Source organism: Cervus elaphus, chromosome 26, assembly GCF_910594005.1.
Source record: "Cervus elaphus chromosome 26, mCerEla1.1, whole genome shotgun sequence".
In the NCBI taxonomy this organism is placed as follows: Eukaryota; Metazoa; Chordata; class Mammalia; order Artiodactyla; family Cervidae; genus Cervus; species Cervus elaphus.
In genome coordinates this window covers 8035755-8179933 of record NC_057840.1, presented here as the reverse complement: position 1 = coordinate 8179933, position 144179 = coordinate 8035755, and positions in this window count along the sequence as shown.

The window sequence follows — 144179 nt, the reverse complement described above, 5'->3', positions numbered from 1 at the left end:
GCTGGAGAGGCGTCCCAATTGCCCTGCCAAGCCTGGAGGAGAATCCCGAGTTGTCCCTCGCAACTAGGCAGGAGTCCATACGTCGCTGAACAAACAGGTGTGTGGAAGGGCCATCCACGTCATAACTCGAGAATATACCACAGGTTCTCGCTGCAACTGGAGAAAAACCATGAGACTTCCCCCTCGCCGCGAGATGAGGCCCGATTCCCCTGCACTGCGTGCAGAGCAATACCGTGTTGCACATCACACAGGAAAGGAGCCTTGATTTCCTTGATGGCACTCCACAGAAACCCTAAGAACACTGTTTCAAGGCTAGAGGGATTCTGAGGTCACTGTAGCAACAGTAAAGAGCTCCGTGGACCAAAAATCAACTCGAGATGAGAGGTTAGTCCCTGGCTTCGACTCCAGAGGTATACCACCTTACCACAAGCACCTCAAGAGGAGGCTTCTCTCAGCTCTAGGTATGTGAGAGGGACCCTGAGTTTGTGGCCTCAAGTGGAATGGACACCGCGATGCCCTGACTCGAAATAAGGCGGGATATGATTGCAGTGACTTGAATGCAGGCAAGTCTTGCATCTCCCAAGAGGAAAGGATGTCTGAATCCCCTGTGGAGACCACAGAGAAAGACCTAGTTCCCCACCTCATCGCGACCGGACGCCTCACATCCTTTGAAAACTCCAGAGGGACGCGGAGATCAGTGCCTCCAAAGGAGACGATGCCTGACTCCTCGTGAAACTTGATAGGAGTCCCAGGATTCCTGTGGCACGTGGAAAGGGACCCTTGGTCACCCTCCTCAGCTGGAGAGGCTTCCCAATTGCCCTGTCGAGCCTCGATTAGAATCCCGAGTTGTCCCTCGCAACTAGGCAGGAGTCCTGACGTCGCTGAACAAACACTTGTGTGGAAGGGCCATCCCCGTCGTAACTCGAGAATATACCCCAGGTTCCCGCCGCAACTCGAGAAAAACCATGAGACTTCCCCCTCGCCGCGAGATGAGGCCCGATTCCCAGCACTGCGTGCAGAGCAATGCCGTGTTGCACATCACACAGGAAAGGAGCCTTGATTTCCTTGATGGCACTCCAGAGAAGCCCAAGAACACTGTTTCAAGGCTAGAGGGATCCTGAGGTCACTGTAGTAACACGAAAGAGCTCCGTGGACCAAAAGCCAACTCGAGATGAGAGGTTAGTCCCTTTCTTCGACTCCAAAGGAATACCACCTTTCAACAAGCACCTCAAGAGGAGGCTTCTCTCAGCTCTAGGTATGTGAGAGGGACCCAGAGTTTGTGGCCTCAAGTGGAATGGACACCGCGATGCCCTGACTCGAAATAAGGCCGGATATCCCTGCAGTGACTTGAATCCAGGCTCCTCTTGCATCTCCCCAGATGAAAGGCTGTTTGAATCCCCTGTGGAGACGACAGAGAAAGACCTAGTTCCCTCCCTCATCGCGACCGGAGGCCTCATATCCTTGGAAAACTCCAGAGGGACGCGGAGATCAGTGCCTCCAAAGGAGACGATGCCTGATTCCTCGTGAAACTTGATAGGAGTCCCAGGATTCCTGTGGCACGTGGAAAGGGACAGTTGGTCCCCCGCCTCAGCTGGAGAGGCGTCCCAATTGCCCTGCCAAGCCTCGAGGAGAATTCCGAGTTGTCCCTCGCAACTAGGCAGGAGTCCTGACGTCGCTGAACAATCAGGTGTGTGGAAGGGCCATCCCCGTCGTAACTCGAGAATATAACTCAGGTTCCCGCCGCAACTCGAGAAAAACCATGAGACTTCCCCCTCGCTGCGAGATGAGGCCCGATTCCCCTGCACTGTGTGCAGAGCAATGCTGTGTTGCACACCACACAGGAAAGGAGCCTTGATTTCCTTGATGGCACTCCAGAGAAACCCCAAGAACACTGTTTCAAGGCTAGAGGGATCCTGAGGTCACTGTACCAACACGAAAGAGTTCCGAGGACCACAAATCAGCTCGAGATGAGAGGTTAGTCCCTGGCTTCGATTCCAGAGGAACACCAGCTTACTACAAGCACCTCAAGAGGAGGCTTCTCTCAGCTCTAGGTATGTGAGAGGGACCCTGAGTTTGCGGCCTCAAGTGGAATGGACACCGTGATGCCCTGACTCGAAATAAGGCCGGATATGCCTGCAGTGTCTTGAATGCAGGCTCGTCTTGCATCTCTAAAGACGAAAGGATGTCTGAATCCCCTGTGGAGACCACAGTGAAAGACCTAGTTCCCCACCTCATCGTGACCAGAGGCCTCACTTCCCTTGAAAACTACAGGGGCACGCGGAGATCAGTGCCTCCAAAGGAGACGATGCCTGACTCCTCGTGAAACTTGATAGGAGTCCCAGGATTCCTGTGGCACGTGGAAAGGGACCCTTGGTCTCCCGCTTCAGCTGAAGAGCCGTCCCAATTGCCCTGCCAGGCCTCGAGGAGAATCCCGAGTTGTCCCTCGAAACAAGGCAGGAGTCATTATGTCGCTGAACTAACATGTGTGGAAGGGCCATCCCCCTCGCAACTCGAGAATATACCCCAGATTCCCACCGCAAGTCGAGAAAAACCATGAGACTTCCCCCTCGCCCCGAGATGAGGCCCGATTCCCCTGCACTGCATGCAGAGCAATGCCGTGTTGCACATCACACAGGAAAGGAGCCTTGATTTCCTTGATGGCACTCCAGAGAAACCCCAAGAACACTGTTTCAAGGCGAGAGGGATCCTGAGGTCACTGTAGCAACACGAAAGAGCTCCGTGGACCAAAAGTCAACTCGAGATGAGAGGTTAGTCCCTGGTTTAGACTCCAGAGGAATACCACCTTACCACAAGCACCTCAAGAGGAGGCTTCTCTCAGCTCTAGCTATGTGAGAGGGACCCTGAGTTTGCGGCCTCAAGTGGAATGGACACCGCGATGCCCTGACTCGAAATAAGGCCGGATATGCCTGCAGTGACTTGAATGCAGGCTCGTCTTGCATCTCTAAAGACGAAAGCATGTCTGAATCCCCTGTGGAGACCACAGAGTAAGACCTAGTTCCCCACCTCATCGCGACATAAGGCCTCACATCCTTTGAAAACTCCAGAGGGACGCGTAGATCAGTGCCTCCAAAGGAGACGATGCCTGACTCCTCGTGAAACTTGATAGGCGTCCCAGGATTCCTGTGGCACGTGGAAAGGGACCCTTGGTCTCCCGCCTCAGTTGGAGAGGCGTCCCAATGGCCCTGCCAAGCATCGAGGAGAATCCCGAGTTGTCCCTCGCAACTAGGCAGGAGTCCTGACGTCGCTGAATAAACACGTGTGTGGAAGGGCCATCCCCGTCGTAACTCGAGAATATACCCCAGGTTCTCGCCGCAACTCACGAAAAACCAGGAGACTTCCCCCTCGCCGCGAGATGAGGCCCGATTCCCCTGCACTGCGTGCAGAGCAATGCCCTGTTGCACATCACACAGGACAGGAGCCTTGATTTCCTTCATGGTACTCCAGAGAAAGCCCAAGAACACTGTTTCAAGGTTAGAGGGATCCTAAAGTCACTGTAGCAACACTAAAGAGCTCTGGGGACCAAAAATCAACTCGAGATGAGAGGTTAGGCCCTGGCTTCGACTCCAGAGGAATACCACCTTATGACAAGCACCTCAAGAGGAGGCTTCTCTCAGCTCTAGGTATGTGAGAGGGACCCTGAGTTTGCGGCCTCAAGCGGAATGGACACCGCGATGCCCTGACTCGAAATAAGGCCGGATATCCCTGCAGTGACTTGAATGCAGGCTCGTCTTGCATCTCCCAAGACGAAAGGATGTCTGAATCCCCTGTGGAGACCACAGAGAAAGACCTAGTTCCCCACCTCATCGCGACCGGAGGCCTCACATCCTTTGAAAATTAAGAGGGACGCGGAGAGCAGTGCCTCCAAAGGAGACGATGCCTGACTCCTCGTGAAACTTGATAGGAGTCCCAGGATTCTTGTTACCCGTGGAAAGGGACCCTTGATTTCCCGCCTCAGCTGGAGAGGCGTCCCAATTGCCCTGCCAAGCCTCGAGGAGAATCCCGAGTTGTCCCTCGCAACTAGGCAGGAGTCCTGACGTCGCTGAACAAACACGTGTGTGGAAGGGCCATCCCCGTCGTAACTCGAGAATATACCCCAGGTTCCCGCCGCAACTCGAGAAAAACCATGAGACTTCCCCCTCGCAGCGAGATGAGGCCCGATTCCCCTGCACTGCGTGCAGAGCAATGCCGTGTTGCACATCACACAGGAAAGGAGCCTTGATTTCCTTGATGGCACTCCAGAGAAAGCCCAAGAACACTGTTTCAAGGCTAGAGGGATCCTGAGGTCACTGTAGCAACACGAAAGAACTCCGTGGACCACAAATCAACTCGAGATGAGAGGTTAGTCCCTGGCTTCGACTCCAGAGGAATACCAGCTTACTACAAGCACCTCAAGAGGAGGCTTCTCTCAGCTCTAGGTATGAGAGAGGGACCCTGAGTTTGCGGCCTCAAGTGGAATGGACACCGCGATACCCTGACTCGAAATAAGGCCGGATATCCCTGCAGTGACTTGAATGCAGGCTCGTCTTGCATCTCCCAAGACGAAAGAATGTCTGAATCCCCTATGGAGACCACAGAGAAAGACCTAGTTCCCCACCTCTTCGCGACCGGAGACCTCAAATCCTTGGAAAACTCCAGAGGGACGCAGAGATCAGTGTCTCCAAAGGAGACGATGCCTGACTCCTCGTGAAACTTGATAGGAGTCCCAGGATTCCTGTGGCACGTGGAAAGGGACCCTTGGTCTCACGCCTTAGTTGGAGAGGCGTCCCCATTGCCCTGCCAATCATCGAAGAGAATCTCGAGTTGTCCCTCGCAACTAGGCAGGAGTCCCGACGTCGCTGAACAAACACGTGTGTGGAAGGGCCATCCCCGTCGTAACTCGAGAATATACCCCAGGTTCCCGCCGCAACTAGAGAAAAACCATGAGACTTCCCCTTTGCCGCGAGATGAGGCCCAATTCCCCTGCCCTGCGTGCAGAGCAATGCCGTGTTGCACATCACACAGGAAAGGAGCCTTGATTTCCTTGATGGCACTCCAGAGAAAATCCCAAGAACAGTGTTTCAAGGCTAGAGGGATCCTGAGGTCACTGTAGCAACACAAAAGAGCTCGGTGGACCACAAATCAACTTGACATGAGAGGTTAGTCCCTCTCTTCGACTCCAGAGGAATACCAACTTACAACAAGCACCTCAAGAGGAGGTTTCTCTGAGCTCTAGGTATGTGAGAGAGACCCTGAGTTGGCGGCCTCAAGTGGAATGGACACCGCGATGCCCTGTCTCGAAATAAGGCCGGATATGCTTGCAGTGACTTGAATGCAGGCTCGTCTTGCATCCCCCAAGACGAAAGGATGTCTGAATCCCCTGTGGAGACCACAGAGAAAGACCTAATTCCCCACCTCATCGCGACCGGAGGCCTCACATCCTTTGAAAAATAAAGAGGGACGCGGAGAGCAGCGCCTCCAAAGGAGAAGATGCCTGACTCTTCGTGAAAATTGATAGGAGTCCCAGGATTCCTGTTGCACGTGGAAAGGGACCCTTGATTTCCCGCCTCAGCTGGAGAGGCGTCCCAATTGCCCTGCCAAGCCTCGAGGAGAATCCCGAGTTGTCCCTCGCAACTAGGCAGGAGTCCTGACGTCGCTGAACAAACACGTGTGTGGAAGGGCCATCCCCGTCGTAACTCGAGAATATACCCCAGGTCGCCGCCGCAACTCGAGAAAAACCATGAGACTTCCCCTTCGCCGCGAGATGAGGCCCGATTCCCCTGCACTGCGTGCAGAGCAATGCCGTGTTGCACATCACACAGGAAAGGAGCCTTGATTTCCTTGATGGCACTCCACAGAAACCCCAAGAACACTGTTTCAAGGCTAGAGGGATCCTGAGGTCACTGTAGCAACACGAAAGAGCTCCGTGGACCAAAAGTCAACTCGAGATGAGAGGTTAGTCCCTGGTTTCGACTCCAGAGGAATACCACCTTACCACAAGCACCTCAAGAGGAGGCTTCTCTCAGCTCTAGGTATGTGAGAGGGACCCTGTTTGCGGCCTCAAATGGAATGGACACCGCGATGCCCTGACTCGAAATAAGGCCGGATATCGCTACAGTGACTTGAATGCAGGCTCGTCTTGCATCTCCCAAGATGAAAGGATGTCTGAATCCCCTGTGGAGACAACAGAGAAAGACCTAGTTCCCCACCTCATCGCGACCGGAGGCCTCACATCCTTGGAAAACTCCAGAGGGACGCGGAGATCAGTGCCTCCAAAGGAGACGATGCCTGACTCCTCGTGAAACTTGCTAGGAGTCCCAGGATTCCTGTGGCACGTGGAAAGCGACCCTTGGTCTCCCGCCTCAGCTGGAGAGGCGTCCCAATTGCCCTGCCAAGCCTCGAGGAGAATCCTGAGTTGTCCCTCGCAACTAGGCAGGAGTCCTGACGTCGCTGAACAAACACGTGTGTGGAAGGGCCATCCCCGTCGTAACTCGAGAATATATCCCAGGTTCCCGCCGCAACTCGAGAAAAACCATGAGACTTCCCCCTCGCCACGAGATGAGGCCCGATTCCCCTGCACTGCGTGCAGAGCAATGCCGTGTTGCCCCTCACACAGGAAACGAGCCTTGATTTCCTTGATGGCACTCCAGAGAAAGCCCAAGAACACTGTTTCAAGGCTAGAGGGATCCTGAGGTCACTGTAGCAACACGAAAGAGCTCCGTGGACCAAAAGTCAACTCGAGATGAGAGGTTAGTCCCTGGCTTCGACTCCAGAGGAATACCACCTTACCACAAGCACCTCAAGAGGAGGCTTCTCTCAGCTCTAGGTATGTGAGAATGACCCTGAGTTTGCGTCCTCAAGTGGAATGGACACCGCAATGCCCTGACTCGAAATAAGGCCGGATATCCCTGCAGTGACTTGAATGCAGGCTCGTCTTGCATCTCCCAAGACGAAAGGATGTCTGAATCCCCTGTGGAGACCACAGAGAAAGACCTAGTTCCCCACCTCACCGCGACCGGAGGCCTCACATCCTTTGAAAACTGCAGAGGGATGCGGAGATCAGTGCCTCCAAAGGAGACGATGCCTGACTCCTCGTGAAACTTGATAGGAGTCCCAGGATTCCTGTGGCACGTGGAAAGGGACCCTTGGTCTCCCGCCTCAGCTGGAGAGGCGTCCCAATTGCCCTGCCAAGCCTCGAGGAGAATTCCAAGTTGTCCCTCGCAACTAGGCAGGAGTCCTGACGTCGCTGAACAAACACTTGTGTGGAAGGGCCATCCCCGTCGTAACTGGAGAATATTACCCAGGTTCCCGCCGCAACTCGAGAAAAACCATGAGACTTCCCCCTCGCCGCGAGAGGAGGCCCGATTCCCCTGCACTGCGTGCAGAGCAATGCCGTGTTGCACATCAAACAGAAAAGAAGAATTGATTTCCTTGATCGCACTCCAGAGAAACACCAAGAACACTGTTTTAAGGCTAGAGGGATCCTGAGGTCACTGCAGCAACACGAAAGAGCTCCGTGGACCAAAAATCAACTCGAGATGAGAGGTTAGTCCCTGGCTTCGACTCCAGAGGAATACCAACTTACCACAAGAACCTCAAGAGGAGGCTTCTCTCAGCTCTAGGTATGTGAGAGGGACCCTGAGTTTGCGGCCTCAAGTGGAATGGACACCGCGATGCCCTGACTCGAAATAAGGCCGGATATCGCTACAGTGACTTGAATGCAGGCTCGTCTTGCATCTCCCAAGATGAAAGGATGTCTGAATCCCCTGTGGAGACCACAGAGAAAGACCTAGTTCCCCACCTCAACGCGACCGGAGGCCTCACATCCTTGAAAAACTCCAGAGGGACGCGGAGATCAGTGCCTCCAAAGGAGACGATGCCTGACTCCTCGTGAAACTTGATAGGAGTCCCAGGATTCCTGTGGCACGTGGAAAGGGACCCTTGGTCTCCCGCCTCAGCTGGAGAGGCGTCCCAATTGCCCTGCCAAGCCTCGAGGAGAATCCCGAGTTGTCCCTCGCAACTAGGCAGGAGACCTGACGTCGCTGAACAAACACGTGTGTGGAAGGGCCATCCCCGTCGTAACTCGAGAATATACCCCAGGTTCCCGCCGCAACTCGAGAAAAACCATGAGACTTCCCCCTCGCCGTGAGATGAGGCCCGATTCCCCTGCACTGCGTGCAGAGCAATGCCGTGTTGCACATCACACAGGAAAGGAGCCTTGATTTCCTTGATGGCACTCCAGAGAAACCCCAAGAACACTGTTTCAAGGCTAGAGGGATCCTGAGGTCACTGTAGCAACACGAAAGAGCTCCGTGGACCAAAAGTCAACTCGAGATGAGAGGTTAGTCCCTGGTTTCGACTCCAGAGGAATACCACCTTGCCACAAGCACCTCAAGAGGAGGCTTCTCTCAGCTCTAGCTATGTGAGAGGGACCCTGAGTTTGCGGCCTCAAGTGGAATGGACACCGCGATGCCCTGACTCGAAATAAGGCCGGATATGCCTGCAGTGACTTGAATGCAGGCTCGTCTTGCATCTCCCAAGACGAAAGGATGTCTGAATCCCCTGTGGAGACCACAGAGAAAGACCTAGTTCCCCACCTCACCGCGACCGGAGGCCTCACATCCTTTGAAAACTCCAGAGGGATGCGGAGATCAGTGCCTCCAAAGGAGACGATGCCTGACTCCTCGTGAAACTTGATAGGAGTCCCAGGATTCCTGTGGCACGTGGAAAGGGACCCTTGGTCTCCCGCCTCAGCTGGAGAGGCGTCCCAATTGCCCTGCCAAGCCTCGAGGGGAATTCCGAGTTGTCCCTCGCAACTAGGCAGGAGTCCTGACGTCGCTGAACAAACACGTGTGTGGAAGGGCCATCCCCGTCGTAACTCGAGAATATACCCCAGGTTCCCGCCGCAACTCGAGAAAAACCATGAGACTTCCCCCTCGCCGCGAGATGAGGCCCGATTCCCCTGCACTGCGTGCAGAGCAATGCCGTGTTGCCCCTCACACAGGAAACGAGCCTTGATTTCCTTGATGGCACTCCAGAGAAACCCCAAGACCACTGTTTCAAGGCTAGAGGGATCCTGAGGTCACTGTAACAACACAAAAGAGCTCCGTGGACCAAAAATCAACTCGAGATGAGAGGTTAGTCCCAGGCTTCGACTCCAGAGGAATACCACCTTACCACAAGCACCTCAAGAGGAGGCTTCTCTCAGCTCTAGGTATGTGAGAGGGACCCTGAGTTTGCGGCCTCAAGTGGAATGGACACCGCGATGCCCTGTCTTGAAATAAGGCCGAATATCCCTGCAGTGACTTGAATGCAGGCTCCTCTTCCATCTCCCAAGACGAAAGGATGTCTGAATCCCCTGTGGAGACTACAGTGAAAGACCTAGTTTCCCAACTCATCGCAACCGGAGGCCTCACATCCTTTGAAAACTCCAGAGGTATGCGGAGATCAGTGCCTCCAAAGGAGACGATGCCTGACTCCTCGTGAAACTTGATAGGAGTCCCAGGATTCCTGTGGCAGTTGCAAAGGGACACTTGGTCTCCCGTCTCAGCTGGAGATGCGTCCCAATTGCCCTGCCAAGCCTCGAGGAGAATCCCGAGTTGTCCCTCGCAACTAGGCAGGAGTCCTGACGTCACTGAACAAACACGTGTGTGGAAGGGAAATCCCCGTCGTAACTCGAGAATATACCCCAGTGTCCGGCCGCAACTCGAGAAAAACCATGAGACCTCCCCCTCGCCGCGAGATGAGGCCCAATTCCCCTGCACTGCGTGCAGAGCAATGTCGTGTTGCACATCACACAGGAAAGGAGCCTTGATTTCCTTGATGGCACTCCAGAGAAACCCCAAAACACTGTTTCAAGGCTAGAGGGATCCTGAGGTCACTGTAGCAACACGAAAGAGCTCCGGGGACCAAAAATCAACTCAAGATGAGTGGTTAGGCCCTGGCTTCGACTCCAGAGGAATACCACCTTACCACAAGCATATCAAGAGGAGGCTTCTCTCAGCTCTAGGTATGTGAGAGGGACCCTGAGTTTGCGGCCTCAAATGGAATGGACACCGCGATGCCCTGACTCGAAATAAGGCCGGATATCGCTACAGTGACTTGAATGCAGGCTCGTCTTGCATCTCCCAAGATGAAAGGATGTCTGAATCCCCTGTGGAGACAACAGAGAAAGACCTAGTTCCCCACCTCATCGCGACCGGAGGCCTCACATCCTTGGAAAACTCCAGAGGGACGCGGAGATCAGTGCCTCCAAAGGAGACGATGCCTGACTCCTCGTGAAACTTGATAGGAGTCCCAGGATTCCTGTGGCACGTGGAAAGCGACCCTTGGTCTCCCGCCTCAGCTGGAGAGGCGTCCCAATTGCCCTGCCAAGCCTCGAGGAGAATCCCGAGTTGTCCCTCGCAACTAGGCAGGAGTCCTGACGTCGCTGAAAAAACACGTGTGTGGAAGGGGCATCCCCGTCGTAACTCGAGAATATACCCCAGGTTCCCGCCGCAACTCGAGAAAAACCATGAGACTTCCCTCTCGCCGCGAGATGAGGCCCGATTCCCCTGCACTGCGTGCAGAGCAATGCCGTGTTGCACATCACACAGTAAAGGAGCCTTGATTTCCTTGATGGCACTCCAGAGAAAGCCCAAGAACACTTTTTCAAGGCTAGAGGGATCCTGAGGTCACTGGAGCAACACGAAAGAGCTCCGTGAACCAAAAGTCAACTCGAGATGAGAGGTTAGTCCCTGGCTTCGACTCCAGAGGAATACCACCTTACCACAAGCACCTCAAGAGGAGGCTTCTCTCAGCTCTAGGTATGGGAGAGGGACCCTGAGTTTGCGGCCTCAAGTGGAATGGACACCGCGATGCCCTGACTCGAAATAAGGGCGGATATGCCTGCAGTGACTTGAATGCAGTCTTGTCTTGCATCTCCCAAGACGAAAGGATGTCTGAATCCCCTGTGGAGACCACAGAGAAAGACCTAGTTCCCCACCTCATCGCGACCGGAGGCCTCACATCCTTTGAAAACTCCAGAGGGACGCGGAGATCAGTGCCTCCAAAGGAGACGATGCCTGACTCATCGAGAAACTTGATAGGAGTCCCAGGATTCCTGTGGCACGTGGAAAGGGACACCTGGTCTCCCGCCTCACCTGGAGAGGCGTCCCAATTGCCCTGCCAAGCCTCGAGGAGAATCCCGAGTTGTCCCTCGCAACTAGGCAGGAGTCCTGACGTCGCTGAACAAACACGTGTGTGGAAGGGCCATCGCCGTCGTAACTCGAGAATATACCCCAAGTTCCCGCCGCAACTCGAGAAAAACCATGAGACTTCCCCCTCGCCGCGAGATGAGGCCCGATTCCCCTGCACTGCGTGCAGAAGAATGCCGTGTTGCACATCACACAGGAAAGGAGCCTTGATTTCCTTGATGGCACTCCAGAGAAACCCCAAGAACACTGTTTCAAGGCTAGAGGGATCCTGAGGTCACTGTAGCAACACGAAAGAGCTCCGTGGACCAAAAATCAACTAGAGATGAGAGGTTAGTCCCTGGCTTCGACTCCAGAGGAATACCACCTTACCACAAGGACCTCAAGAGGAGGCTTCTTACAGCTCTAGGTATGTGAGAGGGACCCTGAGTTTTTGACGTCAAGTGGAATGGACACCGCGATGCCGTGAATCGAAATAAGGCCGGATATCCCTACAGTGACTTGAATGCAGGCTCGTCTTCCATCTCCCAAGACGAAAGGATGTCTGAATCCCCTGTGGAGACCACAGAGAAAGACCTAGTTCCCCACCTCATCGCGACCGGAGGCCTCACATCCTTTGAAAACTCCAGAGGCAGGCGTAGATTAGTGGCTCCAAAGGAGACGATGCCTGACTCCTCGTGAAACTTGATAGGAGTCCCAGGATTCCTGTGGCACGTGGAAAGGGACCCTTGGTCTCCCACCTCAGCTGGAGAGGCGTCCCAATTGCCCTGCCAAGCCTCGAGGAGAATCCCGAGTTGTCCCTCACAACTAGGCAGGAGTCATGACGTCACTGAACAAACACGTGTGTGGAAGGACCATCCCCGTCGTAACTCGAGAATATACCCCATGTTCCCGCCGCAACTCGAGAAAAACCATGAGACTTCCCCCTCGCCGCGAGATGAGGCCCGATTCCCCTGCACTTCGTGCAGAGCAATGCCGTGTTGCATATCAAACAGGAAAGGAGCCTTGATTTCCTTGATGGCACTCCAGAGAAACCCCAAGAACACTGTTTCAAGGCTAGAGGGATCCTGAGGTCACTGTAGCAACATGAAAGAGCTCCGTGGACCAAAAGTCAACTCGAGATGAGAGGTTAGTCCCTGGCTTCGACTCCAGAGGAATACCACCTTACCACAAGCACCTCAAGAGGAGGCTTCTCTCAGCTCTAGGTATGTGAGAGGGACCCTGAGTTTGCGGCCTCAAGTGGAATGAACACCGCGATGCCCTGACTCGAAATAAGGCCGGATATGCCTGCAGTGACTTGAATGCAGGCTCGTCTTGCATCTCCCAAGACGAAAGGATGTCTGAATCCCCTGTGGAGACCACAGAGAAAGACCTAGTTCCCCACCTCATCGCGACCGGAGGCCTCACATCCTTTGAAAACTCCAGAGGGACGTGAAGATCAGTGCCTCCAAAGGAGACGATGCCTGACTCCTCGTGAAACTTGATAGGAGTCCCAGGATTCTTGTGGCACGTGGAAAGGGACCCTTGGTCTCCCGCCTCAGCTGGAGAGGCGTCCCAAATGCCCTGCCAAGCCTCGAGGAGAATCCCGAGTTGTCCCTCGCAACGAGGCAGGAGTCCTGACGTCACTGAACAAACAGCTGTGTGGAAGGGTCATCCCCGTCGTACTCGAGTATATACCCCAGGTTCCTGCCACAACTCGAGAAAAACCATGAGACTTCCCCCTCGCCGCGAGATGAGGCCCGATTCCCCTGCAATGCGTGCAGAGTAATGCCGTGTTGCACATCACACAGGAAAGGAGCCTTGATTTCCTTGATGGCACTGCAGAGAAACACCAAGAACACTGTTTCAAGGCTAGAGGGATCCTGAGGTCACTGTAGCAACACGAAAGAGCTCCGTGGAGCACAAATCAACTCGAGATGAGAGGTTAGTGCCTCTCTTCGACTCCAGAGGTATACCACCTTACCACAAGCACCTCAAGAGGAGGCTTCTCTCAGCTCTAGGTATGTGAGAGGGACCCTGAGTTTGTGGCCTAAATTGGAATGGACACCGCGACGCCCTGACTCGAAATAAGGCCGGATATGCCTGCAGTGACTTGAATGCAGGCTCTTCTTGCATCTACCAAGACTAAAGGATGTCTAAATCCCCTGTGGAGACCACAGAGAAAGACCTAGTGTCCCACCTCATCGCGACCGGAAGCCTCACATCCTTGGAAAACTCCAGAGTTACGCGGAGATCAGTGCCTCCAAAGGAGACGATGCCTGACTCCTCGTGAAACTTGAGAGGAGTACCAGGATTCCTGTGGCACGTGGAAAGGGACACTTACTCTCCCACCTCAGCTGGAGAGGCGTCCAAATTGCCCTGCCAAGCCTCGAGGAGAATCCCGAGTTGTCCCTCGCAACTAGGCCGGAGTCCTGACGTCGCTGAACAAACACGTGTGTGGAAGGGCCATTCCCGGTGTAACTCGAGAATATACCCCAGGTTCCCCCCGCAACTCGAGAAAAACCATGAGACTTCCCCCTCGCCGCGAGATGAGGCCCGATTCCCCTGCACTGTGTGCAGAGCAATGCCGTGTTGCACATCACACAGGAAAGGAGCTTTGATTTCCTTGATGGCACTCCAGAGAAACCCCAAGAACACTGTTTCAAGGCTAGAGGGATCCTGAGGTCACTGTAGCAACACAAAAGAGCTCCGTGGACCAAAAAACAACTGGAGATGTTAGGTTAGTCCCTGGCTTCGACTCAAGAGGAATACCGCCTTACCACAAGCACCTCAAGAGGAGGCTTCTGTCAGCTCTAGGTATGTGAGAGGGACCCTGAGTTTGCGGCCTCAAGTGGAATGGACACCGCGATGCCCTGACTCGAAATAAGGCTGGATATGCCTGCAGTGACATAAATGCCGGCTCGTCTTGCATCTCCCAAGACGAAAGGATGTCTGAATCCCCTGTGGAGACCACAGAGAAAGACCTAGTTCCCCACCTCATCGCGAACGGAGGCCTCACATCCTTTGAAAACTCCAGAGGGACGCGGAGATCAGTGCCTCCAAAGCAGACGATGCCTGACTCCTCGTGAAACTTGATAGGAGTCCCAGGATTCCTGTGGCACGTGGAAAGAGACCCTTGGTCTCCCGCCTCAGCTGGAGAGGCGTCCCAATTGCCCTGCCAAGCCTCGAGGAGAATCCCAAGTTGTCCCTCGCAACTAGGCAGGAGTCCTGACGTCGCTGAACAAATACGTGTGTGGAAGGGCCATCCCCGGGGTAACTCGAGAATATACCAGAGGTTCCCCCCGCAACTCGAGAAAAACCATGAGACTTCCCCCTCGCCGTGAGATGAGGCGCGATTCCCCTGCACTGCGTGCAGAGCAATGCCGTGTTGCACATCACACAGGAAAGGAGCCTTGATTTCCTTGATGGCACTCCAGAGAAACCCCAAGAACACTGTTTCAAGGCTAGAGGGATCCTGAGGTCACTGTAGTAACACGAAAGAGCTCCGTGGACCACCATTCAACTCGAGATGAGAGGTTAGTCCCTGGCTTCGATTTCAGAGGAATACCACCTTACCACAAGCACCTCAAGAGGAGGCCTTTGTCAGCTCTAGGTTTGTGAGAGGGACCCTGAGTTTGCGGCCTAAAATGGAATGGACACCGTGATTCCCTGACTCGAAATAAGACCGGATATGCCTGCAGTTACTTGAATGCCGGCTCGTCTTGCATCTCCCAAGACGAAAGGATGTCTGAATCCCCTGTGGAGACCACAGAGAAAGACCTAGTTCCCCACCTCGTCGCGACCGGAGGCCTCACATCCTTTGAAAACTAAAGAGGGAAGCGGAGATCAGTGCCTCCAAAGGAGACGATGCCTGACTCCTCGTTAAACATGATAGGAGTCCCAGGATTCCTGTGGCACGTGGAAAGGGACCCTTGGTTTCCCGCCTCAGCTGGAGAGGCGTCCCAATTGCCCTGCCAAGCCTCGAGGAGAATCCCGAGTTGTCCCTCGCAACTAGGCAGGAGTCCTGACGTCGCTGAACAAACACGTGTGTGGAAGGGCCATCCCCATCGTAACTCGAGAATATACCCTAGGTTCCCGCCACAACTCGAGAAAAACCATGAGACTTCCCCCTCGCAGCGAGATGATGCCCGATTCCCCTGCACTGCGTGCAGAGCAATGCCGTGTGGCACATCACACAGGAAAGGAGACTTGATTTCCTTGATGGCACTCCAGAGAAACCCCAAGAACACTGTTTCAAGGCTAGAGGGATCCTGAGGTCACTGTAGCAACACGAAAGAGCTCCGCGGACCAAAAATCAACTCGAGATGAGAGGTTAGTCCCTTCCTTCGACTCCAGAGGAATACCACCTTACCACAAGCACCTCAAGAGGAGGCTTCTCTCATCTCTTGGTATGTGAGAGGGACCTTGAGTTTGCGGCCTCAAGTGGAATGAACACCGCGATGCCCTGACTCGAAATAAGGCCGGATATGCCTGCAGTGACTTGAATGCAGGCTCGTCTTGCATCTCCCAAGACAAAAGGATGTCTGAATCCCCTGTGGAGACCACAGAGAAAGACCTAATTCCCCACCTCATCGCGATCGGAGGCCTCACATCCTTGAAAAACTCCAGAGGGACACGGAGATCAGTGCCTCCAAAGGAGACGATGCCTGACTCCTCGTGAAACTTGATAGGAGTCCCAGGATTCCTGTGGCACGTGGAAAGGGACCCTTGGTCTCCCGCCTCAGCTGGAGAGGCGTCCCAATTTCCCTGCCAAGCCTCGAGGAGAATCCCGAGTTGTCCCTCGCAACTAGGCAGGAGCCCTGACGTCGCTGAAGAAACACGTGTGTGGAAGGGCCATCCCCATCGTAACTCGAGAATATACCCTAGGTTCCCGCCGCAACTCGAGAAAAACCATGAGACTTCCCCCTCGCAGCGAGATGAGGCCCGATTCCCCTGCACTGAGTGCAGAGCAATGCCGTGTGGCACATCACACAGGAAAGGAGACTTGATTTCCTTGATGGCACTCCAGAGAAACCCCAAGAACACTGTTTCAAGGCTAGAGGGATCCTGAGGTCACTGTAGCAACACGAAAGAGCTCCGTGAACCAAAAATCAACTCGAGATGAGAGGTTAGTCCCTTCCTTCGACTCCAGAGGAATACCACCTTACCACAAGCACCTCAAGACGAGGCTTCTCTCAGCTCTAGGTATGTGAGAGGGACCCTGAGTTTGCGGCCTCAAGTGGAATGAACACCGCGATGCCCTGACTCGAAATAAGGCCGGATATGCCTGCAGTGACTTGAATGCAGGCTCGTCTTGCATCTCCCAAGACGAAAGGATGTCTGAATCCCCTGTGGAGACCACAGAGAAAGACCTAATTCCCCACCTCATCGCGATCGGAGGCCTCACATCCTTGAGAAACTCCAGAGGGACACGGAGATCAGTGCCTCCAAAGGAGACGATGCCTGACTCCTTGTGAAACTTGATAGGAGTCCCAGGATTCCTGTGACTCGTGGAACGGGACCCTTGGTCTCCCGCCTCAGCTGGAGAGGCGTCCTAATTGCCCTGCCAAGCCTCGAGGAGAATCCCGAGTTGTCCCTCGCAACTAGGCAGGAGTCCTGACGTCGCTGAAGAAACACGTGTGTGGAAGGGCCATCCCCGTCGTAACTCGAGAATATACCCCAGGTTCCCGCCGCAACTCGAGAAAAACCATGAGACTTCCCCCTCGCCGCGAGATGAGGCCCGATTCCCCTGCACTGCGTGCAGAACAATGCCGTGTTGCACATCACACAGGAGAGGAGCCTTGATTTCCTTGATGGCACTCCAGAGAAACCCCAAGAACACTGTTTCAAGGCTAGAGGGATCCTGAGGTCACTGTAGCAACACGAAAGAACTCCGTGGACCACAAATCAACTCGAGATGAGAGGTTAGTCCCTGGCTTCGACTAAAGAGGAATACCACCTTACCACAAGCACCTCAAGAGGAGGCTTCTCTCAGCTCTAGGTATCTGAGAGGGACCCTGAGTTTGCGGCCTCAAGTGGAATGGACCCCGCGATGCCCTGACTCGAAATAAGACCGGATATGCCTGCAGTGACTTGAATGCAGGCTCGTCTTGCATCTTCCAAGACGAAAGGATGTCTGAATCCCCTGTGGAGACCACAGAGAAAGACGTAGTTCCCCACCTCTTTGCGACCGGAGGCCTCACATCCTTTGAAAACTCCAGAGGGATGCGGAGATCAGTGCCTCCAAAGGAGTCGATGCCTGACTCCTCATTAAACTTGATAGGAGTCCCAGGATTCCTGTGGCACGTGGAAAGGGACCCTTGGTCTCCCGCCTCAGCTGCAGAGGCGTCCCAATTGACCTGCCAAGCCTCGAGGAGAATCCCGAGTTGTCCCTCGCAACTAGGCCGGAGTCCTGACGTCGCTGAACAAACACGTGTGTGGAAGGGCCATTCCCGGTGTAACTCGAGAATATACCCCAGGTTCCCCCCGCAACTCGAGAAAAACCATGAGACTTCCCCCTCGCCGCGAGATGAGGCCCGATTCCCCTGCACTGTGTGCAGAGCAATGCCGTGTTGCACATCACACAGGAAAGGAGCCTTGATTTCCTTGATGGCACTCCAGAGAAACCCCAAGAACACTGTTTCAAGGCTAGAGGGATCCTGAGGTCACTGTAGCAACACAAAAGAGCTCCGTGGACCAAAAAACAACTGGAGATGTTAGGTTAGTCCCTGGCTTCGACTGAAGAGGAATACCGCCTTACCACAAGCACCTCAAGAGGAGGCTTCTGTCAGCTCTAGGTATGTGAGAGGGACCCTGAGTTTGCGGCCTCAAGTGGAATGGACACCGCGATGCCCTGACTCGAAATAAGGCTGGATATGCCTGCAGTGACATAAATGCCGGCTCGTCTTGCATCTCCCAAGACGAAAGGATGTCTGAATCCCCTGTGGAGACCACAGAGAAAGACCTAGTTCCCCACCTCATCGCGAACGGAGGCCTCACATCCTTTGAAAACTCCAGAGGGACGCGGAGATCAGTGCCTCCAAAGCAGACGATGCCTGACTCCTCGTGAAACTTGATAGGAGTCCCAGGATTCCTGTGGCACGTGGAAAGAGACCCTTGGTCTCCCGCCTCAGCTGGAGAGGCGTCCCAATTGCCCTGCCAAGCCTCGAGGAGAATCCCGAGTTGTCCCTCGCAACTAGGCAGGAGTCCTGACGTCGCTGAACAAATACGTGTGTGGAAGGGCCATCCCCGGGGTAACTCGAGAATATACCCCAGGTTCCCCCCGCAACTCGAGAAAAACCATGAGACTTCCCCCTCGCCGTGAGATGAGGCGCGATTCCCCTGTACTGCGTGCAGAGCAATGCCGTGTTGCACATCACACAGGAAAGGAGCCTTGATTTCCTTGATGGCACTCCAGAGAAACCCCAAGAACACTGTTTCAAGGCTAGAGGGATCCTGAGGTCACTGTAGCAACACGAAAGAGCTCCGTGGACCACCATTCAACTCGAGATGAGAGGTTAGTCCCTGGCTTCGATTTCAGAGGAATACCACCTTACCACAAGCACCTCAAGAGGAGGCCTTTGTCAGCTCTAGGTTTGTGAGAGGGACCCTGAGTTTGCGGCCTAAAATGGAATGGACACCGTGATTCCCTGACTCGAAATAAGACCGGATATGCCTGCAGTTACTTGAATGCCGGCTCGTCTTGCATCTCCCAAGACGAAAGGATGTCTGAATCCCCTGTGGAGACCACAGAGAAAGACCTAGTTCCCCACCTCATCGCGATCGGAGGCCTCACATCCTTGAAAAACTCCAGAGGGACACGGAGATCAGTGCCTCCAAAGGAGACGATGCCTGACTCCTCGTGAAACTTGATAGGAGTCCCAGGATTCCTGTGGCACGTGGAAAGGGACCCTTGGTCTCCCGCCTCAGCTGGAGAGGCGTCCCAATTTCCCTGCCAAGCCTCGAGGAGAATCCCGAGTTGTCCCTCGCAACTAGGCAGGAGCCCTGACGTCGCTGAAGAAACACGTGTGTGGAAGGGCCATCCCCATCGTAACTCGAGAATATACCCTAGGTTCCCGCCGCAACTCGAGAAAAACCATGAGACTTCCCCCTCGCAGCGAGATGAGGCCCGATTCCCCTGCACTGAGTGCAGAGCAATGCCGTGTGGCACATCACACAGGAAAGGAGACTTGATTTCCTTGATGGCACTCCAGAGAAACCCCAAGAACACTGTTTCAAGGCTAGAGGGATCCTGAGGTCACTGTAGCAACACGAAAGAGCTCCGTGAACCAAAAATCAACTCGAGATGAGAGGTTAGTCCCTTCCTTCGACTCCAGAGGAATACCACCTTACCACAAGCACCTCAAGAGGAGGCTTCTCTCAGCTCTAGGTATGTGAGAGGGACCCTGAGTTTGCGGCCTCAAGTGGAATGAACACCGCGATGCCCTGACTCGAAATAAGGCCGGATATGCCTGCAGTGACTTGAATGCAGGCTCGTCTTGCATCTCCCAAGACGAAAGGATGTCTGAATCCCCTGTGGAGACCACAGAGAAAGACCTAATTCCCCACCTCATCGCGATCGGAGGCCTCACATCCTTGAGAAACTCCAGAGGGACACGGAGATCAGTGCCTCCAAAGGAGACGATGCCTGACTCCTCGTGAAAATTGATAGGAGTCCCAGGATTCCTGTGACTCGTGGAACGGGACCCTTGGTCTCCCGCCTCAGCTGGAGAGGCGTCCTAATTGCCCTGCCAAGCCTCGAGGAGAATCCCGAGTTGTCCCTCGCAACTAGGCAGGAGTCCTGACGTCGCTGAAGAAACACGTGTGTGGAAGGGCCATCCCCGTCGTAACTCGAGAATATACCCCAGGTTCCCGCCGCAACTCGAGAAAAACCATGAGACTTCCCCCTCGCCGCGAGATGAGGCCCGATTCCCCTGCACTGCGTGCAGAACAATGCCGTGTTGCACATCACACAGGAGAGGAGCCTTGATTTCCTTGATGGCACTCCAGAGAAACCCCAAGAACACTGTTTCAAGGCTAGAGGGATCCTGAGGTCACTGTAGCAACACGAAAGAACTCCGTGGACCACAAATCAACTCGAGATGAGAGGTTAGTCCCTGGCTTCGACTAAAGAGGAATACCACCTTACCACAAGCACCTCAAGAGGAGGCTTCTCTCAGCTCTAGGTATCTGAGAGGGACCCTGAGTTTGCGGCCTCAAGTGGAATGGACCCCGCGATGCCCTGACTCGAAATAAGGCCGGATATGCCTGCAGTGACTTGAATGCAGGCTCGTCTTGCATCTTCCAAGACGAAAGGATGTCTGAATCCCCTGTGGAGACCACAGAGAAAGACCTAGTTCCCCACCTCTTTGCGACCGGAGGCCTCACATCCTTTGAAAACTCCAGAGGGATGCGGAGATCAGTGCCTCCAAAGGAGTCGATGCCTGACTCCTCATTAAACTTGATAGGAGTCCCAGGATTCCTGTGGCACGTGGAAAGGGACCCTTGGTCTCCCGCCTCAGCTGTAGAGGCGTCCCAATTGACCTGCCAAGCCTCGAGGAGCATCCCGAGTTGTCCCTCGCAACTAGGCAGGATTCCTGACGTCGCTGAACAAACAGGTGTGTGGAAGGGCCATCCCCGTCGTAACTCGAGAATATACCCCAGGTTCCCACCGCAACTCGAGAAAAACCATGAGACTTCCCCCTCACCGCGAGATGAGGCCCGATTCCCCTGCACTGCATGCAGAGCAATGCCGTTTTGCACATCACACAGGAAAGGAGCCTTGATTTCCTTGATGGCACTCCAGAGAAACCCCAAGAACACTGTTTCAAGGCTAGAGGGATCCTGAGGTCACTGTAGCAACACGAAAGAGCTCCGTGGACCAAAAATCAACTCGAGATGAGAGGTTAGTCCCTTCCTTCGACTCCAGAGGAATACCACCTTACCACAAGCACCTCAAGAGGAGGCTTCTCTCAGCTCTAGGTATGTGAGAGGGACCCTGAGTTTGCGGCCTCAAGTGGAATGGACACCGCGATGCCCTGCCTCGAAATAAGGCCGGATATGCCTGCAGTGACTTGAATGCAGGCTCGTCTTGCATCTCCCAAGACGAAAGGATGTCTGAATCCCCTGTGGAGACCACAGAGAAAGACCTAGTTCCCAACCTCATCGCGATCTGAGGCCTCACATCCTTTGAAAACTCCAGAGGGATGCGGAGATCAGTGCCTCTAAAGCAGACGATGCCTGACTCCTCGTGAAACTTGATAGGAGTCCCAGGATTCCTGTGGCACGTGGAAAGGGACCCTTGTTCTCCCGCCTCAGCTGGAGAGGCGTCCCAATTGCCCTGCCAAGCCTCGAGGAGAATCCCGAGTTGTCCCTCGCAACCAGGCAGGAGTCCTGACGTCGCTGAAGAAACACGTGAGTGGAAGGGCCATCCCCGTCGTAACTCGAGAATATACCCCAGGTTCCCGCCGCAACTCGAGAAAAACCATGAGACTTCCCCATCACCGCGAGATGAGGCCCGAATCCCCTGCACTGCGTGCCGAGCAATGCCGTGTTGCAAATCACACAGGAAATGATCCTTGATTTCCGTGATGGCACTCCAGAGAAACCCCAAGAACACTGTTTCAAAGCTAGAGGGATCCTGAGGTCACTGTAGCAACACGAAAGAGCTCCGTGGACCAAAAATCAACTCGAGATGAGAGGTTAGTCCCTGGCTTGGACTCCAGAGGAATACCACCTTACCACAAGCACCTCAAGAGGAGGCTTCTCTCAGCTCTAGGTATGTGAGAGGGACCCTGAGTTTGCGGCCTCAAGTGGAATGGACACCGCGATGCCCTCACTCGAAATAAGGCCGGATATCCCTGCAGTGACTAGAATCCAGGCTCGTCTTGCATCTCCCAAGACGAAAGGATGTCTGAATCCCCCGTGGAGACCAGAGGGAAAGAGCTAGTTCCCCACCTCATCGCGACGGGAAGCCTCACATCTTTGAAAACTCCAGAGGGACGCGGAGATCAGTGCCTCCAAAGGAGACGATGCCTGACTCCTCGTGAAACTTTATAGGAGTCCCAGGATTCTGTGGCACGTGGAAAGGGACCCTTGTTCCCCCGCCTAAGCTGGAGAGGCGTCCTAATTGCCCTGCCAAGCCTCGAGAAGAATCTCGAGTGGTCCCTCGCAACTAGGCAGGAGTCCTGACGTCGCTGAACAAACACGTGTGTGGAAGGGCCATCCCCGTCGTAACTCGAGAATATACCCCAGGTTCCCGCCGCAACTCGAGAAAAACCATGAGACTTCCCCCTCGCCAGGAGAAGAGGGCCGATACCCCTGCACTGCGAGCAGAGCAATGTCGTGTTGCACATCACACAGGAAAGGAGCCCTGATTTCCTTGATGGCACTCCAGAGAAACCCCAAGAACACTGTTTCAAGGCTAGAGGGATCCTGAGGTCACTGTAGCAACACGAAAGAGCTCCGTGGACCACAAATCAACTCGAGATGAGAGGTTAGGCCCTGGCTTCGACTCCAGAGGAATACCACCTTACCACAAGCCCCTCAAGAGGAGGCTTCTCTCAGCTCTAGTTCTGTGAGAGGGACCCTGAGTTTGCGGCCTCAAGTGGAATGGACACCGCGATGCCCTGACTCGAAATAAGGCCGGATATGCCTGCAGTGACTTGAATCCAGGCTCGTCTTGCATCTCCCAAGACGAAAGGATGTCTGAATCCCCTGTGGAGAGAACAGAGAAAGACCTAGTTCCCCACCTCATCGCGACCGGAGGCCTCACATCCTTTGACAACTCCAGAGGGACGCGGAGATCAGTGCCTCCAAAGGAGACGATGCCTGACTCCTCGTGATACTTGATAGGATTCCCAGGATTCCTGTGGCACGTGGAAAGGGACTCTTGGTCTCCCGTCTCAGCTGGAAAGGCGTCCCAATTGCCCTCCCAAGCCTCGAGGAGAATCCCGAGTTGTCCCTCGCAACTAGGCAGGAGTCCTGACGTCGCTGAACAAACACGTGTGTGGAAGGGCCATCCCCGTCGTAACTCTAGAATATACCCTGGGTTCCCGCCGCAACTCGAGAAAAACCATGAGACTTCCCCCTCGCCGCGAGATGAGGCCCGATTCCCCTGCACTGCGTGCAGAGCAATGCCGTGTTGCACATCACACAGGAAAAGAGCCTTGATTTCCTTGATGGCACTTCAGAGAAACCCCAAGAACTCTGTTTCAAGGCTAGAGGGATCCTGAGGTCACTGTAGCAACCCGAAAGAGCTCCGTGAACCAAATATCAACTCGAGATGAGAGGTAAGTCCCGGGCTTCGACTCCAGGGGAATACCACCTTACCACAAGACCTCAATAGGAGGCTTCTCTCAGCTCTAGGTATGTGAGAGGGACCCTGAGTTTGCGGCCTCAAGTGGAATGGACACCGCGATGCCATGACTCGAAATAAGGCCGGATATGCCTGCAGTGACTTGAATGCAGGCTCATCTTGCATCTCCCAAGACGAAAGGTTGTCTGAATCCCCTGTGGAGACCACAGAGAAAGACCTAGTTCCCACCTCATCGCGACCGGAGGCCTCACATCCTTTGAAAACTCCAGAGGGATGCGGAGATAATTGCCTCCAAAGGAGACGATGCCTGACTCCTCGTGAAACTTGATAGGAGTTCCAGGATTCCTGTGGCACGTGGAAAGGGACACTTGGTCTCCCGCCTCAGGTGGAGAGGCGTCCCAATTGCCCTGCCAAGCCTCGAGGAGAATCCCGAGTTGTCCCTCGCAACTAGGCATGAGTCCTGACGTCGCTGAACAAACACGTGTGTGGAAGGGCCATCCCCGTCGTAACTCGAGAATATATGCCAGGTTCCCGCCGCAACTCGAGAAAAACCATGAGACTTCCCCCTCGCCAGGAGAAGAGGGCCGATACCCCTGCACTGCGTGCAGAGCAATGCCGTGTTGCACATCACACAGGAAAGGAGCCTTGATTTCCTTGATGGCACTCCAGAGAAACCCCAAGAACACTGTTTCAAGGCTAGAGGGATCCTGAGGTCACTGTAGCAACACGAAAGAGCTCCGTGGACCACAAATCAACTCGAGATGAGAGGTTAGTCCCTGGCTTCGACTCCAGAGGAATACCACCTTACCACAATCACCTCAAGAGGAGGCTTCTCTCAGCTCTAGGTATGTGAGAGGGACCCTGAGTTTGCGGCCTCAAGTGGAATGGACACCGCGATGCCCTGACTCGAAATAAGGCAGGATATCCCTGCAGTGACTTGAATGCATGCTCGTCTTGCATCTCCCAAGACGAAAGGATGTCTGAATCCCCTGTGGAGACCACAGAGAAAGACCTAGTTCCCCACCTCATCGCGACTGGAGGCCTCACATCCTTTGAAAACTCCAGAGGGACGTGGAAATCAGTGCCTCCAAAGGAGACGATCCCTGACTCCTCGTGAAACTTGATAGGAGTCCCAGGATTCCTGCGGTACGTGAAATGGGACCCTTCGTCTCCCGCCTTCGCTGGAGAGGCGTCCCAATTGCCCTGCCAAGCCTCGAGGAGAATCCCGAGTGCTCCTTCGCAACTAGGCAGGAGTCCTGACGTCGCTGAACAAACACGTGTGTGGAAGGGCCATCCCCGTCGTAACTCGAGAATATACCCCAGGTTCCCGCCGCAACTCGAGAAAAACCATGAGACTACCCCCGCGCAGCGAGATGAGGCTCGATTCCCCTGCACAGCGTGCAGAGCAAGGCCGTGTTGCCCATCACACAGGAAAGGAGCGTTGATTTCCTTGATGGCACTCCAGAGAAACCCCAAGAACACTGTTTCAAAGCTAGAGGGATCCTGAGGTCACTGTAGCAACACGAAAGAGCTCCGTGGACCAAAAATCAACGCGAGATGAGAGGTTAGTCCCTGGCTTGGACTCCAGAGGAATACCACCTTACCACAAGCACCTCAAGAGGAGGCTTCTCTCAGCTCTAGGTATGTGAGAGGGACCCTGAGTTTGCGGCCTCAAGTGGAATGGACACCGCGATGCCCTCACTCGAAATAAGGCCGGATATCCCTGCAGTGACTTGAATCCAGGCTCGTCTTGCATCTCCCAAGACGAAAGGATGTCTGAATACCCCGTGGAGAACAGAGGGAAAGAGCTAGTTCCCCACCTCATCGCGACCGGAAGCCTCACATCTTTGAAAACTAAAGAGGGAAGCGGAGATTAGTGCCTCCAAAGGAGATGATGCCTGACTCCTCGTGAAACTTTATAGGAGTCCCAGGATTCTGTGGCACGTGGAAAGGGACCCTTGGTCCCCCGCCTCAGCTGGAAAGGCGTCCTAATTGCCCTGCCAAGCCTCGAGAAGAATCTCGAGTGGTCCCTCGCAACTAGGCAGGAGTCCTGACGTCGCTGAACAAACACGTGTGTGGAAGGGCCATCCCCGTCGTAACTCGAGAATATACCCCAGGTTCCCGCCGCAACTCGAGAAAAACCATGAGACTTCCCCCTCGCCGCGAGATGAGGCCCGATTCCCCTGCACTGCGTGCAGAGCAATGCCGTGTTGCACATCACACAGGAAAGGAGCCTTGATTTCCTTGATGGCACTCCAGAGAAACCCCAAGAACACTGTTTCAAGGCTAGAGGGATCCGGAGGTCACTGTAGCAACACGAAAGAGCTCCGTGGACCACAAATCAACTCGAGATGAGACGTTAGTCCCTGGCTTCGACTAAAGAGGAATACCACCTTACCACAAGCACCTCAAGAGGAGGCTTCTCTCAGCTCTAGGTAAGTGAGAGGGACCCTGAGTTTGCGGCCTCAAGTGGAATGGACACCGCGATTCCCTGACTCGAAATAAGGCCGGATATGCCTGCAGTGACTTGAATATAGGCTCTTCTTGCATCTCCCAAGACAAAAGGATGTCTGAATCCCCTGTGGAGACCACAGAGAAAGACCTAGTTCCCCACCTCATTGCGAACGGAGGCCTCACATCCTTTGACAACTCCAGAGGGACGCGGAGATCAGTGCCTCCAAAGGAGACGATGCCTGACTCCTCGTGAAACTTGATAGGAGTCCCAGGATTCCTTTGGCACGTGGAAAGGGACCCTTGGTCTCCCGCCTCAGCTGGAGAGGCGTCCCAATTGCCCTGCCAAGCCTCGAGGAGAATCCCGAGTTGTCCCTCGCAACTAGGCAGGAGTCCTGACATCGCTGAACAAACATGTGTGTGGAAGGGCCACCCCCGTCGTAACTCGAGAATATACCCCAGGTTCCGGCCGCAACTCGAGAAAAACCATGAGACTTCCCCCTTTCCACGAGATGAGGCCCGATTCCCCTGCACTGAGTGCAGAGCAATGCCGTGTTGCACATCACACAGGAAAGGAGCCTTGATTTCCTTGATGGCACTCCATAGAAACCCCAAGAACACTGTTTCAAGGCTACAGGGATCCTGAAGTCACTGTAGCAACACGAAAGAGCTCCGTGGACAACAAATCAACTCAAGATGAGAGGTTAGTCCCTGGCTTCGACTCCAGAGGAATACCACCTTACCACAGCACCTCAAGAGGAGGCTCCTCTCAGCTCTAGGTATGTGAGAGGGACCCTGAGTTTGCGGCCTCAAGTGGAATGGACACCGCGATCCCCTGACTCGAAATAAGGCCGGATATGCCTGCAGTGACTTGAATGCATGCTCGTCTTGCATCTCCCAAGACGAAAGGATGTCTGAATCCCCTGTGGAGCCCACAGAGAAAGACCTAGTTCCCCACCTCATCGCGACCGGAGGCGTCACATCCTTTGAAAACTCCAGAGGGATGCGGAGATCAGTGCCTCCAAAGGAGACGATGCCTGACTCCTCGTTAAACTTGATAGGAGTCCCAGGATTCCTGTGGCACATGGAAAGGGACCCTTGGTCTCCCGCCTCAGCTGGAGAGGCGTTCCAATTGCCCTGCCAAGCCTCGAGGAGAATCCCGAGTTGTCCCTCGCAACAAGGCAGGAGTCCTGACGTCGCTGAACTACCACGTGTGTGGAAGGGCCATCCGCGTTGTAACTCGAGAATATACCCCAGGTTCCCGCCGCAACTCGAGAAAAACCATGAGACTTCCCCCTCGCCGCGAGGTGAGGCCCGATTCCCCTGCACTGCGTGCAGAGCAATGCCGTGTTGCACATCACACAGGAAAGGAGCCTTGATTTCCTTGATGGCACTCCAGAGAAACCCCAAGAACACTGTTTCAAGGCTAGAGGGATCCTGAGGTCACTGTAGCAACACGAAAGAGCTTCGTGGACCAAAAATCAACTCGAGATGAGAGGTTAGTCCCTGGCTTCGACTCCAGAGGTATACCACCTTACCACAAGCACCTCAAGAGGAGGCTTCTCTCAGCTCTAAGTATCTGAGAGGGACCCGGAGTTTGCGGCCTCAAGTGGAATGGACACCGCGATGCCCTGACTCGAAATAAGGCCGGATATCCCTGCAGTGACTTGAATGCAGGCTCATCTTGCATCTCCCAAGACGAAAGAATGTCTGAATCCCCTGTGGAGACCACAGAGAAAGACCTAGTTCCCCACCTCCTTGCGACCGGAGGCCTCACATCCTTTGAAAACTCCAGAGGGACGCGGAGATCAGTGCCTCCAAAGGAGTCGATGCCTGACTCCTCGTGAAACTTGATAGGAGTCCCAGGATTCCTGTGGCACGTGGAAAGGGACCCTTGGTCCCCCGCCTAAGCTGGAGAGGCGTCCTAATTGCCCTGCCAAGCCTCGAGAAGAATCTCGAGTGGTCCCTCGCAAATAGGCAGGAGTCCTGACGTCGCTGAACAAACACGTGTGTGGAAGGGCCATCCCCGTCGTAACTCGAGAATATACCCCAGGTTCCCGCCGCAACTCGAGAAAAACCAGGAGACTTCCCCCTCGCCGCGAGATGAGGCCCGATTCCCCTGCACTGCGTGCAGAGCAATGCCGTGTTGCACATCACACAGGAAAGGAGCCTTGATTTCCTTGATGGCACTCCAGAGAAACCCTAAGAACACTGTTTCAAGGCTAGAGGGATCCTGAGGTCACTGTAGCAACACGAAAGAGCTCCGTGGACCACAAATCAACTCGACATGAGACGTTAGTCCCTGGCTTCGACTAAAGAGGAATACCACCTTACCACAAGCACCTCAAGAGGAGGCTTCTCTCAGCTCTAGGTAAGTGAGAGGGACCCTGAGTTTGCGGCCTCAAGTGGAATGGACACCGCGATTCCCTGACTCGAAATAAGGCCGGATATGCCTGCAGTGACTTGAATGTAGGCTCTTCTTGCATCTCCCAAGACAAAAGGATGTCTGAATCCCCTGTGGAGACCACAGAGAAAGACCTAGTTCCCCACCTCATTGCGACAGGAGGCCTCACATCCTTTGACAACTCCAGAGGGACGCGGAGATCAGTGCCTCCAAAGGAGACCATGCCTGACTCCTCGTGAAACTTGATAGGAGTCCCAGGATTCCTTTGGCACGTGGAAAGGGACCCTTGGTCTCCCGCCTCAGCTGGAGAGGCGTCCCAATTGCCCTGCCAAGCCTCGAGGAGAATCCCGAGTTGTCCCTCGCAACTAGGCAGGAGTCCTGACGTCGCTGAACAAACACGTGTGTGGAAGGGCCATCCCCGTCGTAACTCGAGAATATACCCCAGGTTCCGGCCGCAACTCGAGAAAAACCATGAGACTTCCCTCTTTCCACGAGATGAGGCCCGATTCCCCTGCACTGAGTGCAGAGCAATGCCGTGTTGCACATCACACAGGAAAGGAGCCTTGATTTCCTTGATGGCACTCCAGAGAAACCCCAAGAACACTGTTTCAAGGCTACAGGGATCCTGAAGTCACTGTAGCAACACGAAAGAGCTCCGTGGACCACAAATCAACTCGAGATGAGAGGTTAGTCCCTGGCTTCGACTCCAGAGGAATACCACCTTACCACAGCACCTCAAGAGGAGGCTCCTCTCAGCTCTAGGTATGTGAGAGGGACCCTGAGTTTGCGGCCTCAAGTGGAATGGACACCGCGATCCCCTGACTCGAAATAAGGCCGGATATGCCTGCAGTGACTTGAATGCATGCTCGTCTTGCATCTCCCAAGACGAAAGGATGTCTGAATCCCCTGTGGAGCCCACAGAGAAAGACCGAGTTCCCCACCTCATCGCGAACGGAGGCGTCACATTCTTTGAAAACTCCAGAGGGACGCGGAGATCAGTGCCTCCAAAGGAGACGATGCCTGACTCCTCGTGAAACTTGATAGGAGTCCCAGGATTCCTGTGGCACGTGGAAAGGGACCCTTGGTCTCCCGCCTCAGCTGGAGAGGCGTCCCAATTGCCCTGCCAAGCCTCGAGGAGAATCCCGAGTTGTCCCTCGCAACAAGGCAGGAGTCCTGACGACGCTGAACAAACACTTGTGTGGAAGGGCCATCCCCGTCGTAACTCGAGAATGTACCCCACGTTCCCGCCGCAACTCGAGAAAAACCATGAGACTTCCCACTCGCTGCGAGATGAGGCCCGATTCCCCTGCACTGCATGCAGAGCAATGCCGTGTTGCACATCACACAGGAAAGGAGCCTTGATTTCCTTGATGGCACTCCAGAGAAACCCCAAGAACACTGTTTCAAGGCTAGAGGGATCCTGAGGTCCCTGTAGCAACACGAAAGAGCTCCGTGGACCAAAAATCAACTCGAGATGAGAGGTTAGTCCCTGGCTTCGACTCCAGAGGAATACCACCTTACCACAAGCACCTCAAGAGAAGGCTTCTCTCAGCTCTAGGTATGTGAGAGGGACCCTGAGTTTGCGGCCTCAAGTGGAATGGACACCGCGATGCCCTGACTCGAAATAAGGCCGGATATGCCTGCAGTGACTTGAATGCAGGCTCATCTTGCATCTCCCAAGACGAAAGGTTGTCTGAATCCCCTGTGGAGACCACAGAGAAAGACCTAGTTCCCACCTCATCGCAACCGGAGGCCTCACATCCTTTGAAAACTCCAGAGGGATGCGGAGATAATTGCCTCCAAAGGAGACGATGCCTGACTCCTCGTGAAACTTGATAGGAGTTCCAGGATTCCTGTGGCACGTGGAAAGGGACCCTGGGTCTCCCGCCTCAGCTGGAGAGGCGTCCCAATTGCCCTGCCAAGCCTCGAGGAGAATCCCGAGTTGTCCCTCGCAACTAGGCATGAGTCCTGATGTCGCTGAACAAACACGTGTGTGGAAGGGCCATCCCCGTCGTAACTCGAGAATATATGCCAGGTTCCCGCCGCAACTCGAGAAAAACCATGAGACTTCCCCCTCGCCAGGAGAAGAGGGCCGATACCCCTGCACTGCGAGCAGAGCAATGTCGTGTTGCACATCACACAGGAAAGGAGCCCTGATTTCCTTGATGGCACTCCAGAGAAACCCCAAGAACACTGTTTCAAGGCTAGAGGGATCCTGAGGTCACTGTAGCAACACGAAAGAGCTCCGTGGACCACAAATCAACTCGAGATGAGAGGTTAAGCCCTGGCTTCGACTCCAGAGGAATACCACCTTACCACAAGCCCCTCAAGAGGAGGCTTCTCTCAGCTCTAGTTCTGTGAGAGGGACCCTGAGTTTGCGCCCTCAAGGGGAATGGACACCGCGATGCCCTGACTCGAAATAAGGCCGGATATGCCTGCAGTGACTTGAATCCAGGCTCGTCTTGCATCTCCCAAGACGAAAAGATGTCTGAATCCCCTGTGGAGAGAACAGAGAAAGACCTAGTTCCCCACCTCATCGCGACCGGAAGCCTCACATCCTTTGACAACTCCAGAGGGACGCGGAGATCAGTGCCTCCAAAGGAGACGATGCCTGACTCCTCGTGATACTTGATAGGATTCCCAGGATTCCTGTGGCACGTGGAAAGGGACTCTTGGTCTCCCGTCTCAGCTGGAGAGGCGTCCCAATTGCCCTCCCAAGCCTCGAGGAGAATCCCGAGTTGTCCCTCGCAACTAGGCAGGAGTCCTGACGTCGCTGAACAAACACGTGTGTGGAAGGGCCATCCCCGTCGTAACTCTAGAATATACCCTGGGTTCCCGCCGCAACTCGAGAAAAACCATGAGACTTCCCCCTCGCCGAGAGATGAGGCCCGATTCCCCTGCACTGCTTGCAGAGCAATGCCGTGTTGCACATCACACAGGAAAAGAGCCTTGATTTCCTTGATGGCACTCCAGAGAAACCCCAAGAACTCTGTTTCAAGGCTAGAGGGATCCTGAGGTAACTGTAGCAACCCGAAAGAGCTCCGTGGACCAAAAATCAACTCGAGATGAGAGGTTAGTCCCGGGCTTCGACTCCAGGGGAATACCACCTTACCACAAGACCTCAATAGGAGGCTTCTCTCAGCTCTAGGTATGTGAGAGGGTCCCTGAGTTTGCGGCCTCAAGTGTAATGGACACCGCAATGCCCTGACTCGAAATAAGGCCGCGTATCCCTGCATTGATTGAATGCAGGCTCGTCTTGCATCTCCCAAGACAAAAGGATGTCTGAATCCCCTGTGGAGACCACAGAGAAAGACCTAGTTCCCCACCTCATCGCGATCGGAGGCCTCACGTCCTTTGAAAACTCCAGAGGGACGCGGAGATCAGTGCCTCCAAAGGAGACGATGCCTGACTCCTCGTGAAACTTGATAGGAGTCCCAGGATTCCTGTGGCACGTGGAAAGGGACCCTTGGTCTCCCGCCTCAGCTGGAGAGGGGTCCCAATTGCCCTGCCAAGCCTCGAGGAGAATCCCGATTTGTCCCTCGCAACTAGGCAGGAGTCCTGACGTCGCTGAACAAACACGTGTGTGAAAGGGCCATCCCCGTCGTAACTCGAGACTATACCCCAGGTTCCCGCCGCAACTCGAGAAAAACCAGGGGACTTCCCCCTCGCCGCGAGATGAGGCCCGATTCCCCTGCACTGGGTGAAGAGCAATGCCGTGTTGCACATCACACAGGAAAGGAGCCTTGATTTCCTTGATGGCACTCCAGAGAAACCCCAAGAACACTGTTTCAAGGCTAGAGGGATCCTGAGGTCACTGTAGCAAGACGAAAGAGCTCCGTGGACCACAAATCAACTCGAGATGAGACGTTAGTCCCTGGCTTCGACTCCAGAGGAATACCACCTTACCACAATCACCTCAAGAGGAGGCTTCTCTGAGCTCTAGCTATGTGAGAGGGACCCTGAGTTTGCGGCCTCAAGTGGAATGGACACCGCGATGCCCTGACTCGAAATAAGGCCGGATATCCCTGCAGTGACTTGAATGCATGCTCGTCTTGCATCTCCCAAGATGAAAGGATGTCTGAATCCCCTGTGGAGACCACAGAGAAAGACCTAGTTCCCCACCTCATCGGGACTGGAGGCCTCACATCCTTTGAAAACTCCAGAGGGACGTGGAAATCAGTGCCTCCAAAGGAGACGATGCCTGACTCCTCGTGAAACTTGATAGGAGTCCCAGGATTCCTGCGGTACGTGAAATGGGACCCTTCGTCTCCCGCCTTAGCTGGAGAGGCGTCCCAATTGCCCTGCCAAGCCTCGAGGAGAATCCCGAGTGCTCCCTCGCAACTAGGCAGGAGTCCTGACGTCGCTGAACAAACACGGGTGTGGAAGGGCCATCCCCGTCGTAACTCGAGAATATACCCCAGGTTCCCGCCGCAACTCGAGAAAAACCATGAGACTTCCACCGCGCCGCGAGACGAGGCTCGATTCCCCTGCACAGCGTGCAGAGCAAGGCCGTGTTGCCCATCACACAGGAAAGGAGCGTTGATTTCCTTGATGGCACTCCAGAGAAACCCCAAGAACACTGTTTCAAAGCTAGAGGGATCCTGAGGTCACTGTAGCAACACGAAAGAGCTCCGTGGACCAAAAATCAACTCGAGATGAGAGGTTAGTCCCTGGCTTGGACTCCAGAGGAATACCACCTTACCACAAGCACCTCAAGAGGAGGCTTCTCTCAGCTCTAGGTATGTGAGAGGGACCCTGAGTTTGCGGCCTCAAGTGGAATGGACACCGCGATGCCCTCACTCGAAATAAGGCCGGATATCCCTGCAGTGACTTGAATCCAGGCTCGTCTTGCATCTCCCAAGACGAAAGGATGTCTGAATCCCCCGTGGAGACCAGAGGGAAAGAGCTAGTTCCCCACCTCATCGCGACCGGAAGCCTCACATCTTTGAAAACTCCAGAGGGACGCGGAGATCAGTGCCTCCAAAGGAGACGATGCCTGACTCCTCGTGAAACTTTATAGGAGTCCCAGGATTCTGTGGCACGTTGAAAGGGACCCTTGGTCCCCCGCCTCAGCTGGAGAGGCGTCCTAATTGCCCTGCCAAGCCTCGAGAAGAATCTCGAGTGGTCCCTCGCAACTAGGCAGGAGTCCTGACGTCGCTGAACAAACACGTGTGTGGAAGGGCCATCCCCGTCGTAACTCGAGAATATACCCCACATTCCCGCCGCAACTCGAGAAAAACCATGAGACTTTCCCCTCGCCGCGAGATGAGGCCCGATTCCCCTGCACTGCGTGCAGAGCAATGCCGTGTTGCACATCACACAGGAAAGGAGCCTTGATTTCCTTGATGGCACTCCAGAGAAACCCCAAGAACACTGTTTCAAGGCTAGAGGGATCCTGAGGTCACTGTAGCAACACCAAAGAGCTCCGTGGACCACAAATCAACTCGAGAAGAGACGTTAGTCCCTGGCTTCGACTAAAGAGGAATACCACCTTACCACAAGCACCTCAAGAGGAGGCTTCTCTCAGCTCTAGGTATGTGAGAGGGACCCTGAGTTTGCGGCCTCAAGTGGAATGGACACCGCGATCCCCTGACTCGAAATAAGGCCGGATATGCCTGCAGTGACTTGAATGCATGCTCGTCTTGCATCTCCCAAGACGAAAGGATGTCTGAATCCCCTGTGGAGCCCACAGAGAAAGACCTAGTTCCCCACCTCATCGCGACCGGAGGCGTCACATCCTTTGAAAACTCCAGAGGGATGCGGAGATCAGTGCCTCCAAAGGAGACGATGCCTGACTCCTCGTTAAACTTGATAGGAGTCCCAGGATTCCTGTGGCACACGGAAAGGGACCCTTGGTCTCCCGCCTCAGCTGGAGAGGCGTCCCAATTGCCCTGCCAAGCCTCGAGGAGAATCCCGAGTTGTCCCCCGCAACAAGGCAGGAGTCCTGACATCGCTGAACTACCACGTGTGTGGAAGGTCCATCCGCGTTGTAACTCGAGAATATACCCCAGGTTCCCGCGGCAACTCGAGAAAAACCATGAGACTTCCCCCTCGCCGCGAGGTGAGGCCCGATTCCCCTGCACTGCGTGCAGAGCAATGCCGTGTTGCACATCACACAGGAAAGGAGCCTTGATTTCCTTGATGGCACTCCAGAGAAACCCCAAGAACACTGTTTCAAGGCTAGAGGGATCCTGAGGTCACTGTAGCAACACGAAAGAGCTTCGTGGACCAAAAATCAACTCGAGATGAGAGGTTAGTCCCTGGCTTCGACTCCAGAGGTATACCACCTTACCACAAGCACCTCAAGAGGAGGCTTCTCTCAGCTCTAAGTATCTGAGAGGTACCCTGAGTTTGCGGCCTCAAGTGGAATGGACACCGCGATGCCCTGACTCGAAATAAGGCCGGATATCCCTGCAGTGACTTGAATGCAGGCTCATCTTGCATCTCCCAAGACGAAAGAATGTCTGAATCCCCTGTGGAGACCACAGAGAAAGACCTAGTTCCCCACCTCCTCGCGACCGGAGGCCTCACATCCTTTGAAAACTCCAGAGGGACGCGGAGATCAGTGCCTCCAAAGGAGTCGATGCCTGACTCCTCGTGAAACTTGATAGGAGTCCCAGGATTCCTGTGGCACGTGGAAAGGGACCCTTGGTCACCCGCCTCAGCTGGAGAGGCGTCCCAATTGCCCTGCCAAGCCTCGAGGAGAATCCCGAGTTGTCCCTCGCAACTAAACAGGAGTCCTGACGTCGCTGAACAAACACGTGTGTGGAAGGGCCATTCCCTTCGTAACTCGAGAATATACCCCAGGTTCCCGCGGCAACTCGAGAAAAACCATGAGACTTCCCCCTCGCCGCGAGATGAGGCCCGATTCCCCTGCACTGCGTGCAGAGCAAAGCCGTGTTGCACATCACACAGGAAAGGAGCCTTGATTTCCTTGATGGCACTCCAGAGAAACCCCAAGAACACTGTTTCAAGGCTAGAGGGATCCTGAAGTCACTGTAGCAACACGAAAGAACTCCGTGGACCAAAAATCAACTTGTGATGAGAGGTTAGTCCCTGGCTTCGACTCCAGAGGAATACCACCTTACCACAAGCACCTCAAGAGGAGGCTTCTCTCAGCTCTAGGTATCTGAGAGGGACCCTGAGTTTGCGGCCTCAAGTGGAATGGACACCGCGATGCCCTGACTCGAAATAAGGCCGGATATCCCTGCAGTGACTTGAATGCAGGCTCATCTTGCATCTCCCAAGACGAAAGAATGTCTGAATCCCCTGTGGAGACCACAGAGAAAGACCTAGTTCCCCACCTCCTCGCGACCGGAGGCCTCACATCCTTTGAAAACTCCAGAGGGACGCGGAGATCAGTGCCTCCAAAGGAGTCGATGCCTGACTCCTCGTGAAACTTGATAGGAGTCCCAGGATTCCTGTGGCACGTGGAAAGGGACCCTTGGTCACCCGCCTCAGCTGGAGAGGCGTCCCAATTGCCCTGCCAAGCCTCGAGGAGAATCCCGAGTTGTCCCTCGCAACTAGGCAGGAGTCCTGACGTCGCTGAACAAACACGTGTGTGGAAGGGCCATTCCCTTCGTAACTCGAGAATATACCCCAGGTTCCCGCGGCAACTCGAGAAAAACCATGAGACTTCCCCCTCGCCGCGAGATGAGGCCCGATTCCCCTGCACTGCGTGCAGAGCAAAGCCGTGTTGCACATCACACAGGAAAGGAGCCTTGATTTCCTTGATGGCACTCCAGAGAAACCCCAAGAACACTGTTTCAAGGCTAGAGGGATCCTGAGGTCACTGTAGCAACACGAAAGATCTCCGTGGACCAAAAATCAACTTGTGATGAGAGGTTAGTCCCTGGCTTCGACTCCAGAGGAATACCACCTTACCACAAGCACCTCAAGAGGAGGCTTCTCTCAGCTCTAGGTATGTGAGAGGGACCCTGAGTTTGCGGCCTCAAGTGGAATGGACACCGCGATGCCCTGACTCGAAATAAGGCCGGATATCCCTGCAGTGACTTGAATGCAGGCTCGTCTTGCATCTCCCAAGACGAAAGGTTGTCTGAATCCCCTGTGGAGACCACAGAGAAAGACCTAGTTCCCCACCTCATCGCGACCGGAGGCCTCACATCCTTTGACAACTCCAGAGGGACGCGGAGATCGGTGCCTCCAAAGGAGACGATGCCTGACTCCTCGTGATACTTGATAGGAGTCCCAGGATTCCTGTGGCACGTGGAAAGGGACTCTTGGTCTCCCGCCTCAGCTGGAGAGGCGTCCCAATTTCCCTGCCAAGCCTCGAGGAGAATCCCGAGTTGTCCCTCGCAACTAGGCAGGAGTCCTGACGTCGCTGAACAAACACGTGTGTGGAAGGGCCATCCCCGTCGTAACTCTAGAATATACCCTGGGTTCCCGCTGCAACTTGAGAAAAACCATGAGACTTCCCCCTCGCTGGGAGATGAGGCCCGATTCCCCTGCACTGCGTGCAGAGCAATGCCGTGTTGCACATCACACAGGAAAGGAGCCTTGATTTCCTTGATGGCACTCCAGAGAAACCCCAAGAACACTGTTTCAAGGCTAGAGGCATCCTGAGGTCACTGTAGCAACACGAAAGAGCTCCGTGGACCAAAAATCAACTCGAGATGAGAGGTTAGTCCCGGGCTTCGACTCCAGTGGAATACCACCTTACGACAAGCACCTCAATAGGAGGCTTCTCTCAGCTCTTTCTATGTGAGAGGGACCCTGAGTTTGCGGCCTCAAGTGGAATGGACACCGCAATGCCCTGACTCGAAATAAGGCCGCGTATCCCTGCAGTGATTTGAATGCAGGCTCGTCTTGCATCTCCCAAGACGAAAGGATGTCTGAATCCCCTGTGGAGACCACAGAGAAAGACCTAATTCCCCACCTCATCGCGACCGGAGGCCTCACATCCTTTGAAAACTCCAGAGGGACGCGGAGATCAGTGCCTCCAAAGGAGACGATGCCTGACTCCTCGTGAAACTTGATAGGAGTCCCAGGATTCCTGTGGCCCGTGGAAAGGGACCCTTGGTCTCCCACCTCAGCTGGAGAGGAGTCCAAATTGCCCTGCCAAGCCTCGAGGAGAATCCCGAGTTGTCCCTCGCAACTAGGCAGGAGTCCTGACGTCGCTGAACAAACACGTGTGTGGAAGGGCCATCCCCGTTGTAACTCGAGAATATACCCCAGGTTCCCGCCGCAACTCGAGAAAAACCATGAGACTTCCCCCTCGCCGCGAGAGGAGGCCCGATTCCCCTGCACTGCGTGCAGAGCAATGCCGTGTTGCACATCACACTAGAAAGGAGCCTTGATTTCCTTGATGGCACTCCAGAGAAAGCCCAAGAACACTGTTTCAAGGCTAGAGGGATCCTGAGGTCACTGTAGCAACACGAAAGAGCTCTGTGGACCAAAAATCAACTTGAGATGAGAGGTTAGTCCCTGGCTTCGACTCCAGAGGAATACCACCTTAGCACAATCACCTCAAGAGAAGGCTTCTCTCAGCTCTAGGTATGTGAGAGGGACCCTGAGTTTGCGGCCTCAAGTGGAATGGACACCGCGATGCCGTGACTCGAAATAAGGCCGGATATCCCTGCATTGAATTGAATGCAGGCTCGTCTTGCACCTCCCAAGACAACAGGATGTCTGAATCCCCTGTTGAGACCACAGAGAAAGACCTAGTTCCCCACCTCATCGGGAAAGGAGGCCTCACACCCTTTGAAAATTCCAGAGGGACGCGGAGATCAGTGCCTCCAAAGGAGACGATTCCTGACTCCTAATGAAACTTGATAGGAGTCCCAGGATTCCTGTGGCACGTGGAAAGGGACCCTTGGTCTCGCGCCTCAGCTGGAGAGGCGTCCCAATTGCCCTGCCAAGCCTCGAGGAGAATCCCGAGTTGTCCCTCGCAACTAGGCAGGAGTCCTGACGTCGCTGAACAAACACCTGTGTGGAAGGGCCATTCCCGTCGTAACTCGAGAATATACCCCAGGTTCCCGCCGCAACTCAAGAAAAACCATGAGACTTCCTCCTCGCCGCGAGATGAGGCCCGATTCCCCTGCACTGCGTGCAGAGCAATGCCGTGTTGCACATCACACAGGAAAGGAGCCTTGATTTCCTTGATGGCACTCCACAGAAACCCCAAGAACAGTGTTATAAGGCTAGAGGGATCCTGAGGTCACTGTAGCAACACAAAAGAGCTCCGTGGACCAAAGGTCAACTCGAGATGAGAGGTTAGTCCCTGGCTTGGACTTCAGAGGAATACCACCTTCCCACAAGCTCCTCAAGAGGAGGCTTCTCTCAGCTCTAGGTATGTGAGAGGGACCCTGAGTTTGCGGCCTCAAGTGGAATGGACACCGCGATGCCGTGACTCGAAATAAGGCCGGATATCCCTGCATTGAATTGAATGCAGGCTCCTCTTGCATCTCCCAAGACAACAGGATGTCTGAATCCCCTGTTGAGACCAGAGAGAAAGACCTAGTTCCCCACCTCATCGCAAAACGAGGCCTCACACCCTTTGAAAATTCCAGAGGGACACGGAGATCAGTGCCTCCACAGGAGACGATGCCTGACTCCTCGTGAAACTTGATAGGAGTCCCAGGATTCCTGTGGCACACGGAAAGGGACCCTTGGTCTCCCGCCTCAGCTGGAGAGGCGTCCCAATTGCCTGCCAAGCCTCGAGGAGAATCCCGAGTTGTCCCTCGCAACTAGGCAGGAGTCATGACGTCGCAGAACAAACACGTGTGTTGAAGGGCCATCCCCGTCGTAACTCGAGAATATACCCCAGGTTCCCGCCGCAATTCGAGAAAAAACATGAGGCTTCCCCCTCGCCGCGAGATGAGGCCCGATTGCCCTGCACTGGGTGCAGAGCAATGCCGTGTTGCACATCACACAGTAAAGGAGCCTGGATTTCCTTGATGGCACTTCAGAGAAACCCCAAGAACACTTCTTCAAGGGTACAGGAATCCTGAGGTCACTGTAGCAACACGAAAGAGCTCCGTGGACCAGAAATCAACTCGAGATGAGAGGTTAGTCCCTGGCTTCGACTCCAGAGGTATACCACTTTACCACAAACACCTCAAGAGGAGGCTTCTCTCAGCTCTATGTATGTGAGAGGGACCCTGAGTTTGCGGCCTCAAGTGGAATGGACACCGCGATGCCCTGACTCGAAATAAGGCCAGATATCCCTGCAGTGACTTGAATGCAGGCTCGTCTTGCATCTCCCAAGACGAAAGGATGTCTGCATCCCCTGTGGAGACCACAGAGAAAGACCTAGTTCCCCACCTCCTCGCGACCGGAGGCCTCACATCCTTTGAAAACTCCAGAGGGACGCGGAGATCAGTGCCTCCAAAGGAGTCGATGCCTGACTCCTCGTGAAACTTGATAGGAGTCCCAGGATTCCTGTGGCACGTGGAAAGGGACCCTTGGTCACCCGCCTCAGCTGGAGAGGCGTCCCAATTGCTCTGCCAAGCCTCGAGGAGAATCCCGAGTTGTCCCTGGCAACTAGGCAGGAGTCCTGACGTCGCTGAACAAACACGTGTGTGGAAGGGCCATTCCCTTCGTAACTCGAGAATATACCCCAGGTTCCCGCGGCAACTCGAGAAAAACCATGAGACTTCCCCCTCGCCGCGAGATGAGGCCCGATTCCCCTGCACTGCGTGCAGAGCAAAGCCGTGTTGCACATCACACAGGAAAGGAGCCTTGATTTCCTTGATGGCACTCCAGAGAAACCCCAAGAACACTGTTTCAAGGCTAGAGGGATCCTGAGGTCACTGTAGCAACACGAAAGAACTCCGTGGACCAAAAATCAACTTGTGATGAGAGGTTAGTCCCTGGCTTCGACTCCAGAGGAATACCACCTTACCACAAGCACCTCAAGAGGAGGCTTCTCTCAGCTCTAGGTATGTGAGAGGGACCCTGAGTTTGCGGCCTCAAGTGGAATGGACACCGCGATGCCCTGACTCGAAATAAGGCCGGATATCCCTGCAGTGACTTGAATGCAGGCTCGTCTTGCATCTCCCAAGACGAAAGGATGTCTGAATCCCCTGTGGAGACCACAGAGAAAGACCTAGTTCCCCACCTCATCGCGACCGGAGGCCTCACATCCTTTGACAACTCCAGAGGGACGCGGAGATCGGTGCCTCCAAAGGAGACGATGCCTGACTCCTCGTGATACTTGATAGGAGTCCCAGGATTCCTGTGGCACGTGGAAAGGGACTCTTGGTCTCCCGCCTCAGCTGGAGAGGCGTCCCAATTTCCCTGCCAAGCCTCGAGGAGAATCCCGAGTTGTCCCTCGCAACTAGGCAGGAGTCCTGACGTCGCTGAACAAACACGTGTGTGGAAGGGCCATCCCCGTCGTAACTCGAGAATATACCCCAGGTTCCCGCCGCAACTCGAGAAAAACCATGAGACTTCCCCCTCGCCGCGAGATGAGGCCCGATTCCCCTGCACTGCGTGCAGAGCAATGCCGTGTTGCACATCACACAGGAAAGGAGCCTTGATTTCCTTGATGGCACTCCAGAGAAAGCCCAAGAACACTGATTCAAGGCTCGAGGGATCCTGAGGTCACTGTAGCAACATGAAAGAGTTCCGTGGACCCATAATCAACTCGAGATGAGAGGTTAGTCCCTGGCTTCGACTCCAGAGGAATACCACCTTACCACAAGCACCTCAAGAGGAGGTGTCTCTCAGCTCTAGGTATGTGAGAGGGACCCTGAGTTTGCGGCCTCAAGTGGAATGGACACCGCGATGCCCTGACTCGAAATAACGCCGGATATGCCTGGAGTGACTTGAATGCAGGCTCGTCTTGCATCTCCCAAGACGAAAGGATGTCTGAATCCCCTGTGGAGACCACAGAGAAAGACCTAGTTCCCCACCTCATCACGACCGGAGGCCTCACATCCTTTGAAAATTCCAGAGGGACGCGGAGATCAGTGCCTCCAAAGGAGAAGATGCCTGACTCCGCGTGAAAATTGATAGGAGTCCCAGGATTCCTGTGGCACGAGGAAAGGGACCCTTGGTTTCCCGCCTCAGCTGGAGAGGCGTCCCAATTGCCCTGCCAAGCCTCGAGGAGAATCCCGAGTTGTCCCTCGCAACTAGGCAGGAGTCCTGACGTCGCTGAACAAACACGTGTGTGGAAGGGCCATTCCCGTCGGAACTCGAGAATATACCCCAGGTTCCCGCCGCAACTCGAGAAAAACCATGAGACTTCCCCCTCACCGCGAGATGAGGCCCGATTCCCCTGCACTGCGTGCAGAGCAATGCCGTGTTGCACATCACACAGGAAAGGAGTCTTGATTTCCTTGATGGCACTCCAGAGAAAGCCCAAGAACACTGTTTCAAGGCTAGAGGGATCCTGAGGTCACTGTAGCAACACGAAAGAGCTCCGTGGACCACAAATCTACTCGAGATGAGAGGTTAGTCCCTGGCTTCGACTCCAGAGGAATACCACCTTACCACAAGCACCTCAAGAGGAGGCTTCTCTCAGCTCTAGGTATGTGAGAGGGACCCTGAGTTTGCGGCCTCAACTGCGATGGAAACGCGATGCCCTGACTTGAAGTAAGGCTGGATATCCCTGCAGTGACATGAATGCAGGCTCGTTTTGCATCTCCCAAGACGAAAGAATGTCTGAATCCCCTGTGGAGACCACAGAGAAAGACCTTGTTCCCCACCTCATCGCGAACGAGGCCTCACATCCTTTGAAAATTCCAAAGGGACGCGGAGATCAGTGCCTCCAAAGGAGAAGATGCCTGACTCCTCGTGAAAATTGATAGGAGTCCCAGGATTCCTGTGGCATGTGGAAAGGGACCCTTGGTCTCCCGCCTCAGAAGGATAGGCGTCCCAATTGCCCTGCCAAGCCTCGAGGAGAATCCCGAGTTGTCCCTCGCAACTAGGCAAGAGTCCTGACGTCGCTGAACAAACACGTGTGTGGAAGGGCCATCCCCGTCGTAACTCGAGAATATACCCCAGGTTCCCGCCGCAACTCGAGAAAAACCATGAGACTTCCCGCTCTCCGCGAGATGAGGCCCGATTCCCCTGCGCTGCGTGCAGAGCAATTCGGTTTTGCACATCACACCTGAAAGGAGCCTTGATTTCCTTAATGGCACTCCAGAGAATCCCCAAGAACACTGTTTCAAGGCTAGAGGGATCCTGAGGTCACTGTAGCAACAGGAAAGAGCTCCGTGGACCAAAAATCAAATCGAGATGAGAGGTTAGTCCCTGGCTTCGACTCCAGAGGAAGGCCACCTTACCAGAAGCACCACAAGAGGAGGCTTCTCTCAGCTCTAGGTATGTGAGAGGGACCCTGAGTTTGCGGCCTCAAGTGGAATGGACACCGCGATGCCCTGACTAGAAATCAGGCCAGATATCCCTGCAGTGACTTGAATGCAGGCTCGTCTTGCATCTCCCAAGAAGAAAGGATGTCTGAATCCTGTGTGGAGACCACAGAGAAAGACCTAATTCCCCACCTCATCGCGACCAGACGCCTCACAACCTTGGAAAACTCCAGAGGGACGCGGAGATCAGTGCCTCCAAAGGAGACGATGCCTGACTCCTCGTGAAACTTGATAGGAGTCCCAGGATTCCTGTGGCACTTGGAAAGGGACCCTTGGTCTCCCGCCTCAGCTGGAGAGGCGTCCCAATTTCCCTGCCAAGCCCCAAGGAGAATCCAGAGTTGTCCATCGCAACTAGGCAGGAGTCCTGACGTCGCAGAACAAACACGTGTGTGGAAGGGCATCCCCGTCGTAACTCGAGAATATACTCCAGGTTCCCGCCGCAACTCGAGAAAAACCATGAGACTTCCCACTCGCCGCGAGATGAGGCCCGATTCCCCAGCACTGCATGCAGAGCAATGCCGGGTTGCACATCACACAGGAAAGGAGCCTTGATTTCCTTGATGGCACTCCAGAGAAAGCCCAAGAACACTGTTTCAAGGCTAGAGGGATCCTGAGGTCACTGTAGCAACAAGAAAGAACTCCGTGGACCAAAAATCAACTCGAGATGAGAGGTTAGTCCCTGGCTTCGACTCCAGAGGAATACCACCTTACCACAAGCACCTCAAGAGGAGGCTTCTCAGCTCTAGGTATGTGAGAGGGACCTTGAGTTTGCGGCCTCAAGTGGAATGGACACCGCGATGCCCTGACTCGAAATAAGGCCGGATATCCCTGCAGTGACTTGAATGCAGGCTCGTCTTGCATCTCCCAAGACGAAAGTATGTCTGAATCCCCTGTGGAGACCACAGAGAAAGACCTAGTTCCCCACGTCATCGCGACCGGAGGCCTCACATCCTTGAAAAATTCCAGAGGGACGCGAAGATCAGTGCCTCCAAAGGAGATGATGCCTGACTTCTCATAAAACTTCGTAGGAGTCCCAGGATTCCTGTGGCACGAGGAAAGGGACCCTTGGTCTCCCGCCTCAGCTGGAGAGGCGTCCCAATTGCCCTGCCAAGCCTCGAGGAGAATCCCGAGTTGTCCCTCGCAACTAGGCAGGAGTCCTGACGTCGCTGAACAAACACGTGTGTGGAAGGGCCATTCCCGTCGTAACTCGAGAATATACCCCAGGTTCCCGCCGCAACTCGAGAAAAACCATGAGACTTCCCCCTCACCGCGAGATGAGGCCCGATTCCCCTGCACTGCGTGCAGAGCAATGCCGTGTTGCACATCACACAGGAAAGGAGCCTTGATTTCCTTGATGGCACTCCAGAGAAAGCCCAAGAACACTGTTTCAAGGCTAGAGGGATCCTGAGGTCACTGTAGCAACACGAAAGAGCTCCGTGGACCACAAATCTACTCGAAATGAGAGGTTAGTCCCTGGCTTCGCCTCCAGAGGAATACCACCTTACCACAAGCACCTCAAGAGGAGGCTTCTCTCAGCTCTAGGTATGTGAGAGGGACCCTGAGTTTGCGGCCTCAACTGCAATGTACAACGCGATGCCCAGACTCGAAGTAAGGCTGGATATCCCTGCAGTGACATGAATGCAGGCTCGTTTTGCATCTCCCAAGACGAAAGAATGTCTGAATCCCCTGTGGAGACCACAGAGAAAGACCTAGTTCCCCACCTCATCGCGAACGAGGCCTCACATCCTTTGAAAATTCCAAAGGGACGCGGAGATCAGTGCCTCCAAAGGAGAAGATGCCTGACTCCTCGTGAAAATTGATAGGAGTCCCAGGATTCCTGTGGCATGTGGAAAGGGACCCTTGGTCTCCCGCCTCAGCAGGATAGGCGTCCCAATTGCCCTGACAAGCCTCGAGGAGAATCCCGAGTTGTCCCTCGCAACTAGGCAAGAGTCCTGATGTCGCTGAACAAACACGTGTGTGGAAGGGCCATCCCCGTCGTAACTCGAGAATATACCCCAGGTTCCCGCCGCAACTCGAGAAAAACCATGAGACTTCCCGCTCTCCGCGAGATGAGGCCCGATTCCCCTGCGCTGCGTGCAGAGCAATTCGGTTTTGCACATCACACCTGAAAGGAGCCTTGATTTCCTTAATGGCACTCCAGAGAATCCCCAAGAACACTGTTTCAAGGCTAGAGGGATCCTGAGGTCACTGTAGCAACAGGAAAGAGCTCCGTGGACCAAAACTCAAATCGAGATGAGAGGTTAGTCCCTGGCTTCGACTCCAGAGGAAGGCCACCTTACCACAAGCACCACAAGAGGAGGCTTCTCTCAGCTCTAGGTATGTGAGAGGGACCCTGAGTTTGCGGCCTCAAGTGGAATGGACACCGCGATGCCCTGACTAGAAATCAGGCCAGATATCCCTGCAGTGACTTGAATGCAGGCTCGTCTTGCATCTCCCAAGACGAAAGGATGTCTGAATCCTGTGTGGAGACCACAGAGAAAAACCTAGTTCCCCACCTCATCGTGACCGGACGCCTCACAACCTTGGAAAACTCCAGAGGAAGGCGGAGATCAGTGCCTCCAAAGGAGACGATGCCTGACTCCTCGTGAAACTTGATAGGAGTCCCAGGATTCCTGTGGCACTTGGAAAGGGACCCTTGGTCTCCCGCCTAAGCTGGAGAGGCGTCCCAATTTCCCTGCCAAGCTCCAAGGAGAATCCAGAGTTGTCCATCGCAACTAGGCAGGAGTCCTGACGTCGCTGAACAAACACGTGTGTGGAAGGGCATCACCGTCGTAACTCGAGAATATACTCCAGGTTCCCGCCGCAACTCGAGAAAAACCATGAGACTTCCCACTCGCCGCGAGATGAGGCCCGATTCCCCAGCACTGCATGCAGAGCAATGCCGGGTTGCACATCACACAGGAAAGGAGCCTTGATTTCCTTGATGGCACTCTAGAGAAAGCCCAAGAACACTGTTTCAAGGCTAGAGGGATCCTGAGGTCACTGTAGCAATAAGAAAGAACTCCGTGGACCAAAAATCAACTCGAGATGAGAGGTTAGTCCCTGGCTTCGCCTCCAGAGGAATACCACCTTACCACAAGCACCTCAAGAGGAGGCTTCTCAGCTCTAGGTATGTGAGAGGGACCTTGAGTTTGCGGCCTCAAGTGGAATGGACACCGCGATGCCCTGACTCGAAATAAGGCCGGATATGCCTGCAGTGACTTGAATGCAGGCTCGTCTTGCATCTCCCAAGACGAAAGTATGTCTGAATCCCCTGTGGAGACCACAGAGAAAGACCTAGTTCCCCACCTCATCGCGACCGGAGGCCTCACATCCTTGAAAAATTCCAGAGGGACGCGAAGATCAGTGCCTCCAAAGGAGATGATGCCTGACTCCTCATAAAACTTCATAGGAGTCCCAGGATTCCTGTGGCACGTGGAAAGGGACCCTTGGTCTCCCGCCTCAGCTGGAGAGGCCTCCCAATTGCCCTGCCAAGCCTCGAGGAGAATCCCGAGTTGTCCCTCGCAACTAGGCAGGAGTCCTGACATCGCTGAACAAACACGTGTGTGGAAGGGCAATCCCCGTCGTAACTCGAGAATATACCCCAGGTTCCCGCTGCAACTCGCGAAAAACCATGAGACTTCCCCCTCGCCGCGAGATGAGTCCCGATTCCCCTGCACTGCATGCAGAGCAATGACGTGTTGCACATCACACAGGAAAGGAGCCTTGATGTCCTTGATGGCACTCCAGAGAAACCCCAAGAACACTCTTTCAAGGCTAGAGCGATCTTGAGGTCACTGTAGCAACATGAAAGAGCTCCATGGACCAATAATCAACTCGAGATGAGAGGTTAGTCACTGGCTTCGACTCCAGAGGAATACCACCTTACCACAAGCACCTCAAGAGGAGGCATCTCCCAGCTCTAGGTATGTGAGAGGGACCCTGAGTTTGTGGCCTCAAGTGGAATGGACACCGCGATGCCCTGACTCGATATAAGGCCGGATATCCCTGCAGTGCCTTGAATGCAGGCTCGTCTTGCATCTCCCAAGACGAAAGGATGCCTGAATCCCCTGTGGAGATCACAGAGAAAGATCTAGTTCCCCACCTCATCGCGACCGGAGGCCTCACATCCTTTGAAAACTCCAGAGGGATGCGGAGATCAGTGCCTCCAAAGCAGACGATGCCTGACTCCTCGTGAAACTTGATAGGAGTCCCAGGATTCCTGTGGCACGTAAAAAGGGACCCTTGGTCTCCCACCTCAGCTGGACAGGTGTCCCAATTGCCCTGCCAAGCCTCGAGGAGAATCCCGAGTTGTCCCTCGCAACTAGGCAGGAGTCCTGACGTCGCTGAACAAACACGTGTGTGGAAGGGCCATCCCCGTCGTAACTCGAGAATATACCCCAGGTTTCCGCCGCAACTCCAGAAAAACCATGAGATATCCCCCTCGCCGCGAGATGAGGCCCGATTCCCCTGCACTGCCTGCAGAGCCATGCCAGGTTGCACATCACACAGGAAAGGAGCCTTGATTTCCTTGATGGCACTCCAGAGAAAGCCCAAGAACACTGTTTCAAGGCTAGAGGGATCCTGAGGTCACTGTAGCAACAAGAAAGGACTTCGTGGACCAAAAATCAACTCGAGATGAGAGGTTAGTCCCTGGCTTCGACTCTAGAGGAATACCACCTTACCACAAGCACCTCAAGAGGAGGCTTCTCTCAGCTCTAGGTATGTGAGCCGGAACCTGAGTTTGTGGCCTCAAGTGGAATGGACACCGCGATACCCTGACTCGAAATAAGGCGGGATATCCATGAAGTGACTTGAAAGCAGGCTCGTCTTGCATCTCCCAAAAAGAAAGGATGTCTGAATCCCCTGTGGAGACCACAGAGAAAGACCTTGTTCCCCACCTCATCGCGACCGGAGGTCTCACATCCTTGGAAAATTCCAGAGGGACGTGGAGATCAGTGCCTCCAAAGGAGACGATGCCTGACTCCTCGTGAAACTTGATAGGGGTCCCAGGATTCCTGTGGCATTTAAAAAGGGAGCCTTGGTCTACCGCCTCAACTGGAGAGGCGTCCAAATTGCTCTGCCAAGCCTCGCGGAGAATCCCGAGTTGTCCCTCGCAACTAAGCAGCAGTCCTGACGTCGCTGAACAAACACGTGTGTGGAAGGGCCATCCCCGTCGTAACTCGAGAATATACACCAGGTTCCCGCCGCAACTCGAGAAAAACCATGAGACTTCCCCCTCGCCGTGAGATGAGGCCCGATTCCCGTGCACTGTGTGCAGAGCAATGCTGTGTTGCACATCACACAGGAAGGGAGCCTTGATTTCCTTGATGGCACTCCAGAGAAACCCCAAGAACACTGTTTCAAGGCTAGAGGGATCCTGAGGTCACTGTAGAAACACGAAAGAGCTCCGTGGACCAAAAATCAACTCGAGATGAGAGGTTAGTCCCTGGCTTCGACTCTAGAGGAATACCACCTTACCACAATAACCTCAAGAGGAGGCTTCTCAGCTCTAGGTATGTGAGAGGGACCCTGAGTTTGCGGCCTCAAGTGGAATGGAGACCTCGATGCCCTGACTTGAAATAAGGCCGCATATCCCTGCAGTGACTTGAATGCAGGCTCGTCTTGCATCTCCCAAGACGAAATGATGTCTAAATCCCATGTGGAGACCACAGAGAAAGACCTAGTTCCCCACGTCATCGCGACCTAAGGCCTCACATCCTTTGAAAACTCCAGAGGGACGCGAAGATCAGTGCCTCCAAAGGAGACGATGCCTGACTCCTCGTGAAACTTCATAGGAGTCCCAGGATTCCTGTGGCACATGGAAAGGGAGCCTTGGTCTCAAGCCTCAGCTTGAAAGGCGTCCCAATTGCCCTGCCAAGCCTCGAGGAGAATCCTGAGTTGTCCCTCCCAACTAGGCAGGAGTCCTGACATCGCTGAACAAACACGTGTGTGGAAGGTCCATCTCCGTCGTAACTCGAGAATATACCCCAGGTTCCCGCCGCAACTCGTGAAAAACCATGAGACTTCCCCCTCGCCGCGAGATGAGGCCCGATTCCCCAGCACTGCATGCAGAGCAATGACGGGTTGCACATCACACAGGAAAGGAGCCTTGATTTCCTTGATGGCACTCCAGAGAAAGCCAAAGAACACTGTTTTAAGGCTAGAGGGATCCTGAGGTCACTGTAGAAACAGGAAAGAGCTCCATGGACCACAAATCAACTCGAGATGAGAGGTTAGTCCCTGGCTTCGACTCCAGAGGAATACCACCTTTCCACAAGCACCTCAAGAGGAGGCTTCTCTCAGCTCTAGTTATGTGAGAGGGACCCTGAGTTTGCGGCCTCAAGTGGAATGGAGACCGCGATGCCCTGACTCGAAATAAGGCCGGATATCCCTGCAGTGACTTGAATGCAGGCTCGTCTTGCATCTCCCAAGACGATAGTATGTCTGAATCCCCTGTGGAGACCACAGAGAAAGACCTAGTTCCCCACGTCATCGCGACCGGAGGCCTCACATCCTTGGAAAATTCCAGAGGGACGCGAAGATCAGTGCCTCCAAAGGAGATGATGCCTGACTCCTCGTGAAACTTGATAGGAGTCCCAGGATTCCTGTGGCACATGGAAAGGGGCCCATGGTCTCCCGCCTCAGCTGGAGAGGCGTCCCAATTGCCCTGCCAAGCCTCGAGGAGAATCCCGAGTTGTCCCTCGCAACTAGGCAGGAGTCCTGACGTCGCTGAACAAACACGTGTGTGGAAGGGCCATCCCCGTCGTAACTCGAGAATATACCCCAGGTTCCCGCCGCAACTCGAGAAAAACCATGAGACTTCCCCCTCGCCGCGAGATGAGGCCCGATTGCCCTGCACTGCATGCAGAGCAATGCCGTGTTGCACATCACACAGGAAAGGAGCCTTGATTTCCTTGATGGCACTCCAGAGAAAGCCCAAGAACACTCTTTCAAGGCTAGAGCGATCTTGAGGTCACTGTAGCAACAAGAAAGAGCTCCGTGGACCAATAATCAACTCGAGATGAGAGGTTATTCACTGGCTTCGACTCCAGAGGAATACCACCTTACCACAAGCACCTCAAGAGGAGGCATCTCTCAGCTCTAGGTATGTGAGAGGGACCCTGAGTTTGCGGCCTCAAGTGGAATGGACACCGCGATGCCCTGACTTGAAATAAGGCCGGATATCCCTGCAGTGACTTGAATGCAGGCTCGTCTTGCACCTCTCAAGACGAAAGGATGTCTAAATCCCCTGTGGAGACGACAGAGAAAGACCTAGTTCCCCACGTCATCGCGACCTGAGGCCTCACATCCTTTGAAAATTCCAGAGGGACGCGAAGATCAGTGCCTCCAAAGGAGATGATGCCTGACTCCTCGTAAAACTTCATAGGAGTCCCAGGATACCTGTCGCACATGGAAAGGGAGCCTTGGTCTCAAGCTTCAGCTGGAGAGGCGTCCCAATTGCCCTGCCAAGCCTCGAGGAGAATCCTGAGTTGTCCCTTCCAACTAGGCAGGAGTCCTGACATCGCTGAACAAACACGTGTGTGGAAGGGCAATCCCCGTCGTAACTCGAGAATATACCCCAGGTTCCCGCCGCAACTCGTGAAAAACCATGAGACTTCCCCCTCGCCGCGAGATGAGGCCCGATTCCCCAGCACTGCGTGCAGAGCAATGACGGGTTGCACATCACACAGGAAAGGAGCCTTGATTTCCTTGATGGCACTCCAGAGAAAGCCCAAGAACACTGTTTCAAGGCTAGAGGGATCCTGAGGTCACTGTAGAAACAGGAAAGAGCTCCGTGGACCACAAATCAACTCGAGATGAGAGGTTAGTCCCTGGCTTCGACTCCAGAGGAATACCACCTTTCCACAAGCACCTCAAGAGGAGGCTTCTCTCAGCTCTAGTTATGTGAGAGGGACCCTGAGTTTGCGGCCTCAAGTGGAATGGACACGGCGATGCCCTGACTCGAAATAAGGCCGGATATGCCTGCAGTGACTTGAATGCAGGCTCGTCTTGCATCTCCCAAGACGAAAGGATGCCTGAATCCCCTGTGGAGACCACAGAGAAAGACCTAGTTCCCCACCTCATCGCGACCGGAGGCCTCACATCCTTTGAAAACTCCAGAGGGACGCGGAGATCAGTTCCTCCAAAGGAGACGATGCCTGACTCCTCGTGAAACTTGATAGAAGTCCCAGGATTCCTGTGGCACGTGGAAAGGGACCCTTGGTCTCCCGCCTCAGCTGGAGAGGCGTCCCAATTGCCCTGCCAAGCCTCGAGGAGAATCTCTATTTTTCCCTCGCAACTAGGCAGTAGTCCTGACGTCACTGAACAAACACGTGTGTGGAAGGGCCATCCCCGTCGTAACTCGAGAATATACCCCAGGTTCCCGCCGCAACTCGAGAAAAACCATGAGACTTCCCCCTCGCCGCGAGATGAGGCCCGATTCCCCTGCACTGCGTGCAGAGGAATTCCGTGTTGCACATCACACAGGAAAGGAGCTTTGATTTCCTTGATGGCACTCCAGAGAAAGCCCAAGAACACTGTTTCAAGGCTAGAGGGATCCTGAGGTCACTGTAGCAACACTAAAGAGCTCCGTGATCAGAAATCAACTCGAGATGAGAGGTTAGTCCCTGGCTTCAACTCCAGAGGAATACCACCTTACCACAAGCACCTCATGAGGAGGCTTCTCTCAGCTCTAGGTATGTGAGAGGGAACCTGAGTTTGCGGCCTCAAGTCGAATGGACACCGCGATGCCCTGACTCGAAATAAGACCAGATATCCCTGCAGTGACTTGAATACAGGCTCGCCTTGCATCTCCCAAGACGAAAGGATGTCTGAATCCCCTGTGGAGACCACAGAGAAAGACCTAGTTCCCCACCCCATCGCGACCGGAGGCCTCACATCCTTGGAAAACTCCAGAGGGACGCGGAGATCAGTGCCTCCAAAGGAGACGATGCCTGACTCCTCGTGAAACTTGATAGGAGTCCCAGGATTTCTGTGGCACGTGGAAAGGGACCCTTGGTCTCCCGCCTCACCTGGAGAGGCGTCCCATTGCCCTGCCAAGCCTCGAGGAGAATCCCGAGTTGTCCCTCGCAACTAGGCAGGAGTCCTGACGTCGCTGAACAAACACGTGTGTGGAAGGGCCATCCCTGTCGTAACTCGAGAATAAACTCCAGGTTCCCGCCGCAATTCGAGAAAAACCATGAGACTTCCCCCTCGCCGCGAGATGAGGCCCGATTCATCTGCACTGCTTGCAGAGCACTGCCGTGTTGCACATCACACAGGAAAGCAGCCTTGATTTCCTTGATGGCACTCCAGAGAAACCCCAAGAACACTGTTTCAAGGCTAGAGGGATCCTGAAGTCACTGTCGCAACACAAAAGAGCTCCGTGGACCAAAAATCAACTCGAGATGAGAGGTTAGTCCCTGGCTTCCACTCCAGAGGAATACAACCTTACCACTAGCACCTCAAGAGGAGGATTCTCTCAGCTCTAGGTATGTGAGATGGACCTTGAGTTTGCAGCCTCAAGTGGAATGGACACCGCGATGCCCTGACTCGAAATAAGGCCGGATATCCCTGCAGTGACTTGAATGCAGGCTCGTCTTGCATTTCCCAAGACGAAATGATGTCTGAATCCCCTGTGGAGACCACAGAGAAAGACCTAGTTCCCAACTCATCGCTACCGGAGGCCTCACATCCTTAGAAAACTCCAGAGGGACGCGGAGATCAGTGCCTCCAAAGGAGACGATGCCTGACTCCTCGTGAAACTTGATAGGAGTCCCAGGATTCCTGTGGCACGTGGAAAGGGACCCTTGGTCTCCCGCCTCAGCTGGAGAGGCGTCCCAATTGCCCTGCCAAGCCTCGAGGAGAATCACGAGTTGTCCCTCGCAACTAGGCAGGAGTCCTGACGTCGCTGAACAAACACGTGTGTGGAAGGGCCATCCCCGTCGTAACTCGAGAATGTACCCCAGGTTCCCGCCACAACTCGAGAAAAACCATGAGACTTCCCCCTCGCTGCGAGATGAGGCCCGGTTCCCCTGCACTGCGTGCAGAGCAATGCCGTGTTGCACATCACACACGAAAGGATCCCTGATTTCTTTGATGGCACTCCAGAGAAAGCCCAAGAACACTGTTTCAAGGCTAGAGGGATCCTGAGGTCACTGTAGCAACACGAAAGAGCTCCGTAGACAAAAAATCACCTCGAGATTAGAGGTTAGTCCCTGGCTTCGACTCCAGAGGAATACCACCTTACCACAAGCACCTCAAGAGGAGGCTTCTCAGCTCTAGGTATGTGAGCCGGAACCTGAGTTTGTGGCCTCAAGTGGAATGGACACCGCGATGCCCTGACTCGAAATAAGGCGGGATATCCATGAAGTGACTTGAAAGCAGGCTCGTCTTGCATCTCCCAAAAAGAAAGGATGTCTGAATCCCCTGTGGAGACCACAGAGAAAGAACTTGTTCCCCACCTCATCGCGACCGGAGGTCTCACATCCTTGGAAAATTCCAGAGGGGCGTGGAGATCAGTGCCTCCAAAGGAGACGATGCCTGACTCCTCGTGAAACTTGATAGGGGTCCCAGGATTCCTGTGGCATTTAAAAAGGGAGCCTTGGTCTCCCGCCTCAACTGGAGAGGCGTCCAAATTGCTCTGCCAAGCCTCGCGGAGAATCCCGAGTTGTCCCTCGCAACTAAGCAGCAGTCCTGACGTCGCTGAACAAACACGTGTGTGGAAGGGCCATCCCCGTCGTAACTCGAGAATATACACCAGGTTCCCGCCGCAACTCGAGAAAAACCATGAGACTTCCCCCTCGCCGTGAGATGAGGCCCGATTCCCGTGCACTGCGTGCAGAGCAATGCTGTGTTGCACATCACACAGGAAGGGAGCGTTGATTTCCTTGATGGCACTCCAGAGAAACCCCAAGAACACTGTTTCAAGGCTAGAGGGATCCTGAGGTCACTGTAGAAACACGAAAGAGCTCCGTGGACCAAAAATCAACTCGAGATGAGAGGTTAGTCCCTGGCTTCGACTCTAGAGGAATACCACCTTACCACAATAACCTCAAGAGGAGGCTTCTCAGCTCTAGGTATGTGAGAGGGACCCTGAGTTTGCGGCCTCAAGTGGAATGGAGACCTCGATGCCCTGACTTGAAATAAGGCCGCATATCCCTGCAGTGACTTGAATGCAGGCTCGTCTTGCATCTCCCAAGACGAAATGATGTCTAAATCCCATGTGGAGACCACAGAGAAAGACCTAGTTCCCCACGTCATCGCGACCTAAGGCCTCACATCCTTTGAAAACTCCAGAGGGACGCGAAGATCAGTGCCTCCAAAGGAGACGATGCCTGACTCCTCGTGAAACTTCATAGGAGTCCCAGGATTCCTGTGGCACATGGAAAGGGAGCCTTGGTCTCAAGCCTCAGCTGGAGAGGCGTCCCAATTGCCCTGCCAAGCCTCGAGGAGAATCCTGAGTTGTCCCTCCCAACTAGGCAGGAGTCCTGACATCGCTGAACAAACACGTGTGTGGAAGGTCCATCTCCGTCGTAACTCGAGAATATACCCCAGGTTCCCGCCGCAACTCGTGAAAAACCATGAGACTTCCCCCTCGCCGCGAGATGAGGCCCGATTCCCCAGCACTGCATGCAGAGCAATGACGGGTTGCACATCACACAGGAAAGGAGCCTTGATTTCCTTGATGGCACTCCAGAGAAAGCCAAAGAACACTGTTTTAAGGCTAGAGGGATCCTGAGGTCACTGTAGAAACAGGAAAGAGCTCCATGGACCACAAATCAACTCGAGATGAGAGGTTAGTCCCTGGCTTCGACTCCAGAGGAATACCACCTTTCCACAAGCACCTCAAGAGGAGGCTTCTCTCAGCTCTAGTTATGTGAGAGGGACCCTGAGTTTGCGGCCTCAAGTGGAATGGAGACCGCGATGCCCTGACTCGAAATAAGGCCGGATATCCCTGCAGTGACTTGAATGCAGGCTCGTCTTGCATCTCCCAAGACGATAGTATGTCTGAATCCCCTGTGGAGACCACAGAGAAAGACCTAGTTCCCCACGTCATCGCGACCGGAGGCCTCACATCCTTGGAAAATTCCAGAGGGACGCGAAGATCAGTGCCTCCAAAGGAGATGATGCCTGACTCCTCGTAAAACTTGATAGGAGTCCCAGGATTCCTGTGGCACATGGAAAGGGGCCCATGGTCTCCCGCCTCAGCTGGAGAGGCGTCCCAATTGCCCTGCCAAGCCTCGAGGAGAATCCCGAGTTGTCCCTCGCAACTAGGCAGGAGTCCTGACGTCGCTGAACAAACACGTGTGTGGAAGGGCCATCCCCGTCGTAACTCGAGAATATACCCCAGGTTCCCGCCGCAACTCGAGAAAAACCATGAGACTTCCCCCTCGCCGCGAGATGAGGCCCGATTGCCCTGCACTGCATGCAGAGCAATGCCGTGTTGCACATCACACAGGAAAGGAGCCTTGATTTCCTTGATGGCACTCCAGAGAAAGCCCAAGAACACTCTTTCAAGGCTAGAGCGATCTTGAGGTCACTGTAGCAACAAGAAAGAGCTCCGTGGACCAATAATCAACTCGAGATGAGAGGTTATTCACTGGGTTCGACTCCAGAGGAATACCACCTTACCACAAGCACCTCAAGAGGAGGCATCTCTCAGCTCTAGGTATGTGAGAGGGACCCTGAGTTTGCGGCCTCAAGTGGAATGGACACCGCGATGCCCTGACTTGAAATAAGGCCGGATATCCCTGCAGTGACTTGAATGCAGGCTCGTCTTGCACCTCTCAAGACGAAAGGATGTCTAAATCCCCTGTGGAGACCACAGAGAAAGACCTAGTTCCCCACGTCATCGCGACCTGAGGCCTCACATCCTTTGAAAATTCCAGAGGGACGCGAAGATCAGTGCCTCCAAAGGAGATGATGCCTGACTCCTCGTAAAACTTCATAGGAGTCCCAGGATACCTGTCGCACATGGAAAGGGAGCCTTGGTCTCAAGCTTCAGCAGGAGAGGCGTCCCAATTGCCCTGCCAAGCCTCGAGGAGAATCCTGAGTTGTCCCTTCCAACTAGGCAGGAGTCCTGACATCGCTGAACAAACACGTGTGTGGAAGGGCAATCCCCGTCGTAACTCGAGAATATACCCCAGGTTCCCGCCGCAACTCGTGAAAAACCATGAGACTTCCCCCTCGCCGCGAGATGAGGCCCGATTCCCCAGCACTGCGTGCAGAGCAATGACGGGTTGCACATCACACAGGAAAGGAGCCTTGATTTCCTTGATGGCACTCCAGAGAAAGCCCAAGAACACTGTTTCAAGGCTAGAGGGATCCTGAGGTCACTGTAGAAACAGGAAAGAGCTCCGTGGACCACAAATCAACTCGAGATGAGAGGTTAGTCCCTGGCTTCGACTCCAGAGGAATACCACCTTTCCACAAGCACCTCAAGAGGAGGCTTCTCTCAGCTCTAGTTATGTGAGAGGGACCCTGAGTTTGCGGCCTCAAGTGGAATGGACACGGCGATGCCCTGACTCGAAATAAGGCCGGATATGCCTGCAGTGACTTGAATGCAGGCTCGTCTTGCATCTCCCAAGACGAAAGGATGCCTGAATCCCCTGTGGAGACCACAGAGAAAGACCTAGTTCCCCACCTCATCGCGACCGGAGGCCTCATATCCTTTGAAAACTCCAGAGGGACGCGGAGATCAGTTCCTCCAAAGGAGACGATGCCTGACTCCTCGTGAAACTTGATAGGAGTCCCAGGATTCCTGTGGCACGTGGAAAGGGACCCTTGGTCTCCCGCCTCAGCTGGAGAGGCGTCCCAATTGCCCTGCCAAGCCTCGAGGAGAATCTCTATTTTTCCCTCGCAACTAGGCAGTAGTCCTGACGTCACTGAACAAACACGTGTGTGGAAGGGCCATCCCCGTCGTAACTCGAGAATATACCCCAGGTTCCCGCCGCAACTCGAGAAAAAACCATGAGACTTCCCCCTCGCCGCGAGATGAGGCCCGATTCCCCTGCACTGCGTGCAGAGGAATTCCGTGTTGCACATCACACAGGAAAGGAGCTTTGATTTCCTTGATGGCACTCCAGAGAAAGCCCAAGAACACTGTTTCAAGGCTAGAGGGATCCTGAGGTCACTGTAGCAACACTAAAGAGCTCCGTGATCAGAAATCAACTCGAGATGAGAGGTTAGTCCCTGGCTTCAACTCCAGAGGAATACCACCTTACCACAAGCACCTCATGAGGAGGCTTCTCTCAGCTCTAGGTATGTGAGAGGGAACCTGAGTTTGCGGCCTCAAGTCGAATGGACACCGCGATGCCCTGACTCGAAATAAGACCAGATATCCCTGCAGTGACTTGAATACAGGCTCGCCTTGCATCTCCCAAGACGAAAGGATGTCTGAATCCCCTGTGGAGACCACAGAGAAAGACCTAGTTCCCCACCCCATCGCGACCGGAGGCCTCACATCCTTGGAAAACTTCAGAGGGACGCGGAGATCAGTGCCTCCAAAGGAGACGATGCCTCACTCCTCGTGAAACTTGATAGGAGTCCCAGGATTTCTGTGGCACGTGGAAAGGGACCCTTGGTCTCCCGCCTCACCTGGAGAGGCGTCCCATTGCCCTGCCAAGCCTCGAGGAGAATCCCGAGTTGTCCCCTCGCAACTAGGCAGGAGTCCTGACGTCGCTGAACAAACACGTGTGTGGAAGGGCCATCCCTGTCGTAACTCGAGAATAAACTCCAGGTTCCCGCCGCAATTCGAGAAAAACCATGAGACTTCCCCCTCGCCGCGAGATGAGGCCCGATTCATCTGCACTGCTTGCAGAGCACTGCCGTGTTGCACATCACACAGGAAAGCAGCCTTGATTTCCTTGATGGCACTCCAGAGAAACCCCAAGAACACTGTTTCAAGGCTAGAGGGATCCTGAAGTCACTGTCGCAACACAAAAGAGCTCCGTGGACCAAAAATCAACTCGAGATGAGAGGTTAGTCCCTGGCTTCCACTCCAGAGGAATACAACCTTACCACTAGCACCTCAAGAGGAGGATTCTCTCAGCTCTAGGTATGTGAGATGGACCTTGAGTTTGCAGCCTCAAGTGGAATGGACACCGCGATGCCCTGACTCGAAATAAGGCCGGATATCCCTGCAGTGACTTGAATGCAGGCTCGTCTTGCATTTCCCAAGACGAAATGATGTCTGAATCCCCTGTGGAGACCACAGAGAAAGACCTAGTTCCCAACTCATCGCTACCGGAGGCCTCACATCCTTAGAAAACTCCAGAGGGACGCGGAGATCAGTGCCTCCAAAGGAGACGATGCCTGACTCCTCGTGAAACTTGATAGGAGTCCCAGGATTCCTGTGGCACGTGGAAAGGGACCCTTGGTCTCCCGCCTCAGCTGGAGAGGCGTCCCAATTGCCCTGCCAAGCCTCGAGGAGAATCACGAGTTGTCCCTCGCAACTAGGCAGGAGTCCTGACGTCGCTGAACAAACACGTGTGTGGAAGGGCCATCCCCGTCGTAACTCGAGAATGTACCCCAGGTTCCCGCCACAACTCGAGAAAAACCATGAGACTTCCCCCTCGCTGCGAGATGAGGCCCGGTTCCCCTGCACTGCGTGCAGAGCAATGCCGTGTTGCACATCACACACGAAAGGATCCCTGATTTCTTTGATGGCACTCCAGAGAAAGCCCAAGAACACTGTTTCAAGGCTAGAGGGATCCTGAGGTCACTGTAGCAACACGAAAGAGCTCCGTAGACAAAAAATCACCTCGAGATTAGAGGTTAGTCCCTGGCTTCGACTCCAGAGGAATACCACCTTACCACAAGCACCTCAAGAGGAGGCTTCTCTCAGCTCTAGGTATGTGAGAGGGACCTTGAGTTTGCGGCCTCAAGTGGAATGGACACCGCGATGCCCTGACTCGAAATAAGGCCGGATATGCCTGCAGTGACTTGAATGCAGGCTCGTCTTGCATCTCCCAAGACGAAAGTATTTCTGAATCCCCTGTGGAGACCACAGAGAAAGACCTAGTTCCCCACCTCATCGCGACCGGAGGCCTCACATCCTTGAAAAATTCCAGAGGGACGCGAAGATCAGTGCCTCCAAAGGAGATGATGCCTGACTCCTCATAAAACTTCATAGGAGTCCCAGGATTCCTGTGGCACGTGGAAAGGGACCCTTGGTCTCCCGCCTCAGCTGGAGAGGCCTCCCAATTGCCCTGCCAAGCCTCGAGGAGAATCCCGAGTTGTCCCTCGCAACTAGGCAGGAGTCCTGACATCGCTGAACAAACACGTGTGTGGAAGGGCAATCCCCGTCGTAACTCGAGAATATACCCCAGGTTCCCGCTGCAACTCGCGAAAAACCATGAGACTTCCCCCTCGCCGCGAGATGAGTCCCGATTCCCCTGCACTGCATGCAGAGCAATGACGTGTTGCACATCACACAGGAAAGGAGCCTTGATGTCCTTGATGGCACTCCAGAGAAACCCCAAGAACACTCTTTCAAGGCTAGAGCGATCTTGAGGTCACTGTAGCAACATGAAAGAGCTCCATGGACCAATAATCAACTCGAGATGAGAGGTTAGTCACTGGCTTCGACTCCAGAGGAATACCACCTTACAACAAGCACCTCAAGAGGAGGCATCTCCCAGCTCTAGGTATGTGAGAGGGACCCTGAGTTTGTGGCCTCAAGTGGAATGGACACCGCGATGCCCTGACTCGATATAAGGCCGGATATCCCTGCAGTGCCTTGAATGCAGGCTCGTCTTGCATCTCCCAAGACGAAAGGATGCCTGAATCCCCTGTGGAGATCACAGAGAAAGACCTAGTTCCCCACCTCATCGCGACCGGAGGCCTCACATCCTTTGAAAACTCCAGAGGGATGCGGAGATCAGTGCCTCCAAAGGAGACGATGCCTGACTCCTCGTGAAACTTGATAGGAGCCCCAGGATTCCTGTGGCACGTAAAAAGGGACCCTTGGTCTCCCACCTCAGCTGGACAGGTGTCCCAATTGCCCTGCCAAGCCTCGAGGAGAATCCCGAGTTGTCCCTCGCAACTAGGCAGGAGTCCTGACGTCGCTGAACAAACACGTGTGTGGAAGGGCCATCCCCGTCGTAACTCGAGAATATACCCCAGGTTTCCGCCGCAACTCCAGAAAAACCATGAGATATCCCCCTCGCCGCGAGATGAGGCCCGATTCCCCTGCACTGCCTGCAGAGCCATGCCAGGTTGCACATCACACAGGAAAGGAGCCTTGATTTCCTTGATGGCACTCCAGAGAAAGCCCAAGAACACTGTTTCAAGGCTAGAGGGATCCTGAGGTCACTGTAGCAACAAGAAAGGACTTCGTGGACCAAAAATCAACTCGAGATGAGAGGTTAGTCCCTGGCTTCGACTCTAGAGGAATACCACCTTACCACAAGCACCTCAAGAGGAGGCTTCTCAGCTCTAGGTATATGAGAGGGACCCTGAGTTTGCGGCCTCAAGTTGAATGGAGACCGCGATGCCCTGACTCGAAATAAGGCCGGATATCCCTGCAGTGACTTGAATGCAGGCTCGTCTTGCATCTCCCAAGACGAAAGTATGTCTGAATCCCCTGTGGAGACCACAGAGAAAGACCTAGTTCCCCACCTCATCGCGACCGGAGGCCTCACATCCTTGGAAAATTCCAGAGGGACGCGAAGATCAGTGCCACCAAAGGAGATGATGCCTGACTCCTCGTGAAACTTGATAGGAGTCCCAGGATTCCTGTGGCACATGGAAAGGGGCCCTTGGTCTCCCGCCTCAGCTGGAGAGGCGTCCCAATTGCCCTGCCAAGCCTCGAGGAGAATCCCGAGTTGTCCCTCGCAACTAGGCAGGAGTCCTGACATCGCTGAACAAACACGTGTGTGGAAGGGCCATCCCCGTCGTAACTCGAGAATATACCCCAGGTTCCCGCCGCAACTCGAGAAAAACCATGAGACTTCCCCCTCGCCCCGAGATGAGGCCCGATTCCCTTGCACTGCGTGCAGAGCAATGCCGTGTTGCACATCACACAGGAAAGGAGCCTTGATTTCCTTGATGGCACTCCAGAGAAAGCCCAAGAACACTGTTTCAAGGCTAGAGCGATCTTGAGGTCACTGTAGCAACACGAAAGAGCTCCGTGGACCAATAATCAACACGAGATGAGAGGTTAGTCACTGGCTTCGACTCCAGCGGAATACCACCTTACCACAAGCACCTCAAGAGGAGGCTTCTCTCAGCTCTAGGTATGTGAGCCGGAACCTGAGTTTGTGGCCTCAAGTGGAATGGACACCGCGATGCCCTGACTCGAAATAAGGCGGGATATCCATGAAGTGACTTGAAAGCAGGCTCGTCTTGCATCTCCCAAAAAGAAAGGATGTCTGAATCCCCTGTGGAGACCACAGAGAAAGAACTTGTTCCCCACCTCATCGCGACCGGAGGTCTCACATCCTTGGAAAATTCCAGAGGGGCGTGGAGATCAGTGCCTCCAAAGGAGACGATGCCTGACTCCTCGTGAAACTTGATAGGGGTCCCAGGATTCCTGTGGCATTTAAAAAGGGAGCCTTGGTCTCCCGCCTCAACTGGAGAGGCGTCCAAATTGCTCTGCCAAGCCTCGCGGAGAATCCCGAGTTGTCCCTCGCAACTAAGCAGCAGTCCTGACGTCGCTGAACAAACACGTGTGTGGAAGGGCCATCCCCGTCGTAACTCGAGAATATACACCAGGTTCCCGCCGCAACTCGAGAAAAACCATGAGACTTCCCCCTCGCCGTGAGATGAGGCCCGATTCCCGTGCACTGCGTGCAGAGCAATGCTGTGTTGCACATCACACAGGAAGGGAGCGTTGATTTCCTTGATGGCACTCCAGAGAAACCCCAAGAACACTGTTTCAAGGCTAGAGGGATCCTGAGGTCACTGTAGAAACACGAAAGAGCTCCGTGGACCAAAAATCAACTCGAGATGAGAGGTTAGTCCCTGGCTTCGACTCTAGAGGAATACCACCTTACCACAATAACCTCAAGAGGAGGCTTCTCAGCTCTAGGTATGTGAGAGGGACCCTGAGTTTGCGGCCTCAAGTGGAATGGAGACCTCGATGCCCTGACTTGAAATAAGGCCGCATATCCCTGCAGTGACTTGAATGCAGGCTCGTCTTGCATCTCCCAAGACGAAATGATGTCTAAATCCCATGTGGAGACCACAGAGAAAGACCTAGTTCCCCACGTCATCGCGACCTAAGGCCTCACATCCTTTGAAAACTCCAGAGGGACGCGAAGATCAGTGCCTCCAAAGGAGACGATGCCTGACTCCTCGTGAAACTTCATAGGAGTCCCAGGATTCCTGTGGCACATGGAAAGGGAGCCTTGGTCTCAAGCCTCAGCTGGAGAGGCGTCCCAATTGCCCTGCCAAGCCTCGAGGAGAATCCTGAGTTGTCCCTCCCAACTAGGCAGGAGTCCTGACATCGCTGAACAAACACGTGTGTGGAAGGGCCATCTCCGTCGTAACTCGAGAATATACCCCAGGTTCCCGCCGCAACTCGTGAAAAACCATGAGACTTCCCCCTCGCCGCGAGATGAGGCCCGATTCCCCAGCACTGCATGCAGAGCAATGACGGGTTGCACATCACACAGGAAAGGAGCCTTGATTTCCTTGATGGCACTCCAGAGAAAGCCCAAGAACACTGTTTCAAGGCTAGAGGGATCCTGAGGTCACTGTAGAAACAGGAAAGAGCTCCGTGGACCACAAATCAACTCGAGATGAGAGGTTAGTCCCTGGCTTCGACTCCAGAGGAATACCACCTTTCCACAAGCACCTCAAGAGGAGGCTTCTCTCAGCTCTAGTTATGTGAGAGGGACCCTGAGTTTGCGGCCTCAAGTGGAATGGACACCGCGATGCCCTGACTCGAAATAAGGCCGGATATCCCTGCAGTGACTTGAATGCAGGCTCGTCTTGCATCTCCCAAGACGATAGTATGTCTGAATCCCCTGTGGAGACCACAGAGAAAGACCTAGTTCCCCACGTCATCGCGACCGGAGGCCTCACATCCTTGGAAAATTCCAGAGGGACGCGAAGATCAGTGCCTCCAAAGGAGATGATGCCTGACTCCTCGTGAAACTTGATAGGAGTCCCAGGATTCCTGTGGCACATGGAAAGGGGCCCATGGTCTCCCGCCTCAGCTGGAGAGGCGTCCCAATTGCCCTGCCAAGCCTCGAGGAGAATCCCGAGTTGTCCCTCGCAACTAGGCAGGAGTCCTGACGTCGCTGAACAAACACGTGTGTGGAAGGGCCATCCCCGTCGTAACTCGAGAATATACCCCAGGTTCCCGCTGCAACTCGAGAAAAACCATGAGACTTCCCCCTCGCCGCGAGATGAGGCCCGATTGCCCTGCACTGCATGCAGAGCAATGCCGTGTTGCACATCACACAGGAAAGGAGCCTTGATTTCCTTGATGGCACTCCAGAGAAAGCCCAAGAACACTCTTTCAAGGCTAGAGCGATCTTGAGGTCACTGTAGCAACAAGAAAGAGCTCCGTGGACCAATAATCAACTCGAGATGAGAGGTTATTCACTGGCTTCGACTCCAGAGGAATACCACCTTACCACAAGCACCTCAAGAGGAGGCATCTCTCAGCTCTAGGTATGTGAGAGGGACCCTGAGTTTGCGGCCTCAAGTGGAATGGACACCGCGATGCCCTGACTTGAAATAAGGCCGGATATCCCTGCAGTGACTTGAATGCAGGCTCGTCTTGCACCTCTCAAGACGAAAGGATGTCTAAATCCCCTGTGGAGACCACAGAGAAAGACCTAGTTCCCCACGTCATCGCGACCTGAGGCCTCACATCCTTTGAAAATTCCAGAGGGACGCGAAGATCAGTGCCTCCAAAGGAGATGATGCCTGAGTCCTCGTAAAACTTCATAGGAGTCCCAGGATACCTGTCGCACATGGAAAGGGAGCCTTGGTCTCAAGCTTCAGCTGGAGAGGCGTCCCAATTGCCCTGCCAAGCCTCGAGGAGAATCCTGAGTTGTCCCTCCCAACTAGGCAGGAGTCCTGACATCGCTGAACAAACACGTGTGTGGAAGGGCAATCCCCGTCGTAACTCGAGAATATACCCCAGGTTCCCGCCGCAACTCGTGAAAAACCATGAGACTTCCCCCTCGCCGCGAGATGAGGCCCGATTCCCCAGCACTGCGTGCAGAGCAATGACGGGTTGCACATCACACAGGAAAGGAGCCTTGATTTCCTTGATGGCACTCCAGAGAAAGCCCAAGAACACTGTTTCAAGGCTAGAGGGATCCTGTGGTCACTGTAGAAACAGGAAAGAGCTCCGTGGACCACAAATCAACTCGAGATGAGAGGTTAGTCCCTGGCTTCGACTCCAGAGGAATACCACCTTTCCACAAGCACCTCAAGAGGAGGCTTCTCTCAGCTCTAGTTATGTGAGAGGTACCCTGAGTTTGCGGCCTCAAGTGGAATGGACACGGCGATGCCCTGACTCGAAATAAGGCCGGATATCCCTGCAGTGACTTGAATGCAGGCTCGTCTTGCATCTCCCAAGACGAAAGGATGCCTGAATCCCCTGTGGAGACCACAGAGAAAGACCTAGTTCCCCACCTCATCGCGACCGGAGGCCTCACATCCTTTGAAAACTCCAGAGGGACGCGGAGATCAGTTCCTCCAAAGGAGACGATGCCTGACTCCTCGTGAAACTTGATAGGAGTCCCAGGATTCCTGTGGCACGTGGAAAGGGACCCTTGGTCTCCCGCCTCAGCTGGAGAGGCGTCCCAATTGCCCTGCCAAGCCTCGAGGAGAATCTCTATTTTTCCCTCGCAACTAGGCAGTAGTCCTGACGTCACTGAACAAACACGTGTGTGGAAGGGCCATCCCCGTCGTAACTCGAGAATATACCCCAGGTTCCCGCCGCAACTCGAGAAAAACCATGAGACTTCCCCCTCGCCGCGAGATGAGGCCCGATTCCCCTGCACTGCGTGCAGGGGAATTCCGTGTTGCACATCACACAGGAAAGGAGCTTTGATTTCCTTGATGGCACTCCAGAGAAAGCCCAAGAACACTGTTTCAAGGCTAGAGGGATCCTGAGGTCACTGTAGAAACACGAAAGAGCTCCGTGATCAGAAATCAACTCGAGATGAGAGGTTAGTCCCTGGCTTCAACTCCAGAGGAATACCACCTTACCACAAGCACCTCATGAGGAGGCTTCTCTCAGCTCTAGGTATGTGAGAGGGAACCTGAGTTTGCGGCCTCAAGTCGAATGGACACCGCGATGCCCTGACTCGAAATAAGAGCAGATATCCCTGCAGTGACTTGAATACAGGCTCGCCTTGCATCTCCCAAGACGAAAGGATGTCTGAATCCCCTGTGGAGACCACAGAGAAAGACCTAGTTCCCCACCTCATCGCGACCGGAGGCCTCACATCCTTGGAAAACTCCAGAGGGACGCGGAGATCAGTGCCTCCAAAGGAGACGATGCCTGACTCCTCGTGAATCTTGATAGGAGTCCCAGGATTTCTGTGGCACGTGGAAAGGGACCCTTGGTCTCCCGCCTCACCTGGAGAGGCGTCCCATTGCCCTGCCAAGCCTCGAGGAGAATCCCGAGTTGTCCCTCGCAACTAGGCAGGAGTCCTGACGTCGCTGAACAAACACGTGTGTGGAAGGGCCATCCCTGTCGTAACTCGAGAATAAACTCCAGGTTCCCGCCGCAATTCGAGAAAAACCATGAGACTTCCCCCTCGCCGCGAGATGAGGCCCGATTCCCCTGCACTGCTTGCAGAGCAATGCCGTGTTGCACATCACACAGGAAAGCAGCCTTGATTTCCTTGATGGCACTCCAGAGAAACCCCAAGAACACTGTTTCAAGGCTAGAGGGATCCTGAAGTCACTGTCGCAACACAAAAGAGCTCCGTGGACCAAAAATCAACTCGAGATGAGAGGTTAGTCCCTGGCTTCGACTCCAGAGGAATACAACCTTACCACTAGCACCTCAAGAGGAGGATTCTCTCAGCTCTAGGTATGTGAGATGGACCTTGAGTTTGCAGCCTCAAGTGGAATGGACACCGCGATGCCCTGACTCGAAATAAGGCCGGATATCCCTGCAGTGACTTGAATGCAGGCTCGTCTTGCATTTCCCAAGACGAAAGGATGTCTGAATCCCCTGTGGAGACCACAGAGAAAGACCTAGTTCCCAACTCATCGCTACCGGAGGCCTCACATCCTTAGAAAACTCCAGAGGGACGCGGAGATCAGTGCCTCCAAAGGAGACGATGCCTGACTCCTCGTGAAACTTGATAGGAGTCCCAGGATTCCTGTGGCACGGGGAAAGGGACCCTTGGTCTCCCGCCTCAGCTGGAGAGGCGTCCCAATTGCCCTGCCAAGCCTCGAGGAGAATCACGAGTTGTCCCTCGCAACTAGGCAGGAGTCCTGACGTCGCTGAACAAACACGTGTGTGGAAGGGCCATCCCCGTCGTAACTCGAGAATGTACCCCAGGTTCCCGCCGCAACTCGAGAAAAACCATGAGACTTCCCCCTCGCCGCGAGATGAGGCCCGGTTCCCCTGCACTGCGTGCAGAGCAATGCCGTGTTGCACATCACACACGAAAGGATCCCTGATTTCTTTGATGGCACTCCAGAGAAAGCCCAAGAACACTGTTTCAAGGCTAGAGGGATCCTGAGGTCACTGTAGCAACACGAAAGAGCTCCGTAGACAAAAAATCACCTCGAGATTAGAGGTTAGTCCCTGGCTTCGACTCCAGAGGAATACCACCTAAGCACAAGCACCTCAAGAGGAGGCTTCTCTCAGCTCTATGTATGTGAGAGGGACCCTGAGTTTGCGGCAACAAGTGGAATGGAGACCGCGATGCCCTGACTCGAAATGAGGCCGGATATCCCTGCAGTGACTTGAATGCAGGCTCGTCTTGCATCTCCCAAGACGATAGTATGTCTGAATCCCCTGTGGAGACCACAGAGAAAGACCTAGTTCCCCACCTCATCGCGACCGGAGGCCTCACATCCTTTGAAAACTCCAGAGGGACGCGGAGATCAGTGCCTCCAAAGGAGACGATGCCTGACTCCTCGTGAAACTTGATAGGAGTCCCAGGATTCCTGTGGCACGTGGAAAGGGACCCTTGGTCTCCCGCCTCAGCTGGAGAGGCGTCCCAATTGCCCTGCCAAGCCTCGAGGAGAATCCCGAATTGTCCCTCGCAATTAGGCAGGAGTCCTGACGTCGCTGAACAAACACGTGTGTGGAAGGGCCATCCCCATCGTAACTCGAGAATATACCCCAGGTTCCCGCCGCAACTCGAGAAAAACCATGAGACTTCCCCCTCGCCGCGAGATGAGGCCCGATTCCCCTGCACTGCGTGCAGAGCAATGCCGTGTTGCACATCACACAGGAAAGGAGCCTTGATTTCCTTGATGGAACTCCAGAGAAAGCTCAAGAACACTGTTTCAAGGCTAGAGGGATCCTGAGGTCAATGTAGCAACACGAAAGAGCTCCGTGGACCAAAAATCAACACGAGATGAGAGGTTAGTCCCTGGCTCCGACTGCAGAGGAATACCACCTAAGCACAAGCACCTCAAGAGGAGGCTTCTCTCAGCTCTAGGTATGTGAGAGGGACCCTGAGTTTGCGGCCTCAAGTGGAATGGACACCGCGATGCCCTGACTCGAAATAAGGCCGGATATCCCTGCAGTGCCTTGAATGCAGGCTCGTCTTGCATCTCCCAAGACGAAAGGATGTCTGAATCCCCTGTGGAGACCACAGAGAAAGACCTAGTTATCCACCTCATCGCGACCAGAGGCCTCATATCCTTGGAAAATTCCAGAGGGACGCGGAGATCAGTGCCTCCAAAGGAGACGATGCCTGACTCCTCGTGAAACTTGATAGGAGTCCCAGGATTCCTGTGGCACGTGGAAAGGGACCCTTGGTCTCCCGCCTCACCTGGAGAGGCGTCCCATTGCCCTGCCAAGCCTCGAGGAGAATCCCGAGTTGTCCCTCGCAACTAGGCAGGAGTCCTGACGTCGCTGAACAAACACGTGTGTGGAAGGGCCATCCCTGTCTTAACTCGAGAATAAACTCCAGGTTCCAGCCGCAACTCGAGAAAAACCATGAGACTTCCCCCTCGCCGCGAGATGAGGCCCGATTCCCCTGCACTGCTTGCAGAGCAATGCCGTGTTGCACATCACACAGGAAAGGAGCCTTGATTTCCTTGATGGCACTCCAGAGAAACCCCAAGAACACTGTTTCAAGGCTAGAGGGATCCTGAAGTCACTGTCGCAACACAAAAGAGCTCCGTGGACCAAAAATCAACTCGAGATGAGAGGTGAGTCCCTGGCTTCGACTCCAGAGGAATACCACCTTACCACTAGCACCTCAAGAGGAGGATTCTCTCAGCTCTAGGTATGTGAGAGGGACCTTGAGTTTGCAGCCTCAAGTGGAATGGACACCGCGATGCCCTGACTCGAAATAAGGCCGGATATGCCTGCAGTGACTTGAATGCAGGCTCGTCTTGCATCTCCCAAGACGAAAGGATGTCTGAATCCCCTGTGGAGACCACAGAGAAAGACCTAGTTCCCAACTCATCGCTACCGGAGGCCTCACATCCTTAGAAAACTCCAGAGGGACACGGAGATCAGTGCCTCCAAAGGAGACGATGCCTGACTCCTCGTGAAACTTGATAGGAGTCCCAGGATTCCTGTGGCACGTGGAAAGGGACACTTGGTCTCCCGCCTCAGCTGGAGAGGCGTCCCAATTGCCCTGCCAAGCCTCGAGGAGAATCCCAAGTTGTCCCTGGCAACTAGGCAGGAGTCCTGACGTCGCTGAACAAACACGTGTGTGGAAGGGCCATCCCTGTCGTAACTCGAGAATAAACTCCAGGTTCCCGCCGCAACTCGAGGAAAACCATGAGACTTCCTCCTCGCCTCTGGATGAGGCCCGATTCCCCTGCATTCCGTGCAGAGCAATGCCGTGTTGCACATCACACAGGAAAGGAGCCTTGATTTCCTTGATGGCACTCCAGAGAAACCCCAAGAACACTGTTTCAAGGCTAGAGGGATCCTGAGGTCACTGTCGCAACACAAAAGAGCTCCGTGGACCAAAAATCAACTCGAGGTGAGACGTTAGTCCCTGGCTTCGACTCCAGAGGAATACCACCTTACCACTAGCACCTCAAGAGGAGGCTTCTCTCAGCTCTAGGTATGTGAGAGGGACCTTGAGTTTGCGGCCTCAAGTGGAATGGACACCGCGAAGCCCTGACTCGAAATAAGGCCGGATATCCCTGCAGTGACTTGAATGCAGGCTCGTCTTGCATCTCCCAAGACGAAAGGATGTCTGAATCCCCTGTGGATACCACAGAGAAAGACCTAGTTCCCAACTCATCGCGACCGGAGGCCTCACATCCTTGGAAAACTCCAGATTGACGCGGAGATCAGTGCCTCCAAAGGAGACGATGCCTGACTCCTCGTGAAACTTGATAGGAGTCCCAGGATTCCTGTGTCACGTGGAAAGGGACTCTTGGTTTCCCGCCTCAGCTGGAGAGGTGTCCCAATTGCCCTGCCAAGCCTCGAGGAGAATCCCGAGTTGTCCCTCACAACTAGGCAGGAGTCCTGACGTCGCTGAACAAACACGTGTGTGGAAGGGCCATCCCTGTCGTAACTCGAGAATAAACTCCAGGTTCCCGCCGCAACTCGAGAAAAACCATGAGACTTCCCCCTCGCCGCGAGATGAGGCCCGATTCCCCTGCACTGCGTGCAGAGCAATGCCGTGTTGCACATCACAAAGGAAAGGAGACTTGATTTCCTTGATGGCACTCCAGAGAAAGCCCAAGAACACTGTTTCAAGGCTAGAGGGATCCTGAGGTCACTGTCGCAACACAAAAGAGCTCCGTGGACCAAAAATCAACTCGAGATGAGCGGTTAGTCCCTGGCTTCGACTCCAGAGGAATACCACCTTACCACAAGCACCTCAAGAGGAGGCTTCTCTCAGCTCTAGGTATGTGAGAGGGACCCTGAGTTTGCGGCAACAAGTGGAATGGAGACCGCGATACCCTGACTCGAAATGAGGCCGGATATCCCTGCAGTGACTTGAATGCAGGCTCGTCTTGCATCTCCCAAGACGATAGTATGTCTGAATCCCCTGTGGAGACCACAGAGAAAGACTTAGTTCCCCACCTCATCGCGACCGGAGGCCTCACATGCTTTGAAAACTCCAGAGGGACGCGGAGATCAGTGCCTCCAAAGGAGACGATGCCTGACTCCTCGTGAAACTTGATAGGAGTCCCAGGATTCCTGTGGCACGTGGAAAGGGACGCTTGGTCTCCCGCCTCAGCTGGAGAGGCGTCCCAATTACCCTGCCAAGCCTCGAGGAGAATCCCGAATTGTCCCTCGCAATTAGGCAGGAGTCCTGACGTCGCTGAACAAACACGTGTGTGGAAGGGCCATCCCCATCGTAACTCGAGAATATACCCCAGGTTCCCGCCGCAACTCGAGAAAAACCATGAGACTTCCCCCTCGCCGCGAGATGAGGCCCGATTCCCCTGCACTGCGTGCAGAGCAATGCCGTGTTGCACATCACATAGGAAAGGAGCCTTGATTTCCTTGATGGAACTCCAGAGAAAGCTCAAGAACACTGTTTCAAGGCTAGAGGGATCCTGAGGTCAATGTAGCAACACGAAAGAGCTCCGTGGACCAAAAATCAACACGAGATGAGAGGTTAGTCCCTGGCTCCGACTGCAGAGGAATACCACCTAAGCACAAGCACCTCAAGAGGAGGCTTCTCTCAGCTCTAGGTATGTGAGAGGGACCCTGAGTTTGCTGCCTCAAGTGGAATGGACACCGCGATGCCCTGACTCGAAATAAGGCCGGATATCCCTGCAGTGCCTTGAATGCAGGCTCGTCTTGCATCTCCCAAGACGAAAGGATGTCTGAATCCCCTGTGGAGACCACAGAGAAAGACCTAGTTCTCCACCTCATCGCGACCAGAGGCCTCATATCCTTGGAAAATTCCAGAGGGACGCGGAGATCAGTGCCTCCAAAGGAGACGATGCCTGACTCCTCGTGAATCTTGATAGGAGTCCCTGGATTCCTGTGGCACGTGGAAAGGGACCCTTGGTCTCCCGCCTCACCTGGAGAGGCGTCCCATTGCCCTGCCAAGCCTCGAGGAGAATCCCGAGTTGTCCCTCGCAACTAGGCAGGAGTCCTGACGTCGCTGAACAAACACGTGTGTGGAAGGGCCATCCCTGTCTTAACTCGAGAATAAACTCCAGGTTCCCGCCGCAACTCGAGAAAAACCATGAGACTTCCCCCTCGCCGCGAGATGAGGCCCGATTCCCCTGCACTGCTTGCAGAGCAATGCCGTGTTGCACATCACACAGGAAAGGAGCCTTGATTTCCTTGATGGCACTCCAGAGAAACCCCAAGAACACTGTTTCAAGGCTAGAGGGATCCTGAAGTCACTGTCGGAACACAAAAGAGCTCCGTGGACCAAAAATCAACTCGAGATGAGAGGTTAGTCACTGGCTTCGACTCCAGAGGAATACCACCTTACAACAAGCACCTCAAGAGGAGGCATCTCCCAGCTCTAGGTATGTGAGAGGGACCCTGAGTTTGTGGCCTCAAGTGGAATGGACACCGCGATGCCCTGACTCGATATAAGGCCGGATATCCCTGCAGTGCCTTGAATGCAGGCTCGTCTTGCATCTCCCAAGACGAAAGGATGCCTGAATCCCCTGTGGAGATCACAGAGAAAGACCTAGTTCCCCACCTCATCGCGACCGGAGGCCTCACATCCTTTGAAAACTCCAGAGGGATGCGGAGATCAGTGCCTCCAAAGGAGACGATGCCTGACTCCTCGTGAAACTTGATAGGAGCCCCAGGATTCCTGTGGCACGTAAAAAGGGACCCTTGGTCTCCCACCTCAGCTGGACAGGTGTCCCAATTGCCCTGCCAAGCCTCGAGGAGAATCCCGAGTTGTCCCTCGCAACTAGGCAGGAGTCCTGACGTCGCTGAACAAACACGTGTGTGGAAGGGCCATCCCCGTCGTAACTCGAGAATATACCCCAGGTTTCCGCCGCAACTCCAGAAAAACCATGAGATATCCCCCTCGCCGCGAGATGAGGCCCGATTCCCCTGCACTGCCTGCAGAGCCATGCCAGGTTGCACATCACACAGGAAAGGAGCCTTGATTTCCTTGATGGCACTCCAGAGAAACCCCAAGAACACTGTTTCAAGGCTAGAGGGATCCTGAGGTCACTGTAGCAACAAGAAAGGACTTCGTGGACCAAAAATCAACTCGAGATGAGAGGTTAGTCCCTGGCTTCGACTCTAGAGGAATACCACCTTACCACAAGCACCTCAAGAGGAGGCTTCTCAGCTCTAGGTATATGAGAGTGACCCTGAGTTTGCGGCCTCAAGTAGAATGGAGACCACGATGCCCTGACTCGAAATAAGGCCGGATATCCCTGCAGTGACTTGAATGCAGGCTCGTCTTGCATCTCCCAAGACGAAAGTATGTCTGAATCCCCTGTGGAGACCACAGAGAAAGACCTAGTTCCCCACCTCATCGCGACCGGAGGCCTCACATCCTTGGAAAATTCCAGAGGGACGCGAAGATCAGTGCCACCAAAGGAGATGATGCCTGACTCCTCGTGAAACTTGATAGGAGTCCCAGGATTCCTGTGGCACATGGAAAGGGGCCCTTGGTCTCCCCGCCTCAGCTGGAGAGGCGTCCCAATTGCCCTGCCAAGCCTCGAGGAGAATCCCGAGTTGTCCCTCGCAACTAGGCAGGAGTCCTGACATCGCTGAACAAACACGTGTGTGGAAGGGCCATCCCCGTCGTAACTCGAGAATATACCCCAGGTTCCCGCCGCAACTCGAGAAAAACCATGAGACTTCCCCCTCGCCCCGAGATGAGGCCCGATTCCCTTGCACTGCGTGCAGAGCAATGCCGTGTTGCACATCACACAGGAAAGGAGCCTTGATTTCCTTGATGGCACTCCAGAGAAAGCCCAAGAACACTGTTTCAAGGCTAGAGCGATCTTGAGGTCACTGTAGCAACACGAAAGAGCTCCGTGGACCAATAATCAACACGAGATGAGAGGTTAGTCACTGGCTTCGACTCCAGCGGAATACCACCTTACCACAAGCACCTCAAGAGGAGGCTTCTCTCAGCTCTAGGTATGTGAGCCGGAACCTGAGTTTGTGGCCTCAAGTGGAATGGACACCGCGATGCCCTGACTCGAAATAAGGCGGGATATCCATGAAGTGACTTGAAAGCAGGCTCGTCTTGCATCTCCCAAAAAGAAAGGATGTCTGAATCCCCTGTGGAGACCACAGAGAAAGAACTTGTTCCCCACCTCATCGCGACCGGAGGTCTCACATCCTTGGAAAATTCCAGAGGGGCGTGGAGATCAGTGCCTCCAAAGGAGACGATGCCTGACTCCTCGTGAAACTTGATAGGGGTCCCAGGATTCCTGTGGCATTTAAAAAGGGAGCCTTGGTCTCCCGCCTCAACTGGAGAGGCGTCCAAATTGCTCTGCCAAGCCTCGCGGAGAATCCCGAGTTGTCCCTCGCAACTAAGCAGCAGTCCTGACGTCGCTGAACAAACACGTGTGTGGAAGGGCCATCCCCGTCGTAACTCGAGAATATACACCAGGTTCCCGCCGCAACTCGAGAAAAACCATGAGACTTCCCCCTCGCCGTGAGATGAGGCCCGATTCCCGTGCACTGCGTGCAGAGCAATGCTGTGTTGCACATCACACAGGAAGGGAGCGTTGATTTCCTTGATGGCACTCCAGAGAAACCCCAAGAACACTGTTTCAAGGCTAGAGGGATCCTGAGGTCACTGTAGAAACACGAAAGAGCTCCGTGGACCAAAAATCAACTCGAGATGAGAGGTTAGTCCCTGGCTTCGACTCTAGAGGAATACCACCTTACCACAATAACCTCAAGAGGAGGCTTCTCAGCTCTAGGTATGTGAGAGGGACCCTGAGTTTGCGGCCTCAAGTGGAATGGAGACCTCGATGCCCTGACTTGAAATAAGGCCGCATATCCCTGCAGTGACTTGAATGCAGGCTCGTCTTGCATCTCCCAAGACGAAATGATGTCTAAATCCCATGTGGAGACCACAGAGAAAGACCTAGTTCCCCACGTCATCGCGACCTAAGGCCTCACATCCTTTGAAAACTCCAGAGGGACGCGAAGATCAGTGCCTCCAAAGGAGACGATGCCTGACTCCTCGTGAAACTTCATAGGAGTCCCAGGATTCCTGTGGCACATGGAAAGGGAGCCTTGGTCTCAAGCCTCAGCTGGAGAGGCGTCCCAATTGCCCTGCCAAGCCTCGAGGAGAATCCTGAGTTGTCCCTCCCAACTAGGCAGGAGTCCTGACATCGCTGAACAAACACGTGTGTGGAAGGGCAATCCCCGTCGTAACTCGAGAATATACCCCAGGTTCCCGCCGCAACTCGTGAAAAACCATGAGACTTCCCCCTCGCCGCGAGATGAGGCCCGATTCCCCAGCACTGCGTGCAGAGCAATGACGGGTTGCACATCACACAGGAAAGGAGCCTTGATGTCCTTGATGGCACTCCAGAGAAAGCCCAAGAACACTGTTTCAAGGCTAGAGGGATCCTGAGGTCACTGTAGAAACAGGAAAGAGCTCCGTGGACCACAAATCAACTCGAGATGAGAGGTTAGTCCCTGGCTTCGACTCCAGAGGAATACCACCTTTCCACAAGCACCTCAAGAGGAGGCTTCTCTCAGCTCTAGTTATGTGAGAGGTACCCTGAGTTTGCGGCCTCAAGTGGAATGGACACGGCGATGCCCTGACTCGAAATAAGGCCGGATATCCCTGCAGTGACTTGAATGCAGGCTCGTCTTGCATCTCCCAAGACGAAAGGATGCCTGAATCCCCTGTGGAGACCACAGAGAAAGACCTAGTTCCCCACCTCATCGCGACCGGAGGCCTCACATCCTTTGAAAACTCCAGAGGGACGCGGAGATCAGTTCCTCCAAAGGAGACGATGCCTGACTCCTCGTGAAACTTGATAGGAGTCCCAGGATTCCTGTGGCACGTGGAAAGGGACCCTTGGTCTCCCGCCTCAGCTGGAGAGGCGTCCCAATTGCCCTGCCAAGCCTCGAGGAGAATCTCTATTTTTCCCTCGCAACTAGGCAGTAGTCCTGACGTCACTGAACAAACACGTGTGTGGAAGGGCCATCCCCGTCGTAACTCGAGAATATACCCCAGGTTCCCGCCGCAACTCGAGAAAAACCATGAGACTTCCCCCTCGCCGCGAGATGAGGCCCGATTCCCCTGCACTGCGTGCAGAGGAATTCCGTGTTGCACATCACACAGGAAAGGAGCTTTGATTTCCTTGATGGCACTCCAGAGAAAGCCCAAGAACACTGTTTCAAGGCTAGAGGGATCCTGAGGTCACTGTAGAAACACGAAAGAGCTCCGTGATCAGAAATCAACTCGAGATGAGAGGTTAGTCCCTGGCTTCAACTCCAGAGGAATACCACCTTACCACAAGCACCTCATGAGGAGGCTTCTCTCAGCTCTAGGTATGTGAGAGGGAACCTGAGTTTGCGGCCTCAAGTCGAATGGACACCGCGATGCCCTGACTCGAAATAAGAGCAGATATCCCTGCAGTGACTTGAATACAGGCTCGCCTTGCATCTCCCAAGACGAAAGGATGTCTGAATCCCCTGTGGAGACCACAGAGAAAGACCTAGTTCCCCACCTCATCGCGACCGGAGGCCTCACATCCTTGGAAAACTCCAGAGGGACGCGGAGATCAGTGCCTCCAAAGGAGACGATGCCTGACTCCTCGTGAATCTTGATAGGAGTCCCAGGATTTCTGTGGCACGTGGAAAGGGACCCTTGGTCTCCCGCCTCACCTGGAGAGGCGTCCCATTGCCCTGCCAAGCCTCGAGGAGAATCCCGAGTTGTCCCTCGCAACTAGGCAGGAGTCCTGACGTCGCTGAACAAACACGTGTGTGGAAGGGCCATCCCCGTCGTAACTCGAGAATATACCCCAGGTTCCCGCCGCAACTCGAGAAAAACCATGAGACTTCCCCCTCGCCGCGAGATGAGGCCCGATTCCCCTGCACTGCGTGCAGAGCAATGCCGTGTTGCACATCACACAGGAAAGGAGCCTTGATTTCCTTGATGGAACTCCAGAGAAAGCTCAAGAACACTGTTTCAAGGCTAGAGGGATCCTGAGGTCAATGTAGCAACACGAAAGAGCTCCGTGGACCAAAAATCAACACGAGATGAGAGGTTAGTCCCTGGCTCCGACTGCAGAGGAATACCACCTAAGCACAAGCACCTCAAGAGGAGGCTTCTCTCAGCTCTAGGTATGTGAGAGGGACCCTGAGTTTGCTGCCTCAAGTGGAATGGACACCGCGATGCCCTGACTCGAAATAAGGCCGGATATCCCTGCAGTGCCTTGAATGCAGGCTCGTCTTGCATCTCCCAAGACGAAAGGATGTCTGAATCCCCTGTGGAGACCACAGAGAAAGACCTAGTTCTCCACCTCATCGCGACCAGAGGCCTCATATCCTTGGAAAATTCCAGAGGGACGCGGAGATCAGTGCCTCCAAAGGAGACGATGCCTGACTCCTCGTGAATCTTGATAGGAGTCCCTGGATTCCTGTGGCACGTGGAAAGGGACCCTTGGTCTCCCCGCCTCACCTGGAGAGGCGTCCCATTGCCCTGCCAAGCCTCGAGGAGAATCCCGAGTTGTCCCTCGCAACTAGGCAGGAGTCCTGACGTCGCTGAACAAACACGTGTGTGGAAGGGCCATCCCTGTCTTAACTCGAGAATAAACTCCAGGTTCCCGCCGCAACTCGAGAAAAACCATGAGACTTCCCCCTCGCCGCGAGATGAGGCCCGATTCCCCTGCACTGCTTGCAGAGCAATGCCGTGTTGCACATCACACAGGAAAGGAGCCTTGATTTCCTTGATGGCACTCCAGAGAAACCCCAAGAACACTGTTTCAAGGCTAGAGGGATCCTGAAGTCACTGTCGGAACACAAAAGAGCTCCGTGGACCAAAAATCAACTCGAGATGAGAGGTTAGTCACTGGCTTCGACTCCAGAGGAATACCACCTTACAACAAGCACCTCAAGAGGAGGCATCTCCCAGCTCTAGGTATGTGAGAGGGACCCTGAGTTTGTGGCCTCAAGTGGAATGGACACCGCGATGCCCTGACTCGATATAAGGCCGGATATCCCTGCAGTGCCTTGAATGCAGGCTCGTCTTGCATCTCCCAAGACGAAAGGATGCCTGAATCCCCTGTGGAGATCACAGAGAAAGACCTAGTTCCCCACCTCATCGCGACCGGAGGCCTCACATCCTTTGAAAACTCCAGAGGGATGCGGAGATCAGTGCCTCCAAAGGAGACGATGCCTGACTCCTCGTGAAACTTGATAGGAGCCCCAGGATTCCTGTGGCACGTAAAAAGGGACCCTTGGTCTCCCACCTCAGCTGGACAGGTGTCCCAATTGCCCTGCCAAGCCTCGAGGAGAATCCCGAGTTGTCCCTCGCAACTAGGCAGGAGTCCTGACGTCGCTGAACAAACACGTGTGTGGAAGGGCCATCCCCGTCGTAACTCGAGAATATACCCCAGGTTTCCGCCGCAACTCCAGAAAAACCATGAGATATCCCCCTCGCCGCGAGATGAGGCCCGATTCCCCTGCACTGCCTGCAGAGCCATGCCAGGTTGCACATCACACAGGAAAGGAGCCTTGATTTCCTTGATGGCACTCCAGAGAAAGCCCAAGAACACTGTTTCAAGGCTAGAGGGATCCTGAGGTCACTGTAGCAACAAGAAAGGACTTCGTGGACCAAAAATCAACTCGAGATGAGAGGTTAGTCCCTGGCTTCGACTCTAGAGGAATACCACCTTACCACAAGCACCTCAAGAGGAGGCTTCTCAGCTCTAGGTATATGAGAGTGACCCTGAGTTTGCGGCCTCAAGTAGAATGGAGACCACGATGCCCTGACTCGAAATAAGGCCGGATATCCCTGCAGTGACTTGAATGCAGGCTCGTCTTGCATCTCCCAAGATGAAAGTATGTCTGAATCCCCTGTGGAGACCACAGAGAAAGACCTAGTTCCCCACCTCATCGCGACCGGAGGCCTCACATCCTTGGAAAATTCCAGAGGGACGCGAAGATCAGTGCCACCAAAGGAGATGATGCCTGACTCCTCGTGAAACTTGATAGGAGTCCCAGGATTCCTGTGGCACATGGAAAGGGGCCCTTGGTCTCCCGCCTCAGCTGGAGAGGCGTCCCAATTGCCCTGCCAAGCCTCGAGGAGAATCCCGAGTTGTCCCTCGCAACTAGGCAGGAGTCCTGACATCGCTGAACAAACACGTGTGTGGAAGGGCCATCCCCGTCGTAACTCGAGAATATACCCCAGGTTCCCGCCGCAACTCGAGAAAAACCATGAGACTTCCCCCTCGCCCCGAGATGAGGCCCGATTCCCTTGCACTGCGTGCAGAGCAATGCCGTGTTGCACATCACACAGGAAAGGAGCCTTGATTTCCTTGATGGCACTCCAGAGAAAGCCCAAGAACACTGTTTCAAGGCTAGAGCGATCTTGAGGTCACTGTAGCAACACGAAAGAGCTCCGTGGACCAATAATCAACACGAGATGAGAGGTTAGTCACTGGCTTCGACTCCAGCGGAATACCACCTTACCACAAGCACCTCAAGAGGAGGCTTCTCTCAGCTCTAGGTATGTGAGCCGGAACCTGAGTTTGTGGCCTCAAGTGGAATGGACACCGCGATGCCCTGACTCGAAATAAGGCGGGATATCCATGAAGTGACTTGAAAGCAGGCTCGTCTTGCATCTCCCAAAAAGAAAGGATGTCTGAATCCCCTGTGGAGACCACAGAGAAAGAACTTGTTCCCCACCTCATCGCGACCGGAGGTCTCACATCCTTGGAAAATTCCAGAGGGGCGTGGAGATCAGTGCCTCCAAAGGAGACGATGCCTGACTCCTCGTGAAACTTGATAGGGGTCCCAGGATTCCTGTGGCATTTAAAAAGGGAGCCTTGGTCTCCCGCCTCAACTGGAGAGGCGTCCAAATTGCTCTGCCAAGCCTCGCGGAGAATCCCGAGTTGTCCCTCGCAACTAAGCAGCAGTCCTGACGTCGCTGAACAAACACGTGTGTGGAAGGGCCATCCCCGTCGTAACTCGAGAATATACACCAGGTTCCCGCCGCAACTCGAGAAAAACCATGAGACTTCCCCCTCGCCCCGAGATGAGGCCCGATTCCCGTGCACTGCGTGCAGAGCAATGCTGTGTTGCACATCACACAGGAAGGGAGCGTTGATTTCCTTGATGGCACTCCAGAGAAACCCCAAGAACACTGTTTCAAGGCTAGAGGGATCCTGAGGTCACTGTAGAAACACGAAAGAGCTCCGTGGACCAAAAATCAACTCGAGATGAGAGGTTAGTCCCTGGCTTCGACTCTAGAGGAATACCACCTTACCACAATAACCTCAAGAGGAGGCTTCTCAGCTCTAGGTATGTGAGAGGGACCCTGAGTTTGCGGCCTCAAGTGGAATGGAGACCTCGATGCCCTGACTTGAAATAAGGCCGCATATCCCTGCAGTGACTTGAATGCAGGCTCGTCTTGCATCTCCCAAGACGAAATGATGTCTAAATCCCATGTGGAGACCACAGAGAAAGACCTAGTTCCCCACGTCATCGCGACCTAAGGCCTCACATCCTTTGAAAACTCCAGAGGGACGCGAAGATCAGTGCCTCCAAAGGAGACGATGCCTGACTCCTCGTGAAACTTCATAGGAGTCCCAGGATTCCTGTGGCACATGGAAAGGGAGCCTTGGTCTCAAGCCTCAGCTGGAGAGGCGTCCCAATTGCCCTGCCAAGCCTCGAGGAGAATCCTGAGTTGTCCCTCCCAACTAGGCAGGAGTCCTGACATCGCTGAACAAACACGTGTGTGGAAGGGCAATCCCCGTCGTAACTCGAGAATATACCCCAGGTTCCCGCCGCAACTCGTGAAAAACCATGAGACTTCCCCCTCGCCGCGAGATGAGGCCCGATTCCCCAGCACTGCGTGCAGAGCAATGACGGGTTGCACATCACACAGGAAAGGAGCCTTGATGTCCTTGATGGCACTCCAGAGAAAGCCCAAGAACACTGTTTCAAGGCTAGAGGGATCCTGAGGTCACTGTAGAAACAGGAAAGAGCTCCGTGGACCACAAATCAACTCGAGATGAGAGGTTAGTCCCTGGCTTCGACTCCAGAGGAATACCACCTTTCCACAAGCACCTCAAGAGGAGGCTTCTCTCAGCTCTAGTTATGTGAGAGGTACCCTGAGTTTGCGGCCTCAAGTGGAATGGACACGGCGATGCCCTGACTCGAAATAAGGCCGGATATCCCTGCAGTGACTTGAATGCAGGCTCGTCTTGCATCTCCCAAGACGAAAGGATGCCTGAATCCCCTGTGGAGACCACAGAGAAAGACCTAGTTCCCCACCTCATCGCGACCGGAGGCCTCACATCCTTTGAAAACTCCAGAGGGACGCGGAGATCAGTTCCTCCAAAGGAGACGATGCCTGACTCCTCGTGAAACTTGATAGGAGTCCCAGGATTCCTGTGGCACGTGGAAAGGGACCCTTGGTCTCCCGCCTCAGCTGGAGAGGCGTCCCAATTGCCCTGCCAAGCCTCGAGGAGAATCTCTATTTTTCCCTCGCAACTAGGCAGTAGTCCTGACGTCACTGAACAAACACGTGTGTGGAAGGGCCATCCCCGTCGTAACTCGAGAATATACCCCAGGTTCCCGCCGCAACTCGAGAAAAACCATGAGACTTCCCCCTCGCCGCGAGATGAGGCCCGATTCCCCTGCACTGCGTGCAGAGGAATTCCGTGTTGCACATCACACAGGAAAGGAGCTTTGATTTCCTTGATGGCACTCCAGAGAAAGCCCAAGAACACTGTTTCAAGGCTAGAGGGATCCTGAGGTCACTGTAGAAACACGAACGAGCTCCGTGATCAGAAATCAACTCGAGATGAGAGGTTAGTCCCTGGCTTCAACTCCAGAGGAATACCACCTTACCACAAGCACCTCATGAGGAGGCTTCTCTCAGCTCTAGGTATGTGAGAGGGAACCTGAGTTTGCGGCCTCAAGTCGAATGGACACCGCGATGCCCTGACTCGAAATAAGAGCAGATATCCCTGCAGTGACTTGAATACAGGCTCGCCTTGCATCTCCCAAGACGAAAGGATGTCTGAATCCCCTGTGGAGACCACAGAGAAAGACCTAGTTCCCCACCTCATCGCGACCGGAGGCCTCACATCCTTGGAAAACTCCAGAGGGACGCGGAGATCAGTGCCTCCAAAGGAGACGATGCCTGACTCCTCGTGAATCTTGATAGGAGTCCCAGGATTTCTGTGGCACGTGGAAAGGGACCCTTGGTCTCCCGCCTCACCTGGAGAGGCGTCCCATTGCCCTGCCAAGCCTCGAGGAGAATCCCGAGTTGTCCCTCGCAACTAGGCAGGAGTCCTGACGTCGCTGAACAAACACGTGTGTGGAAGGGCCATCCCTGTCGTAACTCGAGAATAAACTCCAGGTTCCCGCCGCAATTCGAGAAAAACCATGAGACTTCCCCCTCGCCGCGAGATGAGGCCCGATTCCCCTGCACTGCTTGCAGAGCAATGCCGTGTTGCACATCACACAGGAAAGCAGCCTTGATTTCCTTGATGGCACTCCAGAGAAACCCCAAGAACACTGTTTCAAGGCTAGAGGGATCCTGAAGTCACTGTCGCAACACAAAAGAGCTCCGTGGACCAAAAATCAACTCGAGATGAGAGGTTAGTCCCTGGCTTCGACTCCAGAGGAATACAACCTTACCACTAGCACCTCAAGAGGAGGATTCTCTCAGCTCTAGGTATGTGAGATGGACCTTGAGTTTGCAGCCTCAAGTGGAATGGACACCGCGATGCCCTGACTCGAAATAAGGCCGGATATCCCTGCAGTGACTTGAATGCAGGCTCGTCTTGCATTTCCCAAGACGAAAGGATGTCTGAATCCCCTGTGGAGACCACAGAGAAAGACCTAGTTCCCAACTCATCGCTACCGGAGGCCTCACATCCTTAGAAAACTCCAGAGGGACGCGGAGATCAGTGCCTCCAAAGGAGACGATGCCTGACTCCTCGTGAAACTTGATAGGAGTCCCAGGATTCCTGTGGCACGGGGAAAGGGACCCTTGGTCTCCCGCCTCAGCTGGAGAGGCGTCCCAATTGCCCTGCCAAGCCTCGAGGAGAATCACGAGTTGTCCCTCGCAACTAGGCAGGAGTCCTGACGTCGCTGAACAAACACGTGTGTGGAAGGGCCATCCCCGTCGTAACTCGAGAATGTACCCCAGGTTCCCGCCGCAACTCGAGAAAAACCATGAGACTTCCCCCTCGCCGCGAGATGAGGCCCGGTTCCCCTGCACTGCGTGCAGAGCAATGCCGTGTTGCACATCACACACGAAAGGATCCCTGATTTCTTTGATGGCACTCCAGAGAAAGCCCAAGAACACTGTTTCAAGGCTAGAGGGATCCTGAGGTCACTGTAGCAACACGAAAGAGCTCCGTAGACAAAAAATCACCTCGAGATTAGAGGTTAGTCCCTGGCTTCGACTCCAGAGGAATACCACCTAAGCACAAGCACCTCAAGAGGAGGCTTCTCTCAGCTCTATGTATGTGAGAGGGACCCTTAGTTTGCGGCAACAAGTGGAATGGAGACCGCGATGCCCTGACTCGAAATGAGGCCGGATATCCCTGCAGTGACTTGAATGCAGGCTCGTCTTGCATCTCCCAAGATGATAGTATGTCTGAATCCCCTGTGGAGACCACAGAGAAAGACCTAGTTCCCCACCTCATCGCGACCGGAGGCCTCACATCCTTTGAAAACTCCAGAGGGACGCGGAGATCAGTGCCTCCAAAGGAGACGATGCCTGACTCCTCGTGAAACTTGATAGGAGTCCCAGGATTCCTGTGGCACGTGGAAAGGGACCCTTGGTCTCCCGCCTCAGCTGGAGAGGCGTCCCAATTGCCCTGCCAAGCCTCGAGGAGAATCCCGAATTGTCCCTCGCAATTAGGCAGGAGTCCTGACGTCGCTGAACAAACACGTGTGTGGAAGGGCCATCCCCATCGTAACTCGAGAATATACCCCAGGTTCCCGCCGCAACTCGAGAAAAACCATGAGACTTCCCCCTCGCCGCGAGATGAGGCCCGATTCCCCTGCACTGCGTGCAGAGCAATGCCGTGTTGCACATCACACAGGAAAGGAGCCTTGATTTCCTTGATGGAACTCCAGAGAAAGCTCAAGAACACTGTTTCAAGGCTAGAGGGATCCTGAGGTCAATGTAGCAACACGAAAGAGCTCCGTGGACCAAAAATCAACACGAGATGAGAGGTTAGTCCCTGGCTCCGACTGCAGAGGAATACCACCTAAGCACAAGCACCTCAAGAGGAGGCTTCTCTCAGCTCTAGGTATGTGAGAGGGACCCTGAGTTTGCGGCCTCAAGTGGAATGGACACCGCGATGCCCTGACTCGAAATAAGGCCGGATATCCCTGCAGTGCCTTGAATGCAGGCTCGTCTTGCATCTCCCAAGACGAAAGGATGTCTGAATCCCCTGTGGAGACCACAGAGAAAGACCTAGTTATCCACCTCATCGCGACCAGAGGCCTCATATCCTTGGAAAATTCCAGAGGGACGCGGAGATCAGTGCCTCCAAAGGAGACGATGCCTGACTCCTCGTGAAACTTGATAGGAGTCCCAGGATTCCTGTGGCACGTGGAAAGGGACCCTTGGTCTCCCGCCTCACCTGGAGAGGCGTCCCATTGCCCTGCCAAGCCTCGAGGAGAATCCCGAGTTGTCCCTCGCAACTAGGCAGGAGTCCTGACGTCGCTGAACAAACACGTGTGTGGAAGGGCCATCCCTGTCTTAACTCGAGAATAAACTCCAGGTTCCAGCCGCAACTCGAGAAAAACCATGAGACTTCCCCCTCGCCGCGAGATGAGGCCCGATTCCCCTGCACTGCTTGCAGAGCAATGCCGTGTTGCACATCACACAGGAAAGGAGCCTTGATTTCCTTGATGGCACTCCAGAGAAACCCCAAGAACACTGTTTCAAGGCTAGAGGGATCCTGAAGTCACTGTCGCAACACAAAAGAGCTCCGTGGACCAAAAATCAACTCGAGATGAGAGGTGAGTCCCTGGCTTCGACTCCAGAGGAATACCACCTTACCACTAGCACCTCAAGAGGAGGATTCTCTCAGCTCTAGGTATGTGAGAGGGACCTTGAGTTTGCAGCCTCAAGTGGAATGGACACCGCGATGCCCTGACTCGAAATAAGGCCGGATATGCCTGCAGTGACTTGAATGCAGGCTCGTCTTGCATCTCCCAAGACGAAAGGATGTCTGAATCCCCTGTGGAGACCACAGAGAAAGACCTAGTTCCCAACTCATCGCTACCGGAGGCCTCACATCCTTAGAAAACTCCAGAGGGACACGGAGATCAGTGCCTCCAAAGGAGACGATGCCTGACTCCTCGTGAAACTTGATAGGAGTCCCAGGATTCCTGTGGCACGTGGAAAGGGACCCTTGGTCTCCCGCCTCAGCTGGAGAGGCGTCCCAATTGCCCTGCCAAGCCTCGAGGAGAATCCCAAGTTGTCCCTGGCAACTAGGCAGGAGTCCTGACGTCGCTGAACAAACACGTGTGTGGAAGGGCCATCCCTGTCGTAACTCGAGAATAAACTCCAGGTTCCCGCCGCAACTCGAGGAAAACCATGAGACTTCCTCCTCGCCTCTGCATGAGGCCCGATTCCCCTGCATTCCGTGCAGAGCAATGCCGTGTTGCACATCACACAGGAAAGGAGCCTTGATTTCCTTGATGGCACTCCAGAGAAACCCCAAGAACACTGTTTCAAGGCTAGAGGGATCCTGAGGTCACTGTCGCAACACAAAAGAGCTCCGTGGACCAAAAATCAACTCGAGGTGAGACGTTAGTCCCTGGCTTCGACTCCAGAGGAATACCACCTTACCACTAGCACCTCAAGAGGAGGCTTCTCTCAGCTCTAGGTATGTGAGAGGGACCTTGAGTTTGCGGCCTCAAGTGGAATGGACACCGCGAAGCCCTGACTCGAAATAAGGCCGGATATCCCTGCAGTGACTTGAATGCAGGCTCGTCTTGCATCTCCCAAGACGAAAGGATGTCTGAATCCCCTGTGGATACCACAGAGAAAGACCTAGTTCCCAACTCATCGCGACCGGAGGCCTCACATCCTTGGAAAACTCCAGATTGACGCGGAGATCAGTGCCTCCAAAGGAGACGATGCCTGACTCCTCGTGAAACTTGATAGGAGTCCCAGGATTCCTGTGTCACGTGGAAAGGGACTCTTGGTTTCCCGCCTCAGCTGGAGAGGTGTCCCAATTGCCCTGCCAAGCCTCGAGGAGAATCCCGAGTTGTCCCTCACAACTAGGCAGGAGTCCTGACGTCGCTGAACAAACACGTGTGTGGAAGGGCCATCCCTGTCGTAACTCGAGAATAAACTCCAGGTTCCCGCCGCAACTCGAGAAAAACCATGAGACTTCCCCCTCGCCGCGAGATGAGGCCCGATTCCCCTGCACTGCGTGCAGAGCAATGCCGTGTTGCACATCACAAAGGAAAGGAGACTTGATTTCCTTGATGGCACTCCAGAGAAAGCCCAAGAACACTGTTTCAAGGCTAGAGGGATCCTGAGGTCACTGTCGCAACACAAAAGAGCTCCGTGGACCAAAAATCAACTCGAGATGAGCGGTTAGTCCCTGGCTTCGACTCCAGAGGAATACCACCTTACCACAAGCACCTCAAGAGGAGGCTTCTCTCAGCTCTAGGTATGTGAGAGGGACCCTGAGTTTGCGGCAACAAGTGGAATGGAGACCGCGATACCCTGACTCGAAATGAGGCCGGATATCCCTGCAGTGACTTGAATGCAGGCTCGTCTTGCATCTCCCAAGACGATAGTATGTCTGAATCCCCTGTGGAGACCACAGAGAAAGACTTAGTTCCCCACCTCATCGCGACCGGAGGCCTCACATGCTTTGAAAACTCCAGAGGGACGCGGAGATCAGTGCCTCCAAAGGAGACGATGCCTGACTCCTCGTGAAACTTGATAGGAGTCCCAGGATTCCTGTGGCACGTGGAAAGGGACGCTTGGTCTCCCGCCTCAGCTGGAGAGGCGTCCCAATTACCCTGCCAAGCCTCGAGGAGAATCCCGAATTGTCCCTCGCAATTAGGCAGGAGTCCTGACGTCGCTGAACAAACACGTGTGTGGAAGGGCCATCCCCATCGTAACTCGAGAATATACCCCAGGTTCCCGCCGCAACTCGAGAAAAACCATGAGACTTCCCCCTCGCCGCGAGATGAGGCCCGATTCCCCTGCACTGCGTGCAGAGCAATGCCGTGTTGCACATCACACAGGAAAGGAGCCTTGATTTCCTTGATGGAACTCCAGAGAAAGCTCAAGAACACTGTTTCAAGGCTAGAGGGATCCTGAGGTCAATGTAGCAACACGAAAGAGCTCCGTGGACCAAAAATCAACACGAGATGAGAGGTTAGTCCCTGGCTCCGACTGCAGAGGAATACCACCTAAGCACAAGCACCTCAAGAGGAGGCTTCTCTCAGCTCTAGGTATGTGAGAGGGACCCTGAGTTTGCTGCCTCAAGTGGAATGGACACCGCGATGCCCTGACTCGAAATAAGGCCGGATATCCCTGCAGTGCCTTGAATGCAGGCTCGTCTTGCATCTCCCAAGACGAAAGGATGTCTGAATCCCCTGTGGAGACCACAGAGAAAGACCTAGTTCTCCACCTCATCGCGACCAGAGGCCTCATATCCTTGGAAAATTCCAGAGGGACGCGGAGATCAGTGCCTCCAAAGGAGACGATGCCTGACTCCTCGTGAATCTTGATAGGAGTCCCTGGATTCCTGTGGCACGTGGAAAGGGACCCTTGGTCTCCCGCCTCACCTGGAGAGGCGTCCCATTGCCCTGCCAAGCCTCGAGGAGAATCCCGAGTTGTCCCTCGCAACTAGGCAGGAGTCCTGACGTCGCTGAACAAACACGTGTGTGGAAGGGCCATCCCTGTCTTAACTCGAGAATAAACTCCAGGTTCCCGCCGCAACTCGAGAAAAACCATGAGACTTCCCCCTCGCCGCGAGATGAGGCCCGATTCCCCTGCACTGCTTGCAGAGCAATGCCGTGTTGCACATCACACAGGAAAGGAGCCTTGATTTCCTTGATGGCACTCCAGAGAAACCCCAAGAACACTGTTTCAAGGCTAGAGGGATCCTGAAGTCACTGTCGGAACACAAAAGAGCTCCGTGGACCAAAAATCAACTCGAGATGAGAGGTTAGTCCCTGGCTTCGACTCCAGAGGAATACCACCTTACCACTAGCACCTCAAGAGGAGGATTCCCTCAGCTCTAGGTATGTGAGAGGGACCTTGAGTTTGCAGCCTCAAGTGGAATGGACACCGCGATGCCCTGACTCGAAATAAGGCCGGATATGCCTGCAGTGACTTGAATGCAGGCTCGTCTTGGATCTCCCAAGACGAAAGTATGTCTGAATCCCCTGTGGAGACCACAGAGAAAGACCTAGTTCCCCACCTCATCGCGACCGGAGGCCTCACATCCTTGAAAAATTCCAGAGGGACGCGAAGATCAGTGCCTCCAAAGGAGATGATGCCTGACTCCTCATAAAACTTCATAGGAGTCCCAGGATTCCTGTGGCACGTGGAAAGGGGCCCTTGGTCTCCCGCCTCAGCTGGAGAGGCGTCCCAATTGCCCTGCCAAGCCTCGAGGAGAATCCCGAGTTGTCCCTCGCAACTAGGCAGGAGTCCTGACATCGCTGAACAAACACGTGTGTGGAAGGGCCATCCCCGTCGTAACTCGAGAATATACCCCAGGTTCCCGCCGCAACTCGAGAAAAACCATGAGACTTCCCCCTCGCCCCGAGATGAGGCCCGATTCCCTTGCACTGCGTGCAGAGCAATGCCGTGTTGCACATCACACAGGAAAGGAGCCTTGATTTCCTTGATGGCACTCCAGAGAAAGCCCAAGAACACTGTTTCAAGGCTAGAGCGATCTTGAGGTCACTGTAGCAACACGAAAGAGCTCCGTGGACCAATAATCAACACGAGATGAGAGGTTAGTCACTGGCTTCGACTCCAGCGGAATACCACCTTACCACAAGCACCTCAAGAGGAGGCTTCTCTCAGCTCTAGGTATGTGAGCCGGAACCTGAGTTTGTGGCCTCAAGTGGAATGGACACCGCGATGCCCTGACTCGAAATAAGGCGGGATATCCATGAAGTGACTTGAAAGCAGGCTCGTCTTGCATCTCCCAAAAAGAAAGGATGTCTGAATCCCCTGTGGAGACCACAGAGAAAGAACTTGTTCCCCACCTCATCGCGACCGGAGGTCTCACATCCTTGGAAAATTCCAGAGGGGCGTGGAGATCAGTGCCTCCAAAGGAGACGATGCCTGACTCCTCGTGAAACTTGATAGGGGTCCCAGGATTCCTGTGGCATTTAAAAAGGGAGCCTTGGTCTCCCGCCTCAACTGGAGAGGCGTCCAAATTGCTCTGCCAAGCCTCGCGGAGAATCCCGAGTTGTCCCTCGCAACTAAGCAGCAGTCCTGACGTCGCTGAACAAACACGTGTGTGGAAGGGCCATCCCCGTCGTAACTCGAGAATATACACCAGGTTCCCGCCGCAACTCGAGAAAAACCATGAGACTTCCCCCTCGCCGTGAGATGAGGCCCGATTCCCGTGCACTGCGTGCAGAGCAATGCTGTGTTGCACATCACACAGGAAGGGAGCGTTGATTTCCTTGATGGCACTCCAGAGAAACCCCAAGAACACTGTTTCAAGGCTAGAGGGATCCTGAGGTCACTGTAGAAACACGAAAGAGCTCCGTGGACCAAAAATCAACTCGAGATGAGAGGTTAGTCCCTGGCTTCGACTCTAGAGGAATACCACCTTACCACAATAACCTCAAGAGGAGGCTTCTCAGCTCTAGGTATGTGAGAGGGACCCTGAGTTTGCGGCCTCAAGTGGAATGGAGACCTCGATGCCCTGACTTGAAATAAGGCCGCATATCCCTGCAGTGACTTGAATGCAGGCTCGTCTTGCATCTCCCAAGACGAAATGATGTCTAAATCCCATGTGGAGACCACAGAGAAAGACCTAGTTCCCCACGTCATCGCGACCTAAGGCCTCACATCCTTTGAAAACTCCAGAGGGACGCGAAGATCAGTGCCTCCAAAGGAGACGATGCCTGACTCCTCGTGAAACTTCATAGGAGTCCCAGGATTCCTGTGGCACATGGAAAGGGAGCCTTGGTCTCAAGCCTCAGCTGGAGAGGCGTCCCAATTGCCCTGCCAAGCCTCGAGGAGAATCCTGAGTTGTCCCTCCCAACTAGGCAGGAGTCCTGACATCGCTGAACAAACACGTGTGTGGAAGGTCCATCTCCTTCGTAACTCGAGAATATACCCCAGGTTCCCGCCGCAACTCGTGAAAAACCATGAGACTTCCCCCTCGCCGCGAGATGAGGCCCGATTCCCCAGCACTGCATACAGAGCAATGACGGGTTGCACATCACACAGGAAAGGAGCCTTGATTTCCTTGATGGCACTCCAGAGAAAGCCAAAGAACACTGTTTTAAGGCTAGAGGGATCCTGAGGTCACTGTAGAAACAGGAAAGAGCTCCATGGACCACAAATCAACTCGAGATGAGAGGTTAGTCCCTGGCTTCGACTCCAGAGGAATACCACCTTTCCACAAGCACCTCAAGAGGAGGCTTCTCTCAGCTCTAGTTATGTGAGAGGGACCCTGAGTTTGCGGCCTCAAGTGGAATGGACACGGCGATGCCCTGACTCGAAATAAGGCCGGATATGCCTGCAGTGACTTGAATGCAGGCTCGTCTTGCATCTCCCAAGACGAAAGGATGCCTGAATCCCCTGTGGAGACCACAGAGAAAGACCTAGTTCCCCACCTCATCGCGACCGGAGGCCTCACATCCTTTGAAAACTCCAGAGGGACGCGGAGATCAGTTCCTCCAAAGGAGACGATGCCTGACTCCTCGTGAAACTTGATAGGAGTCCCAGGATTCCTGTGGCACGTGGAAAGGGACCCTTGGTCTCCCGCCTCAGCTGGAGAGGCGTCCCAATTGCCCTGCCAAGCCTCGAGGAGAATCTCTATTTTTCCCTCGCAACTAGGCAGTAGTCCTGACGTCACTGAACAAACACGTGTGTGGAAGGGCCATCCCCGTCGTAACTCGAGAATATACCCCAGGTTCCCGCCGCAACTCGAGAAAAACCATGAGACTTCCCCCTCGCCGCGAGATGAGGCCCGATTCCCCTGCACTGCGTGCAGAGGAATTCCGTGTTGCACATCACACAGGAAAGGAGCTTTGATTTCCTTGATGGCACTCCAGAGAAAGCCCAAGAACACTGTTTCAAGGCTAGAGGGATCCTGAGGTCACTGTAGCAACACTAAAGAGCTCCGTGATCAGAAATCAACTCGAGATGAGAGGTTAGTCCCTGGCTTCAACTCCAGAGGAATACCACCTTACCACAAGCACCTCATGAACAGGCTTCTCTCAGCTCTAGGTATGTGAGAGGGAACCTGAGTTTGCGGCCTCAAGTCGAATGGACACCGCGATGCCCTGACTCGAAATAAGACCAGATATCCCTGCAGTGACTTGAATACAGGCTCGCCTTGCATCTCCCAAGACGAAAGGATGTCTGAATCCCCTGTGGAGACCACAGAGAAAGACCTAGTTCCCCACCCCATCGCGACCGGAGGCCTCACATCCTTGGAAAACTCCAGAGGGACGCGGAGATCAGTGCCTCCAAAGGAGACGATGCCTGACTCCTCGTGAAACTTGATAGGAGTCCCAGGATTTCTGTGGCACGTGGAAAGGGACCCTTGGTCTCCCGCCTCACCTGGAGAGGCGTCCCATTGCCCTGCCAAGCCTCGAGGAGAATCCCGAGTTGTCCCTCGCAACTAGGCAGGAGTCCTGACGTCGCTGAACAAACACGTGTGTGGAAGGGCCATCCCTGTCGTAACTCGAGAATAAACTCCAGGTTCCCGCCGCAATTCGAGAAAAACCATGAGACTTCCCCCTCGCCGCGAGATGAGGCCCGATTCATCTGCACTGCTTGCAGAGCACTGCCGTGTTGCACATCACACAGGAAAGCAGCCTTGATTTCCTTGATGGCACTCCAGAGAAACCCCAAGAACACTGTTTCAAGGCTAGAGGGATCCTGAAGTCACTGTCGCAACACAAAAGAGCTCCGTGGACCAAAAATCAACTCGAGATGAGAGGTTAGTCCCTGGCTTCCACTCCAGAGGAATACAACCTTACCACTAGCACCTCAAGAGGAGGATTCTCTCAGCTCTAGGTATGTGAGATGGACCTTGAGTTTGCAGCCTCAAGTGGAATGGACACCGCGATGCCCTGACTCGAAATAAGGCCGGATATGCCTGCAGTGACTTGAATGCAGGCTCGTCTTGCATTTCCCAAGACGAAATGATGTCTGAATCCCCTGTGGAGACCACAGAGAAAGACCTAGTTCCCAACTCATCGCTACCGGAGGCCTCACATCCTTAGAAAACTCCAGAGGGACGCGGAGATCAGTGCCTCCAAAGGAGACGATGCCTGACTCCTCGTGAAACTTGATAGGAGTCCCAGGATTCCTGTGGCACGTGGAAAGGGACCCTTGGTCTCCCGCCTCAGCTGGAGAGGCGTCCCAATTGCCCTGCCAAGCCTCGAGGAGAATCACGAGTTGTCCCTCGCAACTAGGCAGGAGTCCTGACGTCGCTGAACAAACACGTGTGTGGAAGGGCCATCCCCGTCGTAACTCGAGAATGTACCCCAGGTTCCCGCCACAACTCGAGAAAAACCATGAGACTTCCCCCTCGCTGCGAGATGAGGCCCGGTTCCCCTGCACTGCGTGCAGAGCAATGCCGTGTTGCACATCACACACGAAAGGATCCCTGATTTCTTTGATGGCACTCCAGAGAAAGCCCAAGAACACTGTTTCAAGGCTAGAGGGATCCTGAGGTCACTGTAGCAACACGAAAGAGCTCCGTAGACAAAAAATCACCTCGAGATTAGAGGTTAGTCCCTGGCTTCGACTCCAGAGGAATACCACCTTACCACAAGCACCTCAAGAGGAGGCTTCTCAGCTCTAGGTATGTGAGAGGGACCTTGAGTTTGCGGCCTCAAGTGGAATGGACACCACGATGCCCTGACTCGAAATAAGGCCGGATATGCCTGCAGTGACTTGAATGCAGGCTCGTCTTGCATCTCCCAAGACGAAAGTATGTCTGAATCCCCTGTGGAGACCACAGAGAAAGACCTAGTTCCCCACCTCATCGCGACCGGAGGCCTCACATCCTTGAAAAATTCCAGAGGGACGCGAAGATCAGTGCCTCCAAAGGAGATGATGCCTGACTCCTCATAAAACTTCATAGGAGTCCCAGGATTCCTGTGGCACGTGGAAAGGGACCCTTGGTCTCCCGCCTCAGCTGGAGAGGCCTCCCAATTGCCCTGCCAAGCCTCGAGGAGAATCCCGAGTTGTCCCTCGCAACTAGGCAGGAGTCCTGACATCGCTGAACAAACACGTGTGTGGAAGGGCAATCCCCGTCGTAACTCGAGAATATACCCCAGGTTCCCGCTGCAACTCGCGAAAAACCATGAGACTTCCCCCTCGCCGCGAGATGAGTCCCGATTCCCCTGCACTGCATGCAGAGCAATGACGTGTTGCACATCACACAGGAAAGGAGCCTTGATGTCCTTGATGGCACTCCAGAGAAACCCCAAGAACACTCTTTCAAGGCTAGAGCGATCTTGAGGTCACTGTAGCAACATGAAAGAGCTCCATGGACCAATAATCAACTCGAGATGAGAGGTTAGTCACTGGCTTCGACTCCAGAGGAATACCACCTTACAACAAGCACCTCAAGAGGAGGCATCTCCCAGCTCTAGGTATGTGAGAGGGACCCTGAGTTTGTGGCCTCAAGTGGAATGGACACCGCGATGCCCTGACTCGATATAAGGCCGGATATCCCTGCAGTGCCTTGAATGCAGGCTCGTCTTGCATCTCCCAAGACGAAAGGATGCCTGAATCCCCTGTGGAGATCACAGAGAAAGACCTAGTTCCCCACCTCATCGCGACCGGAGGCCTCACATCCTTTGAAAACTCCAGAGGGATGCGGAGATCAGTGCCTCCAAAGGAGACGATGCCTGACTCCTCGTGAAACTTGATAGGAGCCCCAGGATTCCTGTGGCACGTAAAAAGGGACCCTTGGTCTCCCACCTCAGCTGGACAGGTGTCCCAATTGCCCTGCCAAGCCTCGAGGAGAATCCCGAGTTGTCCCTCGCAACTAGGCAGGAGTCCTGACGTCGCTGAACAAACACGTGTGTGGAAGGGCCATCCCCGTCGTAACTCGAGAATATACCCCAGGTTTCCGCCGCAACTCCAGAAAAACCATGAGATATCCCCCTCGCCGCGAGATGAGGCCCGATTCCCCTGCACTGCCTGCAGAGCCATGCCAGGTTGCACATCACACAGGAAAGGAGCCTTGATTTCCTTGATGGCACTCCAGAGAAAGCCCAAGAACACTGTTTCAAGGCTAGAGCGATCTTGAGGTCACTGTAGCAACACGAAAGAGCTCCGTGGACCAATAATCAACACGAGATGAGAGGTTAGTCACTGGCTTCGACTCCAGCGGAATACCACCTTACCACAAGCACCTCAAGAGGAGGCTTCTCTCAGCTCTAGGTATGTGAGCCGGAACCTGAGTTTGTGGCCTCAAGTGGAATGGACACCGCGATGCCCTGACTCGAAATAAGGCGGGATATCCATGAAGTGACTTGAAAGCAGGCTCGTCTTGCATCTCCCAAAAAGAAAGGATGTCTGAATCCCCTGTGGAGACCACAGAGAAAGAACTTGTTCCCCACCTCATCGCGACCGGAGGCCTCACATCCTTGGAAAATTCCAGAGGGGCGTGGAGATCAGTGCCTCCAAAGGAGACGATGCCTGACTCCTCGTGAAACTTGATAGGGGTCCCAGGATTCCTGTGGCATTTAAAAAGGGAGCCTTGGTCTCCCGCCTCAACTGGAGCGGCGTCCAAATTGCTCTGCCAAGCCTCGCGGAGAATCCCGAGTTGTCCCTCGCAACTAAGCAGCAGTCCTGACGTCGCTGAACAAACACGTGTGTGGAAGGGCCATCCCCGTCGTAACTCGAGAATATACACCAGGTTCCCGCCGCAACTCGAGAAAAACCATGAGACTTCCCCCTCGCCGTGAGATGAGGCCCGATTCCCGTGCACTGCGTGCAGAGCAATGCTGTGTTGCACATCACACAGGAAGGGAGCGTTGATTTCCTTGATGGCACTCCAGAGAAACCCCAAGAACACTGTTTCAAGGCTAGAGGGATCCTGAGGTCACTGTAGAAACACGAAAGAGCTCCGTGGACCAAAAATCAACTCGAGATGAGAGGTTAGTCCCTGGCTTCGACTCTAGAGAAATACCACCTTACCACAATAACCTCAAGAGGAGGCTTCTCAGCTCTAGGTATGTGAGAGGGACCCTGAGTTTGCGGCCTCAAGTGGAATGGAGACCTCGATGCCCTGACTTGAAATAAGGCCGCATATCCCTGCAGTGACTTGAATGCAGGCTCGTCTTGCATCTCCCAAGACGAAATGATGTCTAAATCCCATGTGGAGACCACAGAGAAAGACCTAGTTCCCCACGTCATCGCGACCTAAGGCCTCACATCCTTTGAAAACTCCAGAGGGACGCGAAGATCAGTGCCTCCAAAGGAGACGATGCCTGACTCCTCGTGAAACTTCATAGGAGTCCCAGGATTCCTGTGGCACATGGAAAGGGAGCCTTGGTCTCAAGCCTCAGCTGGAGAGGCGTCCCAATTGCCCTGCCAAGCCTCGAGGAGAATCCTGAGTTGTCCCTCCCAACTAGGCAGGAGTCCTGACATCGCTGAACAAACACGTGTGTGGAAGGGCCATCTCCGTCGTAACTCGAGAATATACCCCAGGTTCCCGCCGCAACTCGTGAAAAACCATGAGACTTCCCCCTCGCCGCGAGATGAGGCCCGATTCCCCAGCACTGCATGCAGAGCAATGACGGGTTGCACATCACACAGGAAAGGAGCCTTGATTTCCTTGATGGCACTCCAGAGAAAGCCAAAGAACACTGTTTTAAGGCTAGAGGGATCCTGAGGTCACTGTAGAAACAGGAAAGAGCTCCGTGGACCACAAATCAACTCGAGATGAGAGGTTAGTCCCTGGCTTCGACTCCAGAGGAATACCACCTTTCCACAAGCACCTCAAGAGGAGGCTTCTCTCAGCTCTAGTTATGTGAGAGGGACCCTGAGTTTGCGGCCTCAAGTGGAATGGACACAGCGATGCCCTGACTCGAAATAAGGCCGGATATCCCTGCAGTGACTTGAATGCAGGCTCGTCTTGCATCTCCCAAGACGATAGTATGTCTGAATCCCCTGTGGAGACCACAGAGAAAGACCTAGTTCCCCACGTCATCGCGACCGGAGGCCTCACATCCTTGGAAAATTCCAGAGGGACGCGAAGATCAGTGCCTCCAAAGGAGATGATGCCTGACTCCTCGTGAAACTTGATAGGAGTCCCAGGATTCCTGTGGCACATGGAAAGGGGCCCATGGTCTCCCGCCTCAGCTGGAGAGGCGTCCCAATTGCCCTGCCAAGCCTCGAGGAGAATCCCGAGTTGTCCCTCGCAACTAGGCAGGAGTCCTGACGTCGCTGAACAAACACGTGTGTGGAAGGGCCATCCCCGTCGTAACTCGAGAATATACCCCAGGTTCCCGCTGCAACTCGAGAAAAACCATGAGACTTCCCCCTCGCCGCGAGATGAGGCCCGATTGCCCTGCACTGCATGCAGAGCAATGCCGTGTTGCACATCACACAGGAAAGGAGCCTTGATTTCCTTGATGGCACTCCAGAGAAAGCCCAAGAACACTCTTTCAAGGCTAGAGCGATCTTGAGGTCACTGTAGCAACACGAAAGAGCTCCGTGGACCAATAATCAACTCGAGATGAGAGGTTATTCACTGGCTTCGACTCCAGAGGAATACCACCTTACCACAAGCACCTCAAGAGGAGGCATCTCTCAGCTCTAGGTATGTGAGAGGGACCCTGAGTTTGCGGCCTCAAGTGGAATGGACACCGCGATGCCCTGACTTGAAATAAGGCCGGATATCCCTGCAGTGACTTGAATGCAGGCTCGTCTTGCACCTCTCAAGACGAAAGGATGTCTAAATCCCCTGTGGAGACCACAGAGAAAGACCTAGTTCCCCACGTCATCGCGACCTGAGGCCTCACATCCTTTGAAAATTCCAGAGGGACGCGAAGATCAGTGCCTCCAAAGTAGATGATGCCTGAGTCCTCGTAAAACTTCATAGGAGTCCCAGGATACCTGTCGCACATGGAAAGGGAGCCTTGGTCTCAAGCTTCAGCTGGAGAGGCGTCCCAATTGCCCTGCCAAGCCTCGAGGAGAATCCTGAGTTGTCCCTCCCAACTAGGCAGGAGTCCTGACATCGCTGAACAAACACGTGTGTGGATGGGCAATCCCCGTCGTAACTCGAGAATATACCCCAGGTTCCCGCCGCAACTCGTGAAAAACCATGAGACTTCCCCCTCGCCGCGAGATGAGGCCCGATTCCCCAGCACTGCGTGCAGAGCAATGACGGGTTGCACATCACACAGGAAAGGAGCCTTGATTTCCTTGATGGCACTCCAGAGAAAGCCCAAGAACACTGTTTCAAGGCTAGAGGGATCCTGAGGTCACTGTAGAAACAGGAAAGAGCTCCGTGGACCACAAATCAACTCGAGATGAGAGGTTAGTCCCTGGCTTCGACTCCAGAGGAATACCACCTTTCCACAAGCACCTCAAGAGGAGGCTTCTCTCAGCTCTAGTTATGTGAGAGGTACCCTGAGTTTGCGGCCTCAAGTGGAATGGACACGGCGATGCCCTGACTCGAAATAAGGCCGGATATCCCTGCAGTGACTTGAATGCAGGCTCGTCTTGCATCTCCCAAGACGAAAGGATGCCTGAATCCCCTGTGGAGACCACAGAGAAAGACCTAGTTCCCCACCTCATCGCGACCGGAGGCCTCACATCCTTTGAAAACTCCAGAGGGACGCGGAGATCAGTTCCTCCAAAGGAGACGATGCCTGACTCCTCGTGAAACTTGATAGGAGTCCCAGGATTCCTGTGGCACGTGGAAAGGGACCCTTGGTCTCCCGCCTCAGCTGGAGAGGCGTCCCAATTGCCCTGCCAAGCCTCGAGGAGAATCTCTATTTTTCCCTCGCAACTAGGCAGTAGTCCTGACGTCACTGAACAAACACGTGTGTGGAAGGGCCATCCCCGTCGTAACTCGAGAATATACCCCAGGTTCCCGCCGCAACTCGAGAAAAACCATGAGACTTCCCCCTCGCCGCGAGATGAGGCCCGATTCCCCTGCACTGCGTGCAGAGGAATTCCGTGTTGCACATCACACAGGAAAGGAGCTTTGATTTCCTTGATGGCACTCCAGAGAAAGCCCAAGAACACTGTTTCAAGGCTAGAGGGATCCTGAGGTCACTGTAGAAACACGAAAGAGCTCCGTGATCAGAAATCAACTCGAGATGAGAGGTTAGTCCCTGGCTTCAACTCCAGAGGAATACCACCTTACCACAAGCACCTCATGAGGAGGCTTCTCTCAGCTCTAGGTATGTGAGAGGGAACCTGAGTTTGCGGCCTCAAGTCGAATGGACACCGCGATGCCCTGACTCGAAATAAGAGCAGATATCCCTGCAGTGACTTGAATACAGGCTCGCCTTGCATCTCCCAAGACGAAAGGATGTCTGAATCCCCTGTGGAGACCACAGAGAAAGACCTAGTTCCCCACCTCATCGCGACCGGAGGCCTCACATCCTTGGAAAACTCCAGAGGGACGCGGAGATCAGTGCCTCCAAAGGAGACGATGCCTGACTCCTCGTGAATCTTGATAGGAGTCCCAGGATTTCTGTGGCACGTGGAAAGGGACCCTTGGTCTCCCGCCTCACCTGGAGAGGCGTCCCATTGCCCTGCCAAGCCTCGAGGAGAATCCCGAGTTGTCCCTCGCAACTAGGCAGGAGTCCTGACGTCGCTGAACAAACACGTGTGTGGAAGGGCCATCCCTGTCGTAACTCGAGAATAAACTCCAGGTTCCCGCCGCAATTCGAGAAAAACCATGAGACTTCCCCCTCGCCGCGAGATGAGGCCCGGTTCCCCTGCACTGCTTGCAGAGCAATGCCGTGTTGCACATCACACAGGAAAGCAGCCTTGATTTCCTTGATGGCACTCCAGAGAAACCCCAAGAACACTGTTTCAAGGCTAGAGGGATCCTGAAGTCACTGTCGCAACACAAAAGAGCTCCGTGGACCAAAAATCAACTCGAGATGAGAGGTTAGTCCCTGGCTTCGACTCCAGAGGAATACAACCTTACCACTAGCACCTCAAGAGGAGGATTCTCTCAGCTCTAGGTATGTGAGATGGACCTTGAGTTTGCAGCCTCAAGTGGAATGGACACCGCGATGCCCTGACTCGAAATAAGGCCGGATATCCCTGCAGTGACTTGAATGCAGGCTCGTCTTGCATTTCCCAAGACGAAAGGATGTCTGAATCCCCTGTGGAGACCACAGAGAAAGACCTAGTTCCCAACTCATCGCTACCGGAGGCCTCACATCCTTAGAAAACTCCAGAGGGACGCGGAGATCAGTGCCTCCAAAGGAGACGATGCCTGACTCCTCGTGAAACTTGATAGGAGTCCCAGGATTCCTGTGGCACGGGGAAAGGGACCCTTGGTCTCCCGCCTCAGCTGGAGAGGCGTCCCAATTGCCCTGCCAAGCCTCGAGGAGAATCACGAGTTGTCCCTCGCAACTAGGCAGGAGTCCTGACGTCGCTGAACAAACACGTGTGTGGAAGGGCCATCCCCGTCGTAACTCGAGAATGTACCCCAGGTTCCCGCCGCAACTCGAGAAAAACCATGAGACTTCCCTCTCGCCGCGAGATGAGGCCCGGTTCCCCTGCACTGCGTGCAGAGCAATGCCGTGTTGCACATCACACACGAAAGGATCCCTGATTTCTTTGATGGCACTCCAGAGAAAGCCCAAGAACACTGTTTCAAGGCTAGAGGGATCCTGAGGTCACTGTAGCAACACGAAAGAGCTCCGTAGACAAAAAATCACCTCGAGATTAGAGGTTAGTCCCTGGCTTCGACTCCAGAGGAATACCACCTAAGCACAAGCACCTCAAGAGGAGGCTTCTCTCAGCTCTATGTATGTGAGAGGGACCCTGAGTTTGCGGCAACAAGTGGAATGGAGACCGCGATGCCCTGACTCGAAATGAGGCCGGATATCCCTGCAGTGACTTGAATGCAGGCTCGTCTTGCATCTCCCAAGACGATAGTATGTCTGAATCCCCTGTGGAGACCACAGAGAAAGACCTAGTTCCCCACCTCATCGCGACCGGAGGCCTCACATCCTTTGAAAACTCCAGAGGGACGCGGAGATCAGTGCCTCCAAAGGAGACGATGCCTGACTCCTCGTGAAACTTGATAGGAGTCCCAGGATTCCTGTGGCACGTGGAAAGGGACCCTTGGTCTCCCGCCTCAGCTGGAGAGGCGTCCCAATTGCCCTGCCAAGCCTCGAGGAGAATCCCGAATTGTCCCTCGCAATTAGGCAGGAGTCCTGACGTCGCTGAACAAACACGTGTGTGGAAGGGCCATCCCCATCGTAACTCGAGAATATACCCCAGGTTCCCGCCGCAACTCGAGAAAAACCATGAGACTTCCCCCTCGCCGCGAGATGAGGCCCGATTCCCCTGCACTGCGTGCAGAGCAATGCCGTGTTGCACATCACACAGGAAAGGAGCCTTGATTTCCTTGATGGAACTCCAGAGAAAGCTCAAGAACACTGTTTCAAGGCTAGAGGGATCCTGAGGTCAATGTAGCAACACGAAAGAGCTCCGTGGACCAAAAATCAACACGAGATGAGAGGTTAGTCCCTGGCTCCGACTGCAGAGGAATACCACCTAAGCACAAGCACCTCAAGAGGAGGCTTCTCTCAGCTCTAGGTATGTGAGAGGGACCCTGAGTTTGCGGCCTCAAGTGGAATGGACACCGCGATGCCCTGACTCGAAATAAGGCCGGATATCCCTGCAGTGCCTTGAATGCAGGCTCGTCTTGCATCTCCCAAGACGAAAGGATGTCTGAATCCCCTGTGGAGACCACAGAGAAAGACCTAGTTATCCACCTCATCGCGACCAGAGGCCTCATATCCTTGGAAAATTCCAGAGGGACGCGGAGATCAGTGCCTCCAAAGGAGACGATGCCTGACTCCTCGTGAAACTTGATAGGAGTCCCAGGATTCCTGTGGCACGTGGAAAGGGACCCTTGGTCTCCCGCCTCACCAGGAGAGGCGTCCCATTGCCCTGCCAAGCCTCGAGGAGAATCCCGAGTTGTCCCTCGCAACTAGGCAGGAGTCCTGACGTCGCTGAACAAACACGTGTGTGGAAGGGCCATCCCTGTCTTAACTCGAGAATAAACTCCAGGTTCCAGCCGCAACTCGAGAAAAACCATGAGACTTCCCCCTCGCCGCGAGATGAGGCCCGATTCCCCTGCACTGCTTGCAGAGCAATGCCGTGTTGCACATCACACAGGAAAGGAGCCTTGATTTCCTTGATGGCACTCCAGAGAAACCCCAAGAACACTGTTTCAAGGCTAGAGGGATCCTGAAGTCACTGTCGCAACACAAAAGAGCTCCGTGGACCAAAAATCAACTCGAGATGAGAGGTGAGTCCCTGGCTTCGACTCCAGAGGAATACCACCTTACCACTAGCACCTCAAGAGGAGGATTCTCTCAGCTCTAGGTATCTGAGAGGGACCTTGAGTTTGCAGCCTCAAGTGGAATGGACACCGCGATGCCCTGACTCGAAATAAGGCCGGATATGCCTGCAGTGACTTGAATGCAGGCTCGTCTTGCATCTCCCAAGACGAAAGGATGTCTGAATCCCCTGTGGAGTCCACAGAGAAAGACCTAGTTCCCAACTGATCGCTACCGGAGGCCTCACATCCTTAGAAAACTCCAGAGGGACACGGAGATCAGTGCCTCCAAAGGAGACGATGCCTGACTCCTCGTGAAACTTGATAGGAGTCCCAGGATTCCTGTGGCACGTGGAAAGGGACACTTGGTCTCCCGCCTCAGCTGGAGAGGCGTCCCAATTGCCCTGCCAAGCCTCGAGGAGAATCCCAAGTTGTCCCTGGCAACTAGGCAGGAGTCCTGACGTCGCTGAACAAACACGTGTGTGGAAGGGCCATCCCTGTCGTAACTCGAGAATAAACTCCAGGTTCCCGCCGCAACTCGAGGAAAACCATGAGACTTCCTCCTCGCCTCTGGATGAGGCCCGATTCCCCTGCATTCCGTGCAGAGCAATGCCGTGTTGCACATCACACAGGAAAGGAGCCTTGATTTCCTTGATGGCACTCCAGAGAAACCCCAAGAACACTGTTTCAAGGCTAGAGGGATCCTGAGGTCACTGTCGCAACACAAAAGAGCTCCGTGGACCAAAAATCAACTCGAGGTGAGACGTTAGTCCCTGGCTTCGACTCCAGAGGAATACCACCTTACCACTAGCACCTCAAGAGGAGGCTTCTCTCAGCTCTAGGTATGTGAGAGGGACCTTGAGTTTGCGGCCTCAAGTGGAATGGACACCGCGAAGCCCTGACTCGAAATAAGGCCGGATATCCCTGCAGTGACTTGAATGCAGGCTCGTCTTGCATCTCCCAAGACGAAAGGATGTCTGAATCCCCTGTGGATACCACAGAGAAAGACCTAGTTCCCAACTCATCGCGACCGGAGGCCTCACATCCTTGGAAAACTCCAGATTGACGCGGAGATCAGTGCCTCCAAAGGAGACGATGCCTGACTCCTCGTGAAACTTGATAGGAGTCCCAGGATTCCTGTGTCACGTGGAAAGGGACTCTTGGTTTCCCGCCTCAGCTGGAGAGGTGTCCCAATTGCCCTGCCAAGCCTCGAGGAGAATCCCGAGTTGTCCCTCACAACTAGGCAGGAGTCCTGATGTCGCTGAACAAACACGTGTGTGGAAGGGCCATCCCTGTCGTAACTCGAGAATAAACTCCAGGTTCCCGCCGCAACTCGAGAAAAACCATGAGACTTCCCCCTCGCCGCGAGATGAGGCCCGATTCCCCTGCACTGCGTGCAGAGCAATGCCGTGTTGCACATCACAAAGGAAAGGAGACTTGATTTCCTTGATGGCACTCCAGAGAAAGCCCAAGAACACTGTTTCAAGGCTAGAGGGATCCTGAGGTCACTGTCGCAACACAAAAGAGCTCCGTGGACCAAAAATCAACTCGAGATGAGCGGTTAGTCCCTGGCTTCGACTCCAGAGGAATACCACCTTACCACAAGCACCTCAAGAGGAGGCTTCTCTCAGCTCTAGGTATGTGAGAGGGACCCTGAGTTTGCGGCAAGAAGTGGAATGGAGACCGCGATACCCTGACTCGAAATGAGGCCGGATATCCCTGCAGTGACTTGAATGCAGGCTCGTCTTGCATCTCCCAAGACGATAGTATGTCTGAATCCCCTGTGGAGACCACAGAGAAAGACTTAGTTCCCCACCTCATCGCGACCGGAGGCCTCACATGCTTTGAAAACTCCAGAGGGACGCGGAGATCAGTGCCTCCAAAGGAGACGATGCCTGACTCCTCGTGAAACTTGATAGGAGTCCCAGGATTCCTGTGGCACGTGGAAAGGGACGCTTGGTCTCCCGCCTCAGCTGGAGAGGCGTCCCAATTACCCTGCCAAGCCTCAAGGAGAATCCCGAATTGTCCCTCGCAATTAGGCAGGAGTCCTGACGTCGCTGAACAAACACGTGTGTGGAAGGGCCATCCCCATCGTAACTCGAGAATATACCCCAGGTTCCCGCCGCAACTCGAGAAAAACCATGAGACTTCCCCCTCGCCGCGAGATGAGGCCCGATTCCCCTGCACTGCGTGCAGAGCAATGCCGTGTTGCACATCACACAGGAAAGGAGCCTTGATTTCCTTGATGGAACTCCAGAGAAAGCTCAAGAACACTGTTTCAAGGCTAGAGGGATCCTGAGGTCAATGTAGCAACACGAAAGAGCTCCGTGGACCAAAAATCAACACGAGATGAGAGGTTAGTCCCTGGCTCCGACTGCAGAGGAATACCACCTAAGCACAAGCACCTCAAGAGGAGGCTTCTCTCAGCTCTAGGTATGTGAGAGGGACCCTGAGTTTGCTGCCTCAAGTGGAATGGACACCGCGATGCCCTGACTCGAAATAAGGCCGGATATCCCTGCAGTGCCTTGAATGCAGGCTCGTCTTGCATCTCCCAAGACGAAAGGATGTCTGAATCCCCTGTGGAGACCACAGAGAAAGACCTAGTTCTCCACCTCATCGCGACCAGAGGCCTCATATCCTTGGAAAATTCCAGAGGGACGCGGAGATCAGTGCCTCCAAAGGAGACGATGCCTGACTCCTCGTGAATCTTGATAGGAGTCCCTGGATTCCTGTGGCACGTGGAAAGGGACCCTTGGTCTCCCGCCTCACCTGGAGAGGCGTCCCATTGCCCTGCCAAGCCTCGAGGAGAATCCCGAGTTGTCCCTCGCAACTAGGCAGGAGTCCTGACGTCGCTGAACAAACACGTGTGTGGAAGGGCCATCCCTGTCTTAACTCGAGAATAAACTCCAGGTTCCCGCCGCAACTCGAGAAAAACCATGAGACTTCCCCCTCGCCGCGAGATGAGGCCCGATTCCCCTGCACTGCTTGCAGAGCAATGCCGTGTTGCACATCACACAGGAAAGGAGCCTTGATTTCCTTGATGGCACTCCAGAGAAACCCCAAGAACACTGTTTCAAGGCTAGAGGGATCCTGAAGTCACTGTCGGAACACAAAAGAGCTCCGTGGACCAAAAATCAACTCGAGATGAGAGGTTAGTCACTGGCTTCGACTCCAGAGGAATACCACCTTACAACAAGCACCTCAAGAGGAGGCATCTCCCAGCTCTAGGTATGTGAGAGGGACCCTGAGTTTGTGGCCTCAAGTGGAATGGACACCGCGATGCCCTGACTCGATATAAGGCCGGATATCCCTGCAGTGCCTTAAATGCAGGCTCGTCTTGCATCTCCCAAGACGATAGTATGTCTGAATCCCCTGTGGAGACCACAGAGAAAGACTTAGTTCCCCACCTCATCGCGACCGGAGGCCTCACATGCTTTGAAAACTCCAGAGGGACGCGGAGATCAGTGCCTCCAAAGGAGACGATGCCTGACTCCTCGTGAAACTTGATAGGAGTCCCAGGATTCCTGTGGCACGTGGAAAGGGACGCTTGGTCTCCCGCCTCAGCTGGAGAGGCGTCCCAATTACCCTGCCAAGCCTCGAGGAGAATCCCGAATTGTCCCTCGCAATTAGGCAGGAGTCCTGACGTCGCTGAACAAACACGTGTGTGGAAGGGCCATCCCCATCGTAACTCGAGAATATACCCCAGGTTCCCGCCGCAACTCGAGAAAAACCATGAGACTTCCCCCTCGCCGCGAGATGAGGCCCGATTCCCCTGCACTGCTTGCAGAGCAATGCCGTGTTGCACATCACACAGGAAAGGAGCCTTGATTTCCTTGATGGCACTCCAGAGAAACCCCAAGAACACTGTTTCAAGGCTAGAGGGATCCTGAAGTCACTGTCGGAACACAAAAGAGCTCCGTGGACCAAAAATCAACTCGAGATGAGAGGTTAGTCACTGGCTTCGACTCCAGAGGAATACCACCTTACAACAAGCACCTCAAGAGGAGGCATCTCCCAGCTCTAGGTATGTGAGAGGGACCCTGAGTTTGTGGCCTCAAGTGGAATGGACACCGCGATGCCCTGACTCGATATAAGGCCGGATATCCCTGCAGTGCCTTGAATGCAGGCTCGTCTTGCATCTCCCAAGACGAAAGGATGCCTGAATCCCCTGTGGAGATCACAGAGAAAGACCTAGTTCCCCACCTCATCGCGACCGGAGGCCTCACATCCTTTGAAAACTCCAGAGGGATGCGGAGATCAGTGCCTCCAAAGGAGACGATGCCTGACTCCTCGTGAAACTTGATAGGAGCCCCAGGATTCCTGTGGCACGTAAAAAGGGACCCTTGGTCTCCCACCTCAGCTGGACAGGTGTCCCAATTGCCCTGCCAAGCCTCGAGGAGAATCCCGAGTTGTCCCTCGCAACTAGGCAGGAGTCCTGACGTCGCTGAACAAACACGTGTGTGGAAGGGCCATCCCCGTCGTAACTCGAGAATATACCCCAGGTTTCCGCCGCAACTCCAGAAAAACCATGAGATATCCCCCTCGCCGCGAGATGAGGCCCGATTCCCCTGCACTGCCTGCAGAGCCATGCCAGGTTGCACATCACACAGGAAAGGAGCCTTGATTTCCTTGATGGCACTCCAGAGAAAGCCCAAGAACACTGTTTCAAGGCTAGAGGGATCCTGAGGTCACTGTAGCAACAAGAAAGGACTTCGTGGACCAAAAATCAACTCGAGATGAGAGGTTAGTCCCTGGCTTCGACTCTAGAGGAATACCACCTTACCACAAGCACCTCAAGAGGAGGCTTCTCAGCTCTAGGTATATGAGAGGGACCCTGAGTTTGCGGCCTCAAGTTGAATGGAGACCGCGATGCCCTGACTCGAAGTAAGGCCGGATATGCCTGCAGTGACTTGAATGCAGGCTCGTCTTGCATCTCCCAAGACGAAAGTATGTCTGAATCCCCTGTGGAGACCACAGAGAAAGACCTAGTTCCCCACCTCATCGCGACCGGAGGCCTCACATCCTTGGAAAATTCCAGAGGGACGCGAAGATCAGTGCCACCAAAGGAGATGATGCCTGACTCCTCGTGAAACTTGATAGGAGTCCCAGGATTCCTGTGGCACATGGAAAGGGGACCTTCGTCTCCCGCCTCAGCTGGAGAGGCGTCCCAATTGCCCTGCCAAGCCTCGAGGAGAATCCCGAGTTGTCCCTCGCAACTAGGCAGGAGTCCTGACATCGCTGAACAAACACGTGTGTGGAAGGGCCATCCCCGTCGTAACTCGAGAATATACCCCAGGTTCCCGCCGCAACTCGAGAAAAACCATGAGACTTCCCCCTCGCCCCGAGATGAGGCCCGATTCCCTTGCACTGCGTGCAGAGCAATGCCGTGTTGCACATCACACAGGAAAGGAGCCTTGATTTCCTTGATGGCACTCCAGAGAAAGCCCAAGAACACTGTTTCAAGGCTAGAGCGATCTTGAGGTCACTGTAGCAACACGAAAGAGCTCCGTGGACCAATAATCAACACGAGATGAGAGGTTAGTCACTGGCTTCGACTCCAGCGGAATACCACCTTACCACAAGCACCTCAAGAGGAGGCTTCTCTCAGCTCTAGGTATGTGAGCCGGAACCTGAGTTTGTGGCCTCAAGTGGAATGGACACCGCGATGCCCTGACTCGAAATAAGGCGGGATATCCATGAAGTGACTTGAAAGCAGGCTCGTCTTGCATCTCCCAAAAAGAAAGGATGTCTGAATCCCCTGTGGAGACCACAGAGAAAGAACTTGTTCCCCACCTCATCGCGACCGGAGGTCTCACATCCTTGGAAAATTCCAGAGGGGCGTGGAGATCAGTGCCTCCAAAGGAGACGAGGCCTGACTCCTCGTGAAACTTGATAGGGGTCCCAGGATTCCTGTGGCATTTAAAAAGGGAGCCTTGGTCTCCCGCCTCAACTGGAGAGGCGTCCAAATTGCTCTGCCAAGCCTCGCGGAGAATCCCGAGTTGTCCCTCGCAACTAAGCAGCAGTCCTGACGTCGCTGAACAAACACGTGTGTGGAAGGGCCATCCCCGTCGTAACTCGAGAATATACACCAGGTTCCCGCCGCAACTCGAGAAAAACCATGAGACTTCCCCCTCGCCGTGAGATGAGGCCCGATTCCCGTGCACTGCGTGCAGAGCAATGCTGTGTTGCACATCACACAGGAAGGGAGCGTTGATTTCCTTGATGGCACTCCAGAGAAACTCCAAGAACACTGTTTCAAGGCTAGAGGGATCCTGAGGTCACTGTAGAAACACGGAAGAGCTCCGTGGACCAAAAATCAACTCGAGATGAGAGGTTAGTCCCTGGCTTCGACTCTAGAGGAATACCACCTTACCACAATAACCTCAAGAGGAGGCTTCTCAGCTCTAGGTATGTGAGAGGGACCCTGAGTTTGCGGCCTCAAGTGGAATGGAGACCTCGATGCCCTGACTTGAAATAAGGCCGCATATCCCTGCAGTGACTTGAATGCAGGCTCGTCTTGCATCTCCCAAGACGAAATGATGTCTAAATCCCATGTGGAGACCACAGAGAAAGACCTAGTTCCCCACGTCATCGCGACCTAAGGCCTCACATCCTTTGAAAACTCCAGAGGGACGCGAAGATCAGTGCCTCCAAAGGAGACGATGCCTGACTCCTCGTGAAACTTCATAGGAGTCCCAGGATTCCTGTGGCACATGGAAAGGGAGCCTTGGTCTCAAGCCTCAGCTGGAGAGGCGTCCCAATTGCCCTGCCAAGCCTCGAGGAGAATCCTGAGTTGTCCCTCCCAACTAGGCAGGAGTCCTGACATCGCTGAACAAACACGTGTGTGGAAGGGCCATCTCCGTCGTAACTCGAGAATATACCCCAGGTTCCCGCCGCAACTCGTGAAAAACCATGAGACTTCCCCCTCGCCGCGAGATGAGGCCCGATTCCCCAGCACTGCATGAGGAGCAATGACGGGTTGCACATCACACAGGAAAGGAGCCTTGATTTCCTTGATGGCACTCCAGAGAAAGCCAAAGAACACTGTTTTAAGGCTAGAGGGATCCTGAGGTCACTGTAGAAACAGGAAAGAGCTCCGTGGACCACAAATCAACTCGAGATGAGAGGTTAGTCCCTGGCTTCGACTCCAGAGGAATACCACCTTTCCACAAGCACCTCAAGAGGAGGCTTCTCTCAGCTCTAGTTATGTGAGAGGGACCCTGAGTTTGCGGCCTCAAGTGGAATGGACACCGCGATGCCCTGACTCGAAATAAGGCCGGATATCCCTGCAGTGACTTGAATGCAGGCTCGTCTTGCATCTCCCAAGACGATAGTATGTCTGAATCCCCTGTGGAGACCACAGAGAAAGACCTAGTTCCCCACGTCATCGCGACCGGAGGCCTCACATCCTTGGAAAATTCCAGAGGGACGCGAAGATCAGTGCCTCCAAAGGAGATGATGCCTGACTCCTCGTGAAACTTGATAGGAGTCCCAGGATTCCTGTGGCACATGGAAAGGGGCCCATGGTCTCCCGCCTCAGCTGGAGAGGCGTCCCAATTGCCCTGCCAAGCCTCGAGGAGAATCCCGAGTTGTCCCTCGCAACTAGGCAGGAGTCCTGACGTCGCTGAACAAACACGTGTGTGGAAGGGCCATCCCCGTCGTAACTCGAGAATATACCCCAGGTTCCCGCTGCAACTCGAGAAAAACCATGAGACTTCCCCCTCGCCGCGAGATGAGGCCCGATTGCCCTGCACTGCATGCAGAGCAATGCCGTGTTGCACATCACACAGGAAAGGAGCCTTGATTTCCTGATGGCACTCCAGAGAAAGCCCAAGAACACTCTTTCAAGGCTAGAGCGATCTTGAGGTCACTGTAGCAACACGAAACAGCTCCGTGGACCAATAATCAACTCGAGATGAGAGGTTATTCACTGGCTTCGACTCCAGAGGAATACCACCTTACCACAAGCACCTCAAGAGGAGGCATCTCTCAGCTCTAGGTATGTGAGAGGGACCCTGAGTTTGCGGCCTCAAGTGGAATGGACACCGCGATGCCCTGACTTGAAATAAGGCCGGAAATCCCTGCAGTGACTTGAATGCAGGCTCGTCTTGCACCTCTCAAGACGAAAGGATGTCTAAATCCCCTGTGGAGACCACAGAGAAAGACCTAGTTCCCCACGTCATCGCGACCTGAGGCCTCACATCCTTTGAAAATTCCAGAGGGACGCGAAGATCAGTGCCTCCAAAGGAGATGATGCCTGAGTCCTCGTAAAACTTCATAGGAGTCCCAGGATACCTGTCGCACATGGAAAGGGAGCCTTGGTCTCAAGCTTCAGCTGGAGAGGCGTCCCAATTGCCCTGCCAAGCCTCGAGGAGAATCCTGAGTTGTCCCTCCCAACTAGGCAGGAGTCCTGACATCGCTGAACAAACACGTGTGTGGAAGGGCAATCCCCGTCGTAACTCGAGAATATACCCCAGGTTCCCGCCGCAACTCGTGAAAAACCATGAGACTTCCCCCTCGCCGCGAGATGAGGCCCGATTCCCCAGCACTGCGTGCAGAGCAATGACGGGTTGCACATCACACAGGAAAGGAGCCTTGATTTCCTTGATGGCACTCCAGAGAAAGCCCAAGAACACTGTTTCAAGGCTAGAGGGATCCTGAGGTCACTGTAGAAACAGGAAAGAGCTCCGTGGACCACAAATCAACTCGAGATGAGAGGTTAGTCCCTGGCTTCGACTCCAGAGGAATACCACCTTTCCACAAGCACCTCAAGAGGAGGCTTCTCTCAGCTCTAGTTATGTGAGAGGTACCCTGAGTTTGCGGCCTCAAGTGGAATGGACACGGCGATGCCCTGACTCGAAATAAGGCCGGATATCCCTGCAGTGACTTGAATGCAGGCTCGTCTTGCATCTCCCAAGACGAAAGGATGCCTGAATCCCCTGTGGAGACCACAGAGAAAGACCTAGTTCCCCACCTCATCGCGACCGGAGGCCTCACATCCTTTGAAAACTCCAGAGGGACGCGGAGATCAGTTCCTCCAAAGGAGACGATGCCTGACTCCTCGTGAAACTTGATAGGAGTCCCAGGATTCCTGTGGCACGTGGAAAGGGACCCTTGGTCTCCCGCCTCAGCTGGAGAGGCGTCCCAATTGCCCTGCCAAGCCTCGAGGAGAATCTCTATTTTTCCCTCGCAACTAGGCAGTAGTCCTGACGTCACTGAACAAACACGTGTGTGGAAGGGCCATCCCCGTCGTAACTCGAGAATATACCCCAGGTTCCCGCCGCAACTCGAGAAAAACCATGAGACTTCCCCCTCGCCGCGAGATGAGGCCCGATTCCCCTGCACTGCGTGCAGAGGAATTCCGTGTTGCACATCACACAGGAAAGGAGCTTTGATTTCCTTGATGGCACTCCAGAGAAAGCCCAAGAACACTGTTTCAAGGCTAGAGGGATCCTGAGGTCACTGTAGAAACACGAAAGAGCTCCGTGATCAGAAATCAACTCGAGATGAGAGGTTAGTCCCTGGCTTCAACTCCAGAGGAATACCACCTTACCACAAGCACCTCATGAGGAGGCTTCTCTCAGCTCTAGGTATGTGAGAGGGAACCTGAGTTTGCGGCCTCAAGTCGAATGGACACCGCGATGCCCTGACTCGAAATAAGAGCAGATATCCCTGCAGTGACTTGAATACAGGCTCGCCTTGCATCTCCCAAGACGAAAGGATGTCTGAATCCCCTGTGGAGACCACAGAGAAAGACCTAGTTCCCCACCTCATCGCGACCGGAGGCCTCACATCCTTGGAAAACTCCAGAGGGACGCGGAGATCAGTGCCTCCAAAGGAGACGATGCCTGACTCCTCGTGAATCTTGATAGGAGTCCCAGGATTTCTGTGGCACGTGGAAAGGGACCCTTGGTCTCCCGCCTCACCTGGAGAGGCGTCCCATTGCCCTGCCAAGCCTCGAGGAGAATCCCGAGTTGTCCCTCGCAACTAGGCAGGAGTCCTGACGTCGCTGAACAAACACGTGTGTGGAAGGGCCATCCCTGTCGTAACTCGAGAATAAACTCCAGGTTCCCGCCGCAATTCGAGAAAAACCATGAGACTTCCCCCTCGCCGCGAGATGAGGCCCGATTCCCCTGCACTGCTTGCAGAGCAATGCCGTGTTGCACATCACACAGGAAAGCAGCCTTGATTTCCTTGATGGCACTCCAGAGAAACCCCAAGAACACTGTTTCAAGGCTAGAGGGATCCTGAAGTCACTGTCGCAACACAAAAGAGCTCCGTGGACCAAAAATCAACTCGAGATGAGAGGTTAGTCCCTGGCTTCGACTCCAGAGGAATACAACCTTACCACTAGCACCTCAAGAGGAGGATTCTCTCAGCTCTAGGTATGTGAGATGGACCTTGAGTTTGCAGCCTCAAGTGGAATGGACACCGCGATGCCCTGACTCGAAATAAGGCCGGATATCCCTGCAGTGACTTGAATGCAGGCTCGTCTTGCATTTCCCAAGACGAAAGGATGTCTGAATCCCCTGTGGAGACCACAGAGAAAGACCTAGTTCCCAACTCATCGCTACCGGAGGCCTCACATCCTTAGAAAACTCCAGAGGGACGCGGAGATCAGTGCCTCCAAAGGAGACGATGCCTGACTCCTCGTGAAACTTGATAGGAGTCCCAGGATTCCTGTGGCACGGGGAAAGGGACCCTTGGTCTCCCGCCTCAGCTGGAGAGGCGTCCCAATTGCCCTGCCAAGCCTCGAGGAGAATCACGAGTTGTCCCTCGCAACTAGGCAGGAGTCCTGACGTCGCTGAACAAACACGTGTGTGGAAGGGCCATCCCCGTCGTAACTCGAGAATGTACCCCAGGTTCCCGCCGCAACTCGAGAAAAACCATGAGACTTCCCCCTCGCCGCGAGATGAGGCCCGGTTCCCCTGCACTGCGTGCAGAGCAATGCCGTGTTGCACATCACACACGAAAGGATCCCTGATTTCTTTGATGGCACTCCAGAGAAAGCCCAAGAACACTGTTTCAAGGCTAGAGGGATCCTGAGGTCACTGTAGCAACACGAAAGAGCTCCGTAGACAAAAAATCACCTCGAGATTAGAGGTTAGTCCCTGGCTTCGACTCCAGAGGAATACCACCTAAGCACAAGCACCTCAAGAGGAGGCTTCTCTCAGCTCTATGTATGTGAGAGGGACCCTGAGTTTGCGGCAACAAGTGGAATGGAGACCGCGATGCCCTGACTCGAAATGAGGCCGGATATCCCTGCAGTGACTTGAATCCAGGCTCGTCTTGCATCTCCCAAGACGATAGTATGTCTGAATCCCCTGTGGAGACCACAGAGAAAGACCTAGTTCCCCACCTCATCGCGACCGGAGGCCTCACATCCTTTGAAAACTCCAGAGGGACGCGGAGATCAGTGCCTCCAAAGGAGACGATGCCTGACTCCTCGTGAAACTTGATAGGAGTCCCAGGATTCCTGTGGCACGTGGAAAGGGACCCTTGGTCTCCCGCCTCAGCTGGAGAGGCGTCCCAATTGCCCTGCCAAGCCTCGAGGAGAATCCCGAATTGTCCCTCGCAATTAGGCAGGAGTCCTGACGTCGCTGAACAAACACGTGTGTGGAAGGGCCATCCCCATCGTAACTCGAGAATATACCCCAGGTTCCCGCCGCAACTCGAGAAAAACCATGAGACTTCCCCCTCGCCGCGAGATGAGGCCCGATTCCCCTGCACTGCGTGCAGAGCAATGCCGTGTTGCACATCACACAGGAAAGGAGCCTTGATTTCCTTGATGGAACTCCAGAGAAAGCTCAAGAACACTGTTTCAAGGCTAGAGGGATCCTGAGGTCAATGTAGCAACACGAAAGAGCTCCGTGGACCAAAAATCAACACGAGATGAGAGGTTAGTCCCTGGCTCCGACTGCAGAGGAATACCACCTAAGCACAAGCACCTCAAGAGGAGGCTTCTCTCAGCTCTAGGTATGTGAGAGGGACCCTGAGTTTGCGGCCTCAAGTGGAATGGACACCGCGATGCCCTGACTCGAAATAAGGCCGGATATCCCTGCAGTGCCTTGAATGCAGGCTCGTCTTGCATCTCCCAAGACGAAAGGATGTCTGAATCCCCTGTGGAGACCACAGAGAAAGACCTAGTTATCCACCTCATCGCGACCAGAGGCCTCATATCCTTGGAAAATTCCAGAGGGACGCGGAGATCAGTGCCTCCAAAGGAGACGATGCCTGACTCCTCGTGAAACTTGATAGGAGTCCCAGGATTCCTGTGGCACGTGGAAAGGGACCCTTGGTCTCCCGCCTCACCTGGAGAGGCGTCCCATTGCCCTGCCAAGCCTCGAGGAGAATCCCGAGTTGTCCCTCGCAACTAGGCAGGAGTCCTGACGTCGCTGAACAAACACGTGTGTGGAAGGGCCATCCCTGTCTTAACTCGAGAATAAACTCCAGGTTCCAGCCGCAACTCGAGAAAAACCATGAGACTTCCCCCTCGCCGCGAGATGAGGCCCGATTCCCCTGCACTGCTTGCAGAGCAATGCCGTGTTGCACATCACACAGGAAAGGAGCCTTGATTTCCTTGATGGCACTCCAGAGAAACCCCAAGAACACTGTTTCAAGGCTAGAGGGATCCTGAAGTCACTGTCGCAACACAAAAGAGCTCCGTGGACCAAAAATCAACTCGAGATGAGAGGTGAGTCCCTGGCTTCGACTCCAGAGGAATACCACCTTACCACTAGCACCTCAAGAGGAGGATTCTCTCAGCTCTAGGTATGTGAGAGGGACCTTGAGTTTGCAGCCTCAAGTGGAATGGACACCGCGATGCCCTGACTCGAAATAAGGCCGGATATGCCTGCAGTGACTTGAATGCAGGCTCGTCTTGCATCTCCCAAGACGAAAGGATGTCTGAATCCCCTGTGGAGACCACAGAGAAAGACCTAGTTCCCAACTCATCGCTACCGGAGGCCTCACATCCTTAGAAAACTCCAGAGGGACACGGAGATCAGTGCCTCCAAAGGAGACGATGCCTGACTCCTCGTGAAACTTGATAGGAGTCCCAGGATTCCTGTGGCACGTGGAAAGGGACACTTGGTCTCCCGCCTCAGCTGGAGAGGCGTCCCAATTGCCCTGCCAAGCCTCGAGGAGAATCCCAAGTTGTCCCTGGCAACTAGGCAGGAGTCCTGACGTCGCTGAACAAACACGTGTGTGGAAGGGCCATCCCTGTCGTAACTCGAGAATAAACTCCAGGTTCCCGCCGCAACTCGAGGAAAACCATGAGACTTCCTCCTCGCCTCTGGATGAGGCCCGATTCCCCTGCATTCCGTGCAGAGCAATGCCGTGTTGCACATCACACAGGAAAGGAGCCTTGATTTCCTTGATGGCACTCCAGAGAAACCCCAAGAACACTGTTTCAAGGCTAGAGGGATCCTGAGGTCACTGTCGCAACACAAAAGAGCTCCGTGGACCAAAAATCAACTCGAGGTGAGACGTTAGTCCCTGGCTTCGACTCCAGAGGAATACCACCTTACCACTAGCACCTCAAGAGGAGGCTTCTCTCAGCTCTAGGTATGTGAGAGGGACCTTGAGTTTGCGGCCTCAAGTGGAATGGACACCGCGAAGCCCTGACTCGAAATAAGGCCGGATATCCCTGCAGTGACTTGAATGCAGGCTCGTCTTGCATCTCCCAAGACGAAAGGATGTCTGAATCCCCTGTGGATACCACAGAGAAAGACCTAGTTCCCAACTCATCGCGACCGGAGGCCTCACATCCTTGGAAAACTCCAGATTGACGCGGAGATCAGTGCCTCCAAAGGAGACGATGCCTGACTCCTCGTGAAACTTGATAGGAGTCCCAGGATTCCTGTGTCACGTGGAAAGGGACTCTTGGTTTCCCGCCTCAGCTGGAGAGGTGTCCCAATTGCCCTGCCAAGCCTCGAGGAGAATCCCGAGTTGTCCCTCACAACTAGGCAGGAGTCCTGACGTCGCTGAACAAACACGTGTGTGGAAGGGCCATCCCTGTCGTAACTCGAGAATAAACTCCAGGTTCCCGCCGCAACTCGAGAAAAACCATGAGACTTCCCCCTCGCCGCGAGATGAGGCCCGATTCCCCTGCACTGCGTGCAGAGCAATGCCGTGTTGCACATCACAAAGGAAAGGAGACTTGATTTCCTTGATGGCACTCCAGAGAAAGCCCAAGAACACTGTTTCAAGGCTAGAGGGATCCTGAGGTCACTGTCGCAACACAAAAGAGCTCCGTGGACCAAAAATCAACTCGAGATGAGCGGTTAGTCCCTGGCTTCGACTCCAGAGGAATACCACCTTACCACAAGCACCTCAAGAGGAGGCTTCTCTCAGCTCTAGGTATGTGAGAGGGACCCTGAGTTTGCGGCAAGAAGTGGAATGGAGACCGCGATACCCTGACTCGAAATGAGGCCGGATATCCCTGCAGTGACTTGAATGCAGGCTCGTCTTGCATCTCCCAAGACGATAGTATGTCTGAATCCCCTGTGGAGACCACAGAGAAAGACTTAGTTCCCCACCTCATCGCGACCGGAGGCCTCACATGCTTTGAAAACTCCAGAGGGACGCGGAGATCAGTGCCTCCAAAGGAGACGATGCCTGACTCCTCGTGAAACTTGATAGGAGTCCCAGGATTCCTGTGGCACGTGGAAAGGGACGCTTGGTCTCCCGCCTCAGCTGGAGAGGCGTCCCAATTACCCTGCCAAGCCTCGAGGAGAATCCCGAATTGTCCCTCGCAATTAGGCAGGAGTCCTGACGTCGCTGAACAAACACGTGTGTGGAAGGGCCATCCCCATCGTAACTCGAGAATATACCCCAGGTTCCCGCCGCAACTCGAGAAAAACCATGAGACTTCCCCCTCGCCGCGAGATGAGGCCCGATTCCCCAGCACTGCGTGCAGAGCAATGCCGTGTTGCACATCACACAGGAAAGGAGCCTTGATTTCCTTGATGGAACTCCAGAGAAAGCTCAAGAACACTGTTTCAAGGCTAGAGGGATCCTGAGGTCAATGTAGCAACACGAAAGAGCTCCGTGGACCAAAAATCAACACGAGATGAGAGGTTAGTCCCTGGCTCCGACTGCAGAGGAATACCACCTAAGCACAAGCACCTCAAGAGGAGGCTTCTCTCAGCTCTAGGTATGTGAGAGGGACCCTGAGTTTGCTGCCTCAAGTGGAATGGACACCGCGATGCCCTGACTCGAAATAAGGCCGGATATCCCTGCAGTGCCTTGAATGCAGGCTCGTCTTGCATCTCCCAAGACGAAAGGATGTCTGAATCCCCTGTGGAGACCACAGAGAAAGACCTAGTTCTCCACCTCATCGCGACCAGAGGCCTCATATCCTTGGAAAATTCCAGAGGGACGCGGAGATCAGTGCCTCCAAAGGAGACGATGCCTGACTCCTCGTGAATCTTGATAGGAGTCCCTGGATTCCTGTGGCACGTGGAAAGGGACCCTTGGTCTCCCGCCTCACCTGGAGAGGCGTCCCATTGCCCTGCCAAGCCTCGAGGAGAATCCCGAGTTGTCCCTCGCAACTAGGCAGGAGTCCTGACGTCGCTGAACAAACACGTGTGTGGAAGGGCCATCCCTGTCTTAACTCGAGAATAAACTCCAGGTTCCCGCCGCAACTCGAGAAAAACCATGAGACTTCCCCCTCGCCGCGAGATGAGGCCCGATTCCCCTGCACTGCTTGCAGAGCAATGCCGTGTTGCACATCACACAGGAAAGGAGCCTTGATTTCCTTGATGGCACTCCAGAGAAACCCCAAGAACACTGTTTCAAGGCTAGAGGGATCCTGAAGTCACTGTCGGAACACAAAAGAGCTCCGTGGACCAAAAATCAACTCGAGATGAGAGGTTAGTCCCTGGCTTCGACTCCAGAGGAATACCACCTTACCACTAGCACCTCAAGAGGAGGATTCCCTCAGCTCTAGGTATGTGAGAGGGACCTTGAGTTTGCAGCCTCAAGTGGAATGGACACCGCGATGCCCTGACTCGAAATAAGGCCGGATATGCCTGCAGTGACTTGAATGCAGGCTCGTCTTGCATCTCCCAAGACGAAAGGATGTCTGAATCCCCTGTGGAGACCACAGAGAAAGACCTAGTTCCCAACTCATCGCTACCGGAGGCCTCACATCCTTAGAAAACTCCAGAGGGACGCGGAGATCAGTGCCTCCAAAGGAGACGATGCCTGACTCCTCGTGAAACTTGATAAGAGTCCGAGGATTCCTGTGGCACGTGGAAAGGGACCCTTGGTCTCCCGCCTCAGCTGGAGAGGCGTCCCAATTGCCCTGCCAAGCCTCGAGGAGAATCCCAAGTTGTCCCTGGCATCTAGGCAGGAGTCCTGACGTCGCTGAACAAACACTTGTGTGGAAGGGCCATCCCTGTCGTAACTCGAGAATAAACTCCAGGTTCCCGCCGCAACTCGAGGAAAACCATGAGACTTCCTCCTAGCCTCTAGATGAGGCCCGATTCCCCTGCATTGCGTGCAGAGCAATGCCGTGTTGCACATCACACAGGAAAGGAGCCTTGATTTCCTTGATGGCACTCCAGAGAAAGCCCAAGAACACTGTTTCAAGGCTAGAGGGATCCTGAGGTCACTGTCGCAACACAAAAGAGCTCCGTGGACCAAAAATCAACTCGAGGTGAGAGGTTAGTCCCTGGCTTCGACTCCAGAGGAATACCACCTTACCACTAGCACCTCAAGAGGAGGCTTCTCTCAGCTCTAGGTATGTGAGAGGGACCTTGAGTTTGCGGCCTCAAGTGGAATGGACACCGCGAAGCCCTGACTCGAAATAAGGCCGGATATCCCTGCAGTGACTTGAATGCAGGCTCGTCTTGCATCTCGCAAGACGAAAGGATGTCTGAATCCCCTGTGGAGACCACAGAGAAAGACCTAGTTCCCAAATCATCGCGACCGGAGGCCTCACATCCTTGGAAAACTCCAGATTAACGCGGAGATCAGTGCCTCCAAAGGAGACGATGCCTGACTCCTCGTGATACTTGATAGGAGTCCCAGGATTCCTGTGGCACGTGGAAAGGGACTCTTGGTTTCCCGCCTCAGCTGGAGAGGTGTCCCAATTGCCCTGCCAAGCCTCGAGGAGAATCCCGCGTTGTCCCTCACAACTAGGCAGGTGTCCTGACGTCGCTGAACAAACACGTGTGTGGAAGGGCCATCCCTGTCGTAACTCGAGAATAAACTCCAGGTTCACACCGCAACTCGAGAAAAACCATGAGACTTCCCCCTCGCCACGAGATGAGGCCCGATTCCCCTGCACTGCGTGCAGAGCAATGCCGTGTTGCACATCACACAGGAAAGGAGACTTGATTTCCTTGATGGCACTCCAGAGAAAGCCCAAGAACACTGTTTCAAAGTTAGAGGGATCCTGAGGTCACTGTCGCAACACAAAAGAGCTCCGTGGACCAAAAATCAACTCGAGATGAGCGGTTAGTCCCTGGCTTCGACTCCAGAGGAATACCACCTTACCACAAGCACCTCAAGAGGAGGCTTCTCTCAGCTCTAGGTATGTGAGAGGGACCCTGAGTTTGCGGCCTCAAGTGGAATCGACACCGCGATGTCCTGACTCAAAATATGGCCGGATATCCCTGCAGTGACTTGAATGCAGGCTCGTCTTGCATCTCCCAAGACGAAAGGTTGTCTGAATCCCCTGTGGAGACCACAGAGAAAGACCTAGTTCCCCACCTCATCGCGACTGGAGGCCTCACATCCTTTGAACTCCAGAGGGACGCGGAGATCAGTGCCTCCAAAGGAGACGATGCCTGACTCCTCGTGAAACTTGATAGGAGTCCCAGGATTCCTGTGGCACGTGGAAAGGGACCCTTTTTCTCCCGCCTCAGCTGGAGACGCGTCCCAATTGCCCTGCCAAGCCTCGAGGAGAATCACGAGTTGTCCCTCGCAACTAGGCAGGAGTCCTGACGTCGCTGAACAAACACGTGTGTGGAAGGGCCATCCCCGTCGTAACTCGAGAATATACCCCAGGTTCCCGCCACAACTCGAGAAAAACCATGAGACTTCCCCCTCGCTGCGAGATGAGGCCCGATTCCCCTGCACTGCGTGCAGAGCAATGCCGTGTTGCACATCACACACGAAAGGAGCCCTGATTTCTTTGATGGCACTCCAGAGAAAGCCCAAGAACACTGTTTCAAGGCTAGAGGGATACTGAGGTCACTGTAGCAACACGAAAGAGCTCCGTGGACCAAAAATCAACACGAGATGAGAGGTTAGTCCCTGGCTCCGACTGCAGAGGAATACCACCTAAGCACAAGCACCTCAAGAGGAGGCTTCTCTCAGCTCTAGGTATGTGAGAGGGACCCTGAGTTTGCGGCCTCAAGTGGAATGGACACCGCGATGCCCTGACTCGAAATAAGGCCGGATATCCCTGCAGTGACTTGAATGCAGGCTCGTCTTGCATCTCCCAAGACGAAAGGATGTCGGAATCCCCTGTGGAGACCACAGAGAAAGACCTAGCCCCACCACATCGGGACCGGAGGCCTCACATACTTTGAAAACTCCAGAGGGACGCGGAGATCAGTGCCTCCAAAGGAGACGATGCCTGACTCCTCGTGAAACTTGATAGTAGTCCAAGGATTCCTGTGGCATGTGGAAAGGGACTCTTGGTCTCCCGCCTCAGCTGGAGAGGCGTCCCAATTGCCCTGCCAAGCCCCGAGGAGAATCCCGAGTTGTCCCTCGCAACTAGGCAGGAGTCCTGACGTCGCTGAACAAACACGTGTGTGGAAGGGCCATTCCCGTCGTAACTCGAGAATATACCCCATGTTCCCGCCGCAACTCGAGAAAAACCATGAGACTTCCCCCTCACGGCGAGATGAGGCCCGATTCCCCTGCACTTCGTGCAGAGCAATGCCGTGTTGCACATCACACAGGAAAGGAGCCTTGATTTCCTTGATGGCACTCCAGAGAAACCCCAAGAACACTGTTTCAAGGCTAGAGGGATCCTGAGGTCACTGTACCAACACGAAAGAGCTCCGTGGACCACAAATCAACTCGACATGAGAGGTTCGTCCCTGGCTTCGACTCCAGAGATATACCACCTTACCACAAGCACCTCAATAGGAGGCTTCTCTCAGCTCTAGGTGTGTGAGAGGGACCCTGAGTTTGCGGCCTCAAGTGGAATGGACACCGCGATGCCCTGACTCGAAATAAGGCCAGATATGCCTGCAGTGACTTGAATGCAGGCTTGTCTTGCATCTCCCAAGACAAAAGGATGTCTGAATCTCCTGTGGAAACCACAGAGAAAGACCTAGTTCCCCACCTCATCGTGATCGGAGAACTCACATCTTTTGAAAACTCCAGAGGGACGCAGAGATCACTGCCTCCAAAGGAGACGATGCCTGACTCCTCGTGAAACTTGATAGGTGTCCCAGGATTCCTGTGGCACGTGGAAAGGGACGCTTGGTCTCCCACCTCAGCTGGAGAGGCGTCCCAATTGCCCTGCCAAGCCTCGAGGAGAATCCCGAGTTGTCCCTCGCAACTAGGCAGAAGTTCTGACGTCGCTGAACAAACACGTGTGTGGAAGGGCCATCCCCGTCGTAACTCGAGAATATACCCCAGGTTCCCGCCGCAACTCGAGAAAAACCATGAGAAATCCTCCTCGCCATTAGATGAGACCCGATTCCCCTGCACTGCATACAGAGCAATGCCGTGTTGCACATCACACAGGAAAGGAGCCTTGATTTCCTTTATGGCACTCCAGAGAAACCCCAAGAACACTGTTTCAAGGCTAGAGGGAACCTGAGGTCACTGTAGCAAGGAGAAAAACCTCCGTGGACCAAAAATCAACTCGAGATGAGAGATTAGTCCCTGGCTTCGAATCCAGAGGAATACCACCTTACCACAAGCACCTCAAGAGGAGGCTTCTCTCAGCTCTAGGTATGTGAGAGGGACCCTGAGTTTGCGGCCTCAAGTGGAATGGACACCGCGATGCCCTGACTCGAAATAAGGCCGGATATCCCTGCAGTGACTTGAATGCAGGCTCGTCTTGCATCTCCCAAGACGAAAGGATGTCTGAATCCCCTGTGGAGACCACAGAGAAAGACCTAGTTCCCCACCTCATCGCGACCGGAGGCCTCACATCCTTTGAAAACTCCAGAGGGACGCGGAGATCAATGCCTCCAAAGGAGACGATGCCTGACTCCTCGTGAAACTTGATAGGAGTCCCAGGATTCCTGTGGCACGTGGAGAGGGAATCTTGGTCTCCCGCCTCAGCTGGAGAGTCCTCCCAATTGCCCTGCCAAGCCTCGAGGAGAATCCCGAGTTGTCCCTCGCAACTAGGCAGGAGTCCTGCCGTCGCTGAACAAACACGTGGGTGGAAGGGCCATCCCCGTCGAAACTCGAGAATATACCCCAGGTTCCCGCTGCAACTCGAGAAAAACCATGAGACTTCCCCCTCGCCGCGAGATGAGGCCCGATTCTCCTGCACTGCATGCAGAGCAATGCCGTGTTGCACATCACACAGGAAAGGAGCCTTGATTTCCTTGATGGCACTCCAGAGAAACCCCAAGAACACTGTTTCAAGGCTAGAGGGATCCTGAGGTCACTGTAGCAACACGAAAGAGCTCCGTGGACCCCAAATCAACTCGACATGAGAGGTTAGTTCCTGGCTTCGACTCCAGAGGAATACTACCTTACCACAAGCACCTCAAGAGGAGGCTTCTCTCAGCTCTAGGTATGTGAGAGGGACCTTAGTTTGCGGCCTCAAGTGGTATGGACACCGCGATGCCCTGACTCGAAATAAGGCCGGATATGCCTGCAGTAACTTGAATGCAGGCTCGTCTTGCATCTCCCAAGTCGAAAGGATGTCTGAATCCCCTGTGGAGACCACAGAGAAAGACCTAGTTCCCCACCTCATCGCGACCGGAGGCCTCACATCCTTTGAAAACTCCAGAGGGACGTGGAGATCAGTGCCTCCAAAGGAGACGATGCCTGACTCCTCGTGAAACTTGATAGGAGACCCCGGATTCCTGCAGTACGTGAAAAAGGACCCTTGGTCTCCCGCCTCAGCTGGAGAGGCGTCCCAATTGCCCTGCCAAGCCTCTAGGAGAATACAGAGTTGTCCCTCGCAACTAGGCAGGAGTCCTGACTTCGCTGAACAAACACGTGTGTGGAAGGGCCATCCCCGGCGTAACTCGAGAATATACCCCAGGTTCCCGCCGCAACTCGAGAAAAACCATGAGACTTCCCCCTCGCCGCGAGATGAGGCCCGATTCCCCTGCACTGCGTGCAGAGCAATGCCGTGTTGCACATCACACAGGAAAGGAGCCTTGATTTCCTTGATGGCACTCCAGAAAAACCCCAAGAACACTGTTTCAAGGCTAGAGGGATCCTGAGGTCACTGTAGCAAGACGAAAAACCTCCGTGGACCAAAAATCAACTCGAGAAGAGAGGTTAGTCCCTGGCTTCGACTCCAGAGGAATACCACCTTAACAGAAGCACCTCAAGAGGAGGCTTCTCTCAGCTCTAGGTATGTGAGAGGGACCCTGAGTTTGCGGCCTCAAGTGGAATCGACACCGCGATGCCCTGACTCGAAATAATGCCGGATATCCCTGCAGTGACTTGAATGCAGGCTCATCTTGTATCTCCGAAAACGAAAGGATGTCTGAATCCCCTGTGGAGACCACAGAGAAAGACCTAGTTCCCCACCTCATCGTGATCGGAGGCCTCACATCCCTTGAAAACTCCAGAGGGAGGCGGACATCAGTGCCTCCAAAGGAGACGATGCCTGACTCCTCGTGAAACTTGATAGGAGTCCCAGGATTCCTGTGGCACGTGGAAAGGGACCCTTGGTCTCCCGCCTCAGCTGGAGAGGCGTTCCAATTGCCCTGCCAAGCCTCGAGGAGAATCCCGAGTTGTCCCTCGCAACAAGGCAGGAGTCCTGACGTCTCTGAACAAACACGTGTGGAAGGGCCATCCCCGTCGTAACTCGACAATATACCCCAGGTTCCCCCCGCAACTCGAGAAAAACAATGAGACTTCCCCCTCGCCGCAAGATGAGGCCCGATTCCCCTGCACTGCGTGCAGAGCAATGCCGTGTTGCACATCACACAGGAAAGGAGCCTTGATTTCCTTGATGGCACTCCAGAGAAACCCCAAGAACACTGTTTCAAGGCTAGAGGCATCCTGAGGTCACTGTAGCAACACGAAAGAGCTCCGTGGACCAAAAATCAACTCGAGATGAGAGGTTAGTCCCTGGCTACGACTCCAGAGGAATACCACCTTACCACAAGCACCTCAAGAGGAGGCTTCACTCAGCTCTAGGTATGTGAGAGGGACCCTGAGTTTGCGGCCTCAAGTGGAATTGACACCGCGATGCCCTGACTCGAAATAAGGCCGGATATGCCTGCAGTGACTTGAATGCAGGCTCGTCTTGCATCTCGCAAAACGAAAGGATGTCTGAATCCCCTGTGGAGCCCACAGAGAAAGACCTAGTTCCCCACCTCATCGCGACCGGAGGCCTCACATCCTTTGAAAACTCCAGAGGGACGCGGAAATCAGTGCCTCCAAAGGATACGATGCCTGACTCCTCGTGAAACTTGATAGGAGTCCCAGGATTCCTGTGGCACGTGGAAAGGGACCCTTGGTCTCCCGCCTCAGCTGGAGAGGCGTCCCAATTGCCCTGCCAAGCCTCGAGGAGAATCCCGAGTTGTCCCTCGCAACTAGGCAGGAGTCCTGACGTCGCTGAACATACACGTGTGTGGAAGGGCCATCCCCGTCATAACTCGAGAATATACCCCAGGTTCCCGCCGCAACTCGAGAAAAACCATGAGACTTCCCCCTCGCCGCGAGATAAGGCCCGATTCCCCTGCACTGCGTGCAGAGCAATGCCGTGTTGCACATCACACAGGAAAGGAGCCTTGATTTCCTTGATGGCACTCCAGAGAAACCCCAAGAACACTGTTTCAAGGCTAGAGGGAACCTGAGGTCACTGTAGCAACATGAAAGAGCTCCGTGGACCAAAAATCAACTCGAGATGAGAGGTTAGTCCTTGGCTTCGAATCCAGAGGAATACCACCTTACCACAAGCACCTCAAGAGGAGGCTTCTCTCAGCTCTAGGTATGTGAGAGGGACCCTGAGTTTGCGGCCGCAAGTGGAATGGACACCGCGATGTCCTGACTCGAAATAAGGCCGGGTATCCCTGCAGTGACTTGAATGCAGGCTCGTCTTGCATCTCCCAAGACGAAAGGATGTCTGAATCCCCCGGGGAGACCATAGGGAAAAACCTAGTTCCCCACCTCATCGCGACTGGAGGCCTCACATCCTTTGAAAACTCCAGAGGGACGCGGAGATCAGTGCCTCCAAAGGAGACGATGCCTGACTCCTCGTGAAACTTGATAGTAGTCCAAGGATTCCTGTGGCATGTGGAAAGGGACTCTTGTTCTCCCGCCTCAGCTGGAGAGGCGTCCCAATTGCCCTGCCAAGCCCCGAGGAGAATCCCGAGTTGTCCCTCGCAACTAGGCAGGAGTCCTGACGTCGCTGAACAAACACGTGTGTGGAAGGGCCATTCCCGTCGTAACTCGAGAATATACCCCATGTTCCCGCCGCAACTCGAGAAAAACCATGAGACTTCCCCCTCGCGGCGAGATGAGGCCCGATTCCCCTGCACTTCGTGCAGAGCAATGCCGTGTTGCACATCACACAGGAAAGGAGCCTTGATTTCCTTGATGGCACTCCAGAGAAAGCCCAAGAACACTGTTTCAAGGCTAGAGGGATCCTGAGGTCACTGTAGCAACACGAAAGAGCTCCGTGGACCACAAATCAACTCGACATGAGAGGTTAGTCCCTGGCTTCGACTCCAGAGAAATACCACCTTACCACAAGCACCTCAAGAGGAGGCTTCTCTCAGCTCTAGGTGTGTGAGAGGGACCCTGAGTTTGCGGCCTCAAGTGGAATGGACACCGCGATGCCCTGACTCGAAATAAGGCCAGATATGCCTGCAGTGACTTGAATGCAGGCTTGTCTTGCATCTCCCAAGACAAAAGGATGTCTGAATCCCCTGTGGAAACCACAGAGAAAGACCTAGTTCCCCACCTCATCGTGATCGGAGAACTCACATCCTTTGAAAACTCCAGAGGGACGCAGAGATCACTGCCTCTAAAGGAGACGATGCCTGACTCCTCGTGAAATTTGATAGGTGTCCCAGGATTCCTGTGGCACGTGGAAAAGGACGCTCGGTCTCCCGCCTCAGCTGGAGAGGCGTCCGAATTGCCCTGCCAAGCCTCGAGGAGAATCCCGAGTTGTCCCTCGCAACTAGGCAGAAGTTCTGACGTCGCTGAACAAACACGTGTGTGGAAGGGCCATCCCCGTCGTAACTCGAGAATATACCCCAGGTTCCCGCCGCAACTCGAGAAAAACCATGAGACTTCCCCCTCGCCGCGAGATGAGGCCCGATTTCCCTGCACTGCGTGCAGAGCAATGCCGTGTTGCACATCACACAGGAAAGGAGCCTTGTTTCCTTGATGGCACTCCAGAGAAACCCCAAGAACACTGTTTCAAGGCTAGAGGGAACCTGAGGTCACTGTAGCAACACGAAAGAGCTCCGTGGACCAAAAATCAACTCGAGATGTGAGGTTAGTCCTTGGCTTCGAAACCAGAGGAATACCACCTTACCACAAGCACCTCAAGAGGAGGCTTCTCTCAGCTCTAGGTATGTGAGAGGGACCCTGAGTTTGCGGCCGCAAGTGGAATGGACACCGCGATGTCCTGACTCGAAATAAGGCCGGGTATCCCTGCAGTGACTTGAATGCAGGCTCGTCTTGCATCTCCCAAGACGAAAGGATGTCTGAATCCCCTGTGGAGACCACAGAGAAAGACCTAGTTCCCCTCCTCATCGCGACTGGAGGCCTGACATCATTTGAACTCCAGAGGGACGCGGAGATCAGTGCCTCCAAAGGAGACGATACCTGACTCCTCGTGAAACTTGATAGGAGTCCCAGGATTCCTGTGGCACGTGGAAAGGGACCCTTTTTCTCCCGCCTCAGCTGGAGACGCGTCCCAATTGCCCTGCCAAGCCTCGAGGAGAATCCCGAGTTGTCCCTCGCAACTAGGCAGGAGTCCTGACGTCGCTGAACAAACACGTGTGTGGAAGGGCCATCCCCGTCGTAACTCGAGAATATACCACAGGTTCCCGGTGCAACTCGAGAAAAACCATGAGACTTCCCCCTCGCCGCGAGATGAGGCCTGATTCCCCTGCACTGTGGGCAAAGCAATGCCGTGTTGCACATCACACAGGAAAGGAGCCTTGATTTCCCTGATGGCACTCCAGAGAAACCCCAAGAACACTGTTTCAAGGCTAGAGGGATCCTGAGGTCACTGTAGCAAGATGAAAAACATCCGTGGACGAAAAATCAACTCGAGATGAGAGGTTAGTCCCTGGCTTCGACTGCATAGGAATACAACCTTACCACAAGGACCTCAAGAGGAGGCTTCTCTCAGCTCTAGGTATGTGAGAGGGACCCTGATTTTGTGGCCTCAAGTGGAATGGCCCCACGATGCCGTGACTCGAAATAACGCCGGATATCCCTGCAGTGACTTGAATGCAGGCTCGTCTTGCATCTCCCAAGACGAAAGGATGTCTGAATCCCCCGGGGAGACCATAGGGAAAAACCTAGTTCCCCACCTCATAGCGACCGGAGGCCTCACATCCTTTGAAAACTCCAGAGGGATGCGGAGATCAGTGCCTCCAAAGGAGACGATGCCTGACTCCTCGTGAAACTTGATAGTAGTCCAAGGATTCCTGTGGCATGTGGAAAGGGACTCTTGGTCTCCCGCCTCAGCTGGAGAGGCGTCCCAATTGTCCTGCCAAGCCCCGAGGAGAATCCCGAGTTGTCCCTCGCAACTAGGCAGGAGTCCTGACGTCGCTGAACAAACACGTGTGTGGAAGGGCCATTCCCGTCGTAACTCGAGAATATACCCCATGTTCCCGCCGCAACTCGAGAAAAACCATGAGACTTCCCCCTCGCGGCGAGATGAGGCCCGATTCCCCTGCACTTCGTGCAGAGCAATGCCGTGTTGCACATCACACAGGAAAGGAGCCTTGATTTCCTTGATGGCACTCCAGAGAAACCCCAAGAACACTGTTTCAAGGCTAGAGGGATCCTGAGGTCACTGTAGCAACACGAAAGAGCTCCGTGGACCACAAATCAACTCGAGATGAGAGGTTAGTCCCTGGATTCTACTCCAGAGGAATACCACCTTACCACAAGCACCTCAAGAGGAGGCTTCTCTCAGCTCTAGGTGTGTGAGAGGGACCCTGAGTTTGCGGCCTCAAGTGGAATGGACACCGCGATGCCCTGACTCGAAATAAGGCCAGATATGCCTGCAGTGACTTGAATGCAGGCTTGTCTTGCATCTCCCAAGACAAAAGGATGTCTGAATCCCCTGTGGAAACCACAGAGAAAGACCTAGTTCCCCACCTCATCGTGATCGGAGAACTCACATCCTTTGAAAACTCCAGAGGGACGCAGAGATCACTGCCTCCAAAGGAGACGATGCCTGACTCCTGGTGAAACTTGATAGGTGTCCCAGGATTCCTGTGGCACGTGGAAAGGGACGCTCGGTCTCCCGCCTCAGCTGGAGAGGCGTCCCAATTGCCCTGCCAAGCCTCGCGGAGAATCCCGAGTTGTCCCTCGCAACTAGGCAGGAGTCCTGACGTCGCTGAACAAACACGTGTGTGGAAGGGCCATCCCCGTCGTAACTCGAGAATATACCCCAGGTTCCCGCCGCAACTCGAGAAAAACCATGAGACTTCCCCCTCGCCGCGAGATGAGGCCCGATTCCCCTGCACTGCGTGCAGAGCAATGCCGTGTTGCACATCACACAGGAAAGGAGCCTTGATTTCCTTGATGGCACTCCAGAGAAACCCCAAGAACACTGTTTCAAGGCTAGAGGGATCCTGAGGTCACTGTAGCAACACGAAAGAGCTCCGTGAAACCCCAAATCAACTCGACATGAGAGGTTAGTCCCTGGCTTCGACTCCAGAGGAATACCACCTTACCACAAGCACCTCAAGAGGAGGCTTCTCTCAGCTCTAGGTATGTGAGAGGGACCCTGAGTTTGCGGCCTCAAGTGGAATGGACACCGCGATGCCCTGACTCGAAATAAGGCCGGATATGCCTGCAGTGACTTGAATGCAGGCTCGTCTTGCATCTCCCAAGACGAAAGGATGTCTGAATCCCCTGTGGAGACCACAGAGAAAGACCTAGTTCCCCACCTCATCGCGACCGGAGGCCTCACATCTTTGAAAACTCCAGAGGGACACGGAGATCAGTGCCTCCAAAGGAGACGATGCCTGACTCATCGTGAAACTTGATAGGAGTCCCAGGATTCCTGTGGCACGTGGAAAGGGACCCTTGGTCTCCCGCATCAGCTGGAGAGGCGTCCCAATTGCCCTGCCAAGCCTCGAGGAGAATACAGAGTTGTCCCTCGCAAATAGGCAGGAGTCCTGTCGTCGCTGAACAAACACGTGTGTGGAAGGGCCATCCCCGTCGTAACTCGAGAATATACCCCAGGTTCCCGCCGCAACTCGAGAAAAACCATGAGACTTCCCCCTCGCCGCGAGATGAGGCCCGATTCCCCTGCACTGCGTGCAGAGCAATGCCGTGTTGCACATCACACAGGAAAGGAGCCTTAATTTCCTTGATGGCACTCCAGAGAAACCCCAAGAACACTGTTTCAAGGCTAGAGGGAACCTGAGGTCACTGTAGCAAGGAGAAAAACCTCCGTGGACCAAAAATCAACTCGAGATGAGAGATTAGTCCCTGGCTTCGAATCCAGAGGAATACCACCTTACCACAAGCACCTCAAGAGGAGGCTTCTCTCAGCTCTAGGTGTGTGAGAGGGACCCTGAGTTTGCGGCCTCAAGTGGAATGGACACCGCGATGCCCTGACTCGAAATAAGGCCGGATATCCCTGCAGTGACTTGAATGCAGGCTCGTCTTGCATCTCCCAAGACGAAAGGATGTCTGAATCCCCTGTGGAGACCACAGAGAAAGACCTAGTTCCCCACCTCATCGCGACCGGAGGCCTCACATCCATTGAAAACTCCAGAGGGACGCGGAGATCAATGCCTCCAAAGGAGACGATGCCTGACTCCTCGTGAAACTTGATAGGAGTCCCAGGATTCCTGTGGCACGTGGAGAGGGAATCTTGGTCTCCCGCCTCAGCTGGAGAGTCCTCCCAATTGCCCTGCCAAGCCTCGAGGAGAATCCCGAGTTGTCCTTCGCAACTAGGCAGGAGTCCTGACGTCGCTGAACAAACACGTCGGTGGAAGGGCCATCCCTGTCGAAACTCGAGAATATACCCCAGGTTCCCGCTGCAACTCGAGAAAAACCATGAGACTTCCCCCTCGCCGCGAGATGAGGCCCGATTCTCCTGCACTGCATGCAGAGCAATGCCGTGTTGCACATCACACAGGAAAGGAGCCTTGATTTCCTTGATGGCACTCCAGAGAAACCCCAAGAACACTGTTTCAAGGCTAGAGGGATCCTGAGGTCACTGTAGCAACACGAAAGAGTCTGTGGACCCCAAATCAACTCGACATGAGAGGTTAGTCCCTGGCTTCGACTCCAGAGGAATACTACCTTACCACAAGGACTTCAAGAGGAGGCTTCTCTCAGCTCTAGGTATGTGAGAGGGACCCTGAGTTTGCGGCCTCAAGTGGTATGGACACCGCGATGCCCTGACTCGAAATAAGGCCGGATATGCCTGCAGTAACTTGAATGCAGGCTCGTCTTGCATCTCCCAAGATGAAAGGATGTCTGAATCCCCTGTGGAGACCACAGAGAAAGACCTAGTTCCCCACCTCATCGCGACCGGAGGCCTCACATCCTTTGACAACTCCAGAGGGACGCGGAGATCAGTGCTTCCAAAGGAGATGATGCCTGACTCCTCGTGAAACTTGATAGGAGTCCCAGGATTCCTGTGGCACGTGGAAAGGGACCCTTGGTCTCCCGCCTCAGCTGGAGATGCGTCCCAATTGCCCTGCCAAGCCTCGAGGAGAATCCCGAGTTGTCCCTCCCAACTAGGCAGGAGTCCTGACGTCGCTGAACAAACACGTGTGTGGAAGGGCCATCCCCGTCGTAACTCGAGAATATACCCCAGGTTCCCGCCGCAACTCGAGAAAAACCATGAGACTTCCCCCTCGCCGCGAGATGAGGCCCGATTCCCCTGCACTGCGTGCAGAGCAATGCCGTGTTGCACATCACACAGGAAAGGAGCCTTGATTTCCTTGATGGCACACCACAGAAAGCCCAAGAACACTGTTTCAAGGCTAGAGGGATCCTAAGGTCACTGGAGCAAAATGAAAGAGCTCCGTGGAACAAAAATCAACTCGAGATGAGAGGTTAGTCCCTGGCTTCGACTCTAGAGGATTACCACCTTATCACAAGCACCTCAAGAGGAGGCTTCTCTCAGCTCTAGGTATGTGAGAGGGACCCTGAGTTTGCGGCCTCAAGTGAAATGGACACCGCGATGCCCTGACTCGAAATAAGGCCGGATATGCCTGCAGTGACTTGAATGCAGGCTCGTCCTGCATCTCCCAAGACGAAAGGATGTCTGAATCCCCTGTGGAGACCACAGAGAAAGACCTAGTTCCCCACCTCAACGCGACCGTAGGCCTCACATCCTTTGAAAATTCCAGACGGACGCGGAGATCAGTGCCTCCAAAGGAGACGATGCCTGACGCCTCGTGAAACTTGATAGGAGTCCCAGGATTCCTGTGGAACGTGGATAGGGACACTTGGTCTCCCGCCTCAGCTGGAGAGTCCTCCCAATTGCCCTGCCAAGCCTCGAGGAGAATCCCGAGTTTTCCCTCGCAACTAGGCAGGAGTTCTGACGTCGCTGAACAAACACGTGTGTGGAAGGGCCATCCCCGTTGTAACTCGAGAATATACCCCAGGTTCCCGCCGCAACTCGAGAAAAACCATGAGACTTATCCCTCGCCGCGAGATGAGGCCCGATTCCCCTGCACTGCGTGCAGAGCAATGCCGTGTTGCACATCACACAGGAAAGGAGCCTTGATTTCCTTGATGGCACTCCAGAGAAACCCCAAGAACACTGTTTCAAGGCTAGAGGGATCCTCAGGTCACTGTAGCAACACGAAAGAGTCTGTGGACCACAAATCAACTCGACATGAGAGGTTAGTCCCTGGCTTCGACTCCAGAGGAATACTACCTTACTACAACGACTTCAAGAGGAGGCTTCTCTCAGCTCTAGGTATGTGAGAGGGACCCTGAGTTTGCGGCCTCAAGTGGTATGGACACCGCGATGCCCTGACTCGAAATAAGGCCGGATACGCCTGCCGTAACTTGAATGCAGGCTCGTCTTGCATCTCCCAAGTCGAAAGGATGTCTGAATCCCCAGTGGAGACCACAGAGAAAGACCTAGTTCCCCACCTCATCGCGACCGGAGGCCTCACATCCTTTGAAAATTCCAGAGGGACGCGGAGATCAGTGCCTCCAAAGGAGACGATGCCTGACTCCTCGTGAAACTTGATAGGAGACCCCGGATTCCTGTGGCACGTGGAAAGGGACCCTTGGTCTCCCGCCTCAGCTGGAGAGGCGTCCCAATTGCCCTGCCAAGCCTCGAGGAGAATCCCGAGTTGTCCCTCGCAACTAGGCAGGAGTCCTGACTTCGCTGAACAAACACGTGTGTGGAAGGGCCATCCCCGGCGTAACTCGAGAATATACCCCAGGTTCAAGCCGCAACTCGAGAAAAACCATGAGACTTCCCCCTCGCCGCGAGATGAGGCCCGATTCCCCTGCACTGCGTGCAGAGCAATGCCGTGTTGCACATCACACAGGAAAGGAGCCTTGATTTCCTTGATGGCACTCCAGAAAAACCCCAAGAACACTGTTTCAAGGCTAGAGGGATCCTGAGGTCACTGTAGCAAGACGAAAAACATCCGTGGACCAAAAATCAACTCGAGAAGAGGGGTTAGTCCCTGGCTTCGACTCCAGAGGAATACCACCTTACCAGAAGCACCTCAAGAGGAGGCTTCTCTCAGCTCTAGGTATGTGAGAGGGACCCTGAGTTTGCGGCCTCAAGTGGAATCGACACCGCGATGCCCTGACTCGAAATAAGGCCGGATATCCCTGCAGTGACTTGAATGCAGGCTCGTCTTGCATCTCCCAAAACGAAAGGATGCCTGAATCCCCTGTGGAGACCACAGAGAAAGACCTAGTTCCCCACCTCATCGTGACCGGAGGCCTCACATCCCTTGAATACTCCAGAGGGACGCGGACATCAGTGCCTCCAAAGGAGACGAAGCCTGACTCCTCGTGAAACTTGATAGGAGTCCCAGGATTCCTGTGGCACGTGGAAAGGGACCCTTGGTCTCCCGCCTCAGCTGGAGAGGCGTCCCAATTGCCCTGCCAAGCCTCGAGGAGAATCCCGAGTTGTCCCTCGCAACAAGGCAGGAGTCCTGACGTCTCTGAACAAACACGTGTGGAAGGGCCATCCCCGTTAACTCGACAATATACCCCAGGTTCCGCACGCAACTCAAGAAAAACAATGAGACTTCCCCCTCGCCGCAAGATGAGGCCCGATTCCCCTGCACTGCGTGCAGAGCAATGCCGTGTTGCACATCACACAGGAAAGGAGCCTTGATTTCCTTGATGGCACTCCAGAGAAAGCCCAAGAACACTGTTTCAAGGCTAGAGGCATCCTGAGGTCACTGTAGCAACACGAAAGAGCTCCGTGGACCAAAAATCAACTCGAGATGAGAGGTTAGTCCCTGGCTACGATTCCAGAGGAATACCACCTTACCAGAAGCACCTCAAGAGGAGGCTTCACTCAGCTCTAGGTATGTGAGAGGGACCCTGAGTTTGCGGCCTCAAGTGGAATGGACACCGCGATGCCCTGACTCGAAATAAGGCCGGATATGCCTGCAGTGACTTGAATGCAGGCTCGTCTTGCATCTCGCAAGACGAAAGGATGTCTGAATCCCCTGTGGAGCCCACAGAGAAAGACCTAGTTCCCCACCTCATCACGACGGAGGCCTCACATCCTTTGAAAACTCCAGAGGGACGCGGAGATCATTGCCTCCAAAGGAGACGATGCCTGACTCCTCGTGAAACTTGATAGGAGTCCCAGGATTCCTGTGGCACGTGGAAAGGGACCCTTGGTCTCCCGCCTCAGCTGGAGAGGCGTCCCAATTGCCCTGCCAAGCCTCGAGGAGAATCCCGAGTTGTCCCTCGCAACTAGGCAGGAGTTCTGACGTTGCTGAACAAACACGTGTGTGGAAGGGCCATCCCCGTCGTAACTCGAGAATATACCCCAGGTTCCCGCCGCAACTCGAGAAAAACCATGAGAATTCCGCCTCTCCGCGAAATAAGGCCCGATTCCCCTGCACTGCGTGCAGAGCAATGCCGTGTTACACATCACACAGGAAAGGAGCCTTGATTTCCCTGATGGCACTCCAGAGAAACCCCAAGAACACTGTTTCAAGGCTAGAGGGATCCTGAGGTCACTGTAGCAACACGAAAGAGCTCCGTGGACCCCAAAACAACTCGAGATGAGAGGTTAGTCCCTGGCTTCGACTGCATAGGAATACTACCTTACCACAAGGACCTCAAGAGGAGGCTTCTCTCAGCTCTAGGTATGTGAGAGGGACCCTGAGTTTGCGGCCTCAAGTGGAATGGACCCCGCGATGCCCTGACTCGAAATAAGGCCGGATATCCCTGCAGTGACTTGAATGCATGCTCGTCTTGCATCTCCAAAGACGAAAGGTTGTCTGAATCCCCTGTGGAGACCACAGAGAAAGACCTAGTTCCCCACCTCATCGCGACGGAGGCCTCACATCCTTTGAAAACTCCAGAGGGACGCGGAGATCAGTGCCTCCAAAGGAGACGATGCCTGACTCCTCGTGAAACTTAATAGGAGTCCCAGGATTCCTGTGGCACGTGGAAAGGGACCCTTGGTCTCCCGCCTCAGCTGGAGAGGCGTCCAATTGCCCTGCCAAGCCTCGAGGAGAATCCCGAGTTGTCCCTCGCAAATAGGCAGGAGTCCTGACGTCGCTGGACAAACACGTGTGTGGAAGGGCCATCCCCGTCGTAACTCGAGAATATACCCCAGGTTCCCGCCGCAACTCGAGAAAAACCATGAGACTTCCCCCTCGCGCGAGATGAGGCCGGATTCCTCAGCACTGCGTGCAGAGCAATGCCGTGTTGCACATAACACAGGAAAGGAGCCTTGATTTCCTTGATGGCACTCCAGAGAAAGACCAAGAACACTGTTTCAAGGCTAGAGGGATCCTGAGGTCACTGTAGCAACAAGAAAGAGCTCCGTGGACCAGAAATCAACTTGAGATGAGAGGTTAGTGCCTGGCTTCGACTCCAGAGGAATACCACCTTACCACAAGCACCTCAAGAGGAGGCTTCTCTCAGCTCTAGGTATGTGAGAGGGACCCTGAGTTTGCGGCCTCAAGTGAAATGGACACCGCGATGCCCAGACGCGAAATAAGGCCGGATATGCCTGCAGTGACTTGAATGCAGGCTCGTCCTGCATCTCCCAAGACGAAAGGATGTCTGAATCCCCTGTGGAGACCACAGAGAAAAACCTAGTTCCCCACCTCATGGCGACCGGAGGCCTCACATCCTTTGAAAATTCCAGACGGACGCGGAGATCAGTGCCTCCAAAGGAGACGATGCCTGACGCCTCGTGAAACTTGATAGGAGTCCCAGGATTCCTGTGGAACGTGGAAGGGACCCTTGGTCTCCCGCCTCAGCTGGAGAGGCGTCCCAATTGCCCTGCCAAGCCTCGAGGAGAATCCCGAGTTTTCCCTCGCAACTAGGCAGGAGTTCTGACGTCGCTGAACAAACACGTGTGTGGAAGGGCCATCCCCGTCGTAACTCGAGAATATACCCCAGGTTCCCGCCGCAACTCGAGAAAAACCATCAGACTTATCCCTCGCCGCGAGATGAGGCCCGATTCCCCTGCACTGCGTGCAGAGCAATGCCGTGTTGCACATCACACAGGAAAGGAGCCTTGATTTCCTTGATGGCACTCCACAGAAACCCCAAGAACACTGTTTCAAGGCTAGAGGGATCCTGAGGTCACTGTAGCAACACAAAAGAGCTCCGTGGACCACAAATCAACTCGAGATGAGAGATTAGTCCCTGGCTTCGAATCCAGAGGAATACCACCTTACCACAAGCACCTCAAGAGGAGGCTTCTCTCAGCTCTAGGTATGTGAGAGGGACCCTGAGTTTGCGGCCTCAAGTGGAATGGTCACCGCGATGCCCTGACTCGAAATAAGGCCGGATATCCCTGCAGTGACTTGAATGCAGGCTCGTCTTGCATCTCCCAAGACGAAAGGATGTCTGAATCCCCTGTGGAGACCACAGAGAAAGACCTAGTTCCCCACCTCATCGCGACCGGAGGCCTCACATCCATTCAAAACTCCAGAGGGACGCGGAGATCAATGCCTCCAAAGGAGACGATGCCTGACTCCTCGTGAAACTTGATAGGAGTCCCAGGATTCCTGTGGCACGTGGAGAGGGAATCTTGGTCTCCCGCCTCAGCTGGAGAGTCCTCCCAATTGCCCTGCCAAGCCTCGAGGAGAATCCCGAGTTGTCCCTCGCAACTAGGCAGGAGTCCTGACGTCGCTGTACAAACACGTCGGTGGAAGGGCCATCCCTGTCGAAACTCGAGAATATACCCCAGGTTCCCGCTGCAACTCGAGAAAAACCATGAGACTTCCCCCTCGCCGCGAGATGAGGCCCGATTCTCCTGCACTGCATGCAGAGCAATGCCGTGTTGCACATCACACAGGAAAGGAGCCTTGATTTCCTTGATGGCACTCCAGAGAAACCCCAAGAACACTGTTTCAAGGCTAGAGGGATCCTGAGGTCACTGTAGCAACACGAAAGAGTCTGTGGACCCCAAATCAACTCGACATGAGAGGTTAATCCCTGGCTTCGACTCCAGAGGAATACTACCTTACCACAAGGACTTCAAGAGGAGGCTTCTCTCAGCTCTAGGTATGTGAGAGGGACCCTGAGTTTGCGGCCTCAAGTGGTATGGACACCGCGATGCCCTGACTCGAAATAAGGCCGGATATGCCTGCAGTAACTTGAATGCAGGCTCGTCTTGCATCTCCCAAGTCGAAAGGATGTCTGAATCCCCTGTGGAGACCACAGAGAAAGACCTAGTTCCCCACCTCATCGTGACCGGAGGCCTCACATCCTTTGACAACTCCAGAGGGACGCGGAGATCAGTGCCTCCAAAGGAGATGATGCCTGACTCCTCGTGAAACTTGATAGGAGTCCCAGGATTCCTGTGGCACGTGGAAAGGGACCCTTGGTCTCCCGCCTCAGCTGGAGAGGCGTCCCAATTGCCCTGCCAAGCCTCGAGGAGAATCCCGAGTTGTCCCTCCCAACTAGGCAGGAGTCCTGACGTCGCTGAACAAACACGTGTGTGGAAGGGCCATCCCCGTCGTAACTCGAGAATATACCCCAGGTTCCCGCCGCAACTCGAGAAAAACCATAAGACTTCCCCCTCGCCGCGAGATGAGGCCCGATTCCCCTGCACTGCGTGCAGAGCAATGCCGTGTTGCACATCACACAGGAAAGGAGCCTTGATTTCCTTGATGGCACACCACAGAAAGCCCAAGAACACTGTTTCAAGGCTAGAGGGATCCTAAGGTCACTGGAGCAAAATGAAAGAGCTCCGTGGAACAAAAATCAACTCGAGATGAGAGGTTAGTCCCTGGCTTCGACTCTAGAGGATTACCACCTTATCACAAGCACCTCAAGAGGAGGCTTCTCTCAGCTCTAGGTATGTGAGAGGGACCCTGAGTTTGCGGCCTCAAGTGAAATGGACACCGCGATGCCCTGACTCGAAATAAGGCCGGATATGCCTGCAGTGACTTGAATGCAGGCTCGTCCTGCATCTCCCAAGACGAAAGGATGTCTGAATCCCCTGTGGAGACCACAGAGAAAGACCTAGTTCCCCACCTCCACGCGACCGTAGGCCTCACATCCTTTGAAAATTCCAGACGGACGCGGAGATCAGTGCCTCCAAAGGAGACGATGCCTGACGCCTCGTGAAACTTGATAGGAGTCCCAGGATTCCTGTGGAACGTGGATAGGGACACTTGGTCTCCCGCCTCAGCTGGAGAGTCCTCCCAATTGCGCTGCCAAGCCTCGAGGAGAATCCCGAGTTGTCCCTCGCAACTAGGCAGGAGTTCTGACGTCGCTGAACAAACACGTGTGTGGAAGGGCCATCCCCGTTGTAACTCGAGAATATACCCCAGGTTCCCGCCGTAACTCGAGAAAAACCATGAGACTTATCCCTCGCCGCGAGATGAGGCCCGATTCCCCTGCACTGCGTGCAGAGCAATGCCGTGTTGCACATCACACAGGAAAGGAGCCTTGATTTCCTTGATGGCACTCCACAGAAACCCCAAGAACACTGTTTCAAGGCTACAGGCATCCTGAGGTCACTGTAGCAACATGAAAGAGCTCCGTGGACCAAAAATCAACTCGAGATGAGAGGTTAGTCCCTGGCTTCGACTCCAGAGGAATACCACCTTACCAGAAGCACCTCAAGAGGAGGCTTCTCTCAGCTCTAGGTATGTGAGAGGGACCCTGAGTTTGCGGCCTCAAGTGGAATGGACACCGGGATGCCCTGACTCGAAATAAGGCCGGATATCTCTGCAGTGACTTGAATGCAGGCTCATCTTGCATCTCCCAAGACGAAAGGATGTCTGAATCCCCTGTTGAGACCACAGAGAAAGACCTAGTTCCCCACCTCAACGCGACCGGAGGCCTCACATCCTTTGAAAACTCCAGAGGGACGCGGAGATCAGTGCCTCCAAAGGAGACGATGCCTGATTCCTCGTGAAACTTGATAGGAGTCCCAGGATTCCTGTGGCACGTGGAAAGGGACCCTTGGTCTACCGCCTCAGCTGGAGAGGCGTCCCAATTGCCCTGCCAAGCCTCGAGGAGAATCCCGAATTGTCCCTCGCAACTAGGCAGGAGTCCTGAAGTCGCTGAACAAACACGTGTGTGGAAGGGCCATCCCCGTCGTAACTCGAGAATATACCCCAGGTTCCGGCCGCAACTCGAGAAAAACCATGAGTCTTCCCCCTTGCCCCGAGATGAGGCACGATTCCCCTGCAGTGCGTGCAGAACAATGCCGTGTTGCACATCACACAGGAAAGGAGCCTTGATTTCCTTGATGGCACTCCACAGAAACCCCAAGAACACTGTTTCAAGGCTAGAGGGATCCTGAGGTCACTGTAGCAACACAAAAGAGCTCCGTGGACCACAAATCAACTCGAGATGAGAGGTTAGTCCCTGGCTTCGACTCCAGAGGAATACCACCTTACCACAAGCACCTCAAGAGGAGGCTTCTCTCAGCTCTAGGTATGTGAGAGGGACCCTCAGTTTGCGGCCTCAAGTGGAATGGACACCGCGATGCCCTGACTCGAAATAAGGCCGGATTTCCCTGCAGTGACTTGAATGCAGGCTCGCCTTGCATCTCGCAAGACGAAAGGATGTCTGAATCCCCTGTGCAGACCACAGAGCAAGACCTACTTCCCCACCTCATCGCGACCAGAGGCCTCACATTCTTTGAAAACCTCAGAGGGACGCGGAGATCAGTGCCTCCAAAGGAGACGATGCCTGACTCCTCGTGAAACTTGATAGGAGTCCCAGGATTCCTGTGGCACGTGGAAAGGGACCCTTGGTCTCCCGCCTCAGCTGGAGAGGCGTCCCAATTGCCCTGCCAAGCCTCGAGGAGAATCCCGAGTTGTCCCTCGCAACTAGGCAGGAGTCCGGACGTCGCTGGACAAACACGTGTGTGGAAGGGCCATCGCCGTCGTAACTCGAGAATGTACCCCAGCTTCCCGCCGCAACTCGAGAAAAACCATGAGACTTCCACCTCGCCGCGAGATGAGGCCCGATTCTCCTGCACTGCATGCAGAGCAATGCCGTGTTGCACATCACACAGGAAAGGAGCCTTGATTTCCTTGATGGCACTCCAGAGAAACCCCAAGAACACTGTTTCAAGGCTAGAGGGATCCTCAGGTCACTGTAGCAACACGAAAGAGTCTGTGGACCCCAAATCAACTCGACATGAGAGGTTAGTCCCTGGCTTCGACTCCAGCGGAATACTACCTTACCACAAGGACTTCAAGAGGAGGCTTCTCTCAGCTCTAGGTATGTGAGAGGGACCCTGAGTTTGCGGCCTCAAGTGGTATGGACACCGCGATGCCCTGACTCGAAATAAGGCCGGATACGCCTGCAGTAACTTGAATGCAGGCTCGTCTTACATCTCCCAAGTCGAAAGGATGTCTGAATCCCCTGTGGAGACCACAGAGAAAGACCTAGTTCCCCACCTCATCGCGACCGGAGGCCTCACATCCTTTGAAAATTCCAGAGGGACGCGGAGATCAGTGCCTCCAAAGGAGACGATGCCTGACTCCTCCTGAAACTTGATAGGAGACCCCGGATTCCTGCAGTACGTTAAAAAGGACCCTTGGTCTCCCGCCTCAGCTGGAGAGGCGTCCCAATTGCCCTGCCAAGCCTCGAGGAGAATCCCGAGTTGTCCCTCGCAACTAGGCAGGAGTCCTGACTTCGCTGAACAAACACGTGTGTGGAAGGGCCATCCCCGGCGTAACTCGAGAATATACCCCAGGTTCAAGCCGCAACTCGAGAAAAACCATGAGACTTCCCCCTCGCCGCGAGATGAGGCCCGATTCCCCTGCACTGCGTGCAGAGCAATGCCGTGTTGCACATCACACAGGAAAGGAGCCTTGATTTCCTTGATGGCACTCCAGAGAAAGCCCAAGAACACTGTTTCAAGGCTACAGGCATCCTGAGGTCACTGTAGCAACACGAAAGAGCTCCGTGGACCAAAAATCAACTCGAGATGAGAGGTTAGTCCCTGGCTACGATTCCAGAGGAATACCACCTTACCAGAAGCACCTCAAGAGGAGGCTTCTCTCAGCTCTAGGTATGTGAGAGGGACCCTGAGTTTGCGGCCTCAAGTGGAATGGACACCGCGATGCCCTGACTCGAAATAAGGCCGGATATCCCTGCAGTGACTTGAATACAGGCTCGTCTTGCATCTCCCAAGACGAAAGGATGTCTGAATCCCCTGTGGAGCCCACAGAGAAAGACCTAGTTCCCCACCTCATCGCGACCGGAGGCCTCACATCCTTTGAAAACTCCAGAGGGACGCGGAGATCAGTGCCTCCAAAGGAGACGATGCCTGACTCCTCGTGAAACTTGATAGGAGTCCCAGGATTCCTGTGGCACGTGGAAAGGGAAACTTGGTCTCCCGCCTCAGCTGGAGAGGCGTCCCAATTGCCCTGCCAAGCCTCGAGGAGAATCCCGAGTTGTCCCTCGCAACTAGGCAGGAGTCGTGACGTTGCTGAACAAACACGTGTGTGGAAGGGCCATCCCCGTCGTAACTCGAGAAAATACCCCAGGTTCCCGCCGCAACTCGAGAAAAACCATGAGAATTCCGCCTCTCCGCGAAATGAGGCCCGATTCCCCTGCACTGCGTGCAGAGCAATGCCGTGTTGCACATCACACAGGAAAGGAGCCTTGATTTCCCTGATGGCACTCCAGAGAAACCCCAAGAACACTGTTTCAAGGCTAGAGGGATCCTGAGGTCACTGTGGCAACACGAAAGAGCTCCGTGGACCCCAAAACAACTCGAGATGAGAGGTTAGTCCCTGGCTTCGACTGCATAGGAATACCACCTTACCACAAGGACCTCAAGAGGAGGCTTCTCTCAGCTCTAGGTATGTGAGAGGGACCCTGAGTTTGCGGCCTCAAGTGGAATGGACCCCGCGATGCCCTGACTCGAAATAAGGCCGGATATCCCTGCAGTGACTTGAATGCATGCTCGTCTTGCATCTCCAAAGACGAAAGGTTGTCTGAATCCCCTGTGGAGACCACAGAGAAAGACCTAGTTCCCCACCTCATCGCGACCGGAGGCCTCACATCCTTTGAAAACTCCAGAGGGACGCGGAGATCAGTGCCTCCAAAGGAGACGATGCCTGACTCCTCGTGAAATTGATAGGAGTTCCAGGATTCCTGTGGCACGTGGAAAGGGACTCTTGGTCTCCCGCCTCAGCTGGAGAGGCGTCCCAATTGCCCTGCCAAGCCTAAAGGAGAATCCCGAGTTGTCCCTCGCAAATAGACAGGAGTCCTGACGTCGCTGAACAAACACGTGTGTGGAAGGGCCATCCCCGTCGTAACTCGAGAATATACCCCAGGTTCCCGCCGCAACTCGAGAAAAACCATGAGACTTCCCCCTCGCTGCGAGATGAGGCCCGATTCCCCTGCACTGCTTGCAGAGCAATGCTGTGTTGCACATCACACAGGAAAGGAGCCTTGATTTCCTTGATGGCACTCCAGAGAAACCCCAAGAACACTGTTTCAAGGCTAGAGGGATCCTGAGGTCACTGTAGCAACAAGAAAGAGCTCCGTGGACCAGAAATCAACTCGAGATGAGAGGTTAGTGCCTGGCTTCGACTCCAGAGGAATACCACCTTACCACAAGCACCTCAAGAGGAGGCTTCTCTCAGCTCTAGGTATGTGAGAGGGACCCTGAGTTTGCGGCCTCAAGTGGAATGGACACCGCGATGCCCTGACTCGAAATAAGGCCGGATATGCCTGCAGTGACTTGAATGCAGGCTCGTCTTGCATCTCCCAAGACGAAAGGATGTCTGAATCCCCTGTGGAGACCACAGAGAAAGACCTAGTTCCCCACCTCATCGCGACCGGAGGCCTCACATCCTTTGAAAACTCCAGAGGGACGCGGAGATCAGTGCCTCCAAAGGAGACGATGCCTGACTCCTCGTGAAACTTAATAGGAGTCCCAGGATTCCTGTGGCAGGTGGAAAGGGACCCTTGGTCTCCCGCCTCAGCTGGAGAGGCGTCCAATTGCCCTGCCAAGCCTCGAGGAGAATCCCGAGTTGTCCCTCGCAAATAGGCAGGAGTCCTGACGTCGCTGGACAAACACGTGTGTGGAAGGGCCATCCCCGTCGTAACTCGAGAATATACCCCAGGTTCCCGCCGCAACTCGAGAAAAACCATGAGACTTCCCCCTCGCGCGAGATGAGGCCCGATTCCTCAGCACTGCGTGCAGAGCAATGCCGTGTTGCACATAACACAGGAAAGGAGCCTTGATTTCCTTGATGGCACTCCAGAGAAAGACCAAGAACACTGTTTCAAGGCTAGAGGGATCCTGAGGTCACTGTAGCAACACGAAAGAGCTCCGTGGACCAGAAATCAACTTGAGATGAGAGGTTAGTGCCTGGCTTCGACTCCACAGGAATACCACCTTACCACAAGCACCTCAAGAGGAGGCTTCTCTCAGCTCTAGGTATGTGAGAGGGACCCTGAGTTTGCGGCCTCAAGTGAAATGGACACCGCGATGCCCAGACTCGAAATAAGGCCGGATATGCCTGCAGTGACTTGAATGCAGGCTCGTCCTGCATCTCCCAAGACGAAAGGATGTCTGAATCCCCTGTGGAGACCACAGAGAAAGACCTAGTTCCCCACCTCATGGCGACCGGAGGCCTCACATCCTTTGAAAATTCCAGACGGACGCGGAGATCAGTGCCTCCAAAGGAGACGATGCCTGACGCCTCGTGAAACTTGATAGGAGTCCCAGGATTCCTGTGGAACGTGGAAGGGACCCTTGGTCTCCCGCCTCAGCTGGAGAGTCCTCCCAATTGCCCTGCCAAGCCTCGAGGAGAATCCCGAGTTTTCCCTCGCAACTAGGCAGGAGTTCTGACGTCGCTGAACAAACACGTGTGTGGAAGGGCCATCCCCGTCCTAACTCGAGAATATAACCCAGGTTCCCGCCGCAACTCGAGAAAAACCATCAGACTTATCCCTCGCCGCGAGATGAGGCCCGATTCCCCTGCACTGCGTGCAGAGTAATGCCGTGTTGCACATCACACATGAAAGGAGCCTTGATTTCCTTGATGGCACTCCACAGAAACCCCAAGAACACTGTTTCAAAACTAGAGATATCCTGAGGTCACTGTAGCAATATGAAAGAGCTCCGTGGACCAAAAATCAACTCATGATGAGAGGATAGTCCCTGGCTTCGAATCCAGAGGAATACCACCTTACCACAAGCACCTCAAGAGGAGGCTTCTCTCAGCTCTAGGTATGTGAGATGGACCCTGAGTTTGCGGCCTCAAGTGGAATGGACACCGCTATGCCCTGACTCGAAATAAGGCCGGATTTCCCTGCAGTGACTTGAATGCAGGCTCGTCTTGCATCTCCCAAGACGAAAGGATGTCTGAATCCCCTGTGCAGACCACAGAGCAAGACCTACTTCCCCACCTCATCGCGACCAGAGGCCTCACATTCTTTGAAAACCTCAGAGGGACGCGGAGATCAGTGCCTCCAAAGGAGACGATGCCTGACTCCTCGTGAAACTTGATAGGAGTCCCAGGATTCCTGTGGCACGTGGAAAGGGACCCTTGGTCTCCCGTCTCAGCTGGAGAGGCGTCCCAATTGCCCTGCCAAGCCTCGAGGAGAATCCCGAGTTGTCACTCGCAACTAGGCAGGAGTCCTTAAGTCGTTGAACAAACACGTGTCTGAAGGGCCATCCCCGTCGTAACTCGAGAATATACCCCAGGTTCCCGCCGCAACTCGAGAAAAACCATGAGACTTCCCCCTCGCCACGAGATGAGGCCCGATTACCCTGCACTGCATGCAGAGCAATGCCGTGTTGCATATCACACAGGAAAGGAGCCTTGATATCCTTGATCGCACTCCAGAGAAAGCCCAAGAACACTGTTTCAAGGCTAGAGGGATCCTGAGGTCACTGTAGCAACACGAAAGAGCTCCGTGGACCAAAAATCAACTCGAGATGAGAGGTTAGTCCCTGGCTTCGACTCCAGAGGAATACCACCTTACCACAAGCACCTCAAGAGGAGGCATCTCTCAGCTCTAGGTATGTGAGAGGGACCCTGAGTTTGCGGCCTCAAGTGGAATGGACACCGCGATGCCCTGACTCGAAATAAGGCCGGATATCCCTGCAGTGACTTGAATGCAGGCTCGTCTTGCATCTCCCGAGACGAAAGGATGTCTGAATCCCCTGTGGAGACCACAGAGAAAGACCTAGTTCCCCACCTCATCGCGACCGGAGGCCTCACATCCTTTGAAAACTCCAGAGGGACGCGGAGATCAGTGCCTCCAAAGGAGACGATGCCTGACTCCTCGTGAAACTTGATAGGAGTCCCAGGATTCCTGTGACTCGTGGAACGGGACACTTGGTCTCCCACCTCAGCTGGAGAGTCGTCCCAATTGCCCTGCCAAGCCTCGAGGAGAATCCCGAGTTGTCCCTCGCAACTAGGCAGGAGTCCTGACGTCGCTGAACAAACACGTGTGTGGAAGGGCCATCCCCGTCGTTACTCGAGAATATACCCCAGGTTCCCGCCGCAACTCGAGAAAAACCATGAGACTTCCCCCTCGCCGCGAGATGAGGCCCGATTCCCCTGCACTGTGTGCCGAGCAAT